At 31.6% G+C, this 144179-nt stretch overlaps 1 protein-coding gene across 2 annotated transcripts; it reads right to left on the bottom strand.

The window, feature by feature from the left end:
* Positions 1-33369: 33369 nt before the first annotated feature.
* Positions 33370-132413, bottom strand: LOC113186243 (cadherin-9). Of its 2 annotated transcripts, XM_026393638.2 has the most exons (11): positions 132186-132413; positions 66909-67203; positions 58785-58904; positions 58373-58540; positions 56758-56945; positions 55517-55770; positions 43100-43236; positions 42533-42654; positions 38256-38373; positions 37916-38167; positions 33370-33857 (listed from the first exon to the last, which is right to left on the bottom strand). In XM_026393638.2, the coding sequence occupies exons 1-11, from the start codon at positions 132411-132413 to the stop codon at positions 33370-33372; spliced, it is 2370 nt and encodes a 789-aa protein (XP_026249423.1). The 2 variants fall into 2 exon arrangements, with proteins under 2 accessions (XP_026249423.1, XP_026249424.1); XM_026393639.1 differs by lacking the exon at positions 58785-58904 and having other exon boundaries at positions 132186-132263.
* Positions 132414-144179: the final 11766 nt, after the last annotated feature.

The raw sequence follows: 144179 nt of genomic DNA, 5'->3' as shown, positions 1-144179 counted from the left end.
TGGACTGTAAAGACTTATACACTAGCACAGTTTAACTACGAGCTTAAAGTCAAATCCATAAGACAATCCTTGCTCCCTTTAAATTGCCTGCTTCAGAAAACTCAAGGCTGCCAAAACAATTTAGAGTGCCTTTCTGCAAAGACTGGTGAAGGCAGGGCCCCTATCTCTAAAGATCTGCCAGAGGATAAAATTCTAAATTTGATAATTGCCAGTTATCAGAGACAGCCAACCCAATCACATTTGCACTGATGAATGCTTTGTAATGTTTCACTTCTCTTACTTCACTGAGACCCTTCTTTGTACTACCTTAATATGTCTTAAAATTAAAAAATAAAAATCAAGCTCAGTACAAGTTTAAGTTGAAATCAATTCACTCTGAACACTTGCCTATTGCCATGGTTATTACTAATTGAAATCTGTCCTTTCCACTTAGTGGTTTATTTTTAATGTTTATCTTTGTCTCTTCACATTGTTTTTTTTCCCTCTATGTGTGTTTCAGTGCCCCCTTTTCATAAGGACACCAGTCGTATTGGATCAGCACCTGCCTAACCTCATTGCCTCATATTAACCTCAATGCCTCTATAAAAACCTTGTCTTCAAATCCTGAAAGTTAAGATAACAGTGTATAGTTTTATTCTTTCTTTTGGAAGGGGTGGCGGAATTCAGCTCATATCAAATTTGACACTACCATTATCAGGGTTAAGAAACTGAGGATATTATCATTATCTAATAAAGAGAAGACACTACGTGCTTGCACAGAAGTCGAAGTCCCAACCAAGGAGAAAACAGCTGCACTTAGAGAGGTGATTTAGCCACAGGAAGTGCTGGAGGAGACACCCAGTGAGGCCTGTGGACTCACACTGTGATGTGCAGAGGACTTAGTGCTTTCCACTCTTTTGATGCTGAAAGGAGGAAAGCAAAGGGGAAGTTCTTCAACCATTAATTCATGGTCATTTTATCAACCATGAAAAAATGACTCAATTACAAATAAAAGTTTACATTTTCCACCTAAAGGCTGCAAAGATTTACAGTTCCTTCAGGGGATTGCCTTAATATGGCAGGTAAACACTTAAATGTTAAAATATAAATTAAGAGTCTGAAAGCAATTCCCTCATTCCAGGGGCCTATGAAAGAGACTATGCTCCATCAAGTAACCAAGGGTTAGGGACCCATGTACTTGAAACCCCATAAAAAATAATAATGATGATGATTTTTATTCATTATGGGAATATATATCTCATCCTTGTGTGATAAAGTAGTAAAAGAAAATTCATTTACTCTTTATCAACCATGTACGAAGAGTCCAGCATATTGAAAAAGCCTGCAGCTGTATTTGTACAAAAACTTTAAGAAATTTGTTGTCCTATCCCAGTTTTTGGTGGTAATAGGATACCAGAATGAAACATTCTAAATCCCTAGAAGTACAATTCTTTCAACTGATATTTGAGCCAAATCATCATTCAAAGAACTTTTGAATGTGTGTGTGTGTGTGTGTGTGTGTGTGTGTGTGTGTGTGTGTTTTAACTAAATACATGAGAATGAGAGATCGGAAGACAGTCAAGACTTTTTTTTTTTTTTTTTTTTTTTTTTTTTTTGCAGTCAACTGAGTGATTCTATCAAGAAAAACCATTTACTTGATGCAAATTGCCACATTGATTCCCTTCTTGTGAAAGCTGGGGTTTTGATTAGCCAGTGTCTTTATGTTAGGCCAGAATCATAAGTAGGGCTATTCCCATCCAAGACCATGGGGAAATGTCAAAATCAGAGTTCAACTAAGGCTATAAAGGTTGGGAAGTCAAAGTACACAAGCCACAGCAAGCAGAAAAAAATGATGAGTTAGGGCCGAGATGTAGCTCAGTGACAGTACTCATCCAGTGTGTGGGAGGGCCTGGGTTTGATCTCTAAAACCACAAACAATAATATATGAAATATTTAAGTCACTAGGAGAAACAAAAGGATATTTAAGTACTAAATGCAAGTCCTGAAATATGAAAATTAAATAAATAAGAGGAGAATCTAATAGATAAATAGCAGTACAGGGGGAAAAAAGAAAAGAAGGAAGGAAAAAAAACATCAGCAACAACAAAAAAAATATGCAAAATAATACCTGGAGGAAGCTGCTTTAATCAATTCTCAATTGGAAGAAAATTATATAGGCAAATACTATTTATGTTTTTATTTCTTTAAAAAATAAAAGATAATATTTTCCAGCTATTATGTTGTGCATGGTGAATTATTAAATTTAAGAAATATTGAAATAAAATATCCTATTCTATTTAGATAAGACTAAATACATTAAAATTATACACTAACATTATCATTAAAAATACTTTTTGGCTGGTGATGCAGTTCAGTGATCCAGAGCTTGCCTAGCATCCATGAGATCCTGGTTTTGATATTTGATATCCAGCATCACAACAATAAATAATAACAATGATTTTGAATTAATTAACGAGGCAGTCTCACGTAATTAACACAAAAATAGTGTTCACAATATTAACTCACTGCAATATACAGTTTGAATGATATTGTATCAAAGGTGAACATATATTAAAGGAAAGTAATTATTATATTCCTTTAATATAAAGTAATAATAAGATTGTTTTCTATTACCTACCAAAGGTATAAAACAGCACCATATTGTGAAAAACACAAATTTAGAAAAGAAAAATTAATTAACAATAGATGACAAAGTTCACTACTTTGGTTATTATATCAAAATTGACCAAAGGAACTCAAATATCTGCCTACATGGAACTTAAAAATTGTGTTTAATGTAATTCTACCTAATTCCTATCTTTCAGGAATATGATCTAGAAATGAAGAAAACACCAAAGAATTTATATAAAGAATCACTGCCTATTCAAAAGAGTAAGTTAGATCTTCATTAATATACCTAAATAAGTATCTATGATTCTTTACTAACTGGAAAATATTTTTTTGACATATGCTTAAATCATGTAACTTGTAAACATGCAATTATATATCTTCATGCATGTAAATGTATACATACATACATGCATCTATACATAGAAATATACTGTAATATGTCTGATTTACAATAGAGAAGATAATTTCTAAATTGATCATATATATATAAAGCTAAAACACAGTCTGATTTCAGATAGAAAGGTTTTGATTTTTTTGGCCTTCACTTTTCCTGCAGAGAAAGTTTTAAATGGTCTCTAAGGAAAGATAATGATGCAGTATCCCTGAGTGACTATCACATATTGAGTGAACACAAGATTATAGTTTTTAAATGATAATGAGTTAGAACTACATTTTGTCACAGTAATGAGTTTACACTGTTTCAGGCTTTGTCCTTGCTTCAATCTTTGTTTTGAAAAAGAATTGTAAGACAGTTAACAACTGATATTGTCAGAGCAAATAAAAGTAATATAGACATCTTTTCTAGTGATTATGACAGAATATGTACCATGGAAACAATCTCTCAGCAACAAAATCATCCAAATTGGGAAATAATCCCCAGGTCTACTTATCCTTTTTACTTACAGTTTTGTGATTTTCTTTAAGCTATTTTAATTTACCCATTATGAAAACTTCAAGGATAAAAATATAGACTCCATAAATACTGTATTCTATATGAATACGAAAATCAGACCACAAAATCATGGCTTTGAATGTTCCCTTAGAAATAATAAAGGGTAGCACATTCATTCTGGTAAAAGGAAAGCAAGATCCAGGAAGCCTCTCTACACTGCCCAGGGCCATGTAGCTGGTGATTGGCAGAGCCTCTGGGGAAATACAATTCTCCCTACTCCATATCATGGCTAGCTTACTTAAGCTGTAACAAATATGGAATATAAATTGAAGGAATTATTCACATTATTAACAATGAGTATATTCTTGCACAAATTTCATTTATTTCTAAAACTTTATTCTGGAAAATTCTTCCCTTATGAAGTCTCTCTCCCAAAGTAATGTCTTTAATTCATATTGATTAGAGGCAAACATAATTTAAAATTCTAATATGCGTTAAATGTGGTTTAACAATATACATTATTTTCTTTATAAAATAAAACATAATTGCATATAAGAAATTTCTCATCTTGTCAATGATGAAAAGTTTTAGCTTCAAATTATATCATAATTTTAAATAAGAATTTATGAATAATCATTAGACAGAAAATATTTCCTCTGGAATTTCAGATATATTTTATTTGATATAAACTCATTTTAGCTTTTTTAAATTGCATGCATTTTTTTATTTAGCAGCTACCATCTGTTCAAAGAAAAATAATTCTGGAATGCTCCTTTAGCTTGTGCAATTCTGAAAAATTGGTCCCAGAATTGCTTCTGGTACCATGTGTCTAAAAATTAAATAAATAAAAGAAAAATAAATAATTAAATTAAAACAATTATTCTGTTAGTTCAAGCTGGCTCTATGTGAAATTATAGTACGTTTTCTATATATTTCTGGCCAGTTATTACTTCAATCAATATTTGACATAGATATTCTGTGTGCCATGTTCTGAAGAAGAATATGATATTTTTGTAATCAGAAGCTTCACACAAGGTTCTTAACTGAACCACCTGGAGTTTCATCTAATTAGGTATGCAGTGATCAAATAATCATAAAAACATACTAATATATGTAAAATATCATAGTTGTGGTAAATCCTTTCATGTTGTCACTCTGAAAATAAGCAAGAGAATGAGTTAGCCATTTGAGATCTATCAAAGAAATAATCTTTCTATCCATTCATCGATTGAAGGGCATTTAGGTTGGTTCCACAGTTAGCTATTGTGAATTGTGCTGCTATAAACATTAATGTGGCTGTGTCCCTGTAGTACGCTGTTTTTAAGTCCTTTGGGTATAGACTCAGGAGAGGGATAGCTGGGTCAAATGGTGGTTCCATTACCGATTTTTCAAGAAATCTCCATACTGCTTTTCAATAGATAAATGGATGAAAAAATGTGGCATATATACACAATGGAATATTATCTAGCAGTAAAAGAGAATGAAGTCATGGCATTTGCAGGTAAATGGATGGAGTTAGAGAAGATAATGCTAAGTGAAGTTAGCCAGTCCCCCAAAACAAATGCCAAATGTTTTTTTTTTCTGATATAAGGAGGCTGATTCATAGTGGGATAGGGAGAGAGAGCATGGGAGGAATAGATGAACTATAGATAGGGCAGAGGGGTTAGAGGAGAAGGGAGGGGGGGATGGGGTCATAAATGACAGTGGAATGTGATGATCATTATTATCCAAATAACATGTATGAAGACACAAATTGGTGTGAATATACTTTGTATACAACCAGAGATATAAAAAAAACTGTGTTCGATATGTGTAATACAAATTGTAATGCATTCTGCAGTCATATATAAATAATACAAATACTAAGAAAAGAAAGAATTTTTCATTAAAATGTGACTTTTAAGTTAAAATTGGAAGAAACAGTAAATCCAATAAAATGAAAGCCTACAAGGAGGCAGAGTGAACACTTTTGAAGAGAAACATTTCACATTTTCAGACAAAGAACAGAATGGCTGGTAGACAGAACAGACACGAAGAATGAGAAGTGTATTGTGAGGCAAAGCCAAAAAGGCCTATGAAAGCCAGATTTATGATTTGCTAAGGTGTTTAAGGACAACAAAGATGCATCAATTTATTCTTTTAATTTTTAAGTATATGCAGTTACATGAATAAGAATTGAATTTTGTAAAAGTATTTATGAATGCATCATAAATATAATGGTTTAAAGAAGCCAAAGGATCTGCAGGCTAATTAAAGTGCTATGGCTGCACTACAGGAGTCCTGTGACTGCGTCTTGTAGGAAAGAAGATAGGCTTTTGTTGTTGTTGTTGTTGTTGTTGTTTTATTTATTTTTTTTTTGGGGGGGAACAGGGGTTAGAACTGAGGCTTTGTGCATGAGAGACAGAAGGTATTTTTCATGTGGAAAAAGTAGATGGAATATCAATAGTATTTAGGAGCAAAATAATTATTTAACATGAAGTGATGATGGATTTGAGAATGAAGACTACAAGAATTGTAATGATATGATTCTGACTTTTGTAACTGAGTAGAATTAGTTGTCACTTTACTAAGACAGGAAATTCCATAAAAGTACTGCTTTTGAAGATGGAAGGAGTATGACTTTAGTTTAATCTTATGGAGTCTAATTTTCCATTGATCTATCAAGTGAATGATTCAAGTGGTCTTGTGAGTTATCAGTTTACATCTTGGAGTAGTTTATGGTAGTTGCATATGTGGCTAGAAGACATTAAAAAAATAAGTAATTTTGGTTGACAACATAGAACTGTTACTAAAATTGTGTTTACAAGCCAATGTAAGGCAATCATATATTAAAATCTAAAATGATTTTCTTGCAAATTAGTAAAGGCTTTACTTTGAAATTATTACTGATTTTTGATTTATAATTTAGAGGCATATTGAAATTTGTTGTAATAATTAAATTAAAATTGAGAAAAAACAAATAGTGGTATCTGAATGGAATATTTCTATACACGTACAGATTCAAATATATGTCAAAAATAGCCTACCACACAAGAAAAGAACATTTTACTCATTTTCATGACAATTGAAGATTCAGATTTTGGAAGCATCAAAATGAATTTTAATTGTTGAAGATACCATTGCTTATATAGTAGATTTTTAGATTGTGTAAAGAATACAGTTTGGGGTATTTATTATTATTCTGTAGGAACTAGCTTCTATATGAAGCAGATGATGAGTTTCAAATGGTATCTCTGAAATAAGACTTCATCATTGTATAAAGTGTTAATTGTAACTTTGAGGAAACATACAATAGAATAATCTTATAAAAGAAGCATCAGGCATACCGCAACCTTTAAGATGGAAGTCCTTAACTTTGAAGCACTTATGATCCATTAGAGTGAGATGTTATATATTTAAAGTGCCACAGAGTGTTATGGGAAGAGCACAGCATTCAGGGTCAAGTAGAATCCCATAGGAAAGTATGGTCCATTCTACTTGGAAGTGAAGGTTAGAGTTTTAAAAGGGTGGAAAACAAAGTGTTCTTTCTTCAGATATAATTAAGTACAGCTGATTGATGACATGCAATCTCTTAAAGACCTGTGTCATATCTTTGCTTTTCCCTGAAGCCATTTAAAACTTCTTTTACTGAATTGTTCCAAGATAACTTTAGATCTTCTTCTTCACTAAAAATATGCTATCAAGGAGAAGAACATTTCATAGGCATTCACCACCAAATCTACAACGTTAACCTGACTCTACATTGCTGTCACAACCAGTACACTGGTTTCCTTTCTAAGAGGACGATAACTACCTACGCTTTTTAACTATTTACTTCTTGACCATAACTTCACAAACAGTCCCTTCTTTGTACTTTACCTACAATAAATTCCTTTCTATTATATTATTTTCATCAACAGATACCTTTGCTTTTATATCTTACTACTTCAAAAAATCTTAAATTCTGAATCCTTTCCAATTAATATAAACTTCATTGATTTCTCATGGAGATGGAATTTTTTGAATTAATATTATGAAATAATTGAGTTTTTTTCTCCCTCTCTCCTTTGAGCTCATTAAGTAATAATTCAGTTCCCATGACTCTTTTGAGATATGTTCTCCTCAGGATAGCTAATAGAGCCTGGAAAATAATCTCTGTGAGCAGACTGAAGTTCTAATTTTCCTCAAAAAATCAGCAGCACTCGACACAATTGACCATTATCTTGTGCATTTGATTCAGACTCTTGACTTAAAACAACAACAACAACAACAACAACAACAACTATATATTGATGAGCTGAAAAGTGGTATTTCCAGGCCAAATATTATTCCTTAACTCCTGAGAAGTACCTTCTCAGTTACTTTCACTTGAATGTGGAAGAGACTACTTCAAATGTTATGTATATGAAGTGAAACTCTTTCTAATTTTCCTATTGAAAACTCTTACTTTTGTGGTACTCAATCCTGATATTAAATCTGTGGAATCATCCTTGAATCTTCTTCACCATATCTGCTATTCTATTTGTCAACAATAGTATTGTTTGTCCTACTGAAATTTATCTTTTTTCTGACCACTTCTCACAAACTCCACTGTAGTCATCTATGTCTATTTCTCTGAACTGATTTATTGGAAATATATCAAATTATATTGCCCAAGTGTGTTTAAAATTGCAAATATCGAACTATGGCTTCATAATACAGTTAGAATTTATTCAGGTCTTGACCTGTTCAGACTGTTATAGCAAAATACAATAGATGGATTATTTAAAAAAAATTATTTACCATAGCACTGGAGGTTGGGAAGTACAAAATCAAGATTGAAAACCTTCTTCTGTACTTGCAGATGGCCATATGGTTGCTGTGCCTAGGAAGACAGAGAGAATAAAAGAGAGAATGAAAAAGAAAATTCTCTCTTGTCTTACAAGGACACTTACCCTGTGATTAGGAATCCACCTTTAAGGCCTAGTTACCTCTCGAAGGTCCTACCTGAAAATACTACATTAGGCTTCAACATATGAATTTTGGGAGGAAACAAGCATTCAGCTTATAACACTTTGTATAGGGAAAAATAATGACATGGATAAGTACTGCTTATTTCCAGATAAACAAGTATTATCTCTTCATATTCTTTTATAAAATCTTGGAATTTATTTTCATCCAATGGTAATTCTGTGTATCTACAATGTGCTCAGCAACACATTCAGTAATTGTTATGCAAAATGAATGAAGAAGACAAGTTATCATTGACCAAGTAGAACAGCTATCATGAAATTGCTAGTGAGAAAATGAATGCTATAATTGGAGAATATACTTTTAAATATATTTAGCAGACAGACTTGCACTCTGCATGCTCTTTACTCTAGACTTTACAGATACAATTATTAGATAAATACTTGCTTAATGCACTGGTAAAGCAAGGGCATCAGATAAAAAGCATCAATTTGTTAAATAATTTGGTTCCTAAAAAAGCCTCCAAAAACTTTTAAATGTGACTCTGTTGTCTTGCTTCTTCAAGTGGTAGGGTACAAATCTCAAGAGTTTAGGGTATTATTCATAGCTTCATAGGATTGGAATTCCATTGCCTCAATACAGGCAGTGGTAGAGGCTTTTATTTAATGCTATGGCAACATTCACCTAAAATCTGAGAAAAGCACTATTGAATGCTTATGGGTAAGGCCATCTGTCCATGCAGGTCTAAGTTTATTTTGTTACATTTACATCTATACATGGTGGGCAATGAAAAATTAAAAGCAAAATTAATCTTTTACCAATTCCTACCTACCTCTTCTCTATTGACTCCTTTGATCCTGCCCAGTAGCTATGATTGAGACTATAGTGAGATAACCAGGAGTTCCATAGCCAGGGGAGTAATTTTGTTTCCTTTGTGTTGGTATTTTGTCAAATACTATTTCTGATAATTTGATTATTTATTCCTGGGAAAATTATATAATGTTCCTACTGTGCCAAAAAAGGAATAAATAATATGACCCCAAAAGTTGACACAATGAGTGTCTTTTTTGCATTAATATTAGCTTTACAAGAAGTAAGAGAGGCATAAGTGTCAGAAATAGAATCCTCAAAGAGGAAACTGATAAAGGGCAGAGATGGGGTGGGGGAGAGCAAAAGATACAGAGAGCTTACAAAGTTTCTGAGTACAGCAAATGTTTAACAGAATTATTCATTTTTGTACATTGGATCTTTCAGAGACCAGCACTGCAGATGGAGCTATTTTGAAGCACACAGAAAGTGGCAGAAATCAATAAAGGAAGGGAAGAATACTTTGAATGAAGATGGAACAGAAAGAAGAAAGAGATTTCTAAAAAGCCAACTCTAAATATACAGTGTTATAAGCTCCCCAATGAATATCTTGACACAAAATAATGCTCACTTCTAGTATTTTACTGTGAGTGGCTGTTTACATGTATATGTATATATGAATTAGTAGTTACAGATATTAATTTAACCACACTAATTCTTTGCAACTACATCCTCTGTTGGGGAAATCACTACTGTTTTGATTGCCTTAAACTGGAGACACCTCAGTATAATTGAGGTAAACAGAGGAAATTATCTTCTTTGCTATCATTGTCCATTCATCCATAGTTGTCATGAAATAAACACTTTCTGATAAATATCAAGTTAGTGCTGAATTTAGACCTTTTATTTTTGCCCTGGGATTGTTTATTAGATAGATGAAGATATTTCCTTTTCTGTTTGTTTTGTAAAACCAAATTATTATTTGTAAGTAGTTATTTATATGCATTTATTATGCTGTCAAAATTTATTGTAAACTTTTTCCAAATGTTTGGAACTCAATAAGTTTTACATTGTTAGTTTGTATATCACACAGTTCTAAGAACTCAAAAGAAGAAAAATAAGAAATTCAAATGATATAATCATGAAAAATATTAGACATTCAGACAATCACCTTTTTTTGAGTTAATTTCCTTAGATATTATTGGGTAAAATAACTGCCAGGTTTATGGAAAATGCTTAGATTTGTTAGAAATTGGGAAGAGCAAGTAAAATGGCCTATACAGAGCTTCTGCATGCTTTAGGGGGAAATTGTTCTTTCAGTTGGACTTGATGAAATCCTTTGTTTTCTTAGAAGAGTATTAGGAATCTCTACTTCAATAAATAGGCATAAAATTTTGTGAACTTCAAGGGCTTCTAACTTCTGTACCCACTGTCTTCAACTCTGTATGTAATGGGCCAGTCATTTTACCATGGATTATGACAAACACACAACATGAGAAAAGGGTGAATTTATTCCAATCAGATCAAGGCAAAATATGACTATGGCTTTTGGTGATCAGAGTGAGAATATTTATCTCCTAGCTAGTGGAAAATAAGCTTGCCCTTGCCATAACCTCCATTTTCCTTCCTCCCAATATGGTCTCACAGAAGAACTAAAAATGAGTTAGTTTTCAATCATCCACATAAACATTCAGCTTGATGGTTTTAAAACTTGAGATAATTGCAATTGATGTTTATATGAGTAGAGAGAAAACAATCTGGATGGACATGATCAATCTTTTTATTTTGAAAGTGTCAGAATAATGCTAGCACTTGAGAAATGTATTATAAATATTAGCCTCTGCTATGAGGCTTATATATAATGTTAAATTCAATGTTTTTTTTAAGTTGATATAATCGTAAAAAGGTATAGTGTTAAATGTTTTAATGAATTACTGGATTAAACAAGGGACAGGTCAGTTCATAGCACCAAAATCCAGAATTTATAATACGCTTACATAGTGTGAGAATGTTTATTGAATATGCAGGCAATGCTTTTTAAATTTGACCACTAAATCTTTTATTCATAGCACATCGTGCAAGATGGATATTCCATGAAATGTACTTTGGGAAATTCCAGTCAGCTATTTTGAGGCTGCATTTTCTCAATCTTTCTTGTTTCTAACACTCCTCAGTTAATAGTAGATAACACAAGTCATTAAACATAAACTTACTCAAGTTTCCATCCAAAATTCAGTGAAATTACCTGAATTTGTATTAATTTCTTTTATTCTGTCTTACCTAAAAACAATAAAGCACTCCAAATTATGATGAATTGCAAAGATTCTTATTTCCTCATGATTCTCTTTCGTCTCAGTTATTTCATATCTTTAATGTCTTGAATCTTGATAATTTTTCCTCATTGTCATTTAAATACACACTTTCTTTATAAAATGTTAAAGTTGAAGTTCTTCCAGAAGATACTCTAACAAGATTCCTGCTTGTCCTCAAATATCAGGTTAGTCCCATATACAAATAGTCAAAATGATTGCCAAGAACCTCTGCCATGTGTCTAGGATCTCTGTAGGAGACTCTTGAATAAAATCAAATAAATAACAAGATCCAAAAAGTGATTTTATAGCATGGATTTTTTTATGTATCTTTTCCAGAAATATTTGGAGTGCTAAATGCTCCCATTGAAAATACCCTTTAAAAAATGAAAGGGGTAGAAGATTCTCTGTAGAGAGAAGGACTTCAATGGGACTGTGGAAGAGTCTGAGAGGTATCACAAATCTCTGAAACAAGTAGTCAGAGATTTGTGAGAGACTTGTTATTATTCTGGCTTCTAGTTTGCCTAAATATTTTCTCTGTTCCTGTAACCTCTACCTAGTAGTTTCTGATTCCCCTGACTTGTAGCCACAGACTTGCATTTAAGCTATTGTAGTGTGGCAGGTAGTTAAGTACAATATTTTCAAGCCTGATCAAACATCCCCACACAATTCTCTCTTTTTCTTTTTACCTCTTTATTTCCTCTCTCTAAGCCAGATTCAGCGAGTGATGTAACTGTGAAATTAAAGAGCTCATTTGTGTAATTCAATCGCTATGTGGAATATGACCTTCAGGATAACTACTTTGAAACCTTGAATGAGCACAAAATAATAGATTTCACTTATGCTGAATCACACCTTTGAAAACTTAAGGTTGTTTCTTCTTTATGTATTAATGAGGGGTAATTTTTGCCTATCATATTTGGAGAGCATTAGAATTATAGGGATGAGATTCCTTGGAAGGTCTGTGGTAATGGAAGGTCCTGCTATATCCTGGAAATAAATCCTTAGTCAAGAAATTTTCAGTTATATGGACGCATTTGTTTACATGAATCAGATGTGAACCATAGAAAAGAAAGAGCTGAGCTTTTTTATATTTTCATTTTAATGGTAACTGTCTATTTTATTCTCTTCACTTTCATCTTTTTTTTTTCTTTTAACCTGGAAGGGTTTGGAATATTATTATCTATCAAGTATGGAAAGGAATAACTAAGAGTTTGATGGACTAAACTCCATAGCAAAGTAATAAGCCACAGGAGAATTTAGCTTGGATTGTAGGGCTAGAAATATTTAAAATGAGTTCAGAGCTTTAATAATTACAAAGAAATGAACATTCCAAAACCTGTATGTGAAGAGAGGTCACGTTTTTGATATTTGTTAACTTTAGGCAATTTCTTTAACTGTGTACCTACCTTTGTGTGTCAGAGAAGCTCATCTCTTTTCATATAAAAGACTGAGGGAGGTGGTGTGTGGGCTCTGTAATATTTCTTGACCCATCTACTCTAGAAATTTAATATATTATGTATGTTTTCTCCATTCCTGAACTAGAAGCAATGGATGGGGTAACCTCATTTCAGAGGCTGAACTCATGAAACTCATCCTAGCAATGGTTAAAATCAAGCATATAGTCAAACCAACTGCTAGGGGACTGAGAAATAATTTTTATCATGTATAGCCTTTTGCTAAGCTAAGACTGCCTATTGTTTTTGATCCTACATATATTGCTAACCTCAACCTTTTGGAGGAAAGGCAAGCCAACAACAGTAATGCTAGACTTTCAAGGCCTAGAATCTCATTTCACATAACGATGAAAATTTATATAAATAGTTCACAAAATAATTATGATTAAAAATAACTCTGTTATTATAAAAATGTGCAACCAAGAACTAACCATAGAAGCAGTAACCATAACTAAGGTCAGCCCTTTAGCTGACCTGGAAAATTTGCTAAATGATTTTAATCTGGATCAAAATTAGAATTTAATAAATATCATGTCATTTTCATGACTGCATTATATATTATAAGAGAAAAAGGTTCTAAGAAAAATTCACTAGAGAAATTGGCACATGATGATATTTAACTAAACAATGTAGGCTGGGAAATAATAGAATTACTAGGATACTAGAATGTGACCAAACTGAAAATTGTTTCTATTCTATATTTGGAGGATGGTCTAATAAGGTAATCTAGATTAAGATTTTTCCTCCATATACATTATTTATTTGGTATTGATAATTACATGTTTTCTAATTAAATACTTTTCTGAATTTTTGATAATCAGTTGAGGGGGTCATAATAAAGCTAGATGCAACAGAAAGATTCGACAATAATTTTGTACCTCAAAAAGATAGAAAAATATTTCTCTTTCGTGTTCTTGTCCAAGGTCATTTATACAATTGGCTAAAAGCTCTTCTCCATAGAAAGATAACTCTGTTCTGCATGTCCTCCATCTTCCAATGCTGGTTAATATTTGAGGCCAGTTTATTTTCCAATCATAATCTAGTATATTTAATTTATTCAGTAACTATTTTTATCTTTAGATTCCATAATTTAATACATTTTTAATAAATGGATTTTGGAGTTAAAACAGGGAGTTTTAACAACAACAAAAGGAAACAAGCAGTTTAGAAGCTAAAATAGCCTTCTGACAAAACACAATTGGTATACAATATAGTGGGTACATATGCAAATATAGAGACAGTGTGCCTGGTGGAAATATCCAGCTTTGTTATTTAATTTCTGGGAAAATTGAAGCAAGTTATTTAATCTGCTTGTGCTTATTCATTCATCTCAAAAATGGAAGTACAAAATAAATATTTTAAAAAATAGAAGTACAATCATACCAACGTCCTTAGTAAGATGGACTTAAGGAGCATAGAATAGCAGTAAAGCCACAGGCTTCAACAAGTAGTATTGAATATCACTATATTTTATGAGCACCTTGGGAGGAGTTAAGGAATGGGCTAAGGTACATTATCACTTTTTCTTTTTTTGTCACCATTGTTTCATTTCTACACAAAGTACCTGCATTTATCAGGTGGTGAAGGGTTTGTTGAATTAATAAACCTTAGAGAATTCTATCAAGTTGTTTTTATTGTTTACTTACTTGTTAATGCAAACAGTCTAATAGTAGACTATGGTTTGATGTAATTAATACAGTAAAATTTTTGTTACTTAACATACCAGGATGGATCTGACTGAATTTGAATGCTGGATCTGTCACACCCTAAGGTTTATTTTACTTCTCTGAGATTCATGTAACTGATCAATATGATTAATGATACCTTACAAATTTTTTTGTCAGATCAAGTAAGATGATACACACTTGAAGTGCTTAATAGAATGATGATAAATTGGGTTTGGGGTATTATTATAACTGCCCTTATTATTATTTACCATTTGGAGAATGATTAAAAATTTAGGGATATTCTATTCTGCAATTAAATTAACATTAGGTAGGCCTACACGATTCCCTTGTTGACTTGTCTTTCATTAACTTTTCAAATGCTTGTTTCCTCAGTAGATATGTTTCATAGGATTTTATATTCCATCTGTTCTCACTAGTATATGCCTGCAATGAATACCGGCTGGTGATTCATCCTAGTGATTTAGACAGTGTTCTTTGGATGTAAAATGTAGTAAAATACTTTCTCTGTGATCATTTCTCGTGTCGTCCTTCCTTGTAGCATATATCATTTAACAGGGATGCTATTCAGTAACTTCTCAGAGGCATGGTCTCCATCACATATTCTTCATTTTAATGAGTTATGTTTTTGTCATTGTATCTTATAATAGAATAGTTCTTTTTTTTTAGAGAGAGAGAAAGAGAATTAAATATATATATATATATATATATATATATATCAAATATATATATAGTTTTTATATATAAATATATATAAATTAAATATATATATATATATATATATATATATATATATATATATATAGTTTTTCAGTGGACACAACATCTTTATTTTATTTTTATGTGGTGCTGAGGATCGAACCCAGCGCCCCGCACATGCCAGGTGAGCATGCTACTGCTTGAGCCATATCCCCAGCCCCTAGAATATTCCTTGCAGGCATTTGTTCATTGATTCTATACTCATGGTTGCTAACAAAGGTCTTCACAAATTCTTTATGTGTATTGTCCTTTTGTTAATTCTCTCACTAACAAAGGACAAGCAAGTAAACTTTGGTTCTATTGTCATTATTGAATACATTTTTCTCATGGACACAATTTGTTTGGAGAGATAGCTGTCTGTTATTGAATGGTCTTTCTTCAGCCTCATTTTGAACACCCTCTAGCTTTTATAAGGTCAGGTATATCTTAGTCTCCTATACTCTTTTAAAACATGGAATGATCATTCCAAGTGTCTATCACTCACATAACCAACCAATACTGATTAACCAATTCAAGGATATTGACATGTGCTATGAGCTCAAAATGATTGAAAAAGTAGGCTTTGGTTTCTATTCTCCTGGAGTTAACACACTAGTTGTAGAGATGACTGAATCTGAATAAAATGATTATATGTGGCTGAAGCATTTAGAATATATATTAGAATTCTCTTAAGTATTAAATTTTGGAAAAGGGGAAGGCAGAGGTGTACATTTCATCCAGAATATTCATTGAATTGACTTTTGAAGTTTGCAAATGTCCATTACTTCATTGTCAGTCACTGAATTTAAGAAGACAGTTCATAACCAAGAAATAGAAATTATTTATGTTAAAGATATAGGCTCACTTTTTCTCATAGTTTCTACTGAAATAATGCCCAAATATAAAAAGTAAAATACCCCACTAAATCATGAGAAGCTCACATTTCATGAGGATTTATTAACTTTTAGATTTTAGGAATGCAAAAATCTTTACATTTCTCTAGTTTATTAACATTTAGAAGTTATTGCCACATATGCTCAGGCCTAATACTCCCAAAATGATATTTTCCTTCAAAGTAGTATTTATTTTTGGTCTGAAGAATAATTTTAAAAACACTGTTTAACATTCAGAATGTTTTATACATGCTGATTATTTTCTTACATATGCTTCCTTACTCAGAATGTCATTACAATTAACAGAGAAATTTGAAATTCCATCTCCAAAATGTAGAATTAGGAGCAAATTTTTAAAAATCTTATAAAAATTTAAATCACAAGAATTTATATAAATTGTTTATTTTGGTAATATTGTAATTCAAAAAAATTTGGAATCATTTCTCTTAAGATTATGGTTTGCTTTATAACCCATGACATTTTTGAAACTTTATGGAGCAAATCATAGTCCTGTAACATCATACACAGTCTGTTTTCCTATCTACCTTAAGTTATTAGGATGCTTACTAGGTTGAGTTTTTTTGGAAATAGTTGACACATACAGTTATTTACTTTGTTTAGATCCCCCTCAGGAGAGAGAACCAACATCTTTAGGTCAAGTGAGTAATTGGCTGGCTGAACAGCTTCTGGGCATGTATTAAACAAGTTTTAGTATAAAGCATTACTTTGGTGTTAGCTTCCAGGTTTTAGGGGAGATCCTTATGGACTATCCAGTGTGTAGGATGAACATGAACATCTCCTCTCTTCTGAATGAACATATGTCTAAAGATTGCTCCTGGCTGAGTCTGCTCAATACTTGTGAGATATTATAGGTAGATAACTCATCTATTTTTTTTTCAGTTCCTTTTGAAAAACTGCTTTAATTTGTGCCAATGAATTTCAGTGGTATTGGGTTTTTCAGATCTTTCAAGTTTATTTCAGTTGTAATCATTTTAAAGAATATTTTTTAAAAATAATACAGTGAAATGATCAAGGCACATATTACACAGCTAACATATCATTTCTTTGAATCCTCAATGTTTCTATGAGCTGTGTGCTCAGATAATCTCTGTGTTGCTCTTTCTTCAACTGTGGAATATAGATAATAAGAATATGAATCACAGACTAATAAAGAAAAGTTAATGAATACATGAATGTTTTAGTCAGCTATTTTTTTCTTCTGTGACCAAAAGACCTGACAAGAACAATTAGAGGAGAAAAAGTGTATTTGGGGGCTCACTGTTTCAGAGATCTCAGTTATAGAGATCCAGCTCCATTACTTGGAGTTTGAGGTGAGGCAGCGCATCATGGCAGAAAAATGTGGCCCAGATATGCAGGTCAAAACTTGACCACCAAGAAGCTCTGTTTAACAAGGACAAAGTATAAACCCCAAAGACACTCCCCAAAGACCTCCTCCAGTCACACGCACCTGTGTACAGTTACTATCCAATTAATCTCTACAGGGCATTAAGGCATTGATTAACTTAAAACATTCATAACCCAATCATTTCACCACTAAATCCCTTTGCATTGACTCACACATGAACTTTTGGAGGACACCTCACATTTGAACCATAATAGAAGACAAAAATTATTTAGTGCAATGCCTGATACATAAGATCAGTCAGCAATCAATAAGTTTATTGAGCTGACACTCTGGCTTCATGATAGACAATTCTTCTGGCTCTTTTGACTTTGGTGTTCCCTATCAATGTCCATGTTTCTCTGATCTGCTTCACATTCATCACCATCATGTTGTAGGATGCTAAAAACTGTAGACTGCACCCCAGACTTCCTTGTATTTTAGTTTCCCATGGTGTTTAACCAATAGAAAATAACATATGTAGCTAAGAAGGCAAAAGGAAGGAAAGGTCAAGTACTCTTTCTCTTCTTGGCATGGGTGTAGAGTTAGACAAATCTCCCATACTGGGAAACTAATTCCACCTGTGTTCCTGGCACACTGCTTCTCTCATTCTTTCCGTATTATGAAAGGAAAGTCTCGCTCTCATTGGCTATTGGGTGTTTCACTCTCCCTTGTTGATTCCCTTAACTTTGTCCATTTGTATACATAATCAATTTCAGTTAAACACATTCAACATACTGAGCATTCCATCTTTCTTTATAATGAGTTAAATATAACAAAATATGTCATTAAACACTCACTTGAGTGTGACCACTAAATAACCACTGAAAAATTTCAACTCTGCTTCATGAAGCACCTACCTTTCATTTATTTGTATGTCCTAAGATTGTTGAGAAATAGAGGGATAGTCATGAAATGCCAGAAATAAGTATCTCCTTATTCATGAATGATGGATGATTTGACTCCCTTCCTCAATATGCAGTGGAGGAAATGGGTCTTCCACAACCTGTTTCTATATAACAACCCACTTCAATGCTTAGTGGAATAAAACAAAATTATTTCACTGGGCTCACCATTTCATTTCTTAGCACTGGTGAGTAACTGTTAATGTTTACATGTGTTGTCCTCTAAAAGCTCATGTGTGAGATAATCCAAGAAGTTTTAATCCAACTTACCCCAATCAATGATTTAATCTCCTGGTAGGGATTAACTGAGTGATAACTGAAGTGGTAGGGTGTGCCTGGAGGAGGTGGGATTTGGGGGCATGGCTTTGGGTTGTGTATTTGTATCTGGCAAGTGGACACCTGTCTCTCTCTGCTTCCTGATCATCATGTGAGCTGTTTCCCTCTGACACATTCTTCTGCCATTATTTCCTATCTCACCTTGAGCCTTGAGGAATGGAGGCAGCTTTCTATGGACTAAGACCTCTGAAATCCTTTATCACAGCAGCAAAAATACTGACTAAAACAGTGACTCTTTTCATATTGACCTAACTAATCTGATCACAGTTCTTGAGTTTTAGGTTGAATAACTCAAAGTTCTATTCACAGTAATATGATTTATTATGCTGCAGGATGCTTATCAGACCTGTTCATGTGGTAGAGGACTAATTCTTAAGGCAATAGAAAAAACTGCAAGTCCTTTTGAGCTATGGGGTCAGAATTTGTGCAAATCATTTCTTCCATAATCAGCTAAATTAAAGACAGCCAGCCTAGATTCAAGGTATGGATGGGAGGAGTTACAGAGAAAATTCCATAAATTCACTGTATCCATATAAAAGGCTATATAGTTCAGTAGCAACCAGATTTTATTTGAAAGGTCATAACAGCTTTTTAAAACTTTTTATTAGTTATTATTTTAACTATACATATTTATGGGGTACAGAGTCAAAATTTATAACAAGTATAGAGTATGTAATGATCAAGCAAATAGAAGTTAACAATTCTATCTCCTTAAACTTTTTATAAAATTTTGTAACTATTAATTGTACATATGAAGTGCAGTATTATATTGCAATACATGTATATAGTATGCAATTATCAAGTTACTATATCCATTTCCTCATTATTGTTTTGTGTTTGAGCTTCTGAGCACCTCTCTTCTAACTCTTTATAAAACATGTGATAATGGAATGTGAACTATAGTCATTTCATTGTGCAGAAAATCAATATAATTTACTCCTTCTAATTTTGATTTGGTACTAGTTAACAAAACTCCTTCTCTCTCTTTCTCCTCCACCTTCCATAATTCTTTATAATCACTCTTCTTCACTCAAATTTACATTTTTTAACATTCAGATATGAGAGGAAACATGTGGCATTTATCTTTCTGGGTCTGCCCATTCATTTAATACAATGTCCTTTAGTTCTACCCATTTTGCTGCCAATGATAGGATTTTATTCTTTCTTTGGGTCTGAATAATATTTCATTGTACATATAAGAACACAATTTATTTATCCATTCATCCATTGAGGGACATTCAGGTTGATTCCATTCCTTAGATATTGTGAATAGTACGTGAATAATAAAATATAATCCAATGAAAAGCAGGGAAAATATTTGCAAAGACACTTCTCAAAAGAAATTCAAAAGTCTACATCGTTAGCAATCAGGTAAAATGTAAATCAATACCACAATGAAATATCATCTCAGCTCAGGAAGAAGGGTTGCTTTCAAAAACCACAAATAATAACAATAATCATAAATGCTGGTTAGAATGTGAAAAAAGTTGAATCGTTGTACGCTTTTTGAGAATATAAATTAGTGAACATATTGTGAAGAAACATATACTACCTCCAAAACTAAGGGAAAAAAATGATCTACTATGTGATCCAGGTTTCTACTCCAAGGTACATAGCAAAAGGACATAGCAGCATATACAGGAGAAACCTGAACACCTACGCTTCACAATAATCTTTGTCAGTTTTATTCTTTAATGTTTTCCTGGCTACTTATGCTTTCTTCTATCACAATGTATTGCTAAGCCTTGTATTTATAAGCATATTTGTCCTGGAAGATGATCAGTGCCATCAGAGCACATAAGAGCTTTCATATAAACATACTATTTCTTAAATCATTGTCATCTTGATTCTCCATGTATTATAACTTAACTCATTTCTATGATTTATTTTCCTCTACTTGGGATTTAATTTTAAATTACATTTTAATGCAGTAGTCTACTTTTCTTCCTAAATTGAAGTGGTATAAGGATAATCTTTTTTTCATTTTTTTCCTCAAAGAAGACTTCTCCTTGAAAATACAACTTCCCTATGAGATTTGTAACATGTTTTTTTGCTTGGGGGTTTCTTTTTTGATCATTTATTTTTACTGCTTTTACTGCTTTTCACTTCATAGAAATTAGTAAAAAGAGCTTTTCTATTAAAAATGAGCAGAAATTTGATTTAATCTTAAATTCATATCCATATCCCAATTCACAAATGTGTTTTCTTGCTGCATATGCAGAAATTTATCAAACATAGTTGCCTAAAATAAAGTACATATTTGTTTTTCTTCTGATATATTATTTTATTTGTAGGTTTCTGTTGCCTGGTGGCATGCATAGTTATTCTTAAATGGAAGATTAATATAGGGTTTTAGAAAATAAATGGAACATGCTTTAATCTGCTGAAAATAAAAACAAATCATACTAATTAATTAATTTGTCATGTATGTACCAAGAGCAAGCAGTTTAGACCTATTGGTTCCAACTGAATTAAAGCAGATTTTTAAATAAAAACTTTTAGAAATTCAGATCACTTGTCCACTTAACATATATTTGCATTTAAATATCTTTTAACATTGTTTCTAAATTATTTGTTATTCAGTGAACAAAACTAATAGTTATTGCATTGAAGTTTTAATGAACAAAGGTTGGGAATATTTAATATAATTTCATGATAATAAGTATGAGAGTAGATTAATAATGAAAAATGCAAAATGCAATCTTTCATTATAGCTGGAAGGTTAAGGAATTAATTTTACAGACCATGAAATGGAAATAACTTCCCAACTATTTTATTAACCAGTACTTAGATCGGTAAAACCAACTCTTTTATTCAGAGCATGTCTATTCTTTTATTTCATGGCACTAGATCAGCACTTTCATCAGTTTATTAAGTTAATATAATTTAATAAATAACATCCAAGTGAGACCGAGATCATATTACATCATTATTTCTTGATAAGATTGTGTATTTCATTAAGCAAATATAGCAACAGTTCTGAAAGTAAAACAGAGTGAATCTGCTATCTACATTTTTAACAAGTTGGGCAGTGTACTAGCCATATTGCCATAAATACAGGAAATGACATTGCCATGAAAATTGAATACTGAGACTGCTCAAAGCTTTCTAAATAGACCATTCACATTGAATGGTGACTTATAATTCAAAATTTTTTTGTATGAAAATTAAAATATGAATATACAAACATACACAAGTAATATGTTTGAATAACTCAAGCCGTATTCAAAATATATGGTTGCATACATACTGTTTTAGTCAGCAAAGACCTGAGAAGAACAATTTGAGAAGAGGGAAACATTTTGGGGGGGCTCACAGTTTTAGAGGTCTCAGTCCATAGATAGCCGACTCCGTTCAGCCAGAGGTGAGTTAGAACATCATGGCAGAAGAGTGGCTCAGAACATGGCCACCAGGAAGCAAAGAGAAAAACTTCTTCTCTCACCAAGAACAACTATGTACCTCAAAGGCATGTCTCCAGTGATCCACCTCCTTCAACCATACCCTTCCTGCCTATGGTTGTCATCCAGTTAATTCCTATCAGGGATTAACACACTGAATAGGTTAAGACTTTTATAATCTAATCACTTCACCTCTGAACTTTCTTACATTGTGTCACACATGAGCTTTTGTGGGAAATCTCATATCTAAATCATAACAGATATTCACATTTTAATTTTCATAGGAAAAAAATCCATTTTAAATTATAAGTCACCATTCAATGTGAATGGTCTATTTGGAAGCTTACAGTGGTCTAAGTATTCAATTTTCATGGCAAATATATTTATGGCAATATGCTAGTACACTGCCCAAACAATGACCTGGAATTAATAAATGAACCACTGTTTAGCATATTATCATTATAGTTTACATTTGTCAATGCACAGAACTCTGAATTATTCCAAGCTAGAAAGTCTAGATTAGAAATCTAGAAAATAGCTGCACTTTGGTACATTTAAATATATGCTGGGGAAATAGGTGGCCATATGTGTGGAGATAATCATTAGAGCCACTAAATGTTGTTGGTGGATCACACTTATCTTGATTTAATTGAATATAATTTCAAGAAAAAAGCAAAAACAAAACAAAACAAAGACACAACATTGTGTTCATTGGGAAAAGGAAAAGGTGGCAATGCTCATTCCTCCATTCTTTCATCTGCATTCAAATATAATATCCTCTGCTGTTTCACTGTCTTCTGTAATGAGTGTAACTCAACACAGGTGTGATGTTCAATGTCCTGGCTTGGAATTAGCCTTAATTGATGCTAAGCTCCACCTTCATTTCGTTGGCCCACAGAAAAATTCCAAAGTGGTCTTTCAAAACTGCAAGGCATCACATCGAAATTCAAGATCTACATTCTTACTTCTGAATTGAGAATTTTGCATTTTAAAGTGCGTTCTCTTCTCCATCCTATGAAAGAATTCAAACCAAACTTCCCAATGTTACCTATCTTCAAGGTGTTAATACGAAATTAGCTAATTAATTTTACTTACATAATACTAAATTTAAATATGTCTTAGCTTTAAAAAATGTAGACTTATATCTAGGATGAACAACTAACTCCATGTGACTTATTTTCCAAGGCAAAATAATTATATACAAATTCTATGGGAATTTCTCCAATTATGAGTAAATTTTTCCATCTAAGGGTCATACTTGACAGAAATCCTCTATCATACAGCATTGTAGTTTTTACACTTAAGTTATTTTAGGGACTTATTGACTAACATTTTGCCATGTTTGTTAAAATTATTAAAAGTAAATTGTTAAAGCACCATATTCTTTCTACATAGTATAAATGGTTTAAGTTCATTTTTTTGTTATAATAATATACCTCACTAGATAATATAAAAAAAGATTTATTAGGGTCACAGTTGTGGAGTCTGAAATTTGGATATTGGTTAGCATCATAGATTCAGCATCTGGTAAAGTCCTATTGATGGAATCACAGTGACAGAAACTCCTGTGAAAGAGAGGGATGAAATGGCATGACAGGAAACCAGAGAGAGGAGAGTGGCCATTCTTGTTATTTAAAATCAGTGCTCTCTTGAGAACTAACTAGGATTCTATGAGAAACCAATGGTTCTATGAAAACCTAATGGTCTTCTTACAGGTTCCAACACATCTTAACATTGCACCTTTGGGACCAAACCAACCCCAACACATGAACTCCTGTGAGGCAAACAACATCCAAACCATAGCAAGAGATTAAATATGTTGTTCTTTAGTATGCACTTTGACAAATGTTACCATTGTTCTACTCAGTGTATTTTTCACCTTCAAGCTATTCAAGGATGGTAATGAAATATTCATTCAGTTCTTTGTTCAATGTAAGTTCATGACTGGTTTTTGTTTTTATGTAGTATATTAAGCTGATAGCTTTATAATACTGCAGAGACATATTCTGCAGTTTTAAGTTATCTTTGGCTATTTATTATTAGGTACTAAATAACTGTAGATTCATGATTTATCCTTATCTAGAAGTGATTATCGTTCTTTGAATATCAAACTTGTTTGTGTTTCATAAACAAAAGGAATAACCTATAATAGATTTCATTTCACTCCAGTAAGAATGGCAAATATTATGAAGACAACAATAAATGTTGGTGAGGATATGGGGAAAAAGATACACTCATACACTGCTGGTGGGACTGCAAATTGGTACAGACAATAAGGAAAGCAGTACGGAGATTTCTTGAAAACTTGAAAATGGAACCACAATTTGACCCAGCTATCCTACTCTTCGGTCTATCCTCAAAGGACTTAAAAACAGAATACTACAGGGACACAGCCACATCAACGTTTATAGCAGCACAATTCACAATAGCTAAATTATGGAATGAACTAGATGCCATTCAATAGATGAATGAATAAAAAAAATGTGTCATATATACACAATGGAATATCACTCAGAAATAAAAGAGAATACAATCATGGCATTTGCAGGTAAATGGATGAAGTTAGAGAAGATAATGCTAACTGAGGTTAGGCAATTCCCAAAACCAAATGCCAAATGTTTTCTTTGATATAAGGAGGCTGATTCATAATGGGATCTGAATAAGGGGCATGGGAAGAATAGACGAACTCTAGATAGGGCAGAGAGGTTGGAAGAGAAGGAAGGGGGCATGGGGTAATTAATGATGGTGGAATTATTATCCAAAGCATATGTCTGAAGATACAAATTGGTGTGAATATACTATATAAACAACCAAAGATATGAAAAATTGTGCTTTATATATGTAATAAAAATGGTAATGCATACTGCTGTTATATATAAATAAAAAAAGAAAATATGAAAGTACTAGAGGTTATTTATTTTCACCAATCAAGGAATTAAATCCTTGAGATATGTAATAAATCCATGGAAGGTCAAACTAATGAAATGATTGAATCAGGTATTTTTTCCTCTTAATATAGTGTTTATTATGATCAAGAAGGCTTTTTCTGTAATAACAATTATACCTACATTTTCTGCTCAACAATGATTTGTGCATTGTTCTCAGCACAATGGATATTCAAAAAATGTTGACTAGATGATTCAGTGAGCTTAGAATTAAATAAAAACTAACTCAGGCAAAATTCATATAAAATTAACATAAAATTTACATAAAGTTAATAAATTGAGTTAGTAGGATAGCATTCTCTAAACAAATTTAAGCTATTTTATCAAAAGATGAAAACCAAATTTTAATTAAAACATATTAAATGTTCTGTTATTTCTTTCAATTAAGGTCCAATAAAATAAATATCTTATTTATGGATATTAAAAGTCAATAAAATATATATTTTTTTACTTTGGAAAAAAAGTAACTGGGGATGTGTCCTGGTGGAAGAGTACTTGCCTAACATTTATAAGGGGTCCAATTCCCATTCCCTCAATGAACAAATAAGCAACTCAAAGGTCCAATGTTTTCCCTCATATGCAGAAGCTAGAGTAAAATTAAGGATAGAGGAAGGGAAGGATAGAATAACATAAAGAATCCATCAAATATAAATAAATGGACAGGTGAAAAGAAGTCAAATAGAGTAGAGGAAGGAGAAGGGGGGAGAAGGAGACAAAAAAGGGGAGGGAAAATTAAGTTGAACTGAAATTGATTTCCACTTTTGTATGAGTTTTTCAAAAGGAACTCAACTACTATGTATAAGTGTAAAGCTCTAATCAAATTAGAAAAAGAAAGTAAAACATGAATCACATTTTCTTTGCTAATGTATTTAGTAATTTATACATTATGAAATTAGATTTTGATCAATTTTATCATTAATAAAATCATTAAGAGACATTAACTCTTAAGTATTATGAAGATAGGGGTAAAAAACAATGAAGAATATATATTTTATGTGTTTATAAGAGTTACAGAAATATTAAAATTGCTTTTAGCCTTATCAAATTATCATTTTGAGAAATAAAAATTTGATTGTTATCTAATTGTTATGATCTTCTGCTGGGTCAGTTGGTCCCTTACCCAAAGTGTGACTTGGATATGTAGACTAAGGACACTACATTCATACCCAAAGAGCATGAACAGGTTTTAAGATCTCAGGGAGAACCCAGGAGTCTTCCCAAGCTGGTCCCAGCTGGGCAGAGAGAGCAAGGCAAAGGGAAGGACCTGGGCTTTTATCCTGGCTAAAGCAGGTCTGGAGAGATATTGTTCCTCTGGTAGGACTTGTGTGGTTTGAATTTCCTGCTTGCCCATGATGAAAGAAATTCCAGGCTTTCTTACCACCTTGCTCAGAAATAGCTTCAAAGTCTAGAGTGACAGTGTCACTTAAAGACTATCAGCAATTGAATGTCAAAAAATGGAGTCAGATCCTTCAATACATTGTGACATTGTTATAGTATTAAAATTAACAAAGAATTCAACTCAAAAAGTTTAACCAGTTTAATTTTTTTTAAAGAGAGAGAGAGAGGAGAGAGAGAGAGAGAATTTTAATATTTTTTTTTTTTTTAGTTTTCGGCGGACACAACATCTTTGTTTGTATGTGGTGCTGAGCATGGAACCCTGGCCTCACCCATGTCAGGCGAGAGCGCTACCGCTTGAGCCACATACCCAGCCCTTAAATTTTCTTACCATATTTTTTTTTTATTCAAAGATGACTCAGATTTTTACCAAATATGGTAACCCACAACCAATTGTATTTTAAAGATATAACATAATGGTGAAAAATATGTGAAGCAAAAAAATAATACTTTTTGTTGGTTAATCTTCATATCTTTTCTAAGCCCTAATTATTATACACACACATGTATATGTGTGTGTGTATATACACATAAAATACAACTTTAATTTTAGCTAATTGTGTTTGTTTTGCTGAATTTAACTCTAATTCTCACATTATTTTGTATAATACAGGCATTTAATAAAGATTTATAAAATTATTGAATATTGGTCTGGAGATGTTGCTCAGTGGTAGAGTGCTTGCCTAGCATGTGTGATGCACTGGGTTTGATTCTCAGCACAATCTACCAATAAATAAATAAAATTTAAAAATTCATCAACAATGAATAAAAATATGTTTTTTTAAAATTATTGAATAAATTACTCATTCACTTGTTAAGACTCTATTAATGAAATTTCATGTTTGGGACAAAGGATCTTGAAATGTTGAGTACTGGAAAGTAGTATTATATTAATATGATAAAAATAAATAGGAGAAAAACAAATCTGAATATTTACATTTCTCTCCCAAGTATATTTACTTGAAAATATATTTCCTTATAATTTCTACATATGAGGGGTTTTTTTTGAATAGCATAAATAAGAATAATGTATGGAATTGAAAATAATTAAAATATTGAGATTTTTATTGGTAATAGCATTCATTACATTTTTAAAAATTCTTGTTAATTTTATGAAATAGAAGTTACAAAGTTAAATGCCTAATACTTACCAAGAGCTATCGAATAACATAAATTATGAAATAGTGCATGTAAATAATTACAAAGAAATTTCTAGTCATCAAAGAATTAAAATATATTCTTTACAATTGAAACAATATAGTCAGAGCAAAAAGAACCAATAATTGTCAAGGAATTATTCAGTTAAAATGTGATGGAATTTCTACAGAAAAATAAGCAATAACATCATCTTAAATATGTGAAGTGTGAATTATATTACTCAGGTTGAAAATCTGAAATCTCCAACGTTTTTGAGTGTTGAAAATTTCATATTTATAGCATTTTGGATTTAAAATTTTTGGATTAGGGACACTTAAACAGCAAAATTTATGTAGATATTGCAAAATTGGAAAAACTTCAAAATCTTAAAAACTTTTTGCTTCAACTATTTTCAACTATTCTAAGGAATACCCCACCTATATTAAGTCAAGAGGAGAAACAAGGAAAGAAAACAGGAACTGCTGGTATGGGAGTTGGGGCTCAGGATTCCAGCCCTGAAGAAGATATAGATCATGGGGGTCCCCAAGCTGATGGTGGGAATTGACAGCAGGATGAAAACTCAGCACCAGCATGAAAGACCACTGTCCTGCTCAGATTGGAGTAGGTAGGTCAACTAAGGATAGATACTTCAAGAATGTGTATACTTCTTTGTGCCTGAAATGCTAGAGAGGAGGTAAAATAAATGACATAGGATTTGGTATGGAATTAGTACTAAGAACACACAGAAAAACAAAACAAACTACAACAGAGAAACCATAAATTTTAGCATAGATAATTATAGTTCACTGAAATTTATTATCGTGAAAAAACAAGTTTCTTATTTATGAAAAATAATTTGTTAGAAATAATGAGAAAATAACATATCTAAAGAAAAGTGTCAGAGAAATTAACTAGAAATTTATAGTTCCTTGTGTGGGACATGCATAGAGAAAAAAAAAAAAAAGCTTAACCTTATTAGTAGATTCTTCAAGAAAATATAAATGATTTATAGATAAAGTGTCCTAAATTTTAGTGCTAGAAACCATATGGTAACTTATACTTTTTAACATGTTTACATTAACAAAATTCTATTAAAAAAAAGACTGTAAATGAGATGAGGCCTAGTATTTCCAAGGTGCTATTTTGTCCACATAGATTTTAAATTTCAACAGCTAATGTTTCTACTTCATATAAGTGATTGCCCCCAAATGTTTTTTTAAAAAATAAAATATGTATTCTCCTTTGGACTTGTTCATTTTCCAGAACCCATATTCTCTTACCCATGTACAAGACAATAGCCAGGACAGTCCAATGACAAGCCCATTGTAACAGTAATTACATTTGCTGAAAAGAAGAAAAGAAGACTATTTCATCCTTTCTTTGCATTGGCTGGTGTTTGGATTCAGCAACTGGGATAAATTGTCTGAAACCCTGTAAAATTCCATTACTATATTATTTTAGAAGGTAAAACTATTGAAGGAAATATTAAATGAGTGAAGCTGTTTTTGAAAAAATATACATTTCTGATTTAACAATTTAGGTTATTGTGAACATTGTGTTGTCTTGTTCAGTTGTTTTATTTTATGTCTCCTATTTGCAGTATCTTATCCAATAAAAAATTTGAGTTTTGTATTAAACATTTTACAAATATTTGCTGCATTTCAATAAGATAGGAGACACTAATTTAGACATTTTTGAGGTTTTTAATGTATAATTTTTATGAAATTGTTGCCCCAGAGGACTAAGTTTTCTGATAGACATAGACAAACCAAAAATTTAAATGAAAAACATATGTTATGTCAAATCATGATATGTACTTTGCATAATATTTACTTTTAAAAATGAGAAAGGGGAAATGGGGTATGAGTTTGCAATTTTAAATAGACTGTCTCACATAGTCCTCGTTATAAACCTGTAATTTGAAAATGAATTTAAAATAACTAGAAAGTTAATTTCAGAGATAGCTTCAGAAAGATTGTTCCAAGGAGAATGATCAAACTGTGCAATAGCATTTGTCCTTTGGCATTCTTGAGGAGCTCAGAATATCTGAGATGAAATGAGTTAATGAAATAGAAGTAAGATCAGAGAGGTAATGCAAACCTAATCTGATAGGTCCTTAGAGACTATTGTGAAGACTTACACTGCAAATGAACAACTTACACGTTTTTATAGAGAAATGAGATGCTCGGACTTTCCTAATTAAATAAAAAGAAAAATAAATAAATATATGTATGTGTACATATGTGTAAAGTAAAATAGATGGTAGGGGCACAGCTGGTAAGAATGAGTTCTTAATATTGCAATAAGCTAGATAATAATATTAGCTTTCTGGTAGCAGATGTGATCAAAAGTCACTGTGGGTGAGAACAGAATGCAAGAAAAAGATAACCCAATTCCTTTGCTCTGGGTAATTATAGAATTCTCATCAGGTGAGCTGCCATCGACTAGACATGTATAATTGTTGTGGGTCAGGGTGATGGTACAGAAAATATAGATGTGATGATTAGAAGCTAAAATCTGGACACATTAATTTTGAAATGTTTATTTGAAATGTGGAATAGCTCTTTGGATATATGCTTTACTAGAAGGAGGTGAAGAAGGAAAGTGTAAATTTGAGAGCTCCAACCTGAATGATGTATATCTCAGTTGAACTATAGATGTAAATCATATAGATGTAAATGATAACTGGGAGACTGCATCTGATGACTAAGGGCCAGAATTGAAACACCAAAGAAAAAGACCAGGGTCAGAAACACTTCAAGATACTGAAAAAAAGAGAAGGAACCAGCTAAGAAGACCAAGTAAAATAAAAGAATCATCAAAATAATAAAGGATCCTGAAAGTCAGTTTGACTTAAAGCAAGGGAGGAGTGGTTAACGTCCACCTTAGTGCTTAGGAGTCACTGTCACTCTTTATTTTCTTATTTGTTTGCTTTTTAATTGTTATGCCATTTTATTTACTTATATAAAGGTGATGTCTAAGTTATTGGGATCTAGTCTATATGTCTGAGAGCAACAATGAACGAATAATGTTTGCTCTGAATATAAAAGTTCAAATAATGTAGATAATTTAGTCACACTGAAGCATACCCAGATATAATACATTTTTTTTTCTGAAAATTATTGAACATTCTAAATAAAATAGTGAAATAATGTTTTAATTATATCTGGTATTCAAATGATTTTAAATTTATCTTACATTTACATATTCAAAGCTAATTAATTGTTTTATTTAACAAGTAAGTAAAGATAAGGAATAAATATGTTTCAATTTAACAAATACACACTCCATGGAAATCCAGTGATAAAAAACTCATATTACTGGATATATTGCGTGCATTTAGTGACATAAAATTATTTATACCAAGCATAGTGAAATTTATTATGTGTATTTTCTGGAGAAATTTAATAATTTCTCTTTAGTTTATCAGCATGAAAATACTAAAACCTTGTCCTTCTGGCTCTTAAATTCATCTTTCTTGCTAAAGAAATTTTGAACATCTTTGAAAAATTCTAGGAAATGCTAGAGTTAGATCTGGTAATTTATTTAATTAAATCAGATTCTCATTAGAGCATCTACTAAGTATATTAAATATAAAATCTGTTAAGTACTTTCTTTTTATGAATGGTATATTGGTAATTTCATAATCAACAAAAGAGAAAACTCTGATACTAACTCATAAGTTAATTAACACAAAAAATGGTAGTTGAATTAACATTGCTAAATTATCAAGTTTAAAATTTGCTCTGTCTTATTCTATCTGGTATCAGTGTGACTATTTTCATAGCAATTTAAGTCTACAACTTGAAGGTACCCTGGTTTATTGTGTTGCTCATAATAATTTAAACATTAAGTTGACTGTTTAGTGTGTAGTAGCTGTTGCTAATGAAGTTATTGAGTTAGTCTTCAGAAATTTTCCAAAAGAGTAACATAATAATACATACCTATCTGCTTGCAATTTGTGAAATATTTACTATTTTCAGTCTTGACAACAGAAGAGTCAATTGTCAATTTCTCCCTTAGTAATTCTACCTGTGAATTACCATTGTCGGGCATGTGCTCCTTAAAAGATGAATAATTAAAGAAAACAAATAATATTTGCCAGAGAAAATAGATAGCATGTAGTCTCCCTGTGACTATTTTGATTTAGGTTTTACATGCTGGTGAAGTCAGTACATTGATAAAAAGCAGATAATACAAGGTCAAGTTTTCTGCATGGCAGTCTTTCAAAGATTTGCAAATGATTTTCATACAGGAACCTTTTCCTTCTTCCTGCCTATGTCTTAGTGTGCCTATATTTGGTTCTTTAGACAATCTTAACTTTTATTAAGCACCATAAGATCCTTTTAGATTTTTTTTCTACAAGTCCTTAGCTCTTTCAATATTCCTTCAAATACATAACTCTTAGCCACAGTAAAATAATTAATTTTTAAACACCCTATAGTTTGCCAATATTCATTTTAAATTATTACCCCAGACTCACCAAGTATTTCATGAATTATTCAATCAGAGCCCCCCCACACCCAAAACAACAAAAACAAAGAAGAGAGATTAAGGTTTTTCTCTTCTACATAAGATCACTGACATTTCATTTACTATAAATACAATCCAATAGTTGATAAAGACTTGAAAAAAACAAATTTATTATCCACAACTATATATTTTTTTGTGTATATATATATATATATATATATATATATATGTGTGTGTGTGTGTGTGTATATATAATACTTTATATTTCCAAAGTATCTCATATTCTTCCATGCATAGACTTCAGTGGTTCAATAAACATTTGTCAATATTTAAGTAATTGAAACAACAAATAACAATTCGTACCAAAGATCATTTATAATTTCACCTCACTTTAGTACCAAATTCCAAGCAGTAACTTCTTAACTGCTTTTTCCCTGAGTAAATCATACTTTACACTTAAAGATGTAAAGCATTCATGTCTTAAGTGAGATCAGAACTACCTCTATGGATTAAATAAAATGAAATTTATTTTTTATAAATACTAGTTTATTTCAAAAATACAAAAATATAAATATACATTTATAAAAATATGAATGAATTAACACAAAGACATTCTTCAACTAAATAAATATGGCAGTAGTAGTCATTCCTATTTCATCAGCGATATATATATTTTCTATATTATTTTACAAAGCAGTTGCACAATGTTTAATTTAATAGTAAAGGTGACTGAAAGTCAGTTAAGAAAGCATTTATAAAGTTTTTATACCTAAGAAAAGGCACAAAAAGCCTTTTAAATATTTTTATTGATTATTAATGTGATATAATTTCCTTCCAAGGTTATTAGGCAAAGAGGGTGAACTGGTTATTATTACTGTTTTAAAATCTATATCATTCGTATTCATTCACGGAAACTTACTGGTTAAGCAAACCCTTACTAAGACAACACCTACGTATTGTTTGTTATTTCAATTTTTTGAAAAAATTCCTCCAAGGAGGAGAATGCAGGCCACTCATTCTAGTAACGAAGACAGTTCCACTAATATTAAGTAATATGCTTAGTCTCGGTCACTTTCATCACCCCCATACATATCAGCCAGTTTTTTAAAACGAGGACCCCAGTCGCTGAGGTAATCATAATCCTGGTTACAGTCAGCTGTGAGGGATTCTAAGGAGCTGAGGGAATCCGCTATGGAATCATTCCCTTCATAGGCATACGTGGCCAGTGAATCATAAGGAGGTGCACTTGGGTCTGAGTCGTTTTCTTTTAATCTTCGATGGATAAAATCTTGTACATCAATATTTTCCCACAGGGGTACAGTCCTCCTTATCTGAAAAATAGTTTCAGGCATTACATCTCTTCTAAGTTTACTGTCTTCTCTTGCTTCTGGATTCCTTAACGTGCCAATGTCAAAAGCCTGTGTATCTTCTTCCCCACCGCCTTCGTCATTGTACGTCACAATGTTGTCGCGGACATCATCCTTTGAAATTATGAGAGGTTCCTTTTTTCTTTGTCTCTTCAATGCAGCAAACAGCACGACTAAAACTATTTAAAAAACATGAGAAAATAGTGAGGTTTCATGATGTGAGGTAAAGCAGCATGTATACTTCAGTGTGTGGAAGTTTGTGAGACTGATTGGCAGGAGGAGTATCCTGTACAAGCACAGAGTGCCTTGGGCCAATGAATGGATGCAGTACATTGATAAAAAGCAGATAATACAAGGTCAATTCATTTTTAAGGTCTTTGGGCCTCTGATATTGAAAAATATTGTTTAATCTGACACATCACTCGTTGAGAATGCACATATGATTCCAAATACAGACATGTTGAAGCACCAGTTGTTTTTATCTCAAGAGAATTTTTGCAGCTATTGAATATTTTCTTAATGACCCAAGGCAATATATACAAATCATTTACTCATCTATAGATGAATATATGCTCATATTTGCATTATAGTCTTATATTATGTGTGTGTGTTTATAAACACACATAAGAACATTAGTATGTATGAACTACTGATTTAATCCTATTCCAAATTGGGCCATTTTACTAAATCTTTAATTGGTCTGGTTTTGAATGTCTGCTCAAAATTTGAAATAAATTCCAACTGTTACATTACAATAGTTAAGCTCAAGCATATCTTTAACTTGTACCTATCTTAAATATTATCATGACAGCTTAAATATTATCTTGAGCAAGGACTTCCATGATTTAAAGAGTTGCATTCAAACTTTGAGACTAAATTGTTAATGGTATTCTCTCTACTTGTATGTTGTTATTATTTACATACTTTTGTTTTAAAGTTAACTGTGGACTTCCTCATATAGTATACTGTATTATTTCTAGTAAGAGAACTTGTACTTAAATTGTTATCTATTTGTTTGACAATGACTCTTTCTCAACAAATATATGCTGTAGTCAATAAAATTCATTTTAAGAAAACAAAAAACTCCTTGTGATATCCAAAATATATATCTTCTATTGTAAAGAGACCAATTTTGTAATTTTACATATAAGATACACAATAACTAATGAAAGAAAACTTCTCCAAAACATTTAAATTACTTCAGAGAAATAATAGCTACACTTACTTTAGTTGAGAGCAGTTAAATATATTGAAAAAATTATTTGTTTCATTGTATAAGAAAAAATTTTCTTAAAAATTACCATTCTTTGTTAATATAAAGGCCTGTCCAGTGTCATTTTTATTTTGTCCAGCATGCTTTCCTTTGCTCTTCCTAATTAATAGAAAGACTTTTATAAAAATAATTAGAAGCATCTTAAGTTAACCTCATCAGAGAGATCTTCAGGTGATGAGTTTAGGATCATCTGGGAGACATTTTTTAAAAATAATTATTTTGTAAAAATGAGATATATCTGTATTTGCTCCTATTAAAGGATAACATAAGATTAATTGAGTCCCACATAGATCTAACATCCATCAAATTGAGCCATAACTAGGAAAAAAAACCAGTTCTTTCTAATTTTAATATTTAAGGATAATTTTAAATATCTTTAATTTTGGTAAATAGCATAATAAGCATATAGTAAATTTATCTTAAATTTTACCTATAAATGTTTACTAAAACTTGTAAGTAGATGGAAGAGACATTTTACAGTTTACTTTTTCTCCTTTAGCAGGAAAAAAATTATTTTCTTCATTTCCTATATTAAAGTTAATAATTAAGGATATGGAATTGGAATTCAGAGAAGCTAGGATAAAGAATGGTGAAAATGTTTTAACACTTTTAGTAAGCTGAAACTGGAATTTAGCATTTTTTCCCTTTCTTACCATAGTAAATAATATTCATAATTATAGTAGCAGCGTTTGTGACTATTAAACCAATAGAAATCACAGATACTTTATATTGCATTTCAAGTATGACAGCTATCCTCAAACTATATTTAAACTTTCTCTACAAAGGTCTCATTCAATAAGCAAACAAATTCTGATTTTTGCTTTTTTCTTGAATTTAGTTAGATATCTTATTTTCTTCTGATTCATTCTTATAAAGTTATATATTTATAGATTCACTTATTTGCAGTACTATGAATTAAACCCAGGGCCTCAAGCATGCCAGGCAAGCACTCTACTACTGAGCTACATCCCAGAGGTCTCAACTATTTAAATTGTTCTGAATAAATTAAAAAGATTCATCAGACTGCCAAAGTGGTACTGGGAATGAAAACTTTTTATAAAGCTCTGCCCTAAAGTTTTAATCATGCCCCCACCAGCATAGAGAGAATCTAAGGTCTGCATTTCTTCAAAATTATCAGCACAGATGTGAAATATTTCCCATTCTGTCTTACAAAGTGCTAACTTATAACTATAGAAATGCAGTAACTATGTCTGGCCATTATTATAAAGACTTGAAATAACAGTAAGAATGTTTTAGTAATTTTGATAATGAAACCTGCATTACAAGCAATTTTAACTAAATGATACAAAATCATTCCATATTTAAGTAATATATTGGGAAGGTGAAAAATAAATATGTGTCTTCTATATTGCTCCAGGAAGAATGGTGACAGATTCTTTTTTTTTTTTTTCAGAATAATAATAAAAACTTTCTAGGATTTCTGCATAGCAAATTTTTTTTAAATGTTTTAAATGATTGTATTTGAATATCAGAATATTTGGTGGATGTTTTGTTCTATCATATGTGCATAAATATCTTTGTGTACTACATTAATATAGAAATTTTATAAATTGCAATATACATACATTTACCTTATTTTAAATTAGGAAAGTAGAACTGTCTAAGCTATAAAATCAGTAAGAGCTAAAAGGGTAAACCAAATTTAAATCTCCACAGGGCTTCAAAAATATTTTATAGAGGACCTGAACTTTCTAGCAGCAGGTGAGGATGGGAACTGCTCATGGTTATGGTGGTAGTGCCTGTGTTCTCATCTCGGAGAATTTTTTTTTTTTCTAGATAGTTGGATCACCTTAACTGAGACAAATGTTTTCTCCTCACTTTCATCAATCCCCCAGTGAAGTCCTGCAAGGATATCTGGCCAAAGGGATTTCATCCAGATAGCTTGAAAGGATTTGCAATGAAAAGAAGCCAGCATATATGAGCATTAGAATATAAATTTGGCTTACTCTCTTGCCCTACGCATAAAAATTTTGGATGAATATTTGATGGACATAATTTTTTGGAGTGTTTTGCAGTGAAACAACTGTTTAATTGAATTAAATTGTTGTACTGTTAGTGTATGCTCAAATAAAACATTTGCTACTGGAGGCACAAATTTATTTAGAAAATATTACAGTGTAAGTATACCACAGGGTCACAGTGATATTTAAAAACTGAGATTTAAATTTTTAATTTGGTGCATTGCATCTAAATATAAATGTCCTATTTTGACAACTTTTATAAATTTGCCAATTGTGTGGGTATGTATGTATATGTATATCTATATCTATATAGATAATATGTATGTATTTGTTGGCATATATAAATATAAGTATAAATATTTGTTAGTAATATTATTTGTAAAGATAAAACAATCTTCAGTTTTGAAAATAATAGAAAAGAGTATTCTAAAATAGACTCAACTATTTTAATGCCAGTATAAAAACACTCTGAAGAGTGATTTTGGCATGTTACATAACCATTCGGTAGAAGTATAAACGTTTTACCTGATGAAGTTGATACAACGATTAGATCAGCTTATTAAATCAAATGCCCTTTGCAAAGTAACCATAATCAGAGAAATAACAGTTAATGCCATAAAATGTTGTAAAAATATGTATGTAGCATTTGTTTTATATTTGTGTTTTTTACTGTTTTTTTTATGAGTACATTGTAACTATACATAATAGTGGGGTACATTGTAACATACATACCTGCAAATAACATAATTTATCCCATTTCCCTCCCAAGCACTTTCTCTGTTATTGACCTCTAGAAAACTTAAACTAACCACACAGATAAAAGCTAGAATTACTTTTTTTTTTCTCATGGGAAAGCTAATTTTGATAAATGTTAAGATGCTTCACCATTAGCTCTGGAGGAGAGTGTTACTTTGTGCACAATTCCTGGACAATGAAGGAGAGAATTATGGGTTCACTGAGCATTGAGAGGGGCATAGCTTACTGAGAAGTATGAGGACACACAGCAGGATGGCGATAAGAGCTCCTGTGCTCAGGCCCGCTGAAAGGACCAAGGCCTCTGCGTTGCAGGATTGCATGTTCCCTTGATTGTCACAGGCACATACCCGGATAGTGAGTGTGCCAGTGCTGCTTTGAATGGGATAATCATTGTCAAAAATTAAAATTGGCAGGAGGTAGGTGCTCATTTTGTTGCGGCTGTACCCATCTTTGCGAGTCATAATTCCTGCTGTATTATCTGGGGGAGAAATTGAAAATATTTCACACTTTTGTAGTTTTCCATCTTAAGGTTTCAAAATTTTTGTTTTTAAAATTTTTTCTATTACCTTTATTGTCTACAATGGTGAAGTTTGGATTGAGAGGAAATTCTGGTACTGGCTCAAAGAAGAATTTGTGGCCTCGAGGAGGGTCATCTTTGTCCATAACACTGACAGTCTGAATCAGCTGAAAGGAAAACAAATGCATATATTTAACAAAACAAAACTAAAAGTAGCCATCTTTTTTAATTAAAGGAATATTTTAAATCCATGCGTTCATGCTTTGATTTTTTAGTTTGTCACTAAACTTAAGAAACAAAAAAAGTCCTTTTTAGTAAACAGTGCCGAGGTGTTTTGTAAAGGTTTTGTCCAAGATAATATTTAATTAATAAATAAAAATGTCTATCGTTATTACTTGTCAGTGCTTCTCAATGCTTCATCATCTGTTTCCTTGCCACTGAAACAATGAACTTAAAAAAAATCAAACAAACAAACATGTGATCAGTTCAATAAGTATCCTCTTTTGTCCTCTTGTAAAGCACCAGCCTATTTTATTAGTATTTGGTTCCTAACCCCTTTCGTCTACTAGAAAATGTTTTCTCAAAGGAAGAAATCATACAAGATTCCTTTTAAAAATATAAATTTTTACCACAATTTCAAATCAAGATTACTATTAATATGTTTCCAGACAAGTGAACTCTTCATTGCATACTATCATAAAGAAAAAGATTTTACAGCTATGTGCATTATTGCAACATATTGCATATTTAATTCAGATTGCTTGCCTTTCTTTTAATGTTGTTTGCAAATATAAATACATAAAAAGAAATGCTTCTCAAGTATTGTGAAATCATTGTGGAAGTTGCAAAATTAGGACCCTCTTTGCTGAGCACATAATAATTCTGAAGTGTGCCATAAAGGAAAATGGAGCAGCAAGCACTAGTTTGGGAGGAAAAATTCAATTGAGAACTTCATAACACAAAAGGCACCAAGCTACATATCAATGTTCTGTTTTCCTTGTTCTGGTTCTGCCATCTGTGTGATATGAAATTAAAGTCATGTAATTATGTTTACTTTCAGTTTTCTCTTCTAGAAAAATAAACAGTTGTGCCATTTCCAGGTGTACTAGTCCAATATTCTGTGGCGAACAATTATTGAATTTCACAATAATTTTAAACATTTTTGGTTTTTGTGTACCTATTATAGCCATACCATCTACAACTCCTAGCCAATACTCTTCTACTTTAACTTCATATTACATATGAGTTCATTCATTTTATTGATAGATTAACATGTGACCTTGTGTCTCTTTGTATGAGGCTTCTGAAAATGCACAATTGTTAATACAAAATTAATAATCTTTTTCCCTTAGAAAATTGAAGCACAATATTTTAAAAAATCACAAAACATTTAGTATTATTGCTCAACCTCCTGATCCTGAATAATAATAATAAATCTTATCTGTAGAACTATTCTTAATCATTAAAAAATCTTGGTCCTTTAATTGCATGACTTATGTTCTTCAAATGATTTGATGGGCTTTATGTTTTAGGAACTATGTTTTATTTTTATCTTTGTTGATTTAATAAAACAGTAAAAATATATATTAAATTATTATAATTATTATCAATCATACTTTGTATCTAATTTTAGTATGCATTGTATCAGTAACTCATATGCATCAATAAAAGATAGCACACTAATACATAAATGAGTAAAGAACACCTACTGATTCAGGTAGGTTCATTTGTGGCCCCCGAAAGATAAATTCCAGTCCTAAATCATATTACCTATAAATATGAACACAATTGGAACAAACTTTTTTGCAGATATTATCAAGTAAAAATTAAATCTTACTGGATGAGTGAGAGCTCTAATTTAATGACAGGAGTCCTCATAAAAACAGACAATTTTGAATGCAGAAGGATTTACATCAATAATGCAATGTAGGGCTGGGGCTGTAGCTCATTGGTAGAGAGCTCACCGTGCCCCTGTGAGGCATTGGGTTCAATCCTCAGCACCGCATAAAAATAAATAAAGATATTGTGTCGAACTACAATTAAAAATTTTTTTAAAGAATGCAATGTAATGATAGAGGTTGAGATTGGAAGTCCACACTCCAAGGAATGTCACAACAACATGGCAACCACAAGAAGCTTGGAAGTTAAGGAAGGATCCTACCTAAAACCTTCAGAGAGAGCATAGCCTGGTGACAGATCAATATTAGACATTTAATCTCTAGAATTATGAGAAAAATTATTCTGTGGTTTCTAATCATCTAGTATGTGGTATTTTTTCATGGCAACTCCAGGAACCTGATACAAGTGTGAAGATTTTAAAAAAGCATACATTTATGAAAACATTCAGCTTAAATGAGTTTGAAGAAATTTATACTAAACTCTCATGAGATATTTAGAAGTTCACAGACATTTAAAATCTAGAGTAATCCAAGTAAATAGGCAATCATAACTGTCAGAAGAATCCCTTAAATAATATTTGAAAATATTTGGCAGCATCTATTAATATTTATAGATTAATCATTCATACTTCAAAGCTTATAACAAAGGAAAATTATACCAGTAAGTAAAAATACATAATGTACTCTAGTACTCATTATGATGCTCTCTGAAAGAATAAGATCTTATTGATTAAGTAAATGTCCATTTGTAGAAAAGTAGTTTAGTAAGTTTATTAATGTGTGGCCATGGTATAAAAAAATAAACACCAAATAACAGTAATTATTACTGAACTGAGAACGTGGCCATTATCATGTACCAAAGTGGAAAAAGAAAAATGTTTTTGAACTGAAATAAGCATGTAATAAATCTATGTGAATCAAAAAAGAAAAAAATAACCACTTCACCTTATTTATTTATTTTTGAGACATCTTATTATGCTACCAAGACTAGCCTCAAATTCAGAATCCTAGGATTAGCTAGGATAATAGCTATGATTAGCTATGATTATAGGAGAGGCTACCATGCCTGGCTTCCATTGTAATTTTTGAGTGTATGTGGAAGGTGAAAAGTACTTTCATCCTAGCCAGGATGCTGTAACAAAATGCTAAAGACTGTGGTTTATACAAAAGAAATGTGTTTTCTCACAGTTCTTAAAGCTGGAAGTTGGAGATCAGCTTGCCAACATGGTTGGCTTCTTGTGAGAATTGTCCTCCTGCCTTATGTTTTGCTGTCTTTTCTCTGAGTATTCACATGGCATTTCCTGGGTTCGTGAGCTCAGAGAGAAAGAGAAAACATGAGATCCCTGGTATGGCTCCTCATAAGAGCACTTGTTATATCAGATCAACATTTCTCATGACCCCAATTAACCTTAATTATTACCTTGGAGACCCTCTCTCCAAATTCACAACCTCAACGTGTGAATGAATGGGGGGGGGCATAAACATTTAAAAATCTCAATTGAAATAAAAGAATGAGTGTTTTCCATTTTATTTTCTTAAATGGACATGGTGAAATTGTCGATGATTCTTAGCATCTACCTATTTTTGCCTTAAAGAAGTAATTGAATAACTCTTTAAATATACATGTAGATAGATAGGTAGATATAGAGTTGGTGTTGTTAAAAAATTCTATTTGAATAAAATTGGGCATATTGTGCATTTCTTTAAATTACTTTAGATATATTTGAAACATTACTTTGTAATTGGAATTTACAAGTCATTAACAATTTTTTATTTCAAAAATATGAAAATTATAAATCATAAATATCATTTAGATCAAAACAAAAACTCCTGATTGAGCTACTTAAATTAGAAAAAAAAATGGGGTTGGGAATGTGGCTCAAGTGGTAGCGCGCTCGCCTGGCATGCGTGCGGCCCGGGTTCGAACCTCAGCACCATATACAAACAAAGATGTTGTGTCCGCCAAAAACTGAAAAATAAATATTAAAAAAATTCTGTCTCTCTTACCTCTCTCTTTAAAAAAAATAATAAATTAGAAAAATGTAATAAAAATAAATATCATTATTCTAGTTAAGAGAAAATTTTTATTTTTATACTTCACATTTATCTAATAATGTACCTCCATACTTTGATGTATATAACTCAGCCTAATTATGAATCCAAATATGAACTTTGTGTATATATATATGTATATATATATATATATATATATATGATATTTATTATATGCCTGGTGTATAAATTTTCACTATTATATTCTATTAGATTGACAATAAAAATGAGTTTAAAAATAATTTTGGTTAGATCAAACAGAAGTAAATAAGGAACTAGGAATAGAGTGGCATGAAAAAAATCTTACAAATAAATTAGTGTCATCTGCCTTCATAAAGAAAAAAAAAATTTTTAAATTTGTAATAATTTCATTTACCTGCCCAGGTTTTGCATTTTCACAAACAAATGTTTCATAATACATGGCAAATTCCGGAGCATGATCATTAATATCCAGAATTCTGATGAAGACTGGAATATGGCTACTTTGTTTTGGATTATCTGCAACAAGAACATGTGTAAGATTTCAGGCTCATTTACAGAGAAGAACTAAAACCACTTGTCCATTTGTAGCTTAGCAACAGATCAGTTCTGGGGTATTCACTTTCTTAGCTGATGCTGATGAATACATCAACATGGTCCACAGGGAAAGCACAATAATAAGATGAAAATATCATTAAGAATGTAGTACTCTATTTTTATAGATTGGTTAATAATTTTTATGAGATTAGATTATGTTTCTATCCTACTCTAAATTATAAAAAGCAAAATTTTAAATAAATGAGTGATTCAATAATCCTTAAACCCCAAACTTTTGAAATAATTTCTCTAAACTATTTCTCACAATGTAGCCATTCTACAGGAGAGAAAGAGTCAACTTAAGCCATTACCTGATCACTTTGGTAAAAGATAATGCATTCAGATAGATGTGTTGATGACAACTTACTTATTTCTGTGGCTGTAATAGTGATGTTGTGCCAAGGGGATGATTCCCGGTCAAGAGGCTTCAGAGTGAAAATAGAGCCATTTTCTGAGTGGATACTAAAAATTCGGTCCATATCAGTATTCCGATCAACAGAGTATCTGGCAGAAAGGAGACTCATAAATTCTGGTGTTATTTTAAGATTATTAGTTCTTCAAATATTTCTTAAAGTAATAGGGACTTTCCTCAATGATCTGACAAAGGCATGAAATATAAAGTGCTGATAACATTCTGGAATCTTTTTATTCTAATTTGTTATATATGACAGCAGAATGCACTGCAATTCAAATTACACATTTAGAGCATAATTTTTCATATCTCCGGTTGTATACAAAGTAGTCACACCATTCGTGTCTTGTGTCTTCATATATGTACCTAGGGTAATGATCTCCATCTTGTTCCACCGTCTTTCCTGTCCCCATGCCTCCTCCCTTCCCCTTTCTCCTCTTTATTCTTGAGTTCATCTAATACTCCCATGCCCCACCAACCTCACTATGAATCAACATCCTTATATCAGAGAAAACATTTGGCATTTGGATTTTTGAGATTGGCTAACTTCACTTAGCATTATATTCTCCAACTCCATTTACCTGCAAATGTCATGATTTTATTCTCTTTTAATGCTGAATAGTATTCCACTATGTATATATACTACATTTTCTTTATCATTCATCAACTGATGGGCACCTAGTTTAGCCATTGTGACTTGTGCTAGTATAAACATTGATGTGGCTTGGAATCTTTATCTCATAAACAATTTTATATAATTTTTTCCAATATTACTACTGTATTAGTATGCACACTAAAGGCATTATTTATGGTTATGAATTTTTGTGCAGCTGTTAAGTGAGTTATTGTCATTTGAATCATTTATTTTATCTTAGTATTTAATATAAACATAATAGTCATGTTGAATCAGATAGAGTCGATATCATTGAGTAAATGAAATATACTCTAAAATTTTAAAAATATGAAGATGTATTCAAAGACTATGTATTAACATAGAGAAGGCTATCATAAATGCATTGTTCTTGAATGGTTTTCTATTCAAGTGACATCTCAGCTGAATAAAAGGTCTTCCTCTAATCTATACCTCAACTTATTACACATAAAAATCTAATCTCAAATACCACAGAGTTCTGTGATTTTCCCATTAAGGATAGATATGGCACATGTTATCCCAAGCTTTATTTTATGGTTGCCAAAATAATGTCTCCTTTCTCAAAGAGTTTCATACCCTAATCCCCATGAATATGTTACTTTACATGCCAAAAATAACTTTGAAAGTGTGAAAAGGCTGAAAACATTGATACAGAAGATTTTTCTCATGTTTGCTGATGAGTAAAAACTAATCGTAAGAGTTATTAAAAGTGAAACGGGAGGGAATATAAAAAAGTGGTCTAGGAAAAGGAGACAAGCAAAGAGGAGAGATTTAAGGGGTGATAAGGAAAGATTTATTGTGGATGGCTTCAAAGATGGAGGAACAAGGAATGGAATGAAGGCAACCTGTAGAATCTGGGAACAGTCTTTAAACTGATGGTGAATGATGAAACAGCAAACTTGCTCCACAACTGCAAGGATTTGAAGTCTGCTAGCCACCAGAATGGGCAAGAAAACAATTTTCTCCTAGAGTCTGTGGAAAGAAACATGGTCCTGTCTACAATTACACCTTTACTCATGGTCTGGTGAGGTGCACACCATAATTTTGACCCACAGAACTACAAGAAAACAAACTTGTGTTTGTTTATTTAAGTTGTTAGCGTTGTGATATGTTCTTATTGCAGCAACAGAAAACTAATACACTCTCTAAAGATTTTTTTTTAAAGAGCTGTCTTAAATTCAAGATGGTAGATAGATCCAATCTTGCTATGCATGACTAGCTAAAATTTGAGATTTCTGTTTTTGAGTTTTTCAGGAGCCATATAGAAAAGGGAATGTTTCTCAAACACTATCATTCACATGAATCATGGGTAGTTCTTAATAAAACAGGATTTGATGAGTTGGTGGTATAGCTCATTGGTAAAGTAATTTCTTAGTATGCATGAGGCCCTGGGTTTGATCTGCAGATTGCAACAAAAGTAAACCCTAGAATTTGCAATAGTAGGTCTATTATGGGAGCTGGGATTCTGCATTTTTGACAAACTGAGGTGAATCCTATCTTGGGCAAAGCCTACATTCAAATACAGCCTATTGGATAAAGTTCTCAGAATGAATACAGAAGAACAACCATGAAAGACAGAAAACATAAAAATCAGCATCTGGTTCAATTCTCATTTTTATATGTGTCTCATTAAAGATATTTAACAAAGGAATTCCCTTTGATTATAATATATTAGAAAACTTAACTACCCAATTATAATTCTGTATGAGTCATTCTGGTACTAACTTTGAAAAACATTATGCAGGCATGGTGGTGCATGCCTATAATTCCAGTACTCAGGAGGATGAGGCAGGAACATCACAAGTTCAAAGCCAGCCTCAGCAAAAATGAGGCACTAAACAACTCAGTGATATCCTGTCTCTAAATAAAATATAATATAGGGCTGGGGATGTGGCTCAGTGGTTGAGTGCCCCTGAGTAAAGTGCTTGGTACCCCTTTCCCACAAAAACCAAAAAAATATTAATAATACATTTTTTAAGATTCTAAACATCATGAAAAGTTGGCAATTTCAATATTGTTGGACAAAAACATGTTTATTTAAATTCTACTTTTTTTTGGGGGGGGGTGTTGTTTTAGAGGCTACACGAGTTGATCTATTGTTATAGAAGTTCTGCTGAACTTAAGAAATCCAAAAAGAAAATCTAGATCTTGAAAATAATTTCAACAATTTAATGTAGTTCATAAAGTTTCTTTCTTTCCTATTTTATTTTAAACTATGTTAAATGAATGTTTTAAAGTCAGAAATACTGTTTCAAAGACAGTATTTGGGTCACTGAAAAAAATACATTGTGTTTTATCTAAAAGGTAGAATTTTGGAAAAGTTTATGGTCTCAGATTTCTTTGTGCACCTCACTCCTAACTCATGGAACAGTTTAGTCACTTCTTTGTCCTTTGGAAGGACTGTGCAATGGGGAAACTGAGGTGAATCCTATCTTGGACAGAAATGGAAAAACCTCCTCATTTTTTCAATAATCACTGAAATTTTCCTACATAAGAATTTGGGAGATTAAAACAAAACTGATTTAATTCATGATCATTTACCAGGAGTAGTTTAATTCTAGAGTGGGAAACACTAAGGAGACATAGGACAATTAGAAATCTATATATAGCAATGAACATATAAAAGAAAATAAAGGAAACAAAACTACAGCAGATTTCTAAAAATAGTTCTCTGTTACATACTTATCTGCAGTAGATCTGATTTTTAAAATAATTACCAATACACCTAAGTTGAATATGGCATGTATTTCGAATTGTGTCTTTTTAAACTTCATTGATTAATTGTGCTAACAAAATTTTGGGTTTTTTTTAAATCCATAGCTTTCAGCATTTCTAAAATTTAGTTCCCAATGTGGGCTGTCTTTACCTTTGGGATCACATCTCTATTATAAGGTATTTAGGAGAAATACAAAGAGAGTTACTGCAATATTAAAAAAATGCTTTATTTTCCTTATATACACCAAATTCTATTTATGAGTAAAAGCAAACATGAAATGCACACAAGGAAAGCAAAAAACATGACCACATCTTGTGTGGAATGAAGCAGTTACAGTATCCTCTGTAGGTGTGTTTCTTCATTGTTGGAAAGGTCAACAGTCAGCTATTATCTATTTCTGTCTGAATAGATCTTGAATTTTTTTCTACTGTTTCCATTAAGATCAAAAAGGAAAATAAAATTTTCTTTTGTCCCCATGGTTACTTTCCCTAGAGATTATCATGTGCAGTCTGTGAGGAAGGAATAAACAACAATTCTAACAGTATGAAAGTCAAGGTTTGACCCTCTTGTAGCTTAGTAGGATCAAAATGGATGTGTTTCTGTCTGCCCTTACTCCAAGGTTAAACCTTGAAAGACATTGCTTTTTAAGTTAAGAATTCATAAAGGAAAATCACTTTAACAATTTAGAAATAGCTTACTTTGTTAATGATACAGGTCTATATTTAGCAAATTTCGTCAGTGCAAATGATGCCTCACTATTTGTCAAAAGCCCAAAGTAATTTTCTTTTATTTAACAGCCAAGTTCTATTTTCAACACAGAATAGGAACATTCTGGTTTACCTATTAATAATAAATACATTGGATTACAACAGACTAGCAGAAAGGGCTTGATAAACACTTAACACAGAAGAAAACCTCTCTCTCTGTCCCAGCAGATGGCCTATAATAGCAGTAATACATTATTGATTTCCCTACACTGAATGTTGAACGGTAAGTTACAAAAGAACACCAGCATAATTTTTTTTGGTGTATGAATGCCTGTTCTAGAAAGATGATCCAACCATTGGGTGTCAAATAACAAGTGAAATAAAGCAAAGAGAACGGAACCTGTAACCAATCTCTATATTCCATTTTTTGTTTGCTTTCCATTTTCATATTCTAACATTAAAAATAAAACCCATATCATATACCTGAAATTTTTTACTAAAAAAATTACAAGTAAAAAAGAAACTGTGTTAAGACAAGAGGCCAAATCAGTAATATGCTATAATAGCTTATCATTACATTATTTTTCCTTTATTGGATTCAAGTTACTTCTTTCAATAAGTCAGTAGAGTCCTGATATGGATCTGCTCTTTCCATTCTAGCTTCTACTTATGAATTTTCCATAGCTGAGAACCATAAAATGATTAAAAACACAAATGTTTGTTATATGATGAAATTACTTATAATTTATTTTTCTCTATTTTTATGTGTTCTTTTTAGTTATAGAGTCTATTTTGATTTATTTATATAAAAACATGGAATATATCTTATTCTAATTAAGATCCCAGTCTTATGGATGTACATAATGTTGAGATTCACTGTTGTGTATTCATAGACGTAAGTAGGAAAGTTATGTTAGATTCACTCCACTGTATTTCTTATTCCTATCACCACCTCTATTCCCTTCATTTCCCTTGGATTAGTATTTATGTATCAGAGACCACACTCAACTCTTAGTTTTTGGGAATTGGCTTATTTAACTTAGTATGATAGTCACCACATCCATCTATTTATCGGCAAATATCATAAAGTCATTCTTCTTTATGGCTGAGTAATAGTCTATTGGGTATAGAAACCACATTTTATTTATCCATTAATCTGTTCATGGACAACAAGTTTGGTTCCATAGCATAGCTTTTGTGAACTGAGCTGCTATAAACATTAATGTGACTATATCACTGTAGTATGCTGATTTTATGTCCTTTAGATGTACACCAAGGAGTGTGATAACTAACTCAAATGGTTGTTCATTCCTAGTTCCATTCCAATACTGCTTTCCAGAGTGGTTGCACCAATTTGCAATTCAACCAGCAATGTATGAGTTTACCCTTTTCCCCACATCCTCACCAATATTTATTGTTGTTTGTCAGAATTTCCATTCTGACTCAAGTGTGATGAAATCTGAGTGTAGCTTTAATTTGTATTTCTGTAATTGCTAGAGATGCTTAAAATTTTTTTCATGTTTGTTAATTATATTAATTCAGAATATTCTTTTCTAGGTTTAGTATTGTTGTTACACCATTACTATGTTACCATCTGAAATAAAAGCACTCGAAAAGCACCACTATATATGAATGCATTTATGCACATAATTTTGTTTATGTTGGAATCATATATATTTTGTTGAACCATAACTAAATTTTTGCCATAAGTACCTTATTTTAGTTTTAACAGCAGTATAAAGGATTTCTTCCAAAAAATCATTGAATTTTAAATACACTAAGCATCAAATAGATGTGAAGTGAAGCTTGATGTTCTTTCAGACCTTGTCAAGCTATAATCGACTCTACAACTCCATGATAACTAATGCAGTGAAGCAGAGGTGACAACAGCTGCTAACTGTTAACAAAAATTTCATGTTGCAAGTAGCAAATGTATTTCAGAAAATATGTTTGATGACAGATTTACTGGGAGTGGGTGTAGGAAGAAGTAGTTCCCAATATTTTCTGGAAAACTTTGAATCTCCATGATGCTAAATGTAGCCTGTTTTTGCATTTAGGACCAGTCAGTCATCTTTCTAAATTGCATTAGACAAAGCAAAGACTTCTACATGGGCTTTTGATGTAACACTTGTCTAGCTCATGGTGGGCCCTGTATTCAATCCCCAGCCCCCTGCCCCAAATTACATTATTGACTCACTGTTGAATTATTACCGATTTTTCTTCATACTATATTTGGAGTTCTAAAGTATTTTTCCCCATACATTTACATGTTAATAGTATTCAGTCTATAATGTTTTTGGGGGGGCAGAATTGGCAATATAATTTAAGAAATATAATTTGAGATTGATTTGTTCTTTTAATATTTTTCTTTGAAAGACACTTTTTTAGATTTACTGGTAAAATTATTTCTCATTGTTTTTTCTCCAGGATGTGAGTTCTCTATCCAAGGCCAATATTTCTGGGAGGAGTATAAACTTAAAAATGTAAAAGCCAATTTTTAACACTGTGAAACAAGAATACAAATTTGACTATAGATCTCTTTGACACAGAACTTTATTTTTGAAATTGTACCTTCAGTAAATTATCATATTTAGGTGAAGATTGTACATATTTATTATTTATATATATGCCTAAAATATATACAAAATATATGTAACCTCTATATGTAATCTATATGTGTAATCATATATTGATACAGAACATGTATATGTAATCTCTATATATTATATATGTGTGATCTCATATATGTATTATATGTAATCTATAATATATATATATATATATATATATATATATAAGCTCCAAACAATCTAAATTTTTATCAATGATGTATTATTGACATAATAGTGCATTATTCATAAAAAATTACTGAGTTTGGAACATAAGTGAACACACAGAATTTAAAACATACAAAGACTAATGTACTCAATGATATAAAAATGAGATAGATTGACAAATTGTTTGAATGATGGAATATCTAATAGAAGGGCAATGAAGTAACCCAGGAGTAACAGAGAATTTCATATGTTTTATTTGCTACAAAATTTCTTGTTTTTTAAAAATGAATTGCTACAATTAAACAATTCGGGGACAATTTTTAAAGTAATTTTACATTTTTTTTTTGACAAAAATAGAATAGTAGGGGATGGATTTCCCATACACACGAAACACCAAAAAAAAAAAAAAAAGGCAAAATGCATGCGAACAATGATGTTTAAAAAACTGGATATTTAGAGGCTGGGCGTTGTGGCTCAGTGGTACAGTGCTTGCCTAGCATGCATGAGGCACTGGGTTCAATCCCTAACACCAAATAAAAATAAAAACAAGTAAAATAAAGGCATTGTGTCCATGTACAACAACAACAACAAAAAGCAATCCACTCCATTGTATTATAAAAGAAGGAGGAGGAGGAAGAGGAGGAGGATGAAGAGGAGGAGAAAGAGGAGGAGGAGAAAGAGGAGGAGGAGAAAGAGGAGGAGGGGAAGGAGAAGGGGGAGAGGGAGGAGGAGGAGGAAGAGGAGGAGGAGAAAGAGAAGGAGAAGAAAGAGGAGGAGGGGAAGGAGAAGGGGGAGGGGGAGGAGGAGGAGGAAGAGGAGGAGGAGGAAGAGGAGGAGGAGAAAGAGGAGGAGGGGAAGGAGAAGGAGAAGAAAGAGGAGGAGGGGAAGGAGAAGGAGAAGGAGAAGGAGAAGGAGAAGAAGAAGAAGAAGAAGAAGAAGAAGAAGAAGAAGAAGAAGAAGAAGAAGAAGAAGAAGAAGAAGAAGAAGAACAACAACAACAACAACAACAACAACAACAACAGAAATCAGCAATTCTTAGAGAAGGGAAGAAAAGGAGGTGAGCTCCTGAACTTTAACGAGTGTCCTCTAGGTTCCTATAGTTTTGTGAGTAGAAACCCAGAGAGGTAGAGGTAGACAACAGTGGCTAAATTTGGCAGGGAGCACTGGAGAGAAGGTGAAGCCTGAAATCTGAAGAGGATCCAACTTGGCTACAACACTATGAAGGTAAATTATCTTATGAATTAAAGGGTACACAATATCAACTAGGAATATTAGTGGAATATTATGAACCTTGAGAAAGTTTTGCTGGTTATCATACAGGATGGAAAACTATATAATTTCAAACAGATATTGGTGAACAATGGAGCAAAACTAGGCTTACACTAAGGGCTGCTGAGAAAGCACAAAAAACAAGGTCCAAAAGGACAGAGCTCTTTCAACCAACTTAACTATATCAGATAAAGCTCAGGAATTTTCATAAAAATGCAAACTTAGACAACAGTAACCACGGTAAAAGTCACAATGTTTATAATCCAATAAAATTACATGCATGCAAAAGACAGGAATGTATGAGTGAAAAGAAAAATCTATTAATTCAAACCAACACAGAGATGACACAGTCGACAGAATTAGCTCAAAATGACATTCAAAAGATGTTTAACTGTGTTCCATATACATATGTTCATATATGTGTATAGTATACATATATATGTGATCTTAATAGAATATCTACAGAATAAATGACAATGTATGTACCTTAAAAAAATATTCTGGGAGCTGTGGTTGTGACTCAGCAGTAGAGTGCTCACCTAGCACATGCAAGGCTCTGGGTTCAATCCTCAGCACCACATAAAAATAAATAAAATAAAGGTATTGTTTCCAACTACAACTAAAGATAAATATTAAAAAAGATAAATATTCTGCATGGATTTAAAATTGATTAAACATTACAGAAATAATTAATGAATTTGAAGATGTTGTGGAATGTGGTACATACTAAATGACAGACACATTCATGAGACCTAATAACATTTATATTCCCTGAAGGAGAAGAAGATGGGGGAAGAAATTGAAGATTCAATGCCTAAAAATTTTCCCAGCTTCACAAAAGATATAAATTCACAGATCCAAGAAATTCAATAAAGTTTAAGCAAAAAAGAAATGAAGTCCATTATTGTAAGTCATATTCCAATCAATTGAATTAAAATTACTGAAAAATTAAAAGCAGCATGAGGAACAAAAGATTCCATACAGGAAGAAACATTATTACAGAGCAAAATATTTACCATACTGTTAGAAAACCAGCAATCTGTAGTATTGTACTAATCCAAAATGGCACAAAATAAGAGGAAACAAGGAAAAAATGAAACAATCAGAAAAAAAAAATGGCAAGATGACAAACTTAACAGTATGAAAAATCACAGTATAAACATTTCATTTAAAAGAAATAATATTAAACTGGGTTATAAAGCAAGACCATATACCTACAATGCAAGTCATGTTTTAATTAAAAACAATAATTAAAAAAGAGGAAGGCCACATATTAATAGCAGACTGTTGTATAACACACCTAAAGCTATGCTAACAGAGAAAGTTATATCACTATGATGTATATTTAAGAAAAATGTAAAATTAATATCTCAAATAAATAACTTCATATTGTAAGTCAAAGAAACAGGGAGGGGGAAAAAAGCAAAATATCCACAATATAAACAGAAAAAAGAATGTAATATCAAAACAAATGCATTGAAATAGAAATAACTGAATGGAGAAAATAGACAAAGTGAGGTAGTTAACTGTTATAAATTTTATAATATGATTTGACTAATAAAACATACATATTGTTGCCTGGTGCAGAATTTATTGATGAGATGAAAATATTTCTGGAGAAAGGAGTGTTAAGAATTGATAAAGGTTGATGAGACACCTCACCTGAGTAAATGAACAAGTAACCTTGGTGTCATGGAATAATTAACATGCCTCTTGCAACATTTATTGACTTCTTAATATGCAAATATAGGATACAAATTAGGAAAGACCACAGACTACCGTTAAGATGTGGTCTTCTTATGATTCAGAAATTCTTAATGATCAAACAATAAGATAGTTCATTATCGAAATATGTTGAGACTCTGCATTGACAACAACTTTTTAACAGTGGATTACTTTCATTTTAAAAAGGTACAATTAATCATTTTTAAAATGAACATGTAGGATTTCTATCAAAAACATTTATTCATATCAAATGCTAAGGAGAAATGAAGGTATGACCAACCTAGATGACATATTTAGAAACTGGCCCAAACCATTAAAGGCAGAAACTCATTAAGCATTTGTAGTTACTAATGTGGCAAATTTCTTATTTTCTTTAAAAAATAGGAAGGTGTTATCAAGTTGAGATATTAGAGGGAAAAAATGTTAACACCAATCACTGAAAAGCCAATCCATCATTATAGTGGAACAGCCAAACTATCTCTATTTTCACTATAAGAACATTTTATTACAATGTGTTATTAGTACTATCATATAGATTTGTAAATTTTTGGATAATTGCCAAATTTGTGAAGCCCCCTATGAAGTTACAAATATATGTGATTTAAAAGCAAAAAATAAATAAGAATTTGTTTCTCTTTGAGCATTGCAAAGAAGCTGCATGTATTTTAAACACAGAGTTTTAACATATTCACATATGGGGACAAAAAGGCAATAAACATGTACCATTTCAATAACATAAAAATTCACATTGTATTAGAAATGAACATTCTAGTACAGATAAATTAATCATAGAAAAACTGTTAATTTTTCATTTTATTTAAAGACTTTTTAAAAATAATATGGGAATTTATTTTTTTAATATTTATTTTTAGTTGTAGTTGGACACAATACCTTTGTTCATTTATTTTTATATGGTGCTGTGGATCAAACCCAGAGCCTCACACTTGCTGAGCCACAACCCCAGTCCCTAATATGGGCATTTATAATGATAAAAATATATGTATATTGATAATAATATGAGTATACTGTTATGAATATTTTTATGTATAATGATAATAATATTTTTCAGAGTAAATATTTTCTTGTATAAAATTATAATTTTATAAAAATATTTTATTATATTTATTTATATTATTTTTGTATATGGACTCAAAACTTTGTTTTTATGTGGTGCTAGCATTGAACTCAGTGCCTTGTGAGGCAAGTGCTCTACCACTGAGCTACAACACCAGCTCCTATAAAAATATTTTAAGAGTAAAATATTTTCTTGTATAAACTAGAATGAATCTCATAAAAATAATGTTTAATAATATACAAAATATAAAATTTGAAAACAATCATTTACTTTTTAAACAGGGAGATTCAGTAAATGATTTTCTACTCAACCTAAAATTACCAAATTTTAAGCTCTAGTTATGATCCATAGAATAAAATATTCTAGAACATTTCTTGGTTACAAAGTTTAACATGTTCAATTGTATATTAGTGCCATTAACTAATAGAATTTTTAGCAGAATTTATTTTGTGCAGAAACATTACTTTGCAAATTGACACTTTGGAAAGTCCTAAAATAAAAACTAGGTAATATGTATATTCATTAATATTCTATGTCTTAAGGATGGCATGAAAAAAGTCTACCAATTATTTTTCTTAAGAGTAAAATTTAAAGAAAAGTGGAATTATAGGTATTTTACTAGCCACATATTTAAACGGAAAAGGTATTATTTATCTACCTCTTCTGTCCATTCTAACTTCCTCTACATATCTACACATCAGCACCCATCTGTCCTATTCATAGTTATTTAGGTATCAATTACATTCCCATTCTCCTTAAGAAAATTTTTCTAAGAATCATTGAGATTTTTCACTTATTTAAAGCTTTGAAACAATAAATATAATATTGAAATATTGGAAAAGTATTATAGTCTACTAGTTGTTAGTACTTTAACCTTTCCATTGACTTATATATCATTATTTCTTTAGTAATGATGTAGTATATGAACATATAAGTGTTCATATTTGAATTACGATGAACTAGTGCAATGTTTCACCAAAATTTTAATTTAAGGTAGGTTTAGTGGCTCTTTTTGAAAGTACATAGCTTTATATTTTTAGGAGAGAAATATATATTTCCAATTTCTTTCTTAAATCATTTTTACGTGCATTTTGATTTAACAAAGAAGAACAATGGGGAAGAATCACATCAAAAGTGAGATTCAATTCCCTGACTAACCCTGAAGCTAGACAGACTGCCTGATTTTTTTAAGAACCAAAGTGTCACTATTGGGCTATTTATATACTTAGTGTCTTGATCTTATCATCCTCAGAAAAAATATCATAGTAATATCTAGAATTGTAAGACTCTAATTAAATAATATATCTAAATGGCTTTAAAAACATCTCAACTAAGAGTTTTTAATCTGTGTTTATTTCTGTGGTTGACTGACATTGCGCAACACATTTGTCTCCAGATGGCTTGAAAATAGATTATATATCTGCAAACATAACTTTTCTGAAAGTACTTACTTAATTAAATTGTTCATGGCATCTGGGTCATATGCTGTGACTTGTCCAATGATGCTACCCTCCTTTACATCCTCATCGACTTCTATCAAGTAGGAGTGTCTACTGAACACAGGAGGCTCATCTGTGTCTTCCACAGATATTTTGATTACAGCTGTGTCTTTGAAAGGTCCCAGGTGTAAGAATCGGGGATCAGGATGAGTGTTACTTGCATCCACTCTTAAAGTGTACAGCATTTTTTTTTCAAAGTCTAAATTCTGATATTAGATAAAACAAGAAAATATTAGCACAATTTACAAGCCATAACCATAGGTGAAAATTTCTAGATATAAAGTCCTGATTTTTAATGATACAGGCAATTAAGACTAAGTAACTTACACACACACACACATCTATATATGTGTATATATATATATAATATAATATATATTATATACCTGTGTATATATATATAATATATATTATATAATATATATTATATAATATATGAAATAAATATGTAGATTTTTTTCTTTTGCCTCATACTTACTTATACAGGTTTAATTAAATATAATGGAATATGCAAGTAAGATTGATTCACATTCAGTATTGTACTTCAGTATTTTTAGGCACAGATAAATGAGGTATTCTTTAATGAATATAATGATTATATATTATTGGCATTAAAGTTATACATAATTAAAACCAGAAGAAAAGTTGACTGATGTAAAATCTCAGAGAAAAATTGTTTATATTTCATTTATTTGACTGTAACATATGAGTAAATTGTAAAATAATATTGACCTACATTATTCCATGTAAAGTTTCGAAATATTCCCCTAAAATGCATTAAAAATTAGTATAATCAACATAAAACACATGCCATTTTTATCTTTTATTTATTTATATAAACCATTACACCTAAAATTAGAACATTTTAAAAACTGTGTGAAATAACAGTGATAGCTACATGCTTATTTTTTCTCCCATAAAGAGAGATTAAACAGGTTACTTTTAGTATTATCTTAGTTTGATGGCTGTCTACTACAAATGCAAGCAATTGAGCTTTCAAACCACTGTATAAGTGTGAATGATACAGACGCTTTACTTATTTGAAGTGAAATCACAGCTATTCCCACTTACGTGAAAGGTAGACAGCATATAAAAGAAACAGAAAAATAAATCCAAGACTTTTCTTCCTTTACTGAGAAGCAAGAATAAACTAAAGAGCACTCAAGGGAAAAATGAAGACAGCAAAAAGAAACCTGTTTGACAGTTATAATCCCTTCCTGTGTATCCTTGTCAGTGATGACATCGAACATGTCCGCTCCCTCTCCTTCGGCAATGCTGTACTCCACCTCAGCGTTTTCCCCCAAGTCGGGGTCATTGGCTTTTATCCTTCCAAGATGGGTTCCCAGAGGTGCAGACTCAGGAGAACTAAACTGGTACGTACCTGTAAATTAAATCAGTACTGCTTTGGCATTTCCTTTTTAGATGATGAAATTGTGTCATTTCTTCTCTTTTTTACTTAAATAAATTAATTCTAAATTGGAAGAGATTTCCATATTATTGAATTTTAAGGTGTCAAAATTTATAGATTTATTAAGTTAGAAGAAGAATATATAAAGGCAAAAAATTCATAAGTGAGAAATATAAGTTTTGGGAAGCTATTTACAGATGGGAAATGTGATATCAGAATCTAAAGTTATTTATTTAAAAGAACATAAAAACCAACTATTTATTGCTTATATGGAGATTCAAAATTGTTATCACATATTTTTACATCAGTACAATTGTTTTAAAAATACGTGTTTATTCTTTTATTTTTTTAAATCAGGGATAGAAAAACAACTCTGCAGAGATCAATGTCAATGCTCCCCTCACTTTTATTTTGTGTTTATTTGTTTCAAATTTAATGTATTTTTAGTAGATTTTATTTTGTTTGTTTATGTTTTCTGTAGACCCACCCATTCAATACCTCACATTCTGTTATTCCTGAAAGTATTTTAATTTGTAAGTATTCAAGAATCAATAGGAAAAATGTCCAAGAAAAATTAATTAAAGTAAAAAAATACTTTTAAAAATATTTTTATGTGTTGGACAGTATAGTCAAATGTTCTCTACAGTAGTTTATTTTTCCTCTAAATAACAATGTAGGTATTATCTTCAGGATCAGGTTGAAGAAAATCATCCTCCAAATTTAGGTAAAGGAAAATGCCAGTTGTCTCTGACTTCATAGTCTATTCTTTTTCCAGTGTTTGATAGTTAAAAATATAAGCTTATAAGTCCACTGTATGAGTTTAAGTTGTCTTCCTGTGCAAGGTAATTAAATTTTCTAAACTTTGAAAACCATGTTTTCATCTATAAAATGAAAAAGAAAATGCTAGCATTTGAATTATAAGGTTGTTGTATTATATAAAATCATGTCTGTAATTCCTTCAGCTCAAGATCTAGTCCTCAGCATTTTATTAGTACTATCATACTTTCAAATATTTGTTAAGATTAATTAATTAATTAATTAATTAAAATAGATAATTTGGATCCAATCAGACCAACTGCAGAGACCACATTCCAACCAGGAAGATCATTCAGAATTTAGCCTGGGAAGTTTTCAACACTCCAAAAAGTAGAAAAGGATAGTAAAAAGCCGAAACTGCAAAAGAACCTTATGTCCTTGTTTTGTCCCTTTGCCTACCCAATGAAGGAAATGATACCCATCACTTGAAAGAAATTGTGCTTCTGTGTGTGTGCGAATAGAGGGATGGGTTTTGGATTTGATAGTTTGCATAAATTACTAGTGAACTGATAGTGCAAACATTAGATTTAAATAATTGTATGTTTGACAAGTTTTTCAACAAGAGATCACTAAACCTTCCTTACTCTGTGGAAATCGAGGAGGATTGTTGTTTACATCTGTCAGAGTGATGTTCACTGTTGTGGTTCCAGAAAGGCCTCCCATCTGGCCACCCATATCTTTGGCCTGTATAACCACCTGGTACTGCTCTCGATTTTCTCGGCTCATGTCTGGTAATGCAGTTTTTATTATGCCTTTTGAAAAAAAAAAAGACAATTAAACCACTGGTTTTTAAAATTAAGTTATTTAAGATTCACTTTATATAAGTTAATCATAGCAAATAGATAAAACACCAGTGTGATTAAGCATATCCTTCAATGCACAATTAATTCAACATAATTCATAAAACCGAAAGATTTTTCCCATGGGTTATTCTCCAGGAAATCAGTACATCCAGATGTATATAATGAGAAATATACCATGTCATAAGTGTTTTACCTGACTCTGGGTCCACTGAAAAATATGGCTGTCCTTGCAATATACTGTAGACCACTTTGGCACTATTTCCATAGTTGGCATCGTCTGCATCTGTTGCAGTCACTTGTACAACAGATGTACCTACAAAAAGCCCCCAAATATAAACACGTAAATACTTCCAAATTGGAAAAATGAACTTGTGTACTTGTACTATGTAATAATTTTTAATAATGCAGTTAGTAGTATTTACTAATAAAGACTAAAATAAAAATTTTAGTAAAATTCACTAAAAAATGTATACTGATATCTATTTAATTTTATATTACAAACATTTCTTTATTTTTGGTTAGTAAGAAGTCCCAATCTTTTAAAAACTAGAAGTGCTTTAAAAATTAGTTTTAGGAGATAAACAAAGGGAATATATTAGTTGTTTCACCTACACACATGTATGTATATATATGTATGTATACTTTATGTACATATACATAAAAATATGTACATATTTTTTAACTCAATTGCTATAAAGACTAAAGAATGATTTTAAAATCTTAACTGAAACCTACTATGGATTCCCCTGAGCAAAATGATTTTGTAGAACATTTTAAGTACATTATACACAACTTTTCAAGTTTAATTATATCACTCCGATATTAATGTGTTTGAGGACTGAGTGAATTCCTCATTGGTTCTGTCATCTATCCTGATACCCCATATATACTATTCACTCATAAACTTCTCTAAGTGAATTGCAGTGAATATCTCTCAATTTTGAATGCATATACTAATGCAAATTTCATTAAATAAATATGATGTCCATTGAGATTAACACTAACAACTCATTTCCCATCAAATCATTTCAATAGTACCCCATTAATTCAGCGACAGTTGTTTATGTTTTCTTAAATTAATTCACATACAATGGTAACTTGAGTTCACCCACTAAAAACATCTCCTCATCTGTAATGGAATTGATATATCCTGTGACAGGAAACACTACATACTCACTAGATCCATGTCAATTATAAGATTTATCATTGAAAAGTTATCCAACCTCACCCCAAATTTTAAACTAGTTTTCTCCTTAATAATTTTTGAAAGTTCATCTAAGTTGTTTTCTAATTTATATTTAAATTTTTGTTTAATCATATGTGAGTACAAGTGAGTTAAAATAAGAATTGTTTTCACATTTGGATATCATTGAAATATAAATTACTAATATTTGCTTATAGGTTGAAAATTTCATTAGTTACTTCATCAAGTTTTGGACATTTCCTATGTTACTTGTCCCTTTTGTTTTTTCTAAGTAAACATTTTCATGTTTCACTATGGGTACAGGTAAAAACAATCTTCTGTACTGTACATTTCCACTATTATATATATATATGTGTGTGTGTGTGTGTGTGTGTGTGTGTGTGTGTGAGAGAGAGATAATTGGAGACAATAACTTAATTTTATTTATTTAGTTTTTTAATGTGGTTGTGAGGATCAATCCCAGTGCCTCACACATACTAGGCAAGCACTCTACAACTGAGTCACAACCCCAGCCCCACATTTTCACACTTTTTAAATAATATTTTCATGGTGAAAAAGTTTTGCTTGTTCTATTTATGGGTGTGTGATCTTTAAACTTGTGAAAGAAATGCTTGGCCTTAAGTAAAAAGAAAGTTTAGAGAATACAAATCACCCCCATGATGTGACTGAAAAACTAGAACACCATATAATAATACTCACATTCCATCCCTCAGATTCTTGGTAATACTTAAGTATGCTTTTGAAACTGGTAAATGCTAACGACATGCCTCTAATGTTTTATTTATACCAACAAGTTAAGAAAAAAGAAAACACCAATTGTTTTGGTGTACAAGGGATGGATAGGTTTTTATTTTTCCACAAAAATGTAATGATTCATTAACAGTGATAAAGTAAAATGATGCATAGTTAAACTAATAAAGTAATAAAATAAAATGATGCATAGTTAAACTAATTTTGCATGGATTTATGTAGACAGGTTAATGTAAAATACACTTTGGCTATTATACCTCTCCCTTTTTCAAAATTTTATTTTTAAAAATTTTCTTCATTTTTTTGCATTAAGAATATAAAACATGGGAAAATATAACAAGGACTAGGTGACAATTAAATATCACATTTCTTATTTCAAAAAATTGAGCATGATTTTGATGTTGCTATTTTTGGAAAACTCTTAGAAGAATTTTGTATACAATATCTTTCTTTAAACAGAAAATATGTTATGGAATCAAAAATGTTTATTGCATCCCTTAGCTAATTCCTGTCTTTAATATAAAGCTAATGTTTAATATTTAAGAAAATTCAAGACACAAAAGCTAAACTCATAATAGAAAATCACGTAAAAGTATTTAAAAATAATCAAATAATTTTTTTTATGTTAAGTGGTGTTTGGAAAAGCAAAATCATTTATTTGGCGGTGAAAGAAATATTCATAAGCATTACCTTTATGGATGAAATATAAAAGTAAAAAGGTTTATATCACACAATGTAACCCAATAATACCAGTTGTTCTCCTCTATGCTTATAAACTAAATCAGGGGAAGTTAAACAAATTCAGGCTATCTCACTTTATAGAATACATTCTGTCCATAAAACAAAAGGGAACTTTCTGTTTCTATGCCTTATAGGCAGAAATAAAATTATATTTGCAATATACGGTTTTGAACATGATTCGAATTTCAAAATACAATTTCAACCAACTCAGCTAGTTCACTCAATAGAATATGAAACTCTTAACTTTTCAAATGTAAATGAACCAAAGAGTATAGATTTCATATCTAAATATCTATCAATGTATTATGCAGTATGTATGTACCTATCTATGTATCTAGCCAGCTACCTACCAATCCAAGTACAGCTATGAATAAACTAAAATATAGTAAAATAGTTGTGCACAAGCTTACTTAGCTATTATTAAAATTACTAGTTTAAAATAATTTTCAACTGCTAAACACAAACAGTATTGGGAAAGGAATATACTGCCCTACTGCTTTTAGTCTTCTTTAATAAACACGGTAATATTGAAAAAAATATATATGGCCTATTATATTGTATAAAACTTTTAAGAAATTATTTTTCCCTTTATGTATATTGTACTTATATAGTACATAATGCATATTATATATATATTTTTATATACAAGTTTGTATGTATGTGTGTATATATATGAGAGATGTTAAGAAATTTGTGAGATCAAATAAAGGGAAAACGAACAGAACTGATCCATGAACTGGAGGAACCAAAGGAAAATAAGACAGGTAGCATGGTTTTTATCCTATTCTGTCCCAAGGCATTCCTTTTAACTCCTGTATAAAACATATTGAATTTAACTCAGCCCTATGAGACAATAAGGTGATGAAGATTAGACAAAAAAAGAAAGAAACAACTATTCACTCTTCCATGGATGTTCTTAGAGTACTGACCAAGTTAACTCTCTGCCTATGCCTTCAGCTAAGACAGTCATTGACTTGGGGACCTATGGGGAGAGCCCCTTGCATAAATATTTATGGCATGGGGGCACCAGCAAAAATAGGGATGATATTTCTAGACAGTACAATGGAACCTGTTTAAAACAACCCATGAATTCAATACATAAACATTAAAACTGTCTTTTGTTCGATATAAATTTCTTTTCATGTGAAATATAAACTCTGAATTTCTGAGTTCGTCTCTGGTTCTATTCAACAGTTTGTCCCTACTACTTACCAGTGTATTTCACTTGAAGTCATGAGAACTAGCATGTATAGAATACTAATGTAAGCTAGGTGGGATTGTCAGTACTTCATTTGTATTATTACTTTATCTTCTAAGTTATAGGCCTTGGGGCATGCAGAAGTTACTCTTGATTATAAACCTGGGAATTGCAAGACTGGAATTAACTAGTCTATTCTAAATATTTCTAAATATTTTATCAAATGTTCTGTGTAGTGTTATGGATATTATTGGATACGTTATTGAATACAGAGCAAGTAAACCTCAAAAAAAAGGACTGAAATAGGACCTGAAGAAGTTGTTGATTGTGTTATTTCTATCAAAAACTACAGAGGAATTACTGGTTGGAAAATTGCCCAGTGTGAGGAGGACTGGCTAAATCTCTTGGAGTACATTTAGGGAAATATCCAGGCTTTGAGAAAATATGCATGCCAAACTACCAAATTTATACAAGAGCAACCTGACCAAATAAATGGAAAAAGGAAAATGTAGGGACTTACACTAACATTTTAATAGAAGTACATCCCATTTTCTGTAATTGCATGTATTTGTGTATTATCAAGTTTAAAGGCTTAATCAGAAGATGATAATGCAGAGGCTGGGGTGGTGGCGCAGTGGTAGAGCGCTCACCTCGCACATATGCATCCCTGGGTTAGATCATCAGCACCACATAAAAAAATAAATAAATAAAATGAAGGTATTGTGCCCAACTACAACTAAATTTTTTTTTTTAAAAAAGAAGATGTTAATGCATTTCAAATTTTATGAACTGATTAGAATCATTCACATTTAAGTAAAAATGGGGTATGTTAATTATAGAGCTAAAATGGAATATGATATATGGTTTTGAAAGAAAGACAGGGCAAATTCAAGGACAATGATTGGCGAGGGAGAAAGGAAGTGACAAATATTTTCAGAAGAAAAGCAAATGTAAAGGAGATGCAGACTGAAGGAAATTCTTGGAGGGTGAGAAATTTTATTTCTTTCTATTAAACTTCATTTCCTCCTCAGCTATTTGTAGTTTGTCAACCCACTGATTAAATAAAAATCACTAATATAATGAAAATAAAATTGGAAGTCAGTTTTTGTGCATTATTTCATATATATATATATATATATATATTATGTATATTTTAATTTAATTACACATGTGCTTAAACTCTTAATATGGGTAATACATAGTCTGAGAAACTCCTAGATATCATCACTTAATTTTCCTTCATAAAATTATTTACTTGTACAAATAAAAACAAAAAAAATATGTTCACTTGCAATAATTATAATGAGTTCATCTTTTATTTTATTTTCATAAAAAATGTATGTGGAACACAATGGAATATTACTCAGGCATAAAGAAGAAAGAAATTTGGCAAATGTTGGTAAATGGATGGAACAGGAGAATATCATGCTAAGCAAAATTAGTCAGTCCCCCCAAAAAGGCCTAATATTCTCTCTGATAGGCAGATGCTAACTCACAAGAGGGAGGATGGAGGGAGGAGTGGAGCTTCACTGAACTGCACAAGGAGGAATGGATAAAGGGAGGGGAATGGGAATGGGAAAGACAGTATAATGAATCAGACATAATTTTCCAATGTTCATATACATATGCATGACCAGTGTAACTCCACATTATGAACATCCACAAGAATGGGAAGTTATACTCCATGTAGGTATGAGATGTCAAAATACATTTTACTGAGATGTATAAATAAAAAGATCAAATAAAAAAGGTATGAGAGTTGCTACAAAGAACAACACAAATTCAGGTCATAAATACATCTACATTTTACTTAGACATTATGTGTATGAGTGTGTATAATAGTATCTAAAATTATATTGAAAAACACAGTGTTTTCCCCCCTTTACTCTTATTTGGATTTAATTTGAGAGGGGCATTTAATTTAATATAGTATATATAAAAAATGCTATTTAGGGGGGCTTACTCAGGTTCTAATAAAATAGAAGATTTTCAAATTACATTTTAGACAAGTATAACTAACAGTGCAAGAAAATAGTGAGATTGTTCAGCTACTTCTGAATTTATTAAACTATGTTTTCATTATCAGTCTAGGCTAGCAATGAGCTGACTCTGTGTACTTTGAGCAAGGCATGTTAATTCTTTTGGACTCATGTGTAAATATTTATTAAAGAAAGTATGCAAACCAAAATTATAGTGCCTTTGACATACTATATTTTATATAATAAGATAATTAAAAATAGAAACACAAAGTCAATTAGTGGACCATAGAAGCAATACATTCACCAATGTCAGTAATAAAGAATAATAACTATCCCCTACAAAAAGAATCTGGATTTATCTGTGTAATTTTTTTCATGTACATTTTTAAATTTTTATTAATTAGCTTCAATTAGAGTCATATAACTTCTTGTTGTGTAACTTTTTTTGTGGATTCCTATCATGGAGTGCAATTGGCAATGGTAAAAAAAAATTCTCATTTTTAAAGCCTGATCAGAGGTTGCCCTGCTTACAACTTAATCTTCTGTAAATGAAATACAGGAATTATTTTAGAATGAGACAATCTACAAGCCTCCATTCACACATAAAGTTTATATTTTGTATTCTGAAGAACTGAATCATTGAAGACTTAATATATATATATATATATATATATATATATATATATATATATACACACAAAATGCTTAGTTCAGTCTTGATGCCTTTATGTACTTAGTAATATTAATATAATCTAAATTAGAATACTAGTATAAGGAAGAATCTGATTAGGCAGACAGACGGTAGGAATGTATAGAGTGAGAGATAATAGTTCATTCAATATCACTATAAAATTCAGGAGAAAATACAGGCTTTTTAAAATTTAAATATCAATAGTCTCTTATGATATTCTGTTTTAAAATGTGAAGTAATGCTTTGGAAATTTTTAAAGTATATTTATATTTTAATCAACTACAGTCAAATTTTCTCATATTACAATATTTATGTTATCTTTTGTGTGCTATTGAATTTCCTATACATGTCAAATCTTTCTGAAGAAAGAAAAGTATAAGTTTTGGTATTGTAAAAGGTAAAAATATCTGTTAAAATATGACACATATAAAATGTTTTACAAATTTTAAGGAGTATTATCAAAAACCACATCACTTGAAAACAATTCAATAGTAAATTGAATACTAAAGAGGAATATAATTTAAAATGTACTCTCATATGAAATATAAAAAGACCATGATATGTACCTAAATTACCCTTGTGATGGAACACTATAGACCAATCCAAGGAACTGTACCAGGCTAACAGATATAAGAATAATATTAAAGAAAATATATCCACTCATGTTTTATTCCAGGCTTTATGATTTCACAGGACTCCTTTTTATCCCCCAAAACAATAGAACAGCACTTTTTTCAAACAAATGAGATTTTATTTGCCTTTAAAAGAAATTACTTCTTTATAAACTCTTGGTTCTTCTTGCCAGATACTCATATTTAACAAGTATTTTACATAAAATCCTCAGTAAAAATGTGTACAAGTATTTTTTCTACCTACATAGAAGTTATTTTAGATTGAAAGTTATGTTAGTTAAAATAACATCAAATATATACTTAAGACTATTAACCCTCATATGCAGCTTGCATATTTTGTATACCATAAGTTTTATCATTTTTAAGAAATATTTTATACTTAAGCATCTACTCTTATTAACAAATATAAACCGCCTACATGAATAGTGATAAATGTAGTCACTCAGATATTAATATTAATATTTGGATATTAATGAGTTAAATTTAAAATCTTAGGTAGATGTAATATGAGAAACAGTTATTTTCATTTTCCTTTATAAACCTTTGTTCAGTTGTGGAACATGAACAAAAATAAACTGAAAAACAAGAAAAAAAGCCTGGAATCTTGCCATGAAGCTACCAGGTTATTTGATACTAATCCAGTTGCTAAATCTTTGTGAATTCTGAATTGCTAATTAACAGAATGGGGATATAAACTTTTATTTCCCATGCTTCTTAAAAAAAAGTTTTTTGAAAGATCAAATGAGATAATGCTTCAGAATAAATTTGTCAAATGAAAGCTTTAGGTTTTGTAATTCAAAATAACGCAAGCAAAGTTGTCCAATATTGCCTGCACTATTATTCCTTTCCCTTCTCATAGAAATGTCTTCTACTTGCTCTCATTTGAGTGACAATTGAGTAGAGCTGAAGGTATCCATGACAATGCAATGAAATAATTGTTCTCAGTAACTTGTTATGTAATAAGAGACTCTAAGTACATGTAATTGAAACTAAATAGGAAGTTTACACTAAATAGCAGTTTTATGTTACAGCTCTTATCATGAAAGAGGTCACATATCATAACCACATCCTCATATAATTTAGCAAACAAATATAGTGATTAGTTGACTAGGAAATACCTACCCACTCCAGACATTTCAGGAACACTGGCAGTATATAAGTCTTTTGTAAATTTTGGCTCATTGTCATTGATATCATGAATTTTAATGATAAATTCTGATTCTGGTTCCACCTGTCGACCAGTCTTTCTGTCTATAGCCTTGGCTCGAAGAATGTAGAGGGATTTTTCTTCTCTGTCTAATTTCTTTGCAGCATGAATGTCTCCTGTATTTTCGTCTATGACGAACAGACTGCCAGCCCCATCTCCTGTTAAAATGTATTTTAAATTTCCATCTCCTTTATCTTGGTCAGTATGAAGCTTCAAAGAGGTAAAAAAGAAGAGTTCTGTGAACACATGCATTATTACAGTAAAAATAATTTTGGCACATATCAACTAGACAATATCACTACAAATATGCTATCTTATTTTCATTGAGCAGAAACTAAACATTTCAGGTTTTGTTTTGCTAAATATTTTCAACAATTTCATTTATACATCACACGAAGCTAGACTGAAATAAAAAGGAAAATAAATGTATCTCTTTCAATGCATAGTATTTGAAAGATATTTTTAAGTAGAACACTACAAAGAAATCTTTGTTACCTCTAGAGATAAAAAAAAAATACGTTAACTCAGATCTTGAGTTTTAAATACCAAGTAATCATTGTAATATTTAAAATAATGAAACTCAAAGTTATGGTATAAGGAATTTCTGAACTTGATATAATGCTAAGTTTAAGATGAATAACTTAATTTTAAATTGATTTTATCACCATCCAATATAACATTGTCAAACTGCAGACTCTGTATTCAGGGAGGCTAGTCAGAGAGAATTTCAAACTCATATTTTCTGTATCACTTTTGAAGAGTACCTTTTCAACCACAATATTCTCACTTGGAGGAAATTATTTTGTAGACATTTTAAATTTAAAGTGAAACAAAACATGACTTTCCTCTTTGTCCATATATATTAGGTCTTAATAGAAATAAGTATTTATTCACAAATTATTTTCTTTCAAAAACTACCCTTAAATAACTTCTTAATGTAGAAAGCTCACCAATGAAAATTTAAAACAGTTTTATAATCAAAGAAACTTTGATTTGTAAAAGTTTTAAAAGTTTTGGTAATTCTTTAAAAATCAGATTGAGAAATAATAATTGTGTATGTTAAAAAATTGTGGATTATGATATGATGTTTTGATGTATGTGTATATTGAAGAATGAGTAAATAATTACAGATTAATTAAATCAGGCTAATTAACCAATCCATCATCTCAGTCTTATCATTTTTTCTTCTGAGGTAAAGTCATTTACAAAAAAATGTATGGAGAAAGTGTGGTGTTATTTAAATGGTACAACACTTCACCTATACAGGAAGAATAACCTTCAGTGATTTATTGTACAAAATATTAACTATTATAACTAATAATGCTCTTAATTTCAAAATTGCTAAAACTGTAGATTTTAATAAGACTGGAATCCTAACTAGTCTCCCCTTCTGGTATAGTCTTATACCACATTCATCACAATTCTTATTGTTCTGAACTTACATATTTATCATGTCCAAATCCATCTTTGAATTGATTGTTTATATAAATGCTGCTTTTTATGTTAGCCAAAGTTTGAAACTTGTTTCCTTTTTTATCCTTCTTTGTTTTAAATCTATTAAAATAATCATCATATGTAATCTGTCATTCTTTGAAATAATTTCTTCATTTGTCTTCCCTCCTTGGCTAATACTCTGGCTTTTCCTCCAACATACTTCCCCAGATCACTGCAGTAGTCTCCTGATCATGCTACCTCTATTCTTGCTCTATTTCAAACATTTTTTCACTTTTCTACATCACAAATATAAACATTTTACTAGAAATTAAAAATCTTCAACAAGGCATAGTGTTTATGACCATGAATTTTAAACTAGGATTAGTTTCATGCAAATTTAAGTATTATATTGGGAACATCCTTTTGCTTTTTTTGTTTATTTTATAATTTAAGTCTCTTCCATTGAAAAGGGATAATGTCAATATTTAAAAATAGCCTTTACATTATTATCATTATAATTTCCTAATGTCTGTTACCTCATTCACACATCCATAATGTGGCCCTTCATCCTGGAGGCTCTGCTACTTTGCCCCTTCTTTATGCCTCCCATACCTACCAATTGTTTTGTTTTCCATTGTTTTTTTAATTTCATTTCTCAGGAAGCCTTTACCTGTTTTCACAGCTGGTGTTTCCATATGTATCTTTTCACCTTTAAACACCTTCCACTCTTTTTTTGTTTTCTCCTAAATAAATAATTGGCATATCTCATTTTGACATTTTCTTTTCAGGGCAACTTCTAAGGTAACACTTCACTCCCCACCCTGACATTCATCAAGTTAAGTATAGTTTTGAACCATGCTACTAAAAGGTAAAATAACTTAGGAAAACATAGATGTCCATTTTAAATAACTCAATATATATTTCTTCTCTCACACACACACAAACACACACACATATATTTATACATGTATATTCATAAGAAAACCAAATGATTATTCTCTTTCTAAATAGCATCTTCTCAAATAAATAAAAGGATTTGTCTATCATTGATTAATAGAAAAAATCAGAATAGAAATAAATTAAATTACATATTAGAAATCTCTAAAGTCCATAATACTTTATTGATCAGTGATTATTTTTCCTCAAAACATTTATAAAAGTATTTTGTATATTTATCTCTGTATCACCTGTTCTTTTACTTTAAGAGGAGAAACAAAATAATGAAGAAAATTATTGGAAAAAGATGATGGAGATGGATGGGTAAATAGAGAATAATGTAGTTATGAAAGTCTGTCAATTTGGCAAAAATTGTAGAATTAACTGAAAAGTTTACTTTATTGAGTTGGCTAGGCTAATTAATGTACTAGAGAATCACCTGGAGCCATCAAAATTATGGTCTACATAAACGTTGAATGTAAATCTTTGATTAAGCAACATACTTTTAAGTAGGATACTAATGGTGCAATGCAGTTTATCTTTTCATGGTTTTATGTCATTATTTTTCATAAAAGTAAACAACTACACATAATAATTATTAAAATTTTAATTCATCTTTAAATATCTTTAATTTTTAAGCTATACATATTTTATGCATCTTAGGAATAAATTTGTATTGATTTCTTGAAACAGGAAAACAAAAATAATCAGAAACCACATATAAATGAATTATAAAGTACCTCTTCACAGTTATATTCTAAGATTCTCTGATTCATGCTTATTATACCTACAGGAAAAGAAATGTAAGAGATTTGTGAATTATCTCTATTGTCCTGTATAATTTTAGAGTGTAAACATGGAAGTGTCACTTTGATGCTGCAATTTGCTTAAAGTCATGGAATACTAAGTACTGTGGACAAAGAATAGATAAATTTTTCAGTGACATCTATTTAATTCTTATAGTAATTATTGATAACCAACTTAGGTACATAGCAGAAAGTCTAAATGGTTGTAATAAACTCTATAGAAATTTTGAATACATATGAATATATAATAAAAAATAATTGTACTTTTTTTCTATGTCTTTTCCTGTTATTTTCCAATGTGTTTAACATAATGGTATTATTTTAAGGAAGTATTTTCTTGCCTTTTATGATTTAAGTAATGTTCAATACTTTATTGTGTTGCATTGATCTCTTCATGAAACTGAACTTGTAATTCTCAAAATTAAATATGATTCTACATCCTGTTTAGATTAATGTTTAAATACTCATGGAAATACTTTCACTTTCAGTTATTTTATCCTCATTCAAAATACATAACAGTCTGGAAAATGTTTACATAAACACAATAGCTTTCATAATCACTCCTCTTCTATTTGAATGGTTTTATAATCAGTGTTACAATGTCAAAGAAATGGAGCATTACACATATTCTTCACACAGAGGATGTTGACTAAGACAAATTGAAACATTCATGAAATTATAGGATATTATAAAGAAGTATACTGTCTGAATGTAATTTAATTTATAAATAAAAGATTTGCAAAAAATGGTAAAATCATTTTACCATTTTACTATTGAGATTGTAATAATGGTGATTTTATTTTTTATATCCACCTGATCTAATTTCTTCCAAAATATTTTATACATAGCTTTTTATTAAAATATTATTTTCAGGAATTTTTATATAATACCATACATACATATTAAAAGGTCATTTTTGCAATTATTTTTAGTATATTTTTAACTGATACATAAAAATCATACATATAAACACAATATTAGTTAATAGTTAATACACATCTACATTGTTTTTGTTTAAATCAGTTTAAACATATTTATATCCTTGATTATTTATTATTTCTTTATGGTGAATACTTTAAAATTCATTTTATAGCTATTTGTAAACTTACTTTATTTTATTTATAATCAATCCAGAGTGCAATACCATACCAGAGCTTTTTTAATGTTTTACTGTAACTTAGTACCTATTGATCAATCTTTCTCCATTGTTCCCACATGCCTACTCTAAAAGGTTGAGGTATTTTGTAAATGGAAAGAAAATACTGAACAGTAGTGAAAAATGGTTGTAAAGGTCAGGTATGACCATGCGACCACTTGCAGAAACAAGGACATACTTTTTGTGACTCTTTTTCTTTATTTTGTTGAATGTATTTGTGAGTATGTGTGCAAATATTTCAAATAAACTTATTTTATTCACTCCATTATCATGTAATATTAAAGATGGTGACCTGAAATCTTACAATTTAATTATTGCTAATTATATATCATGGCATTTATGTTATAGCATATTATTGAGAAAATAAACAGAACTCAAGGGTGAAGGTAAACTCTGGGGAAGGAGTTAGTATTTTATTGTAAGCAGGGTTGCTGTGTCATGTTAGGTGGGATTATGACCTTGTTTCTGTTTTATTTGGAGACAATGTGTTGTGTAAAGAGATGTCACCTGTGAAAGTCAATTTGGCAAGGATGGGAATTTTGATGATAATTTTATGTGTCAACTTCACTAGCTTGTCCAGATATCTGGTAACATATTATTTTGGATGTCTGGGTGAGGGTGTTTTGGGATGAGATTAACCTTTAAATCCATAGACTAAGCAAAGGGTATTGCCCACCACCACCACATGGGATGGTCTTCCTTCAACGCCTTGAAGTCTTGTGTACTAAGAAAAATCTTGAGAAAGGAAGAATTTACCCTGACTATGAGTTGACACAGCAGGCTGGTCATGCTTTGGACTCAGATCCAGGGTAGGACTTATTCCATTCATTGAGTTCTTTTAGACTCAGATGAAAATGATATCATGGATTCTCACCAGTTCCAGCTTCCCATATCTATGCTTCTCAAACTCTACAATAATGTAAGTTAATTTCTTGCAATAAATTGACATATACTTGCTGTTTCTCTGGAAATTTCATATAATCTAAATTCAATTTTTTAAAAAATATAAATAGTGAAATCAAAACAAATTCAATAATAAATCATTTTCAAAATAAGGAGTGAGGATTTTTTGTTGTTTGTTTAAACTTTTAAAAATGACCTTAAGACATAAATTATATTCAATAAAAAGTGTACATTTAATTTATAAAATATTATAATTTTGACACATATGTATCTGTCATTGATATTTTTTTAATTTGATTAGGGCAATAGCATCATAATCGCTTTATACTTTGCTTAAAATGCTGGAAGTCCAAAATATAACAAACTCCATATATAATATGAATAGTCCTTGTATGTTCTTAAATATATCTTCTTATTTTATATCATCTTATTTGGTTTGTAATGAGAAAAGTCATAGATAATACCTAAAATAACTAGTACAGTACAGTATTTTTGATGATTTCATGTCCAAATACATTTCCAAAACATTGTAAAAAATGATATGTTTTACATTTTTTCTAGCTCCCACTTGTAATCTCAGGGTTTTGAGAGATCAAGGCAATAGGATCACAACTTCAAAGCCAGCCTCAGCTGGGGATGTGGTTCAGTGGCTGAGTCTCAGCTCCTGAGTTCAATCCCCAGTACCCTAAATAAATAAATAAATAAGCAAACAAACAAATTAATTAATTAATTAATTTTTTTCATTTATTTCAGGTAAGTCAATTTATATATTTAAATCAACTCATATTAAATATTGCTTCATGACTACTATATTAGAGTTTGAATGTGTAGTAAATGCAAAGTCAATATAATATTGTTACTATGTGATATCTTTACACCATAAGGATTTTGTGCTTGTGACTGGGCATGGTGGTACACACCTGTATAATCATAAAGAGGCAGGAGGCTGAAGCAAGAGGATAGCAAATTTGAGGCTAGCCTCAGCAATTTAACAAAACACTGTCTCAAAATTAAAAGTAAATAAAATAAAGGGTGAGGGATGTAGCTTGTGGTAGAGAACCCATCGATTTAATTTCTAGTACCTGGAGGGCAGCAGGGGGTATTCCTGCTTGGTTTAAGATACAATTGACTGAACTTGAGTTCTTTGGGAAGAATTTTATGGCACAGAAGTGGCACATGCACAGAATTGCAATCCTGCCAGATACAGAATTCAGGGATGTCATTGTGACATCAATATCCTAGACAGTATACAAAGGTAAAAATGTCACAGGGAAGAGACCAACTGTTGGGAGCCCTGTGTTAACTGGGCAATGTTTGAGCCATTACGGCAAGGAAGCCCTGCTCTGCAGCTCTGGGAACTTCTGGGAGAAATTCCCTGGTAACAAAAAGTACAGATAATGCTGGATCCCTGACCTAGTGCACAACTCCAAGTTCAAACATAGCCTCTGGACATGGGCATAACCTAACAAGCCAAAAACACTTGTTTATTTCCCCTCTCATCCTATCCACCATAAAGGAGATCAGTCAGTACAGATATATATATATATATATATATATATATATATATATATATATATATATATATAAAACGCAGGATTTTTCTTTATTTGAAGTCAGACCCAAGTTGTCTGCTCAGTCCACCATTTACTATATATATATATATATATTTTAATAAATAGAGTAAAAATAAAATAAACATATTCAAACTCAGCTTAAAATCAAGGCTTGACAGCACATTGTATTACCTACAATGTCCAGAATATGATAATATGAAAAAGCTACAAAAATATGAGATACTATTATACTATTATATTATCTACATATAATTCACATATTTTGGAATAGGTATTCACAGTGAATTATTATCATATCCACATATAATTAAGACAGGTAATTGCAATAAGTATACTTTAACAGATGTGTTCATATATTACTGTACACATATAATATCATTGTGTTTTATACTTTTGATTTATGGAGAAATTTCTAAGACAGTAGATTAGTTCTAGTATATCTCATATCTAGTTTCTCCTTTATTAACATATTACATTAATATAGTATGTTTTTTATAATTAATGAGCCAATACAGACTCATTATTGTTAACCAAAGTATATATTGCATTCACACTCCCTTAGTTTCTTCTTAATGTCTTTTAAATGACACTTATTCCATTCACTATTCTTGTCTCTTTAGTATTTTGTGTACAGTGAAAATTACTCATTTTTTTCGTCTTTAATCACCTTGACAATTTCAACTATATGTCATGCATTTCATAGAATGTCCTTCTCTCAGAGTTTATCTGTGTTTGTCTCTCATAATTAGTTTCAGATTATGTGTTCTGAGGAGATACATCAAAGTAGTAAATGTTCATTTCCACCTCATCCTATCAAGGGTACTATAAATATGTCATGTAATTATTTATATTAATCTTGATTTATCACCTAGTTCAGACTAGGTTTTAGTTAGTATTTCCTAGATGAAATTACTCTATTTATCCTCTTTTTTCTTATCATATTCTTTGGTAAAAGAAAACTCATTATTTGTTGCCAACACATAGATTACAGATTTGTATTACACCTGTTTATTTGGGTTAAGCATTAAATATGGGGGAATTGCTCAGCATGGAAGATTTGTTTTTTCTCCCAATTTGTTTAGTTAGTCAATCTTTTATTTATATTACTTTGGATTCATGGATTCATATTTCATGTTTTGAGTTACAGTCCTAAATTATATCTTTTTTGTTGTTGTTGTTCTGCAGTTTCTCCATCTTAGTTCACTGAGAGCTCTTTCAATGGGTTCTATTTTCCCTTTGACATACACCATTATCATGGTTTCTTTTTCTGTGTATGTTCACATCATACTTTATGGCACTACAAGATGCTTCCTGGTCATCTTGTATATTTCTTGCCCTAATCAGAAAATCAGTCATTTCTTTGATAAGCCCGGTTCCTGAGAAAATGGCAGTAGAAAAAAATATATAATTGCTAGGTGTGTTGTTGCTGCTGGGGTGTTATTATGTAGCTTCATAGCTTCCCAGCAAAATCATACACACACACACACACACACACACACACACAGACACACACACACACTGTATGAGACTAGCTCTAATAATATTAGTTTACACATGAGTTCATTATGATATTTACAGTTCTATGTTTTAACATATTAGTTTTAGTAATTGATAGAACAAAAAGGCAAATATCAGACTCTAGAAAATGGCATTAACCTAATCAACATCAATGACAGTATTTATAAAGCAAATCAACCACATTCTCACAATGCACATTCTTTTCAAGTACACATGGAACATTCACCAGATTATACTACATTGAGCTGGGATTGACAACAATCTTAGCCATGATCTGTTTATATATAATCTTTATTATGTCTGTACTTCAAAGCTTAATATATGGAATCATTCTATTCCCATCAAAACTTCTTCAATTTAACATTTTCATAACAAATTGACAATATAGAATTAAAATCAATATGAGCCTACCTTTGACCTAGAATGGTAAGGACAATTTTGAAGATAAACACAGGAAAATCTACATTATTATATTTCAAAATTTTTGAAATTATAATAAAGAACACAATGAGACGTTGGTTATAGTACAGATAAAAAAAGTGAACTATAAAATTCAGAAATAAACCCACAGGCACACTATGACTTACATTTAGAAAAAAATGCACCAATACAATATCATTGCAGAAGAAATCATAGTAATTCTACCTTAGCAACAGTATATCAGTAACTTTAAAAATGAAGACACTTCACCCATAACTCACATTGTTTACAAATATAAATTATATATGTATCATAAATCTAAACAATAAATTTCCAATGAAAATATTTATAAAACAGGAACATGAACTCATGACATAAAGGTGGGCAAACGTTTCATGTAACACCCATAGTCACTTTTATTTTCATGATGTTACCCCAGGCACAAACACACATCCCCCTCCCCCTTATTTTTGTCTATCTTCTGATTCTTGACTTTATGAGTCTGGCTTATTTCATTTACCATGATGTTCTCTAGTTCCATCCATTTTCTAGCAAAGGTCAATATTTCATTCTTCTTTATGGTTAAATAGAATTTCATTGTGTATGTATACCACATTTTCTTTACAATCAGTCTATTAATAAACCCCTGGCTGGTTCTAATACTTGATCATTTTGAATTACCCTGCTATAAACAATGATGTGCCTTTACCAATATAAAATAACAATTTTGGTTCTTTTGGATAAATATCAAAGAATGAGATAGATGCATAGCATATTGGTTCCATTGTTAGTTTTTTGGGGAAATCTTCACGATGCTTTCCAGAGTGGTTGTACTAATTCGCAGTTCCATCAATAATGTATGAGGGTACATCCCCCCTCCCCATTTTCACCATTATATTATTATTTGAATTCTTTTTTAAAACATATTTTTAGTTGTCAAAGGACCTTTATTTTATTTACTTATATGAGGTATTGAAAATCGGACCCAGTGCCTTACTCATTCTATCACTGAGTTACGACTCCAGCCCTTGATTTGAATTCTCAGTAATTCAAATTTTAACTGGAGTGAGATAAGATCTCAGAGTAATTTTGATTTGTATTTCCTTGATTACTAAAGATGTTGAACTTTTTTAATATTTGTGATTTCTATTTCTTCTTTTGAGAAGTGTCTGTTCAGTTCTTTTGCTCATTTTTTAATTGAGTTCTTTGTAGGTTGTTGGTATTTTTTAGTTCTTTAGATATTCTTATTAATCCCCTGTCTGAGGAACAATGCCAAAGACCTTCTCCCATTCTGTAACCTCTATCTTCATGCTCTTAGATTTTTTTTTTCCTTTGCAGAGAGGGAAATTTTTAATTTAATGACATCCCACCTATTGATTATTGGTTGTAATTCTTGTTAAAGAAGTTGGTGCTTGTGTCAATATTTTGGATTTCTAAACCCACATTTTCTTTTAGCCATTAAAAAGTTTCTGATCTAATTCCAATGTTTTTGATTCACTTTAAGGTGACTCTTTATTCAGCATAAAGATAGGAATCTAAAACATGTAGAGAAAACATAGAGTAGACTAATTTCAAACAATGAAACTGAAGGAGCAATTAAAAATGCTCCAACTAAGAAAAGCCAAAGATTAGGTGTATTATTATCCTAGTTATACAACACCTTTAAAGAAGAACTAGAGGCAATCCTCCTCAAATTATTCCATGAAATAGAAAAAGAGGGAAGAGAGCCAAATTCATTCTATGAAACCACAATCACCCTGATACCAAAACTAGTCAAAGACTCGTCAAATAAGAAAAATACTTCAGGCCTATATCCTTCATGAACAAAGATGAGAAAATCCTTAAAAAATATTGGCAAACCACATTCAAAAGCACATTAAGAAAAGAGTATATCATGATCAAGTGGGATTCATCCCAGGTATGCAAGGACAGTTCATCATATGCAAATCAATAAATGCAACTCACCACATAAATAGAGTTGAAGGACAAGAATCACATAATTATCTTAATAGATGAAGAGAAAGCATCTGACAAACTTAAGAATACTTTTTATATCTTTTGTTAATCTTCATTTTAAAGTGAATTTACTGTACACAACATATACTTGCTCTGTATTTTTTATCCACTCTCTCTCATTAGCGTGTTTGGAAATTCAGTTTTTAAAATATAATTTATAAAATTGCATTAATAATTATTATATTTGTAACATTGCTTGTCCATTGCCAAGCCTTCTCCCCCCTCTCTCCATATGTCTAAATAAATGCAGAGAGAGTGAGAGAAAGCTGCATGTATATAATAGAAAGGAATAAAGTTCTAAAATAAATCATACGTTCTCCCTTAGAAAAAAGAAAACTAAATTTCACAATCTGCAATAAATTCCTTAAAAGTCACTATCTACCAAAAATATAAATAAATTAAGATTTTAAGACAAAACAACAACAACAATAGCACAAGAAGAAATACTTTAAACAGGACTCTTAACAATTAGGAAAACAAATCAATAAGTAATACCATTACAAAACAGAAAGAACTGGGCTAAACTGGTATCACTGGTGAATTCTATCAAGCATTTAAGAAAAATTTGTTACAAAATTTTAAAAATTTGTTCCTGAAAATAAAAGTAAAATTATAAATACTAACTCATTCTGTCAGGCCAAAATTACCCTTAAACCAATTGCAATAAGCAATTGAAACTTGCAGTTAACAACATAACACTTTTTATTTAGATTAATACAAATATTTACATATATTTAATAAATATGTGTAAGATGTACACAGTTCTCATAAAAGAAAAAAAAATAATAAATGAGGAGGTATTACATTGTCATTATTAGAAAGATTGGACATTCTACAGATGTCAGTTCTTCCCCACTTGATCTAATCATTACCAAATTTAAAGCAAGTTATATGTGGATATAGACATACTAACTGTAAAGTTTATGTGGGGAGGCCAAAGACTCAGAATAATCATCAAAACATTGGGAAAAAAAAGCTGAAAAACTGACAATAACCAATTTGAAATTTTTCTACAAAATATAATAATCAGGACAATGTGATATTGATGAAACAACGAACAGATTAATAGAAGAAAATCAAAAATCCCAGAAATGGATCCAAGTAAATATATTCAATTGTTCTTCTGTAAAAAGAGAAAGAATTGCTTTTTTAGTCAGTCATGCTGCAAACATGAATATCATCATTGAAAAATGAATCTAGATACAGTTTACACATTTCACACACAAACACACCTCAAAATAGTCATACCCTTGTTTTCCTCAGTTTGTTCATTTCTATGACCCAATGACCTCGTGAGAACAACAAAAAGGAGAAAAAATATATTTGGGGCTCACAGTTTTGTAGGTCTCAGTCCACTGATGACAGACTCCATTGCTCTGAGTCCAAAGTGAGGCAGAACATCACAATGGAAAGTCTTGGTGGAAGAAAGCAGCTCATGTCACAGAAACAGGAACCAGAGAGAATTCTGCTCATCAAGGACAAAATATAAACCCAAAAGCCATATCCCCAGTGACACAAGTCCTCCAGGAGTTCCCTACCAGCCTATAGTTACCCAGTTAATCCATATCAGTGGATTAATGCAGTGGATTAGATTAAGGCTCTTATGACTCCCTCATTTCACCCTTAAACTTTCTTGCATTGTCTTACATATGAATTTTTTGGGGAAACACCTCGTATCTAAACCATAACAGCCTTAAATGTTAAAAACAAACCTATAGATGTATGGAAGATAATGAAAAAATCTAAATCGTCTTATGATTGGCAATCTACATTAGGTACAAATGTATGATCCATAAAAAAATCACAAACTGAATTTCATGAAAATTACAAATATGTTCTCTGTGAAAATTATTATTAATAGAATGAAAAAGGCACAGTCCAGGGAAAATGGTAGCAAACTACTTATCTGGAAGAAATCTCAAAAAAAAAAAAAATATATATATATATATATATACACAAATTATCAGAGAACAAACAACCCAACTAAAGAAAAGAAAAAACTTAAGATCTGAGGAGTCACCTTACCAAATAAGACAGAAACAAATAAAACGAGCATATGAAAATGCACAACATTGGATTTCCTTAGGTAACTGAAAACTAAATGGGATACCACTTCATTCATATTAGAATGACTAAATTTGAAAGTCCTGGGAGCACTGAATATTGATGAGGATGTAGACCATAGGAATTCTTGTTCATTGCTGGTATGAATACAAAATATTGAAGCCACTTTGTAATGCAGTCAGGAAATATCTCACAAAGCTCAATAGTCTTACCGTATTACCTAACCAGGTAGTTACCTGAATATGTCGAAATACCCCTACACAAATGTTTTTACAACTTTAGACATAATTCCCAATTACTGGAAGCAGCCAAGATGTCCCTTGGTAGCTGAATTGATAACTGATTATACATCCCTAAAAAAATATTATTCAGTAGTAAAAAGAAATTAGCTACCAACCTAAATAATACACAAAGGAACATTAAATTCAGATTTCTAAATGATAGGAACTAGTCTGCAAAATACTATCAACTATATGATTCTAATTTCATTACATTCTCAGGAAGGCAAAAGTATAGAGAATAGAAAGATAGCCATCCTAAGACTAAATGGATGTTAGGAATGAATAGATCTAGCAAAGGGAATCTTTATGCATTGAGACTACTCTATAAGATGCTGTAATGGGGAATACAAGGAACATGCATTTGTTGATCTGTACAGAACAGAAACTGAATTCTATTGTGAACTATATGGACCATAGTAATAGTAATGTAACAATAATGATTCCAAACTAACACAAGATGCTTATAAGAGAGACAACTATGTGTGTGTGTGTGTGTATGTAGGCATATGAAAACTCATTACTTCATGCTATCTTCTGTAAAACTAAAATTGCTCTAAGAAATAAAGTTTATTAATAACTGAAGTCAAAAGTTAAATTGAAAAGAAAGATAAGTGTGTGAAATACTGAAAAACTTCTGTTCAGACTTTAAAATGGAGCAGAGCCATTGTCTACATGGATTTTAACTCATGAGTGATCTGAAATAAGGCAAATTACATGGTACAGTGGAGTTAATTTTGAAATTCAAGTACAAGTAAACTGGTGAGAATAATTAATCAAGAAATATTATTAGAGAAATGAATTTGTATTAATATACTGGGACACCTCACTTGATTTGTAAAGTTAATTCAGGAATTAGAAAGAAAAGTCCTGTTTTCTATCTTCCATAGTATACTTTTGAAAATAAGCTTGAGTTTATCCAAGTTGAGCCTGGTGTAATAAACATTGTTTCAGAAAACTGAAATTGTGCTTAGAATATTCCATTAGCAAATAATCACTGAATTAAAAAAAAATGAATGAACATCTCCTATTCAACCAATATACATAAATAAAGCTTCTTATACTCCTCACTTCCTCATGTTAAACAGCTCAAGATAATGCAGTTTTAAACAAGGATCAATGTCATATTAATGCATTTCAAGAAGCACTCCTACTGGATACAAACAATGATGAAAGGATCAGCCCACTTGGTTCTGAGAAAACTTTTCTGTTTCCATAAGGTATACACAAATTGACTTTGACATTTTTCATTTTGTTAAACTTTGTTACATTATAAAGAGTCCTTGCTCAGCTGTAGGTAACTTTCCATAGAGCAAATGTTCATACTCATTCAATCCACACGGAGACTTCTTCTATTTTTTCTAGGCATCTTCAGAATGGCAATATCTTGGTGTCCACAGCTCAGGAACTCTCTATCCTTAGAATGCCATGTAGACTTCTCCACTTAACTGCTCCCTGTCATTGTGGCATAGAAAATAAGAACCAACCCACTGCCTATCAGAGTTAAGGGTGGAATCTAGGAGGGTACCCTTCCCTCTCCAAACACAATGTTTTCTAGTGGTTTAGTATACACAATCAAAGTTGACTGAAGAACCCTACAACATGAACTGTCACTTGTCCTCACATCTTTCACAGAGCAACTAATCTTATGTATTTGTGTAATAGCCCATGGATATGGGAAAAGAAAACTAGTTTTAAATGATTACATGTTAGTCTGTAAACAAGTCAGGATGGCGCCTGGCATTTTGCCAGAGAAATGTTAGGGTCTGTAAACAAGTCAGGATGGAGACTGGCAAAATGCCAGAGGGAGTGATTTGTGAAGTAATGCCAGCGAGCCATTAAGTGTGGAGATTCCTTATTGGTTGACTGCTGTATCTAGTTTATGTTAATTAGATAAGCTGTGTGGAGTGTATAAATACCGCTCCTGTCCTACAATAAATGGCTCCCACTCCTGCTGTATCAATCTACGCAAGTTCCTCGTCACCCCCTCCCCCTGGTTATTTTGCTGCAGCTGGACTGCGGCAATTACACACTCTAGGAATAATTTCACTGCTATACACTGTGTATGGGAGTTATTTTAGACCTGCACTGTGACAATTCTATTGTTTTTTCAGGATGCATCAAAGTCTGATATTTACTTTTCATTGGGACAGAATATGCTGGGTAAACTGGTAGTTTAAAAACCTGTTTACAGTTCCAAACTACATCTGGGTATGATGAGGCAATCCTGTAATCCCAGCCACATGGGAGACTGAGTCAGGAGGATCACAAGATTGGTGCCAGTCTCAACAAATTAAGGAAACACTCAGCAGCTTAGTGAGACACTGTCTTGAATTATAAATAAATAAATAAATAAATAAATAAATAAATAAATAAATAAATAAATCTGGGGATGTAGTTCATTGGTAAAGTTCCTCTGTTTTCAATCCCCTGTACCAAAACAACCCCAAAACAAATGAACAACAACAAAAAAAATCTATGGTAATGTCCTGGATCAATGTGTTTATATTTAGGATCCTATAGATTGACAGCTTGGTTTAATCAGTTGCATGTCTAAATTGCGCACAAACCCTGAGGGGATATAAATATTCTTTCTGATATCTTCTGCCAAAGCTACTCTGATACCAAAAATTTTTATTCTCACTTGGTGTTTCACAACTTGACCAAGATTTTAACTTGCTTTTCCCCCCTATTTTGATTTCAGCGATCTTAAAGCAAAGGACAATTTCCTCATATCGAATATGGATTGTGATGAAAAAAAATACAAATTTGGAGTCCAAATTAATTAGTCATTCTATTATTAAAGATCAAACAAGTGGATGAATTTAACTTTCTGCCAATAGTAGCACCATATTTTTTTGAGAGACTCTTTTATTACAAATAGGCAAAAACAAAACTTCAAACAAACAAACATACAAAAAACCTTAATCCTTCAACTCTCCTTAAATACACTGCTGAGTAATTTCTTCTTAATTATCTAGCCATACACACCAAGCAACTGTCACTAGGGGATACAGCTGACTAGTAGGCATTTTATAAGGATAAAGAGGGCAAAATGACCTACTGTAGATAGACTCAGTTTTAGAAGTGAATTATACTGCACAAAAGTTCCAAGGGGCTGAGACAGTTTCATGATGAAGACTACAATGGAGTTTGTGAGCTTAGTGGATGTGGAAGCAACTGCTATTAAAGCTGGGTGAACTATGAGTGTCTGCAGAACAATGAGTCAGAAGATGACAGATTGCTGCATGGCACACAAATTGAGCTCTCAAAATATTTGCTCCCAAGGGAGGATTAAGTCCTGTTCAAGTGACAATTATGTTATATTCATTAATTTGCTCTGCTATTTAAGGTTTATTGAGATAATGTTGGTAAAGACTTATCTTAGTTCCTAACATATAACATGCCCTCAATAAATTAGAATTTGATTAAGACTGTTCTTTTGTTACTATTGTTCTGTAGTTTAGTTTAAGGTCTGGTTATTGATGCCAGCTGCTTCACTCTAACTGCTAAGGATTGCTTTAGCTATTCTGGGTCTCTTATTTTCTAGATGAATTTCATGATTGCTTTTCCTATTTCTATGAGGAATGCCATTGGGATTTTGATCTGAACTGCATTAAATCTGTAGAGTGCTTTTGGAAGTATGGTCATTTTGATAATATTAATTCTGCCTATCTAAGAGCAAGGTAGATATTTCCATATTTGAAGGTCTTCTTTGATTTCTTTCTTTAGGGTTCTGTAGTTTTCATTGTATAGATAATTCATCTCTTTTGTTGATTCCCAAGTATTTTATTATTTTTTTGAGGTTATTATAAATTGGGTAGTTTTCCTCATTTCCATCTCAGAGGATTTGTCCCTGATATACAGAAATGCCTTTGATTTATGGGTATTGATTTTATAACCTGCTACTTTGCCTAATTCCTTTACTAGTTCTAGAAGTTTTCTGGTGGAGCTTTTTGGGTCTTCTAGGTATAGAATCATATTGTCAGCAAATACTTAGCAAATAGTGCTAATTTAAGTTCTTCTTTTCCTATACATATCCCTTTAATTCCTTTCATCTGTCTAATTGCTCTGACCAGTGTTTCAAGGACTGTGTTAAATGGAAGTGGTGAAAGAGGGCATCCCTGTCTTGTTCCAGTTTTTAGAGGGAATGCCTTCAATTTATCTTCATTTAGAATGATGTTGGCCTGGGGCTTAGCCTTTATGATGTTGAGATATGTTCCTGTTATCCATAGTTTTCCTAGAGTTTCAAACATGAAGGGGTGCTGTATTTTGTCAAATGCTTTTTCTGCATCTATTGAGATGATAATATGATTCTTATCTTTGAGTCTATGGATGTGATGAATTACATTTATTGATTTCCTTATGTTGAACCAACCTTGTATACCTGAGATGAATCCCACTTGATCATGGTGCACAGTCTTTTAGATATGTTTTTGTATTCAATTTGCCAGAATTATATAGAGAATTTTTGCATCTATGTTCATTAGATATATTGGTCTAAAGTTTTCTTTCTTTGATGTGTCTTTGCCTGGTTTTGGAATCAGGGTGATATTGGCCTCATAGAATTAGTTTGGAAGTGCTGCCTCTTTTTCTATTTCCTGAAATAAATTAAAGACTATTGGTACTAGTTCTTCTTTAAAGGTCTTGTAGAACTTGGCTCTATAACTGTCCATTCCTGGGCTTTTCTTGGTTGGTAGGCTTCTGATGGCATCTTCTATTTCATCACTTGATATTGGTCTGTTTCAATTGTGTATATCTTCTTGATTCAGTCTTGGCAAGTCATATGACTTAACAGACTGGTTGACCAATGGTACAGAATAAAGGACACAGAGACTAACCCACAAAATTACAATTATCATATACTAGACAAAGGTGCCTAAAACATGCATTAGAGAAAACCTATCCTCTTCAACAAATGGTGCTGGGAAAACTGAAAATCCATATGCAACAAAATGAAATTAAACCCCTATCTCTCATCATGCTCATAACTCAACACAAAATGGATCAAGGACTTAGGAATACAACCAGAGACCGTGTGTCTAATAGAAGAAAAAGTAGGCCCAAATCTCCATCAGGTGGGATTAGGCCTCAACTTCCTTAATAAGACTCCTATAGCACAAGAATTAAAACCAAGAAACAATAAATGGGATGGACTCAAACTAAAAAGTTTCTTCTCAGCAAAAGAAACAATCAATGACTTGAATAGAGAGCCTATATCTTGGGAGCAAATTTTTCTCTCTCACACATCAGGTAGAGCACTAATCTCTACAGTATATAAAGAACTCAAAAAGCTAAACACCAAAAAAAAAAAAAAATAACCCAATCAATAAATGGGCCAAGGATCTGAACAGACACTTCTCAGAAGACAATATTCAATCAATCAACAAATATATGAAAAAATGTTCATCATCTCTAGCAATTAGAGAAATGCAAACCCAAACTACTCTAAGATACTATCTTACTCCAGTCAAAATGGCAGCTATTATGAAGATAAACAACAATAATTGTTGGCGAGAATATGGGGGGAAAGGCACACTCATACATTGCTGGTGGGACTGCAAATTGGTGCAGCCAATATGGAAAGCAGTATGGAGATTCCTTAGAAATCTGGGAATGGAACCAATATTTAACCCACCTATCCCTGTCCTCGGACTATATCCAAAGGACTTAAAAACAGCATACTACAGGGACACAGCAACATCAATGTTTATAGCAGCACAATTCACAATAGGTAAACTGTGGAGCCAACCTAGCTGCCCTTCAGTGGATGAATGGATTAAAAATGTGGCATATATACACAGTGGAATTTTACTCAGCAATAAAAGAGAATAAAATCATGGCATTTGCATGTAAATGGATGGTGCTGGAGAATATAATGCTAAGGGAAGTTAGCTGATCCCCAGAAAACAAATGCTGAATGTTTTCTCTGCTACAAGGAGGCTGACTCACAGTGGGGTAGTGAGGGGGAGCATGGGAGGAATAGATGAACTCTAAATAGGGCAGAGGGGTGAGAGAGAAAGGGAGGGGGCAGGGGATTAGTAAGGATGGTGGAATGTGATAGACATCATTATCCAAAGTACATGTACGAAGACATGAGTTGGTATTAACATACTTTATATACAAACAGAAATACGAAAAATTGTTTTAAATGTGTAATAAGAATTGTGATGCATTCATTCCACTCTAGTGTATTTAAAAAATAAAACCAAAAAAGACTGCTCTTTTGTTATTTTTGAATTAAATCTACCAAATATGATTATTATTTTACTTCTAATTGTTCTAAGTCATAAAAATACAATTCTCATTAAATCATACCTACCAGCATTCCTGTTATTTTTACTTTGTTTATTATTATTTTTATTCCATATTAGGATGTATTTTGCTCCTCACTAATTAATTTTTTATATTCATTTTTTATTTGTAGTTGGACACAATACCTTTATTTTATTCATTTATTTTTATGTAGTTCAGAGGATTAACCCCAGTGCTTCGTGCGTGCTGCATGAGCACTCTATTGCTGAGCCACAACCCCAGCCCCCTAATCAATGTTTTGTTTCTGTTTTTTTTTTTTCCATCTGTGAATGCTAATCTTCACTTCCTTCAATGTAAATTTCCTAGGGTTTCTGCTTTCACTCATTGATATTTCCATTTTCTGTCTTTTTTTCTTATTTCTATATTTTTGTATCATAGATGCTAATTTCTATAAAATTTTTCTCCTGAACAAATATTAAATGGCTTTCCAAACTTTCTTTTCTCTGTGAAATGTAACTTGTTATTTTCTTTCTTTAAAATCATTTTATGCTTGCATATTTATGTTTTAATATTTTGAATCCAAATTTTTCCTTTTTTTAGTTTTCTTTGCTTACATTGCACAGAATATGCATTTCAGAATATGCTCCATTTCCAATACTGACCAGGAGCTTATACAATTCTACTCTACTTTCTGAAACACACAACTCAAATTAAAACAAAATGATAATACAAAATAACTTATATCAAATCTACAAACTTTGGGAAAAACTCTCAGTGTGACTCTGAGTTAGACTCTACTCTCCATGAGGATCGGATACACTGTCCCTATTTATATTCCTTGGGTATTGAGTTTGCACCTCACATTTTATACAGAAACATAATAGATAAAACTTTTATTTCTTTTAAATATTTCTTTTAAATAAAGAACTGTCTTTGTCATCAAATACAATTTCTATTCATAGAACAAAATTTCAAAATTGTATTTTATCTAATAAAGTGCAAAATTGTGTAATTGTTATCTAATTCCCCTCTTAAACTAAAATAATCATTCTGTTACTTGCGTGTATGTGTATGTGTGTGCGTTTTCTTCCTAGATTTTTTTCTGTCTCATCTGAAGCAATTACAAGGCTAATATAAAATGGCTACTGATGGATAGAAAGCCAAATGTGTTTTTAAATCAACTCTTTCAAGTTTTAACACAATAATCATCTTAATTTTTTCAAAAATGAATAATGTACTAACCCTTTTGGGAAAAAACATTTTTTTTTCCTTGCCATATATTTATTTTTTATTTTAAAAACTTTCCTGTGACTAGCTCATCTTATTTCTTCATATACATTGTGGTTCATTTAGATATCTAGTTGTAGCTTTTTATTCTTAGGAATGCAAGAATGTAGGTGACTCCTTGTAAATTGATTATTTGACAAATGAATTAAGGGCAAATTAAGGAGAAAATCTTGACTCAAGGATAGCTTTAACAATAAATCTGTAGCTTGGGATTGCTGGGCTTTATTTTCTAGTTGTGATGACTAATGCAACCTAATTTGCTGTATATTGTCATTTAAACTATGTAACAATCTGAGTTCATAAACTCAACATACCTGCTCTTGTAATCCAGACACCCAACATCTCCATGACCTTCCTTGGAGTGAATCATCAGAGTTTAAAAGAAGATTTTAGTAACCTACACTGAATATCCCAGACTCCTCCCTGATTTATCTGTGCTTCTTGAATTTTTGCATACTTGAAATTGATCATAAAGATTTTACTCAGTAAAATCTGGTTAGTTTAAGTCTGATTTGTAATGCTTTCTATTAGCTCAGATTGGTGATAATGGGCAAGATTGCATTGAAACCACAGGCTCTCTCAGGTCTCTTTTGGAAGGTAGATAAGAGAAGACAAGTAGAATGAAGATTTGATAGCAGGAACTCAGGACACTTATATTTATTATTATTAAGATGCAAAGGTTTTCAAGCAGATGATGATCTAAGTCTCACCAATTAAATTTAAGGGCAGAAGACTTGAAAGCCAGATGCATAGGCTAAGTGAATTAAAAGAAGAAAGTCAAAAAGAATGTAACAAAAAACTTTTATTTTCTAGCAATTTTTAGCACCCCTATTACAAGTCTGATTACTCAGAGAAAGAATTGGTAACAGGCCTCCTCAGAATTCTGTAGCTACATGAAAAATTATCCTATTTACTCGTGAGGTAACAAAAAATTGCTGACTACCTGAAAAAGTCTATAGGCAACTATGGGTCAAGAACACATGACTACTGAATCCTGAGGTATTTTTTAATAAGTTAAAATATTCAGAAAAATATCAGGAGAGATAAATTCTTAAATTTAATGAAATTGGTGAAATGTTGGAGTGCATTCTAAAATTGCAAAGTGTGATTAATGAGATTTTTCAGCAGCTCTGTGACTTTTATCTGATGCATATTTTTGATGAATATCATTATGTATAAAGGGGCATGTTGTCTACTCTTTTCCTAGGGTCATTTCACTATATTTTCCATTCAATCACATTTAAAGGGAAACTTTGAATTGCCTTAGTACTCATTGATAGAAAATACTAACCAATATACAATTCTGGGACTTAATCAATGTATGTATCATTTCTAAGCTTCAAGAAATGGTTGCCATGACAAATTTCTTTTCACTGTCTCCTTTGGAATCTGTCTTTCTTTGTCAGCAAACACAATTTCTATTCATAGAACAAAATATGAATTTGAGTGAATGCCTGAGCAAGAATAACCATTACAATACTTACAAAACATGGTGACACAAACAATTCCAGAAAGCTCTTATAAGCCACTGTTCAATGATGTTAGACATAGCTGTGACCAAAGCATACACAGACCAAAGATCTAACAGAAACCAGTCATGGATCCTTAGCAGAGATCTCAAATTTTCCACCCCAGAAATTGCCTAAAGATACACACACACACACACACACACACACACATACACACACACAGAGAGAGAGAGAGAGAGAGAGACACACACATTGAAAGGCAATTGCTAACTAATGTAAAAAGTTCCTTCACCAAGGAAAGGTGTCATAAAAGACTGAAGGCAGAAAATACATCCTGTCCTGGTTAATAACAGAGAGATATAAGGATAAGGAAAAAGCCACACAATGATGTATTGTTAAGAAGTATATCATGAGATGGCTTTTCCATCTTTTTGCTGAGTAAGAAAGAGCAAGGGAAGAAGTACTTCATGAGGATGCATTTCAGGAGGAGTCTACCACATAAGCACATTTACTTTTTTAAAATTTATTTTTATGTGGTGCTAAGGATTGAGCCCAGGGCCTTGCACGTGCTAGGCGAGAACTCTACCACTGATCCACAATCTCAGCCCCATAAGCACACTTACTAGTATGTTTTTTTCATTGAACAAAGTCTGGAAATAGAGATCCCAATTAACACCCTATTGCATCATTCTTCTTCAACAATATTTTAGTCAGGTTTTTCTTTTTTGCTTCCTGCAATCAAAAGACCTGACAAGAAGTATTTTAGAGGAGAAAAACTTTACCTGGGAGCTCACAAATTTCAGAGGTCTCAGTACCTAGACTCCACTGTTCACAGATTGATGTGAGGCTGAATATCATAAGGAAGTGTGTGGTGGAGGCAGAGAGTCAGGACATCACACTGGGAAGTAGAGAAAAAGACAGCTCCCCTAACCAAGACAAAATATAAACCCCAAAGCATTCTCCCAGTGATCTACCTACTTCAGCCACACCCTACCTACCTACAGTCATCACCCAGTTAATCCCTATCATGGGATTAATACAGCAATAGGTTGAGGCTCTTAGAACCTAATCATTTCACCTCTAAAATTTCTTGCATCGTCTCAAACATGAGATTTTGGGGACAAATAATCTAAACTAATAACAAACAGGCACTTTAATTTTCTCATGGCCAACACACTCAAGGGAGTGTTCACTCACTTGGTAAACAGCAGACATACTTGCAGATTATAAAACTGATTGAAAAAGACAAGTAAATTTTGAACATTATTATTGATTAAAACTCATTCAGCATTGAAGAAAAATTACGCCCTCACTATCAGAATATTTTTATGATATTCATAGAATCTTATGCTATAGCCTTTTTCTGTGGTCAGGCAAGTTAATGCAGATTTATCATATTCTGTGGAGTTGCCAAGCAAACAAACAAGCCAGCAGCAATATGACAGTTCATAAAGGAAACAATGCAAAGGCAGTGCCTCAGATGAGAGAGCTATTTTGGCTTCTGAAATGAAAAGCTATGTTGGAACTCAAGTAATCACTGATGGAGAGATGGCAACATTCTTTGTAGCCATCAAATGATCTAATGTGTCCAGAGTCTCACCTAATAGCAACAAGAATGAAATTGCTTGAAAATATCTGTGGTTTCAAGTCTGTAAGGACCATAACAGCATAGAGCACACAGGACATGACATCTGCTGCGTACCTGAGGGCTTATGAATATACTTCATTTGGTGCTCTAATTTTAATGTCAGTTTCATTAATCATGTAACACACATAACAACAGAAAAAAAGCATGAAAAATTTTGGGATAGCAAATTTCCTTCTTACAATATCCATGAGTATATCTCTGCCACTCAAGCATTTTTCTTTTGGTGTTATGTTTGTTATCAATGTACAGAAAGAGTCAATAAATCATATATGCTATGAACGAACATGTTACACTCAGAACAGTGCTCTTTTCAAACTTTTACTATTGAAAATGGGTAACTGAAGATGCTTTATGGTGGCTTAATATTTAAATGAACACATCCTAAGTTTGAGTATGAGAGGACATAAAAAGAGGTTATATTTCAGAGCATTAGAGTTATACATAGTAGCCGGGTTTATCCTGACAAAATCATACATGTATGGAATCTGACCCACTCTATTTCAGTCCCTGGTCCTCACCCCACCCTTCCATTAAACCTCCCTTCCTTCCCCAACTACCACCTGTCTCCACCAGTTCTTCCCCTGCTCATCAATTCGCCCACATTTGACTGGTGCTTTACATACACATACATCAAGTTAAAATCCACTATGATATATTTATAAATATATGCAATATATGTACACAGCATGGTTTTGTTAAATTCATTCTGCATTTCTTCCCCATTCCCATCCTTCCTCACTCACTCTTGATCTCTTTCTTCTACTCCACTGATCTTCTTTATGTCTTTATGATACCCAATCTCCTGCTTCTTTTCCCTTATTTTGCTCTAGCTTCCATAACAAGACCCCTAAAGCTCAATAAATAAAACTAAGGATCAATAAGTGGGATGTTATCAATTTAATAAACTTCTGCACAGCAAAGAAAACAATTAAGAGCCGGAAGAGAGAGCCTATGGAATGGGAGAAAAATCTTTTCCACCTGCTCCTCTGACAGGGGATCAATATCCAGAATATATAAAGAAGTCAAAAAACTTAACACCAAAAAAAAAAAAAACTCAAATAACTCACCCAAAAAAATGGACAAAAGAACTAAACAGATATTTCTCAAAATAAAAAAAAAACACAAATGGTCAATGAATATGTGAAAAAATGATCAATATCCCTAGAAATCAAGGAAATGCAAATCCAAACTAAATGGAGATTTAATCCCACTCCAGTAACAATGGTAATTATTGAGAGTACACAAATAATAATAGATACTGACAAGAATGTGAAGGAAAGTTTACACTCATACATCTTTGGTGGGACTATGCATTAGTATAACCGCTCTGAAAAGCGGTATGGGAATTCTTAAAAAAAAAAAAAACTAGAAATAGAACCTCCACATGATCTAGATATTGCAGACCCTGTTATTTTTCTAAAATAGTGAAATTCAGTGCAATATAGGTGAGATGTACTTACATTAATGTTTATAGCTGAGCAACTCACAATAGCCAGGCAATGGAACCAGCCCATATGCCTGTCAACAGATGAGTAGATAAAGAAAATGTGGTATATGCACAGTGAAGTATATTTCAGCTACAAAGAAAAATAAAATTATGTCATTTCCTGTTACTAGTAGAACTGGAGAATATCATGCTAAGTTAATAAGCCAGACTCAACATCAAGAGTTGGATATTTTTCTCTCATATGTCTTAAGCACAACATAGAATCTTTAATGAAATGTCACCTTACAATCCAAAATTAGGAATGAGAGAGCAGAGCAATTACAATTAAACATTTCTCCATTTTTCACCTACTGTTTTCATCTATTCTTTCTTATTCAGGATTGCTAGCTATATTTTAACATTTTCTAGACCCAAGGAATGCCTACCACCTAATCTTGGTGATATTGAATTGAGCAGTGCAAATTTCTAAAAATATTTTGGAAAGAATCAGGACTATAACATTTGTGATTAAATTAGGATGAGCAGTAAATGCAGCTCCATTACCAAGAAACAGGACCTGTCCTACATTCTTGAACTATTAAATCTTTCATTGGTCTGAAAAAAAGGGGAAAGGTGAAAAATATTAGAAAAGCTGCTTTTATTGTCAAGTGTCTGGGTAAATAAAATAGATGCTGACCTTAAAAGAAAGTCAATATCATTTTTTATTAGTTCATTTTAGTTCTACATAATATTGGGTCTCATTTTGACATGATCATACAGGCATGGAAAAAAAAAATGTGTTCCAATTCAGTCCCCTGTACTTCCTCCTTTCCTCCCTTCCCCTGTTCCCTTTACTCTATTCAACAGATCTTTTTTCTATTTATTTATTTTTTTAAATTAGTGCATTATAAATATATATATATGTATATACATATATACATATACATATATATGCATATAAAAATTTCAATGTGGCATATTCACATATGTACATAGGAAAGTTTGTTCAAATTCATCCCACTGCCTTTCCCTTTTCCTGAGTCTCCTCTCTCCTCCTCAATTTTCTCCTCCTCCTTTTCTCCGCTGGTCTCACTTCGGTTTTCATAGGATTTCCCCCATCATTTCCTCCCCCCCTCCTTTTTCCTTATTTTGGTTTAACTTCCACATATGACAAAAACATTTGACCTTGTCTTTTAAACTGTTGTGAAAAGAAAGTAATAGGTAAAAGTAAGTAATGAATAAAAAGGCACTGATAAAAGGACTAAATTCCCAGGGAAGGCTGCAACTATGTGATTTCCAAGTGAACATGTCAGAACAAGAGAGTAATACTCCTAGTCTTTCTTGTCATCTCATAACATCCACTGGTGGGTGGTGGGAGAAACCTCAGGACTTTGTATTATCACAGAACAATACTAAACTCTCTCACTCTTCACAGCATAACATATGTAGTGACTTGATTAGGACTGACCCCACTGTTTCAAATGTTCCATAATTATGTAGGAACTTGTGTTAGTCTGTTTTGTGAATAAAATACCTGACAAGAACAAATTATTTGAAGAGTATGGTTTCAGTCCATGGTAGGCTGACTCCACTGTTCTGATTCCCAGCTGATACAGAACATAATGGTTAAAGGGTGAGGTGGAGAAAAGTTACTCAACTCATGGGGCCAGGAAACAGAGAGATAGAGGCAGGATCCAGGGAAATAGGATATAATTCCCAAAGGCACACCCCCCCCCAGTGACCAACTTCTCCAGCCATGCCCCCTTCTACAATCACCACTCTGTAGAGTAGCTCTGGCAATCTGAGAAGGGTGTGTATGCCTGTAATCCTAGCAGCTCGGGAGACTGAGACAGGAGAATCACAAGTCTAAGACCAGCCTCAACAACTTAGTGAGACCCTACACAACTTAGATCCTTCTTAAAACAAATAAGAATGGTTAATGATATAGCTCAGTGATAAAGTGCCCCTGAATTCAGTCCTCAGTAACCCCTGCCCCCAAAAAGAGTGCTTCTTCAAATTTTTAATAAATCTAATGAATTAATGCTTGGATTAAGTTGTCATTCTCATAATTTAATCATTTCACCTCCTGCATTAACACATGACCCCTTTTGGAGGGACACTTCATATGATCCTCACATTCTGAGTGGGATAGGAATAACATTCTTAGGAGGTTGCCACCATGTTGACAAAGTCTTGCTAATTAAAATATGAACACAAGGAAGTGTCTCTTTTATAGTCAGTGTCCATAGCTGGAAATTTGTCTTGAAGAAAAAAAAATGAGCTCTAAATATACAAATGAACTCAGTAATTACCTTGGCAGAGCTATTAACAATGGCAGACAAGCCTTATCTATTACAAAGTAAAAGCATCATTTACCATTGCACTGCTGTTTTTAAAGGTTGAGGAATATGTGGCTTAGACAACAGATGTTTAATAGTTAGAATTGTTATATTAAACTTAAATTATAGTGGGTTTGGTCATTGTTTTCTAGTGTCCTGGATATCATAGAGAAAAAAAATTATTCTGGGTTTAAAGAGATAGATGGAAAAACTGAATTACACCTACTGAGTATGGATGGACTAACTAATATGCTAACTCTAAAAGCCAGTGTTGTGAAGCTGTTGCTGTGATGCCTGGGATATTATGTTGTCTACACACAAAATGCATTTTAGAAATGGCAAGATGATGTCCTTTGGTTACCACCCCAGTCAGTGGGAACATATGAGCATGGGAAAAATATTCTCTGACAAAGTCACATGATGAGCAAAGCCTTTGAAAATTCATTTACAGAATTAAATTCAGACTTATAAAAATAATAGTTTTCAAAAAAATGAAGAAATATATTAAAATATAAACTGAAGTCATTACTTGATTTAAAAAAATGCCTGTGTAAATATCTAAAAAGAAAGCAAAGTTGGCCTTATGAAACTTACACGTCGAATAAATGCGTACATCAACATACATAGAAAAGTTCAGATGAGTATAATTGACTGAGAAATAAGAGAATATAAAAGAAAAGTTTTTATTGCTTCTTAATCAAATATCATCACAGTACCACTTTCAACTGTATCTCTTTCCTTGATTAAAATGTGCCCAATAAACTTGTATTTTCAAAGGGGTAGACCCAATTTAAGAGACAAGGGGAAATTTGCAAATTCTTGGAAATTTTGCAATTCTTCAATAATTCTTGCTGCATTGAACCAAATGTGTCATTACTTAAAGAATACATGATTTTAATAGAAAACAAAGGTGTAAATTGGATGGTAAGACAATTCATAAAACTAAAAGAAATTGGACAAATATGTAATTAGGAGACATATTACATAATTGATAGTCTATGCTGTATCAGCATTAAACATGCTGCCTTCTCTAAATGCTTCACTTTAACTTCAGAAAATCCTAGGATTTATAGAAGCCTTCATTTTTCTGCAATGTTTTTCCTTCATTTTTATTGTAAAACATTAAAGTTCATTGTCTGTTGTATATCAACCACTCTTCTTCAGAAAGCATAACGAGGCAATAATTTGGTTTTTACAGAGACACTATATAATTTTGATTCTATTATTGCTCAGTGAATTTGAAAATGTGACTGTTATTCTATTAAATATTTCCTGTTGTGCTTCAAAATAATTTTTTTAAATGTAAAACTTATGCATGTGAACTCTACAATTATATTCACAATGCATTTTCTCCTGTATATTGCCATGGATATTGCCTTAATGAATTTGTTATTACACAAACATAAGGGTCCTTATCTTTGTCTGCTATTTATAGTTTATCCATAAAGAGCTTACCAAATAGATTTAAGTATCAATTATATCAAATGAGTCTCACAATCACATCCACATCCTAAACTTTTCAGTCTTTTTGAATCTGAAATTTTATCTTTGCCTGTTATATCCACAATGTGTCAAATAAATAATTTAAAATTATATGTGGCTGTATTAGTCCACTTTCCATTTTCATAGAAAGTATCTGGGGTTGAGTTGTATATAATGAGAAGAGATTTATCTGCCTCACAGCGCTGATCGATAAAGGTCCAAGCCGCATGGTGATGGCTTGTCCAAGAGTACCCCTGACAGGATGGCATCATGTTGTTTGACATCCTGGTGGAAAAACAGGCCAAAACAAGAAATTATGTGGTAAGAAAGGAATTCTTAGAGCAGGCAGAGATGAGCATTGCTCTTTTACAGTAACCTTCTTTCACAGAAAATAACGAGTCACAGGAATGTTGTCAATACCTTCTGAGTGCAGCAACCCCAATAACCTAATTCCATTGCACTAAGCATTACCTCTTAAAAGTTCAACGTTATTTTAACACTGCCATAAGCAGCACCATGCTTCCAATATATGAACTTTGTTGGACATAATCAAAGAATATACAAAGCATAGCAACGGCCAAATTAGAATCTTCTGTTTTCTCTGGGCCACCCAGTCTTTGAACCTGCATATTTCCTTTTCCAACACATCCCATGTTTACAAGTTGCACTTCACTTTCAAGACTGATCATGTTAAAATTGTTTGTTCTCTTCCTTTCCCATCCTTCATAGGATCAACAAATCCTATGACTTCATCTCTTCTGCAAACAATTTAGTGCAAACCACTTATGACCATTTTGATTATTTATGACCTCTTGAATTACTTCAAGGGTCTCTTAACTGCTCTTCCTTTCTTTTCTTCTTTAGAATCCACGTCGTTCATAACAACCAAAGGTGTTTTTTCTCAAAATATGAGCAAGTTCTTAGACTCCCTTGCTTAAAATACACCAATGACTTTTAACTACCAGTAGTATGCATGCACACGCGCACACACACACACACAGACACAAATACATACACACACATTAGCAAAATTTTACCATGGCCTCCGTGAACTCATGTTAGTTTGCTTCTCCTTACCTCAAAAATTTATCTAGTCATAATTTTCCTCCTCATTTATTAAATAAACCATATAATGACTTTCTTTATGTTGAATAGTGGATCTCAACATAATTTGGCAATAACATTTAAGTTAGAGTGACACATTTATTACTTTGTTCATGATTGTGTGAAAATTTTTTGTAGAAAGGTATTTTCTGCAAGATTTTCTACTATCCACAATTTTTCTTCATTCCTGTCCATAGATATGCAAGTTCCAATTAATAGTAATACTTTCTATGGCCTCCTTATCTTGTGATTATTTATCAGTTTTTAAGACTAATTATCTCCAACTGGAATTCTAGAAACTTAAAGCTTTGTGTTTTGGCAACTGCCCAATTTTTTCTTTTCTTAAAAATTTATGTTACCACTCTTTGGATTTTAAGAAGTCCCCTAACACAGTGAAAATAATGGTTAAGATTACAGTACCAAAAAAAAAAAAAAAAACTTTTACAATTACAGTAATTATTATACAGTTTCATACAATAAATACTGTGTCATGTGTATCTTCATAAAATTCAATTTAAATAGCTTATAGTGCACTATTGTCATAATGAGCTAGTCCTCAATGTAAGTTAAAACCAAACTCACTGTTCTTTATTATTGAATTATGTTAATTCCATTTTTAACTCTTGCCTCAAATTTCTTCTTAGACATTACTTCACTATCAGAAATGTCTTCTTTTTACTTCTTTGAAGTATTGTTCTCGGGTATTTCTTTAAAACTCAAGTGAAATATTATAATTGTGAAAATACTTTATTTATGCCTGTATTAATTTTATTAGTTTCTCATTGTTGTTGTAACAAATGATAATGTTAGTGTCCTAAAGCAACATAAATATAGCATAGTACCAACAGATCCTTAGGTTTGTCAATTCTACTTAAGCTAAAATCAAAGTGTTATCAGGGCTGCCTTCCTTTCTGGAGTTTGTAGGAATAATAAAACTTTTTGGTTTTTTTTTAATTTATTTTTTAAAAGCTAACTGGACTCCTTGTTTCGTAGTTCCCTTCTCCTCTCTTCAAAACTAGCAAACAGTAGTTTCTGTAATCTTCACATATCTCTCCGAATCTTCTTAGTGATTGTCTGTCTGTCTGACTGTCTGTCTGTCTGTTTCTGTCTCTCTCTGTCTCTGTCTCTCTCTCTCTCTCTCTGTCTCTCTCTCTCTCTCTTTCCTTTTTTCTCTATGGCTTTTGAATCACAAGGTCACTTGCTTAGCAAAGTCAATTTTCTTTCACCATAAAATGTACCAGAAATAGATATTTGAGATTTTGGATACAGGAATGTTTAGGGACCATCATTTTTTTAATTTTTTTTAGTTGGACACAATATCTTTATTTATTTACTTTTATGTGGTGCTCAGGATTGAACCCAGGGCCTCAAATGTGCTAGACAAGCACTCTACCGCTGAGCCACAACCTCAGTCCTAGGGACCATCATTTTGCCTATCACGCATCTTCACATGAGTTTCTTATACTAGTCTTTCTACAATTAGCAGATATAGTGCTGATATACTATACACTGAGCTATCTGGATTTCAATATAGTGTAGTTGATAAATGAATGTGTTTTAGAGACAGACACACTAGATTCTAATCCAAGATCTTAGATTTAACGATCATTATTTGAGTCAATCATATAATATTTTAATATCTCTATTTCTTCAATGAAGATAAAATAATAATATCAAACACTCTTAACATTAGCAATGAACTTTGTTAAATATACAAAATGTTTGAAATATTGCTTAGGCTACGGTTAGCACTCAGTGAGTATTAGCTACAACCATGGGTGTACTGCAATGCAATTACCTTTCAACATGTTTATTTGCTTTAATTTTTCAATTTCACTATGTGGTCATTCAACTACCTTCCCATCTTTCTACATAGTTTTAGTTTTTTTTCTTTAAAATACTGTGTCAGAATTCATGGGATTAAATCTGTACCTCTAATTTCTTACTGAACTTAAGGGTCATCAAAAATGACCCTTTATTTAGTTGATTTTAATATTATACACTTGATTTTCATTTAAAACACCAAGGAAATAAAATCCTCTGTAAAACATTTAATTATGTTTGATAATTGTTTTAAGAGCACAGTGGAGGCATTATATATTATTAATAAGAGGTATTTACTATAATTCTCGTAAGAAATGTTTTTGGAAATTTTATACAGAAAACAACCATATGATCAAACAAATCCATTCCTAGGTATATATACAACGGAAATGTAATCAGTGTGTTGAAGAGACATTTATACTCCTATGCTCATTGAAGCACTATTCACAATAGTCAAGGAATGCAAAAAAACTAAGTGTCCATGACATGATAAAAGGATAAATAAAATGTGTGTACATTCACATAATGAAGTATTATTCAGTCAAAAGAAAACAATGAAATCCTGCCATTTGTAATTAAACAGCTATGAATGGAATCAATTATGTTAAGAGAATAAACCAGTCACAGAAAGACAACTACTATGTGATCTTACTCATAGAAAGAATCTAAAAAATCTATCTTATGAAAATTGAGAGTAGAATGGGTATTATTAGAAGCTGGAAAAAATAGGAAAGGGAAACATTTGCTACGTGAATATTAAATACTAGATGGAAGTGAGGGTCCTTGTGTGCTATTGTATGCTAGAGTGACAATGGATAATAATAGCATACTGCATATTTTAGAATTCTATAAGAAAAGATTTTTAAATGTTTTCAGCATAAGGAAATTGTAAATATTTAGGATAAATATATATACCTCAATATAAATATGCAGTGCATACACACTGCAACATTATATAGTATTCCACATATATGTGCAGTTTTTATGTTTTATGTCTGTGTTAAAACATAAAAATAAAATGAGCTGTACTTAAATAAAAATTGAATAAATAAAATATAAATTAGAAATAATAAAACCTCTTCTTAAAGATTTTCTTTACCTGGTTGAATTGATATTCAAATGAATTTTTGGAATTACATAAAAGTTTTCTTTTTCCTTCAGTGACAAGTTTGATGGACAGCTATAGGCATTATGCAGACTGCATTTTAAATATATCTGTACCTCCAAAAGGGAATATTTTCTGGCATTTCTTATACCTTAAAGAAATTCTCATTATTTTATATATGGATTTTACTTAAAGGTTACTTTAATTGATAATAGATATGACGACAAATTTTAGCCATGTTCTGGATCAGAGCAAATGGTGGGATGGATCTTTTCATTAAGACAAAAAAGCCACAAAGTTCAGAGAACAAGAGCAACAAAGAATACTTTGGGGAGGGATGAAACATACTTAAAAGTATATTTGAACCTGTAAAAATAACAGAAAAGGGAAAAGATGAGAAGAATGATGAACAATGATAGAGTTAATCTAAGAACAGTTTACGAAGCAGCATCTTTGGTTGGTTAGCTTTTATGCCTCTTCCAATGTAATCATTATGGGGAAAAAAAGATTTTTTACATCCAGATTAAAAGAAGAGATGCACTTGCTATGAAACTCATGTTTCCTTTGTTTGTTTAACTAAAGCCTGTGCTCCAGATGTACCTTCTGATCCCCTGCGATAAAGTATGCCATTCTGTGGGCATCCTGAAGATGCAGAAAGCTGAAGTTCACCTATAAATGAGGGATAGTGATAGTAACAGCAGTTAGAAATATAAGCAAATAAAAATTATCATAATATATTTGAAGTCACCAGTGATTTTAATATAACTAAGTTAATGTCAGCACAGTGAACCCTGAAAAGACTGCATCAATACAAGGAAAGTTAAATGGTTTTTAAACAAATTGTAAATTATTTAGTCTATTGTGTATACTTTCAATTTACTATTATAAAATAATGATTATAAAAAAAGAGGACAAATAGAACCACAGAAATAGTCTAAGCACTAATGAAACAAACCGTAATATTGTTAAGAAAATCTGGAGAAAAGTAAAGATGAAAATGGAATGGTACCAAGAATTAACCTCAAATAAAACAATGATCTGTATTTTAATATCAAAATTTCAAAAAAAATCTAAGAAGCAAACAAAGATAAACCTTTAAGTCTTTGACTTGGTCAACAGAATCTTAGATATGGCATCAAAATCAGAAATAAAATAAACCCTATATAAATTTAACTACATTTAAAGTAATGCACAAACTTTAGTTCATCAAAATAGTTTACCTAGAAGATAAGGTGTAATCTACATAACGAAGGGAAATATTTGAAAATATATATTGGAAACATGCCTAATATCCATTATATAAAGAACTTTTATAACTCCACAATATAAAGATTACAATACAATTAAGAAAAATAATTAAAAATTGAATAGACATTCGCCAAAAGAAGACAGATAAGTGATGACCAAATACATAAAAATTTTTAACATTCTCACTCATTTAAAATATGTTCATTAAAACCTCAGTGAGATACCACTTCATGCAGAATAACATAAAAAACAAATAACAAGTCCTCGAAAAATTGTGAGGAAATTGAAATACCTCTACACCGATGGTATGAATGTAAGCCATGTGAAAAACAGGTTGATACTACCCCAAAATATTAAACAGAGTTAAAATTTGATGTGGTAAAACTATACTTTCTAATATACCCTCAAAAATTTGAAAGCATGAATGTTCATCAGCATTATTCACCAAAAAAGAGGAACCAAAGACCCATCAATGGATGAAGGGCTTCACAAAATGATATATATTCATACAACAGAGCACTATACAATCATAAAAACAAATGAAATACTATTATGTATTTCAGTGTGAATGAACCTCAAAAGAATGTTGCTAAATCAATGAAGCCAGAAGCAAAAGGTCTTGTAATTTATCATTCAATTGAAATGAACTGCCCAGAACAAGTAAGTATATGTTGACAGAGAACAATTTAATGATTGTTAGTGGCTGAAGAAGGGGTAACTAAGGCTGGAAGATTTTTTGGCGGGGGATGAAAATGTCTTAAATTACAGGTGATAACTACAAAGCACTAAAAATGTGCTAAATTCCACAGAATTGTGCACTTGAAAATGGTTGATATTCTGTTAGTAATATTTCAAAAGACAAAGTGTTCAACCATGACACTTTGATCCTTTCTCATTTGAATCTCTTTCACTTTTACAATCATGAAATTTCATGATACTGCATAAAAAGAAGACATCAAACATATTTATATGAAGGGTAAATAAAAATCACCTGCTCAGGAATTTACATTATCTAAATCATAGACTTCTTGTCAGTGGCACAGGACATTAAAGATAAAGAAGTGAGGGCTGGGGATGTGGCTCAGGAGGTAGCGCGCTCGCCTGGCATGCGTGCGGCCCGGGTTCGATCCTCAGCACCACATACCAACAAAGATGTTGTGTCCGCCGAGAACTAAAAAATAAATATTAAAAAAAAAATTAAAAAAAAAAAAAAAGAAGTGATCAATGCTGTGTTTTATGGATGAATTATATTGAAATTGTATTCTGTATACTGCAAGTTATGAATTCAATTTGAGAATAAGATGAAGACAATTTGCATATATACATAAAGAGTTTATCCCTCATGTCATTTCTAAATCCACACCTGAAAGGTGTAAAAACATATTAGAATTTTGAATTATTATTATACTTATGATATTGAGACTTTCTGTGGAGTCTGTCATTGGTCATTTTTATTGATAGAAGGACAACTCACTTTTTAAAATGTGGACAGTATTAATAGTTCAATTAGGAAGTAAAATGAGAGTACCATTCTTTTAACAACTGGTAGATACTTACAAAACACAACTTATTTAGGATCTTGCAGCTTTGTATATTTTCACTTGTCATTTAAGAAATCATTTTATTGAAAATGCTTGCTAATAAATGTAATATATTTCATGAATCTGTACTACTATATTCCAAATAAGTTTTAAATAATCATAATCAAAATATCATTTAATGTATGTTTTCAATATCTCCACAGACATGAAAAATTAGTTCTAAAAAAATCTGAAAACATAATGCTCTGCAAATTTGAAAATCTGGGCATTCATGATTTTTTACCTCCATGTGGTGTTTCTTTACTGCTATTGATAGTAATATAAAATACATAAATCAAATCATGAAGCTACTTAACTTTATGTAAAAGAAAAATTCAAAAATACCCAATCAAAAGTGCACAAAATTGACTGATGATTTATGCTCTAATATCTTGATTTTGTTTTTTTACTCAGTCAATTGCTTCTCTTACTCTTCTCTTCCTCCTCCATTTCTAAAGTTGATTACCAACTCCTCTGGCCAATAATGATTAATGACTGATATTCATTAATTTTATCAACTTATGTATTTTTTAAATTAGCAAGCATAATTGTATATATTTGCAGTTTACAATGTACTGTTTTGGTAAATGCACAGGTTGTGGAATAACTAAATCAAACTGGTTAATATATCTCTTCTCACATATTCTATTTTGGGAATGAGGACATTTCACATCAAATCTCTTAGCAAATTTCAAATGCAGAACATTGTTATTAACTATAGTCACCATATTGTACAACAGATCTTTTGACCTTAGTCCTTCTGTTTAATAAAAATAAATGTCTTTGACCATCAAATTTCAATGGTTAATATATTTTAAAATATATAGCATCATTCTGGTTGTAAACTGAGTAATATTTGGCATCTTCTATCCACTTACAATTCTACATGAAACTGTATAGATCTTTTCTTTATCTCTCATTGAATTACAAGCCCTTCTATATTCTCTGAATAATTAGTAAATCTTTGACCTGTTTGCATTTACTCCTCTTTTCTTGCCTGTTTTCCAGGGCATTCCAGGCAATATCATATTGGTGCAAACAATATGGAAAGCAGTATGGAGATTCTTTGGAAAACTTGGAATGGAACCACCATTTGACCCAGCTATCCCACTTCTGGGTTTATACCCAAAGGACTTAAAAACAGCATACTAAAGGGACCCAGCCATGTCAATGTTTATAGCAGTACAATTCACAAAAGCTAAATTGTGGAACCAACTTACATGTCCTCCAAAGGAAGAATGGATAAAGAAAATGTGATATGTAAACACAATGGAATATTACTCAGCATTAAAAGAGAATACAATCATGGCATTTGCAGGTATATGAATGGAGTAGGAGAATATTATGCTAAATGAAGTTAACCAGTCCCCCCAAAACAAATGATGAATGTTTTCTGTGATATGTGCATGCTGATTCATAATAGGGATGGGGGGGGGACATGGGAATAATACAGGAACTTTAGATAGGGAAAAGGGAAGGGATGGGAGGAAAGAGGGTATGGGGACAGGAAACATGGTGAAATGAGATGAACATAATTACCCTAGGTACTTATATAAAGACATGAATGGTGGGCTGGGGATGTGGCTCAAGCGGTAGCGCGCTCGCCTGGCATGCATGTGGCCCAGATTCGATCCTCAGCACCACATACAAACAAAGATGCTGTGTCCGCCAAAAACTAAAAAATAAATATTAAAAAAATTCTCTCTCTCTCTCTCTACTCTCTCACTCTCTCTTTAAAAAAAAAAAGACATGAATGGTGTGAGTATGTACAACCAGAGACATGAAAAATTATTCTGTATATATGTACTATGAATTTAAATGCATTAAATAAATAAATTTTCTATAAAGTAAAATTTTAAAAAGATATCAATCTACTAAAACGTCTACTCAAAACAATCAACATACCCATTAAAAAATTCTCATACAACTTCTAGTGTTGTAGAACACTTTCCCTATTATTTGGAAACACTAGCCTGGAGTCACTTTGACCACTCCTCAGATATAGCACTGTTTGTTTATTATGTGAAGTCCATTTCACAACCAAATGTCAGAGTTTTCTTGCTGACTCACACTGACCCTCCCTCACATAAGGCATGGTCTTCTGTCACTGGGGGCCTCCTCAACCTCTGTATTCTGTTCTGCTTCTCTCCAATAAAATGAAAATGACCTTTCTTTTCTTGACTATCTTTTGTTAGTTTTAATCCTGCTCATCTCAAAGTTTATCAAACTTCTTTTCTAAGCACATTATACTTTTGTTTTTCAAGTTTTTTTTAGTTGTAGATGGACACATAACTTTATCTTCTTTATTTTTATGTGGTACTGAGGATTGAACCCAGAACCTCACATGTGCTAGGCAAGTTCTCTAATACTGAGCCATACTTGGTAAATATTGAGCTATACTTGGTAATTACATATTAAATCACATTAGAATTGATCATTTAGTACTGGTGATAAAGCATTTTTTATCTTATATTCTTTGTCTTTTTAGAGAAATAATGTTTGTTTAGCCCAGAGGAAAATGTAAAAGAACTAGAGAAGGACACTATAATAAAATAATTTACATTTTTCTGAGTTATTAGGGAATCAAGCTTCTAGCCCAAGTTCCATTTGACTCTACTGTGCTGGAGTAATTTTAGGTTGATTTTGGATAAAATAATTATGTTTTAGGATCTCTCAAATATGCCACATGAAGATATCAAATACAAATTTTATCTTTCCTGGTTTATTATTATGGTAACTATCCATTGCTGATATTTTTGCACAACCAGAACATAAATTTAGAGATTGCTAAAACATTGTAACATAAACACCAAATAAAAAAAATAAATGAAGAGCTAACATTGGCCATATTCCAAAAGATTCTGAAATAGAGAAATTGGAGAGCTGTTCTTTCATTATTTTGCTAGATTAATGGGTACAAATTTAAACAGGTCTTTATCATGAATTCCAAGAACATTAGTGCAAAGAGTAAATTATGGCTTTGATATTTTTTTTAAAAAATGATGAATCATTTCAATATAGACAGTGTGATTTGATCCCCAGAGATTAGGTAACTCAATGAACATTAATTGAATCACAAAATAAGGAGGTGAAAAATTGATCTTATGAGAACTTAAAGATTAATAAAAAGAAATAACACAGATTCACATTTTGAAAACATTTAAGAATAATCCTAAAATAATTTTAGAAAAGACAATAACTTATCTCACTATCATGAACAGCTTTTACCAATTACATGCAAGCTCCATGCAGATAGACACTATAATCTTCCATAAAATAAAAAGAAATTATGAGTGTTCATGTGAAATATAATCTAGTATATTTGTGACTAGTATTTTCACAGGCTTTGTAATAGAATTGTCATGTTACTTTATGGTTTAGTTTTTGTTCAGGAAAGAGCTCTCTTATCTTTATAAAACTTATGTTCAATTTAAAGCAAGCTTGTGTGATGACTAATATGTGCCCCCCCACCCCCCGTACAACACACAAACACATGTTAGGAAACAGGAAATATTCTTCAATTCTGTATTTGAAACCAGATTTCTGAGAGCACCCTAAGAAAACAGTTTTCCTATTCTTTAGGAATTTGGTACACTGAATCGTTGTATCTTCTTCAATAAATTTATAGGTATGAACATCAAAAAAATATGTAAGGCTACAAAGTATGTGTTATTTTCTCTGGGTTCCTCTCTCTCTATTCTCATAAAAATAAGCAGTATGTTGATTGATTAATGGAAGTATTTTACTTTCATGAATCAGTTTTTCTACAGTGGTTAAATTTAAGAAACTGTATTTTTTAAATTGTTTTAGGATTTGTGGTTTTTGTTTTGTTTTGTTTTGTACTTTAGTAAAAGATAAGGAGCTTCTGATTCAGCAAAATTCCAAACTCTTTCTATTTTGCTAAAACCTTCAGTTACGAAATTTTATTCTCACTAGTTTATTGATTTTACAGTGACAGGCAATGAGGAGATTCATTAGTGAGAATGATGAATTCCAGCATTTTTACCTGTGATATTTCCTTTAACTTATTAAGTCTCAGCATCCCAAATGTTGGACACATATAAAAACTTAAATCCAGCAACAATACCACTTATGATAATTTTTGTAGGAAATATCATGATTTTAGAATTTATTCTTTTGAGAAAAGTAATAGGTAAATGAGTTTTTAGGATAATATATGCCCATATGTATGCAAATATGTAAAGAACACATAAGCTCTATATTATGATTTTAATGCACCCATGTCAATTTCATTAAAATGTTCACAAAATTCAAAACTTGGAACTTAATGGGTTAAATGAAACACCTTTAAATTTCTCTATCACAGAGCTCTGTAAAAAGGAAATGATAATTGGGCAACTCAAAACTACATGAATCACATTAGCCTAATTATTTGAACACTTCTGGAATTGTTTCAGACAATGAAGAATAGTCAGACAAACAGCTCCAGCACAAAATTAACTTTGTTTATCTTTTTCCAAGTTCTTCATAAGACTGATACATAAGCAATGAAACCCCAGCAACAACAAAAAAATCAAGACTTGAGATCGATTCTGTTTACAATATAGAAAATAAGCAAAATACTTCATATTTCTATTAGCTTTGAACATGTTAAATAACTGTATAAATATTTTTGGCATTCTTAAATCCATATCATATGAAATAATACTACTTTCTCAAATTAAATTTGGTTCTATAAACCTGCACATTTTAGTCAATCTGAGCACCTATTCATATCAAGCCACTCTTTTTCCCTGCTCACTGATGAGGTTTGGCTCTCTTCCATCTTTACTGCCAGTTTACCTAGGTTTACAACCTTAATTCTGGGAGTTCCAACATGCAGTAAAGCTATCTGCTTGCCTCGCTTGAAGAATAATTCCACCTCAAAGTTCACCAGTGGATTGACTTCTGTTATCATATAGCAGTTCAAATGTTCCTTCTGTCCAACTTGAATAAGTCCTTCATTGCCTAGATGGTCTTGCTCAAGGACCAACAGATAAGCTTTCCCCTCGGAAAGTCTGTCTCAAGATTCCTTTCCTCAAATTGCTCCTCTAAACACATATCCCACGATTTCCTCTAATTACCTATTCAAAAAATACACTTTCATTTCTGCATGTTTTATCTATAACTGTTACATCTTTGTACTTTTTTCCCCCTAGTTTTCTTCAGTTTTTCTCTTGATGCTCTTGAGAGATTTCCTCACATTTTGGCTGCATAATTGCTCACTGTAAATGGTCTTTGCTTAACTTTTGTGATGTTGCATTTTTTGGTTCTCCCATTAGCCTCTGCTTATTCATACATTCAGGACTCTCCCAGGAATTATTAGGCCATATTTTACTTCTCGAACATGTGCCTTTCTCAGGTATTAGTCCTTTCATTTTATTTCATTGTCTTTGTTTTTCTTCTCTTGTGTTCTCTCTTCTTTTTCTACATTTGGTTATCTTGCCACTTAGTTCCTCCCTCTGTTATCACCTCCACATTTATCTGAGTAGGTCCCTCTTAAGCAGAAGCCTTGCTCATGAGTATAAAGACCAGGTATCTGGTGACTTCTGCTTACACTCCTCCACTATAATTTAAAATTATATCATTTTAACGTAATTTTTAAGTTCATGTCATGAGAAAAGTTATTCAATTGCTTGAATTGTCTGCTTCCTTAGAAAGAACACTTATGAATGCATTCATTTATCAGATATTAAAATGTATTATAGGAACTTTGTTAGGAAATAAAAATATAGCAATAACCACACAAATTATAATGCTTTCCTAAAGGGGTACATGGCTGGTGGTGAGAAGCAAAGGTTCTCATACTATCTTATTTTAAATTACACTAATTTCTTTAAAACTTTGCTTTTGTTTTTGTTTGTCTTTGGTTCTTATAACCTTGTTATGGTTTGGACATGAGGTGTCCCCCCAAAGCTCATGTGTGAGACAATGCATGAAGGCTCAGAGAAGAAATGACTGGATTGTAAGAGTCTTAACCCAATCAGTGAAATAATCCCCAATGGAATTAACTGAGTGGTAACTGGAAGCAAGTGGGTTGTGGCTAGATGAAGTGGTTAATTGGGGGCATGGCTATGGGGTATATATTTGTATCTGGAGAGTGGAGTCTCAATCTCTGCTTCTTGATCACCATGATGTGAGCTGCTTCCCTCTGCCACACACTCCTCCATTATCTTCAGCCTCATCTCAAGCCCTGAGAAATGGAGCCAGTGTTCTATGGACTAAGATCTCTGAAACCCTGAATCCTCAAATGAACCTTTCCTCCTGTATAGTTGTTCTGGTCAGATCCTTTAGTCACAGCAGCAAAAATGCTTACTAAAACAAACCTTTTGTATATACATTTCACAAAAATTATAGACCCTTGCACATGCCACGGAGCATACAATATATTTTCTGAGATATAAAATTAATAAAATTCACAATGTCATGGGACGATAAACATCTAAAACAAGAAAAACACAAGATTAGGAGATGATATATTCTTACATATTTTTTATATCTTTTACCATAATAAACCCAGGAAAAACTTCCTGAAATTGATTATATATGAGGTAAACTTTGAAAAATGACATTATGGTTTATATATTTAATATCCCCCCAGAAAGCTCATGGGTTAAAGCACCAAGGTTCAGAGGTGGAGTTTTAGGCATTTTTTCATTTCATCAATGAATTATTCCATTCAATGAATTAGTAATTGGAACGGATTATTGGATGGTAGCTGTGGGTAGGTAGGGAATACCTGGGGGAAGTAGGTCCCTGTGGTCATACTCATGGATACTGTATCATATCCTTTTCCCATAACTTTCTGTAATTCTCTGTTTCCAAGTTGCCATGAGCAACCCCTTTTTGCCAAGATGCTCTTCCTCAAACTGGATGCAGAGGAATGAAGCTGGCCAACTATGTACTGAGATCACTGAAAGGGTGAGCCTTCTAAGGTGTTCTTGTCAGATAGTTTGGTTACTGTGATGAAAAGCTAACTAATGAAAAATGAATAGGAATTATTTTAAGTAGATGGAAAACTAATACATGGAAAAAGGCTCAAGACACTTAACATAGAACACATCACTTATAACATACCTGGTGGTATAAGAAGCATGATATGAAATTAATAAGCATATCAGTAAAGTTGGGGAACTCATCTTTGGCAGGAAAAGTGTCTTGAATTTAATGAGGGAAATGGGGCCATGTCTGAAGAGTTTTTTTTTTTTTAATACGTTTTAGTTTTAGATGGGCATGATACCTTTATTTCATTTATTTAATTTTATGTGGTACCGAGGATTGAACCCAGTGCCTCACATATGCTAAGTGAGCACTGTACCACTGAGCCACAACACCAGCCCCTAAATAGGTTTTTCATCATACAAAATAGGATAGAAATATTAATTTTTCCTTAGCATAAAGGCTCTTTGTAAACATATTAAGAAAATAACTTTTTTATACTATATAATGTAAATATGTATTGAGACATCACATGGTACCCAAAAAATGTATATACATTTATGCATCAGTAAAAATAAAAATACAAATGAAAAAATAATATCTATCTAAGAAAACTATGAAGCTACCATACAACTTATTTTCTTTCTTTTTAAATTTTTTTTATTATTGATTGTTCAAAACATTACAAAGCTCTTGACATATCATATTTCATACATTTGATTCAAGTGGGTTATGAACTCCCATTTTTACCCCGTATACAGATTGCAGATTCACATCGGTTACACATCCATGTTTTTCCATATTGCCATACTAGTGACTGTTGTATTCTGCTACCTTTCCTATCCTCTACTATTCCCCCTCCACACCCCTCCCCTCCCATCTTCTCTCTCTACCCCATCTACTGTAATTCATTTCTCTCCCTTGTTTTGTTTTTTTTTTCCTTTCCCCTCACATCCTCTTATATGTAATATTGTAACATGCAACTTATTTTCACTGAATTGAAATACACAGTATTATATATCTTAGGTTAAAAGTATGCAACTGTTAATTGCTGTTATTTTCTATCCTAAATTTTTTAAAAAGTGTTCTGAACTTTTCTCTTAAAAACAAAGTCTCATTGTTTATCATATCATTTGAAAAATTCCATATATTCATGCTTTACAGTGAAGGAATTATTCATTTTCCTGTTTAGTAATCTTTCATAATTGGAAATTTAGTTCCTTCCTATGCTGTTCTCATTAGTTACTGTTTTGAATACTATCATGAACATTTTTTGCACATGTATCCGCAGGTATTCTTAAGAATATATTTTGTGGATAAATTTCTGTTGTTTCAGTCCTTGGATACTCATAGTTAAAATGCACCAAAATTCACTAAGTATCAAACTTGTTCATTTGATGAGTTGAAGAAGAGGTAAATTTTATTATTGATGATGATGATCATCATCATCATCATCATCATGGTGATGATTAGTGAAGACAAAAATCTGGTCCATGTTAATTGGCCAGAACTTGGTGGTGATTATTTCAAATATTTAAAAACTAAGTTAGATAAATTAAATCCAGCAAGAAAAGATGTTGGTGCTCACTTAAATGTTTTCAAAATTAGTTTTTGCCTGTCTAAATATATTTTTGTTATTCATGATTGGGCACATCTTATAAACATTCAGTATAAATCTAGAATTTCCTAATATAGGGCTTGGGACTAACAGACACTCAACTTATAGTTTCAGAGTTTAATTGGATTGGAATAGAAATTTCAAAAATTCACATTCCCTGATATGTATATTCATTATTTTATTTAATATATTACTAAATAAAATATTTATTTATTGCTGTTGAAATCAAGAATTTTAGAATTATTTTTTTCTGTTTTCTGCTGATTTCTTTGTTGGTTAAATACTGAAATTGTGTTGGCTAGAATATAAAATTTTTAATGTAAGTCATACTATTTTCAAAAGTTCTTCAAAACAAAACTAATTTTAAGGACTTATAAATTTCAAATGACATTTTTCTAATGCTTTAATTGCAATAAATTAAAAATATCCTAATAAATCCTGAATTCTAATAATGTGTGATGTGTGAAATTTCTTTTAATTTTATAAAAATGTCAAGACTGTACTAAACATTATTCTTTCTTTCTTTCTCTCTCTCTCTCTCTCTCTCTCTCTCTCTCTCTATATATATATATATATATATATATATATATAGTTTAAATTATAGTAATTGGCCTTACAGTACTTTCTGATCAATTAATTTTTTTATTGACTATATAAAGAAATGATAGAATGTATATTGTTTCAAGGCAACCAATAATCCTAATAGGTTTATTTACAATTTTTCTAATAACTTACCTGATCTGAAATTTAAGTAAAAACAGTCTCATTGTGTCTAAATATATCCACACACATGATACATCTTATTCAATGTACTGTATAATTTTTTTTTCAAGAATAGTTTTGCTTGGATATTCATGATTAAGCTGCTTTGTTCCAGTCATATTATGCTTGTCAGGCTTATTAGACTAAAGCTAGCATAGAAAATAATCATTGGAATATTTTCCAAAGAAACAGAGCAGAATAATTCAGTACCTTCTGAAATTTATGCATTAATAATCAGAACCTTCAGATAAACTGCCTTCACTCAATTTTCTTTACATATATTTACAAAAACTAGGCCTTATTTATTAAAAAATAAGAACTCATTTGCAACTTTGATCTTGCCCTGAACACCTGTACAAATATAAATAAGACGATTTTTTCCCTTGAGCCTTGCAAGTCCTAAAGTGATTCAAGTGCCCAGTGTAAATACAATAAGGTTGGACCTGGGATGCTCACATACAATTCAAATTGAATACCAACATGAAATTTCATTTCCTCTAAATTTTCTGATCCACAGAAGGGGAAAGAATGTTAGCAGTAAAGCAGCTAGGAATGTTCCTGCCACAGAAGAGGCCATTCTTATCACAATTCACACATTTCAGCTACCTTTTATCCTATAAAGTTCCTTTTGACATAAATGCAAACTCTGCTTCTTTTCAGCTTTATGGGAAGCTAAAATGAGAGCCTGTATTTCTAGCCTTGACCAGAAAGTCGAAAGAGAATGCGTACTCTATTATTCCAGCATTATTCACCATGAAAACAGTCAAGATGAAGCACACATTAGCAGGAGTGAAATGACATGAGAGAAAATTAGGATTCACTCATTGGTCATATTATATCTCCTAGAATACAAACGAAGGTTATAGCCTTGAACACATCATTTTCAAGAAGCAATTTTTACACTCTGGAGAGTGCTAACTCTAGTGATCTATTTTCATTCTATTTCATTCCAACTTTAGAGAAATGCATGTTCAGTAGGACCAACGTTAAATAATAATATCTATTTTGCTCTCAATGTATATTCATTAAATATAAAACCTAGAGAAAAAAAGAAGAGAATCTAGTGTCAATCATTATCTTGTAACACATTATTTGTATATGTTGCTAAAATCAACTACATGGATAGCAAGTACTTTGGCAATAGGATTTACTTTAGAATATTTTCTTGTGAAGTTTAATCTCCTTACAATAAATCTGTACTTATTGCTCTAACAAATGTGTGTGTGTGTGTGTGTGTGTGTGTGTGTAAAATTCCTGCACTTTGCTAAGGCTTTGGAAATATAAAGGGACTAAATTTTTATTTTGACAGCCTGTACACAAGTGCATACATGCTCAAACACATTCAAAAGAGAACTGAGATAAAAAAATGTTAAAAACAATTTAAATATAGCTCTGTGGTAGAGCATTTGCCTGGCATGTGTGGGGCACAGGGTTCGATTCTCAGCGCTGCATATAATAAATAAAGATCCATTTACAACTAAAAAAAATTTAAAAAAAATCAATATAAATATATAGTAACAGAACACAGAGGAAGCGGCAACTACAGACTTACAGGTGAAAAATTTCTCATGAAAAGTGACATCATATATAGATCTCATAAATAAGAATATATTTCATAATCATAAAATGAAATAAATTTTATGAACAAACTGGAGGTGTGGAAATTAATGAGGATGCTATGAATTGTGAATTGCTTATTATTAATAGTATTTAAAGAATGGTGACATCAACATAATTGGGCATTTTCCCATTAAGTGTTTAAGGAGGATAACATTGTTACAGAAGAAAGTAGTCTGGAAAGAGTACAGAAAACTAATTTCAAAGGGGGAGTGGCAAACTAGGAATATTAGGTCAAGTTGGGGTTTTGAGACAAGACTTGAAAAACATTGAGAGACTGATTGCTTGGGACAAGAACCAGATCAATCAATAAAAAGGAATAAAAAGAAGAAACATCACTAAGCTAAAGGGAATTTTCTTTCTGTATACTTTTCTCTACTGGATGTTTTTCAGTGTCTGTTTGAGAAAAAAAAATTGAAAGAAGACTCAAAATATAAGTGCAATCATTGCAAAAAGTCTGCAGGTCCTGCACTTTAGATGCAGGTTGAAGGTAAATGGAAGAAACTAAGGATTAAAACGTTGAGTCTCAAATTAGGATTGCTAAATAGAGCCAGGTACTTGTAAACTCAGATTTTTTATCCAAATTGGAAGAAATACCTGATCACTGGGTCTTTAAAATTGATTATTTCATGTGCTGTATATACAAGATCTATTCTATGATTTCAGATAACGGCTTAAAAAAATTACAAAACCTAACCTAAGCTACAATGGTCTATTTAGCCTTCAAAAGTTTCTGCTCAGTATCTGATTGCATAATTATAATATTTTATTTTGCACCTGATCTTGCAATAACATTTTTATGTGTTTTATTTTGCAATTATTTATGAAAAATATTCCTTGAAGATTAGCAGTAAAGCTGTATAAACTATGGATATACAATTGAGAAGACTGAAATTCATCACAAGCATATAATTATAGAATATTGTCCATGTATTTCAATCTCTTCCATAACTGATGTTTTTTGAAGTGATTCTAATGAGAACAAATTTCACTGATTTGAATTTGTCTCTCTTCCCTAATAAGTTTTAAGGAGTATGTGTTAATAAACATTTCTTTGAATGAATTTTCTTTCTTTTTTTATGTTGTTATTCCATGCTGTATTTTTTATATGAAGAAATTTAAAGGTTCAAATAGTAAAGCATTTTTACATTTTAAAATGCATTAAAGCTTCAACAAAAGAACATGTAATCTTTATATTGTTTGATATTGCTCAGTTTTAATTAAATATCTTGTATTCACACTAGGAAGACTACACCTCGTAAGTAAAATAATGGTTTTCTAGTTATTAACATAAATAAATAAATGCATATGACATGTGTCCCAGTTCACATTTGCAAAGCTCCAGCAAAATAGTTCAATCAGTTTGGAAGATTTTTTACCTGTTTATTTTTAGCTGTGATATCTCTGTTTAATCAGTGCAGTGATTAAAATAGGAATAAACAACATTGAAGTCTTGCTTTTAAAAGTCAGGATTAAAAATCAACATTGAATTAAGTGCTAAGTTAAAGGCTCTGAGCTGGGTGTGTGGAGTGTCTGCATTTCAGGAATCAACCAGTCTGAATAGATATGATAGGAGCATTTGAAGAGGACTAAATGGGAGGGGAAAATGGTGATATGTTATTTTATTTTTTCCAACTTTATTCAGCTATAAATAATAATTAAAAATTGCATGTATTAATGTACACAACATGATGTTTGGATGCATGTGTATTATAAAATTATTGTATATTTTTTCACATATTTACAATGTGCATGTATGTTTGCTGAGAATGCTTAAGATCTACCTTCAAAGCAATTTTCAAGTACAAAATATATCATTATTAACTATACTTATCTTTCTGGGCATTTGATCTCTTAAACTGAAAGTTTGTGTCCTTTGGACAACATGTCTTCATTTCTTTTATCCACCTGGGCCCATGTATGTTATATGAAGAAGAGTGGAAGAGTAGAAAGTTCAAGAGAAAAAAGGCTGATGAGTAGCACTTGATGAGTGCTTTCACTTTTCAAAGACTCCTGGGTGGAATGAGTAGCCTTGGAAGGAAGAGAAGCCCATCACTGATGTCACAAGCACCTGAGATGTTAACAGGAAGAGCAATGTTCAGACTCCAAAATAGACTTTCCAGGTACATACAAAAGGGACAAAGAAAATGTTTTGTAAGGGTTTTCATATTTCTTAACATAATAGAATGTCTCAAAATATCAAAGCTCATAGTCTGATTTAAGAGGGACAAGTATGGATTAATTCCATAATATATGATAGAAAAAAATCTGAAATTTTTTCCTAATATAATAGATCATAAATCAGAACTAAATAAAGAAAGATATGGGTGGGGAAGAGGTTATTTGGGCTGAGTATATATGAGATAATTTTATGTATTACAATATCAGAAGCCTTAGTGTAGGATAAATCCTGCTTATTCACTTTGGACAGTGTTTATTAAAAGGAATCTAGGTGCACAATCCTTTGTCTTCACAAAGTAGTTTTATTGGACAAAAGATATTTATAAAAGTGCAAGCAAGCAAATATACAGATATAAAAACTTGACTATATTGAGCATTAGCAAGAGGAGAAAAACTGCAAAAGCTATGACCTTGAATTAAGCTTCTTATGGTTTACTGAAATTCCAAGTTTTGACTCTGAGCATCTTAGGGCAGGATTAAGAGATATTCAGGTCCCTCCATTCTCTGTTAACATCCTCCAGTATTTAGACAATGTGTGTATTTCACATGTACAAAACACAGCTCCAAGTAAGTTAGTAAAAATGGCATCAAGAAGGTTAAGAGAATACACAGAGATTGTATGAGAAGGAAGAAGAAATTGATTCAATCCTTGTCAAATTACTGTGCATTTTCTAGTAGAAGAAAGGAGGTGATAAGTTCTGTAGAACTTAGGAGGTGATTAGTCCTAGAAGTAATGAACTACTTGAAAAATGGCTACCATTAGATATAATCTACTTGGAGAGAGTGATAAAACATCATATAAAATATTGATAACTGGTGAATCTAGCTGAAGGATGAATAGAAGTTCTTTGCATAATCTGAATGACACTGCAGCTGAAAGTTTGTAATTATTTCAAAATACATTTCCCCAAAATATTCAGGGATATCAATTGAGTTGACATTTAATGGTTAGGTAATATTTTAGTCTTCTAATTTCTAGACATATCTCATTTCTCCTTTTATGATTCTCCTTTAATGTTTGCAGTATGTGCTGTTCAGCCTGAATCTATGAGAATTTGAACTTGTTCATATCATCACCTCCCCTGGGGATTTTCTTTCTTCTTTTTCTAAGTCATTCTAGTGTTTGCTCATTTTATTGTTACCTCTTCACCTTTTTTTTTAAGAGAAAGAGAGAGAGAGAGAGAGAATTTTAATATTTATTTATTTTTATTTTCATTTTAGGCAAACACAACATCTTTATTTGTATGTGGTGCTGAGGATGGAACCCAGGCTGCATGCATGCCAGGGGAGAGTACTACTGCTTGAGCCACATCCCCAGCCCTCCTCTTCATCTTTTAAAATTGATTTACGAACTTCTAGATGCATGTTTTGTCATATTTATTATTACATATGTGAATTAGAATTCTTTTCTTCTTAAAGACCTAGTCATGTTGATACCCGTAAAATGAATATTTCAGAATCTGTTCTCTAAGAAAATCGTCTAATATAATAATAGTGCTATTAACTTAGATTAAACTTAGATATTTAATAACATTATTATTTTTAACATTCAATTAAATAGTCTAAAATATGCCAAGTGTTCCTATAATGTCATATAGTATTTCCCCATGCATATCCAGAATTGCATTTTCTGAAATAGGTAGGCCATTTTACTTTCTTTAGTGTTAAACAGTTTCTAAAAATAGTAGAAATTGACAAGTTAATTCTAAAAGTTTTATGAAAGTATAAAGAATCTTGAAAACCAGTTATTTTGAAAAAGAGTACCCTGGTTGGGGGTTGGAGGTGGAGTTTATATGATCAGATTGTGAAGGAAAAAAACATAATATTTCAATAAATAAAGTAGATTAGAATCGTCTTTTCCCCCCTCCTTTGTTTTTCACCAAATGAAGAAAAAAAAAATAAATTCTAAAATTCAATGAACAAAAGACCCACAAAAGCCAAAGCCATCCTGAGCAGAAGCAGCAAAGCTTAGGCATCACAAAACCTAATTTTAAATTATATCATAGAGCCATAATAAATAAAGTAGCATGGAGCTGGCATAAACAAAATATCTAGATGAACCATACATCATAGAAGCTACAGAGACAAATCCATACATCTACAGTCATATGATTCTTGACAAAGTTACCAAAAGCATAAATTGGAGAAAAGACAGCCTTTTTAACAAGCAGTGCTGAGAAGACTGGATAAACATATGTTGAAAAAAAAACGAAACTAGATCCTTATCTCTCCCTTTGAAAGTAAAATCAAAAGGGACCAAAGACCTAACACTAAATCCTGAGACTTATCAACTGTTAAAAGAAAAATAGGACAATTGCTTCAACATACAGGCACAGGCAAAGGCTTCCTGAATAAGACACATATGTCTCAGGAAATAAGGGAATCAATAAATGGGATGTTATCAAATTGAAAAGCTTCTGCACAGCAAATGAAACAACAGAGTTAAGAGACAACTGATGCATTGGGAGAAAAGATTTGCTAGCTACTACTTCAAAAGAAGGCTGATCTAATAACAAGTTCAACATAAAACTAAATCTTCAATCAGAAAATTAACCGAATGCACACTTTTGAAAAGAAGAAGTATAAATGATAGACAATTATATGAAATAAAGTTCAATAATTTTAACCATCAGGAAAATGGAAATTAAAACTACACTGAGGTTCCATCTCAGCCCAATTAGAATGGGTGACATCAAGAAAAAATTAATAAATGCTGGTGAGAATGTGGGGAAAAATAAATCCTTAACCACCTTTGGTGGGAATGTAAATTGGTATAGCCACCATGGAAATCAGTATGAAGATTCCTCAGAAGCCTAAAAATAGAACTACCATATGCTCCACTATTCCACTCATAGTATTTCTCCAAAAGATTTAAATTTAGCTTATTTTAGATATACTATCCTACCCATGTTTATAACAGCACAGATTCTAAGAACCAAATTATGAAATTAGCCTGTTTGTTCATAAAGAGATGACTGGAAGAAGAAATGTGGAATATATGTACAATGAAGTTTTATTCAGTCATAAAGAAGAACCAAATTATGTTATTTTCAGGAACATGGATGAAACCAGAAATCATAGTATCAAGCAAAATGAGACAGACTCAAAGAGAAAATTATGGTACATTTTCTCCCCTATGTAGAAGATAGAAGGAAAAATAAATAACAACAAAAAAGGTGAACTCTATGAAATTAGAAGACAGACTAGTATGATAGGTGAAGGGAAAGGTGGGGTAGAGATTGGAGAGTGAAATTGATCCAGTTATATTTTATGCATAAAAAATAGTACATAGGGATAAAAATATAAATTGTAGTTGATCTATATAATTAACTTTTTATATGTCAGTTTATACATGTTTACCATTAAAGAGTCAAAACTGACAACTCACCCAAACACACATGTTTATTAAAACTGATAACCATTGATCCAGATTTATTTATATTCACAGTGATTGTTCATTTTTTAATAAAATTATTCATGATTGTATTTTCTATTTGATGTAATATTGCATAATAATTAAAAACTATTTTCTAGAAAATCACCTTGAAAATTACCACAGTCTTAGGTACAAAAGGCAGTATACAGTTTGTATCTGCCTTATGATTAATTGATTCAAATTTTATGGCAACAAAAAAGAGCAGAATCAATTTATCACCTCATACTCATAGTTATCAATGAGTTGTCAGTGTATGTATTTCATGCTTTTTTAAATATTATTTTTCACTTCCCTAACTCTCCACTACTCAAATACATTTAACATCTCCTTGGATGCCAGAAGAGAAAGTATTTTTTGATCTTTACAAAGGACATTATTTTATCATAGTCAATCTATGGTTTAAAACTACTCAAAATCTTCTAGTTGTCTTTTTATTCTCTAATCACAAGTCTTCACATTTTCTATCACTGCATTTGACTTAAACTTCAAGAAAACAGCAGAGGATGTAGTGAGAATGGCTGACCAATCAATCAGGACATAGAAATAAATCTAGTGAGAAAAAAAAATTACAGGGAATATGTGACACCATTTTCCTGTCCTTTCTAAAAGTTCTATTAGAATTAATTGAGTGTGTGCCTTGTCTGGATTTCTTTCAATCTCCCTAAACCTCCTAATGAATTGTCAGTGAATAACCTCTATAAAGCTAATTCTAAAAGGTTGTACACCTTCATAATCTGTTGTCTTTAATTTAAGGCACTCTTAACACAGTGTCTTTAGATTGATAATAGACCTTGCTATGTGATTTTTGCCTATGGTGCATAATCAGACAATTATTTATTATTTAATAAAAGTATTTGTGATATAGTGTATTTATGAGAAATATTAAAAAATGCTTTTTATTTTAGTGGCCTTTCATTTTATTGTTTTTAAGTGTTTCCCTGACTATAGTGTAAAAAAAAAACTTCAATATTATTTTGCTTAAATTAATTTTGAGGTATAATGGGTTTATTCAGTTATGAGAAAAAGAGTTTTTGTTAATTTTGAATCATTTTTTAAATTTATTTTTTAAGATTAAAATATTTTATGACAAACCTTAGACTAAATGAAATATGGTTTAAATTACATTTGTCATACATGACAAAAAATAATTCATAATATATATACAATCAATTTTAAAGTTCTATCATTAGATTAAGCCATCTTTGATTATTTTCTTATGTACACAAAAACCCCTTCACATTCTTAGGAATCCAACTTTTCATGATTATTTGTTATGTTTACTGGGTTGAGCATAAAAATGGAAGTGGAGTTTCTTTCAGAAATTTGTAAATTAAAATCATTTTCAGTAAGTAATATTTCACCACTTTAAAGGTGTCTAATTTTGCATTTCTTATTAATAGATATGAAAAATATAAAGAAAAAAAGTGGAGTTAATTTAGTAAGTAGGAACATTTAAAATTTGTATTTCCACAAAAGATATCCACATAATTACTTTTGAATATTGGTCATTACTCAAATACCAAAGAGATATACTGTGAGACAAATATATATATATTCCCCTCCAAATAGGCCTTTTACTCACTAAAACTAGTGACTGTGGCATGTAGATACACTTCAATGTTTGAACTGCCAAAAGGTAAAGATTAATAAGGAAAAACTGCATATTTGTTTTGATTCCAGCCATGTAGCATGGGTTTGGTAACACTAACTCTTGATATTGGTAATAACAATTCTTCACAGACCTCTCTCTCTCTCTCTCTCTCTCTCTCTCTCTCTCTCACACACACACACACACACACACACACACACACACACACACGATTTATCAGGAGGAATGGTGTAGAAACCAAGAAAGTGAGAAAGGGGGACTTTACTAGGATTTAATTCTGGACATTTAAAGAAGATCAGGGACTCAGGAGGCTGGATATAGCAAAATAAAGAAGAAAACCCCGGGGCCGTTGCTGGTCTGACTGTGTGATCCACACCTGACTCCCTCTTACCTCCGCTCCAAGTAAAAATATTGGGAGGATAAGTCAATTAAAGAAAGTTGCATTTAAAGGAGGCTTGAGGCGAGTCTGCATACAGTGAGAAAGGAGATCAAAGACACTTCCTGACTAACCTCAAATGCGTGCTTCAAATTACCAGGAGGAAAACAACAACAGACAAACAAAACAGGGAAGAATATAAGCAAATAAGGGAAAGAAGTAAGTTCTACATTAACACTATTTCTTGTGTTATGCAGAAGACATATGTCTTAAGGTGCGGAATCACAGTCAGGATTCAGGACCCTCATAGAGGCAAAAATTGAAAAGAGAAAATCCAGGAATGGAAGAAGTCAAGGAAGAGGTGGTACTTACACGTACAGTGTAACATGCAGCTAATGCCTAAACTAAACATGCAGAGAACAGGGAATGTTGTGGGGTAAGAAAAAAGAATCAGAGATATGGAATAGACTGAAGACTGATACCTGAGCAGAGATTTTAGCCACTCCAGGTCCTAGAAGAGAAGACTAAAGTTCTACTTAGATGAGGATGGTAAACATTTTGGAATTTGCAGTGAAACACTCGGAGTGTGATAATTTGTGAGTAAGAATGATAAACTTTGCATAAAGGTTATATATATCATAAGACTAAACACATAAACAGAATAATAATCTGCCTGTAAATCTTTAATACAAAACTTACACAACATCAAAGAAGCCTACAGTAATTATACAGCCTACTGAACCAAAACTCTACATTCTTCATAGGAAGATAATAGAATCTAGAATCCCCACAATATATAATTTATAAAGGTCAGTATGTAAAGAAATAATATTCAACATAAATAGAAACAAAGAGGGCCCTGATGCTGGATTTAAAGAGAAAAAATTTTTTATAATAACTCACATAAATATATAAAAAATATAATAAGGCATAATAAAAGAAACAGTAAATATATGAGGAGTGTCATAAAATATGTGAAAAGCCAAAGAGATGAAATACTAAAACTAGAAGCAAAAAATAAAATATCTGAAATAAAAATATGAAACAGTAGATTGGATATAAAACATATAAAAACATAAATCTGAAGACAATGTAATTAAATTATCCCAATTTGAGCCCAGAGACAAACTGATATTTTGATAAATCTACCCAATCTTGAACTGTGGAATAATATCTCTTGTCTTAAATCACTTGTATTTGAAATTTCCAAAATGAAGAACAGTCGCAAAAATAATAATTTTTAAATGTTTATGTAATTTTAAAATTTGATGAAAAACAATTCACAGAACTAAGAAGGCCAACAAATTCCTAGAAGAATAAACAAGCACTGTATCTGGGTATTAGAGAAAAACAACTGAAAACCACAATTATGAGCAGAAACTTAAAAGCACCTAGAGAAGCATGTACATTATATATAGGGCAACAAATACAAGAATAGTGACTGAGTCTTAAGACACAGTGGCACAACTGTGGAGGCTAAGGCAGGATGCAGAGTTCAAAGCCAGCTTCAGCTACTAAGTGAGTCCCTAACAAACTCAGTGAAACCCTGTCTCTAAATAAAATATAAAAATGGGCTGTGGTTGTAGCTCAGTGGGTAAGCACCAGTGGGTTTAATTCCTGGTACCATCCCCTCACCCCAAGAAAAATATAATGATGGACTTATTATTTAAAAATAATAGAATCCACAGCACAAGGCAGCAACAATATAATATGCTATAAGGAAAATAAAATGGTCAGGTTAACATGTTTCTATAGTCATTAAAATATCTTTCAAAAAATGAAAGTTAAATAGAATATTTTCAGATACACAAAAGCTAAGAAAATTTGTGCATATATGAATAAACTGCCAGTTATATATCAAAGATTGCCAAACTTCACAAAAATGTATAAACCAACCATGAACTATTTGCATTTCAATAAATCATGGCAGCTGCTTTTCAAAGACAATTATACAGAAAAATGCTGAGAGCTAAAGGATGACAAAAGATAAAGGATACAAACACATGCCTCAGGTGAAATGAAATCAATTTAGTAGTGTTATTACAGATAAAGGGCAGAATTTCATAATGATGAAAGACCACTTAATCACAAACGCAAGAAAAATAATTGGATATACACCTAATAGCTGCATAAAAATAATTTTAAAAATAGACAAAAGTAGAAAGAAATTTAACAATGTAGGTTTTAAATTTCTACTCCCAGTAAGAATTGAACAGGGAGATAAAAAATTACAAGGATAGATAATTGAATATTAGCATCATATTTTCCTAAGACTATAGAATATTAATTATAAACTATGACCAATAGAATAAACCCTGTAAGATGATTATAATTTTTCATTATAAAACATTTGTTTTTAGAAAAATTAAGAGCATCAATTTTTCAAAAATTGCTTAAGTACAAATAATGTATATCTTTTTTGGGTGGCGGTACCAGGGACTGAATTCAGTGGCACTCAATCACTGAGCCACATTCCCAGCTCTATTTCTTATTTTATTTAGAGACAAAATTTCACTGAGTTGCTTAGCTCCTCACCTTTACTGAGGCTGGCATTGAACATGAGATCTTCCTGCCTTAGCCTCCTGAGCCTCAAACCTGTGATCACAGGTGTGTACCACCACACCCGGCTGCAATGTATATCTTTTTATCTTAGATTTGCAGAGTCACTATTTGCCTACTAATCTTAAACTCATCTTTGTCCCTTTGTTTTTAATGTTTATTTCTGAATATGATAATTTATTATAATCACATTCCTAGGAAACTCTGACTTTGAAATAAGAGTATTTACTGTATAAATTAAGCTATGTATATATTCAATTGCATATTTTTAAAATATTTAATTTTTAGTTTTTTTAGGTGGAGACAATATCTTTATTTTATTTTATATGGTGCTGAGGATCGAACCCAGTGCCTCACGCATGCCAGGTGAGTGTACTACCACTTCAGCCAAATTCCCAACCTTCAATTGCATATTGAGAGTGACTTCAAATACCTCATATACTTAGTGTAAAACTTTGATAGTTTTAGTGTACCTTCTTTACACCATTTCCATAAATACCAACAGTTCAGTTCTGTGGTCCTTAATTGTTTAAGATTTGCTCAGGACAAACTTCAAAAAGTTTGTATGAGTACAGTTGAAACATTTTTATCTGGAACAAAAGTCTTTGTTCTTTGGAAACAGGAAGCATAATAATTCCTAAACAAAAGGAGCAAGTTTGCATACATTATTAATTGAGAATAATTCTAGTGTCAAATTAGGCACCATAGAATTTATTAGTGATTTAATCTTAGCCAGGAGCAGTGGTGTACACCTGTAATCCCCTCTACTTGGAAGGCTGAGGCAGTAGGATTACAAGATTATGGACAGCCTTGGCAACTTATCAGACCCTTATAAAAATGATGATTGTTTAAAAACAGGAACTGGGGATCTTGCTCATAGGCAGAATCTCCTGGTTGGAATTTAAAGTAATTAACACACACACACACACACACACACACACGCACTCACACACACTCTAAAACAAAACAAAACAAAGAATTCAGTGAATTAGGTAATAAATTAAAATATGTCTATTTTACTCTGAACACAAGTTTCATGTTTGGTAGGCCTTTCCCATATTAGGCCAGAATAATAGTATTTTGTTTATTTTATACAGGAAAAAATTGTTTAAGAAGAGGTGAAGTCTTCTTACTCCTCCTTCTAGGGTTTCACATTTCAGGTTTTCCATTTCACACTCATTAATAATACTACACAGGAATACAATGAACATTAAAATGCAGTTGGAAGCTTATAATTAATATGCAAAACATTAATGTGCTATGTTAGTGCATTGATTAAATGCTAGTGGTATAGAAGAGTTATAAATTTTCTGAGGTACAATTAGTTAATATATTCAAAGTCTTAAAATTCTTATTTTAACTTTTAAGAATTTCCACTTCATTAATTTAAATTTAAATACAGTAATTTATAATATACAAAGATTTTTTTAGTACAAAACCTTCACAAAGATGTTTGTGTGCACAGGTATGTGTATGTGTATATAAAATTAGAAACAAAACAAAAATTTTAACATATATCATAGCTTATTTCAACATTTTAACAATATGCAAAAATGTAGCATTATCTGAGAAAGGCAGGAAAAAAGTATAAGAAACAGAAAACTCACAATATTAAAGAATATATTCAGTAAATAGAATTAATATTTAAATATTTTAATCTTTTGTGGTATGATTGTAGTTATCTTAGTATTTTCATCCTTTTTTAAAAATTCACTGCACATGGTTTTTTATAGGTAACATATATTGTTTTATAGTGATATTTTATAGTTATAAAATAATAATGACAATAATAATATCTGATGTTCTTGTGTGTAAATATTTTCCCCATTTTTCCCTCTAAACACTTCTAGAGGAAGTACTACTTCTGCTATTTCAATTCCCTTTTCCTCCTTTCTTCCCTCCTTCCTTCCTTGTTCCTTCCTAATGAGTAATAGTGGATCTGACCCTCTCAAATTTGAAGGAGGAGAGAATATTGTAATATTAGAAAGAGTTCAATAGTACTGAAACCAGTGACGCTGTGATGAAAATTTACACATATAATTTAATAGTCATACTAATAATATTCTGCCACTTCATATTTTTAAAATAGTTTCACAGTTACTTATATTCTAACAATAAATAAAACAAAAAAAAAAGTTCACTTAATTTTTAGAATCAGGTGTATGTCGGAGTACTGCAAATCCTAATTCAGACCAAATTGGCTTTGTCTTCTTAAATTCTACATACTACTTTAAAATAATGTCTATTAGGAATAGTGATTATTATTAGTTGAAATCATTTTAAAGTATGTGGTATTTGAGACAATATGGGAAAATGACAGGGGTGTGAATGCATTTAGGGACCTTGAAAGTAAGGGGAATAAGGAGGGAAAATTACAAGAACAGCAAAAACTAACATCATTTGCTGAGAATGTCTGAATTTGCTGTTTCATATAAAGGGGAAAGTGAATGTATTTCTGGTTAATGTTATCTAATTTTTTGTTTTGTTTTACATAGTATAATCTCTCAGGATACTGACTAATAAATACCCACCACCTCAAAAAAGTTTTGAAATACCAACTAAATATTATTTTTGAGAAAACAAATGATGTTAAACATTTGAGGAAAGGAAAAAAAAAACCATTTGGGTCTAAAGCAGATTCAAGTACACAAATTCTAGAAGAAAATAATGAAAGATAGAAGACAGTAATGGAAATATTCCATGACTATGATTTTTATAAACTTACCATTCTTTGAGAAAATACTAGCTAGGAAGAATGAAGATGGGTTTTCTTTAGTGATACCCCAAGGAAGGAGATTCTGGAAAAGGGATCAGTTATTCAAGATTTGGTGCTGTATCAGTTATGTCTGGAAAGCTAGCATCTTTTCATACAATAAATGTGATCTGTGGACATGATGAAGAAATAGATAGGTGCATAGAAGAAGAAATATTTCATGCTAAATAGAACCAAGGATTAGGGGTGCATAGAACATACGTGGGAACATGTGAGACCATTGAACACTTAATTCTATTTAAGTAAATTTAGATTGATTTTCTATAAAATTACAAGAGATAGGTATTATTCAAAAAACTGTTTTAGAATAATAAACTGTGTATTTAAAGTAGTTAGACAAGAGGTGTTTTAGTGCTTCACTGTGAAGAAATAATATCTGAGAGGAAAATATGCAAATCACAATGATTTTGACCCATAATACAATATAAATATATGGCAAAACACTATATTATACACCATAAATTAGGACACTTATTATGTCATTTTTTAAAAAAAAAGAAAGAAAAAGTGGGTAATATGTTTTTGAGAATTTAAAATTAAAATATTAGTTTAGTGTGATGAAATGCAGTGGTTGGTCTGGTAAAATGGTAATGCAGTACTGGCAATAAGACTATTGGTAGTAAATATTAGAAGACTGGTTCAACTTTAATTGCGGATTTTTTTTAAATGAATGCATATTATTTATTCAATTAATATGCCAGAAGTAATGGTAAATTCTTTACTTATGCTGGTCTTTTTTATTTTTGCATTACAATTCCTACACCATTGTACCATAATTTATTCTATCTCTGAATATGGTTTCTCTTCAGATCATATAAGTCTTTTGCCTTTTACACGCAGATTTTTTTTTAATAGAACTCAGTGTGAAACAAATCTTTGTAGACTATCTTTTTTTTTTTTTTTTTGGTTCTGAGGAATTGGGAATTGAACTCAGGGGCACATGACCACTGAGCCACATCCCCAGGCCTATTTTGTATTTATTTACGAAGAAGGTCTCACTGAGTTGTTTAGCATCTTGCTTTTGCTGAGGCTGACATTGAACTCATAATCCTCCTGCCTCAACCTCTGGAGCTGCTAGTATTACAGGCTGCACCACCAGACCCAGCTTTTATAGACTATCTTGGGAGTCTGGTTATAAAGGGCTATAATGTTTGGTATTTTTGTCATGTGTTTTGAGTTTTAAGCAATCAACATATAAAGAGAATTTTGAAATATGACACATTCACAAATAAAAAGTTGCTGCTACATGTCCTGCACCATAAATAATGACATTCTAAAACCTTCATAAAAATATTTTATTTAGATTCTAAAAAGTACTATAATATACCATCAAAATCATCTGATTTCCCTTAGTAAATTTGAGACTTTATTTCAGTCTTTGATTTCTCCTCTGGCTGATACTTATACACATCAAAGTGCCGTATCTTAAAAGCCTAAGAAAAAATTCCCATTCATTCCAATATATTATATATGCTTTAGGGATATATTAGTATTTAGTGCATGTATCCTCATGAGAGAGCATGAAAGAATCATGTGAATTTTGATACCCAATCAAATACAAACAAGACTGACTGTATCCTTTCTCCCATTTCATATTTGTTACCTGTGTTTCACATTGTTTTCAATGACAACAAAATCTATTATAACCAAATATACAGCACTTGATCAATGATAAACACCCCTTTTATATTTTCTGATTATAGTCATGATTATTTCAGTTATGGAATAGTGGAAGTTTCTGAAGTAAATCTATGAGGACTTCAGAACTCACTCTGTAACACAGATCCTATTATATTCTTATGCTGGCTACTGTAGGCAGGCCATTGACCACCACACTCCCTGTCCTGAACAAAACTAGTTCTAAATACAGATGTTCAAATTAAAATATAATAGTCAATTAAATTAATATTCATAAAAATTTAAAGAATATTAACATTTTCCTTCAAGATTTAGTGCTATATCAGTTATGTCTGGAAAGCTAGCATCTCTTCATACAATAAATGTGATTTAGCAAGCCTATATTTAAATCAGAGTGAAATTCTGTCCAATTCTTAATACTGGACATATAACTTGATTGTTGATCCATAATAAGCAAAAGTTCTTTAGGATCTTGTTCAAATGTAACAAATAATCTCATGTGGACTGGGCATGAAGTTCAGATGTAGAGCACTTACTTAGCTTATGCTAGGCCCTGGATTTTAACCCAAGCACACATGCACACTTGCATGCGTGTGCACACACACATACACACCAAAAGTACATGTAAAGATTCTTCAACAAAAGAGTAAAAGCCCTTGCCATACTTCTTGCTAAATTTTATTCATTTCTCTCTTGTTCAATATTATTATTCTGCATAAAAATTTCAATGAAATGTCTCTGTTCAGATAGAAGAGGAACTAGATGGCAATTGTGACTTTGAAATTATTTTGAGTAAGAAATAAAGGATTATCTTGTTACATAAAAGAGTATTAGTAAATCTCTGACACATTAGATTAGGCATTTTTCCTCTGCTTTCAATCCTACCTTCTTAAATTTGTTTACATGAACATTTTTACTGAATCCTCCTGCCCACATCAGCAGATTCTTACAAAAGCCTAGAAAATAGCAGAATCTTAGAATAAAAGAAATTTTAATGGCAATTGATTTAATATAACAAAAATCTGAGGGTTAGAAAACTAAATGACATAAATTCTATACCGTTTCAAATGCCACAATCAGGATCAAATCTTGTAAGTTGCATATTTGTGGGTGTTCATATATGTAAAGATTAAATTTGCTGCTGTTATTTTGTTCATTCTTTAATTGCTTCTTTTATATTTATGATGAAACCTTAGTTTCTATTCAGATTATTTGTTATTCCAACTTTACTTAATTTTATATCACCTGTAAATAAATGTTTTGTTTTTAATTTTCTGTGTTACGTAGTATGTACAAAAACTGAAACCAAACTATAAAATTATAAGAAATACAATATAAGAAATATAATTTTTTTCATTAGAAACTTCCTGTCTCTTTCCAGTCCTGGTGCGTGGTGAATTTGGCAGGTGTAACTTCACAAGGCGTAATGCCTCCAGTGCAGTAGATTCTGAAGGATAAAAGTTTAGTTTACCAGGACAACCAGCAGCAATATGGTCACAGACACTGTCTTTGTGGTGTTCGAGAGGTTCAGTCTTTACTAGAATTCTTGTGTTTCTCTATGTTCTGGGTCAAGGGCTCTGTTAGCTTCTGTATAGGCATGTAACTAATGAAGTTAAAAGTAATGAGAACAGGGTAGGCTAGCGTGAATAAGCTCCTAATAACAAAGGCTCCAAAGTGGTTAGTATCCCACTTCTACAGTGAACTACATATGTAGTAAGGGCAGATGTAAAATCTGGTTCTACACCAAAACTGAGAAAGAATTGGGTGTCTTATTTTGTTGAAGACTTTTTCCATATATGTAGATTTTACATGGAAAAAATTAAAAAGTGAACATATATGTTTGGCTTAATTATTCTCATTAAATGAAAATTCTCATAATCATAATGAGTTTTCTATTTTTGACTTATTATCTGTTTGTTGAGGTTAAAAAGACAAACAAATTAAACATCTTAAATTTGTTCATGGGTTTAAAAAATGTCACTTGGCTAAAACAAATGATAAAACATTTTATGAAAAGTAACAAAACAGATTGGTCACCTACTTTTAGTAATCATTTGTAAGAGATTATATAATTTATTAAAAATAAGGAAAGTAGTACCTAAAGATTTAAAACATATTGTGTATTTTAAGTTGTTCATGTAGCAATGCAGTCAACATACAAATTAATCAACTCATTGTTCCGAAGGAAGCATTTTTGTTTTCAACTAAAATCAAATGCTTGTAGTAGTGCCTTAACAGTCTTGAGATTATGAGTATTTCTTTTTATCAGTGGCTATTTTTCTGTATCTGTGAGTCTCCAAGGATGAAACTATTTCTGTAGTAAGGTCCTGTGATCTGAATGTGTCCTTTATACCCTGCCTTAGAAAAGGAATCATGAGGCAATTTCAAGTCCTTAGACACAAATGTCTGCTTGTTGAACTGGAAACGTCTTCACGTTAGTTAATAACTATGGTGTGAAGAGTGATGTTAAATGAGGGATGCTGGAGGATGCCATATGACTAACCCGAGGAGAAATAACAGAGAAAAGAGCAGCCAGTGAACTGAAGGGTCAAGTGAGATGACCTATGGAACCAGAGGAGATATATCAAAAGAAGTGGAAAAATGGGCTTCTGGAAAGGGAGGCTGCATTTGAAAAGCATATTGTCCACACACAAATAAAGAAGTAGACCAATATTTAAGCAATTTCACAGAATAAATGCACTTCTGGGTTGATATAGAAAGCTATAACTTTGTGCTATCAGGTACTCTTTTATTTTATTTTTTTTTATTTTGGGATTATTCTAATGTATTCACCTGGTGTCAGTGAGTCGATAGTCCAATTATTAGAATTCCATCTAGGATTTTTGTTCAAGAATCAAGAAAAATAAATATATGGTCTGTGTATAATGTTAGTATTTATGTTTACTTACATGCTTATTCTCATAATTGGGTAACACCTCAGCACTGGGTATAAATCAAATATAATCAGGGTGAAAAAATGAATTGTCCTGAGTATAGAATAGAATTAATAAGATTGGTAAGAAATGACAGATAGGTTGTGCCACTAAAGAAAAAATAAATAAGAATGAATTGACAAAATAGGTAATGCATGAAATAAAGAGAAGGATCTTTTTAAACACAAAAGGAAGACATGAGGAAGTGAGTTATACATTTTCAATTACCATTTGTTATTGGTTGCTGATGAGAAACCATTCATGTTGCTGCTATTAACATAAAGGTATACTTCCCTAAAGATAGTGTCTTCTTTCGCCTTCTTTTGTCTTTTCTTCTTCCTTCTGCCTTTAAACTTTTAGTCTGGATTATAGTCAGGAAGTAGTTCAGTCTGATATTAAGATATGGAAGCATCTAGAAATAATTTACTTCTCACACAGAACATGCTATTCTTATGATGAACTAGTCATTTATAGATACCACTATATTTTAATAATGTTATGGTATACTAAAATTGTGATTTGTTTTTTTTCTTATATAGCAGACAGTTATCATAATTTCAAATAACATTTCAAGGAAAGTGTTCTTTAGAATGAATACATATAGAATCAATTCATATGTCATCATTAACACTGAACCAAGGCCACACATGAGCTATATTATTTTGATTCTTTTTTCAGATAGTGATATAAAATGGGCATGTGAATACATCACATTCCACATACTACCTTTCTGAAATAATCTGCAAGAGCATGCTTTTCAAACATCATATTTAAGCAATTTTTTTCTGAATAATTATTAGTTGTGGGGAAAATTGGTACAAATAATAAATAAACAGCTATCACTTTCAAGTTTTGGAATTCTCATATCAAAGTCCTTACCTTGCCTACATATTGTGTGTCTGTACCTGTGTACTCTTCCAACAAGAAGAATTGATTCCACATCCAGCCACGCTTGGTGCGACGAAGCATTTTACCATCATCTTTTGTCAAGCTCACTATCCTCTGGCTGGGTAAGTAACTGCTACCGTTTTCTTGTAATGGGATGGTGTCAACTGTGTGCAAGATGTAGGTCCAGATGAATAATGGTAGACAATGGTAAGTCCTCATTATCTGCTACTTCAGAAGGATGTCAAATTCAATGTATTGTCTGTATCTCCTGAAGAGGAGGAGAGAAAATGGTTTTACTAAGTTGTGTCACACTTTCACACAACCTGTAGACTAAAAATCTATTCTGACTGCTATTTAAGTTTATATATAATTTTTCTATTATAAAGCAGTGAACCACCATTAAAAATTCATATAACACATAGATAATTAGGGGGATATTGATATCTTCTAATATATACATAAGGATAGCTAAAGTAAACTAAATACAATCTAAATGAATTCAGAGATATGAGCCCAGTATAGCAGAAAAGAGAATGGAGACTAGCAAGTATTGTTATAGATGTTTGCTACAGTGCAAAACTATCAGCTCTGTCCATCATACCTATGTCACTTAATTCCCAAATCTATTACTTTTAAAAAAGGTATGATTTATAATAAAACATATACATGATTGCAAAAACACTCCCCAGTAAAAAAAATCCTAAACCTCATCATTTTCTGAATCTGAAATATCAGTTGATAATAACTGTCATTCATCAGGGCTGTTATAGCTAAACATAATCTTGAGAGCTATGGGGTAACTGGTAAATTTACCCACAATCAAGTTAAAATTCTTTAATAAATATCCAAATTAACAACTAGTACTTAGAAAATATCTTGTGGGAGGAAAAATAATATCTAATCACCACTACTGCAGAACCTACCCAGTAGTGGGTAGATTGGCCATGGTGAAATGAAAAATTAGCAGCAAGAGAATTTCAAGGAAGCTGATGCTTCACTTATATAAAACAACAAATTCCTTAGCTGATTACACTGGTTACCTTGATTTCTTCCCATGGGAAGAAATTATTTTTTCCATTGACCTTGATAACCACATTTGCAGGAGACATTGAATATCACTCTAAATGATCTGTGGCATATTTTAACTTAGATGCACCCTTCATGCAGACTGTAGGCCTTTGAACAAAATGTCTATCTGTATTAACTGGATCCAGAGATTCAGGCAGGGGTCAAGGTCCCATAGGCCTTGCAAAACTAGAGGAAGAAATTCACATTCATTTCCAGTGAAATGAAAGGCTGTTCAAAGATTTTTACATAATATATTTAGAAAAGATCAATCTGGCGTTTAAATAGAAAATAGCCTAAAAAGTAGGAAAGGGATTTGGTTAAGGGAGAGATCAATTGGAGTCTGTTGTTCTAGTTCAGAAAGGAATGAGCACAGCATACAAAGAAGTGTTTTGATGTGAAAGCAGAGTCTGTACTATAAATCCCTTTGATCCTTTAATATGGCCACACATATACTACAATTTTGGAATTCTTTAGTTTCTCATAGCCTTTACCTGCAACTGTCTTTGAACCATGTCCTCTGGTGACTGGAGCCACTTTACCCTTATGCAAAAGGAGACTGAAGTGCTACAACTTTGTAAGCATCTCCCATGGATTTCCTTAGCCTGTACTTATTAGATGCAAAAGTGGGAAAACCCACACATTATTTATTTGCAAGAATCCCCTGCAAAATCATGCTGAATCTGGAAATCTGACACCTGTCTTTGGCTTCTTTTTCTTGATTGTTCTGCTTTCTATCCATTCCTTCTTCCCTATTTCTTCCTTTTGCACTGAGATGGTCTGACTTGTGCTTTCTCCATCACTGTAGTGAGAAAGGACATAACTTGCTTGATTTTTCAGGTTCACAGTTAAAGAGAAATTTTACTTTTGAATATATCATTCTTTAATCTCACTCATATCTGATTTATATCATAATAGATGAGTTTTGTGACTTGACTACAGATTTACTAATGAAATGTCTTAAGATACTTGGGACTTTGGGGATAAAATGTACATACTATACATGTGGAAGTCATGGATTGGGGAGGGGCTGTAGTGGAAATATGGACTGAATGTTTGTATCACATTAAGGTCCATAAGTTGAGATCCTAACACCCGAGATAATATTATTAGAAGGTAGGAATTTCAGGAAGTGATTAGATTTATATCAGGCCTTAAAGATGCAACCCTCATAATGAGATTAGTGCCTCTACAAAGACATCAAGGAGACGGAATTCTTTTGTGACTGTCAGCTGGGTAAGGGCGCTATAAGAAAACTGCAAAATGCAAACCAAGAGAGTCCTCATCATGCCCCAGATCTGCGGACACCTTGACCTTGACTCCTCATTCTCTGGAGCTGTCACAAATAAATGTTTGCTATTTAAACTGTTCATTCTATGATAAGTTGTAATAGCAACCAGAATCAACTATGACACAGTGATATTACTCTATATGTATTAACCTGAAGCTTCCTTTATGTGTTTTAAAACTTGCCTTCATGCCAGGCATGGTGGCAAAAAAAAAAAAAAATGTAATTCCAGTGGTTCTGGAGGCTGAGCGAGAAGGATTGAAAGTTCAAAGCCAGCCTCAGTAAAAACAGCACTTGCCTTTAGACACTCTGACCTTGATCAGTTTACTTAGTTCATCAAAGGTATCCCCTTCTTGTTTCCCTGTTTCTTCATAATATTCTACTTTTTTGAAGTCTCTTAAAAAAATCTTTCAAAAGATAGTTTACCACATTATAGTTTCTTTTACTTTTCTTCTACTCTGTATATTCTTCACATTGTTTTTGACAACTTTTAATATAATTTTTATTTAGTGTATAATATGCTTGTTTCTCTTAGCTGCAATGTAACTTACATGATATGATATATTTTGTGTACATCTGTGTCTTGCACATAAAATAGTTGACAGATATGTATTAAACTAACTGGTTAATAGATTAATGCTAATATAGATACCCCCATTTTGAATCCAGTATTCCATTTGAGATTGACTTTCTATTCTGTTGCATAAACAAGGTAATAAATAAATGGAAAAATTTACCTAGGAGAAAATATCTTTTCTGAAAGAATGGGGCATGTTTTTGCTTCCTATAAAAATGAAAAAACCTTCAGTGATATGATTAATATTCACAAGCATTTGCATCAAATGTGATTAAGTATGAACTTCAGTAGTGATTGGTATAATTTATAGAGTGTTTATATGAACTTTACATCCCCTTCATTAAATACCTTTATTTTTCTCATAACTCTTCACATATTTGTTTCACATTTAGGGAACATTAGTACAGCTCTCTTGTGGCTAATTTAATACCTGTACATTCCTTGGCTCTGGATAAAAGTGCACATTTTAAAAGGTTTTCTGCTGCTTTTGATTTTAAAGTTAGCAAGCTCTTATCCCATGAGGTTTATTAAAAATTCCTCATAGTCTTTATTCACTCAATAGCAACAAGCTGACTACCAAAATTTCTATGCTTAATTATCTCTATCAGCCTTAAATACTTTGCATTTTAATCATGTTTCTGTTGATAAATAAATGCTATCAGATGTATGATGAAGTACAATATTTTAAATTTGGATTAACTTTGATTTTATAATCAGGGAATTCACTGCAATCTTGTTAACTTTAAAAACCGAAAATTGTTTTATTATTATTCCCTTGTACCCTTAATTATGTTCAATTGCATTTAAAAGAAATTTTTTGGTTATTTATGAATCAAGAAAAAATGTTCGTTTTTGTAATTAAGTAGATTGTTTAGCATATAAACTGCACATCTAAAATTAAATTGTATTCTTTCATATTCTTTTCCTTGTAAATGCACATTTGTATGTTTTTAATTCAGATAAGGTATTTCATTCCTATTTTTAGGCAAATTTTCTCAGATGAAAGGTACATATAAAGCAAGTGTGTGTGATTAATTTTGCTGTCTTATCATTTTGCTGTTTGTAATCAACAATGAATTTTCAAATATATTAAAGTAGTGATCTTCAAGAAAAGCTTTGATAAAGAATCATAAGACATTACATCCCTGAGTTTTTTTTTTAAATATTTTAATACGACATGTCTCAGTTTTGCAGAGTTGAAGCAAAACCATTTCTTTACCTGTAATTTTGTGTCTTGGAAAAGTTATGCATATATTTTCAGATTATTTGATTCCTGTAATCTTCCCAACTCTCTTTTCTTTATCTCTTCGATCATTTGTTAGAAAAAAGTCTCACAACTTAAATAAATGATAAATATATAAAGAACATATTCAGCCAATATGTGTGACACCAAAATTATGGATCTTTTAAAATCAATAATCTTTTTATAGCAAATATGTTTTTAGAAAAATCTTTTTTATGGTAATTGATAATTGAGACATTTATTGTGTAAAAATATGTTTGTGTGAATATATATACTTATATACATATTTCATTATTAGTTTATGTTTATTTAATATATACATATTTAAGTTTCCTACAATCAGTTATAGATTTTTTTCCTAGAATGTTATGCCTAACACTATTGTTCTATAATTCATTATCTCATTTTTATCTAAATAAAGAGCACAAAATTGGTTCAAGGAAAACAATATTATATTTCAGAAACATGAGCTTCCAGCATCATGTGAACAGTCTTTATTTGGTATCATCAGTGAACTTCTGGATTTAAAAATTTAGTTTTTAAACCTTCCCTAGAAAATTGACAGCATAAACTAGTATGATAAGAACAGTTGGGAAATAAGGTTTTAATAATAACTTATCAAAATAACAATAATGGCATATGTGTCATAGAATATAAAGAGATAAATGGAAGGATAGACTCTTAAAATGTACCAACAACCATTGCCAGATTCTGAGAAAAAAAAATCATTATCTATGATAATAGAACTAGATTAAACAAATTAATGATCTATGGCTTTCTATAGCACATGGAAACACACATCCAGTTTCAATTAAAAGGACATAGGCCAACAATTTTTCTCTAATACTAACCCCACTGCCTGAATAAGTATCAAGGAATCAAAATTTACCTTTGTTCCTACCACAAAAATGTGCTTTTTGAAGGTCACAAAGTTTCTATTACATCAGTTAAACTAATGCAACACAAGACTGTAACAACCCAGGTGAAAAAGAAGAAAGCTGAAAGGGATATTATATTGTATCCATTTTAATTTGGATATATACTTTCTGTATTAATGGTTTTAGCTAGTGTCAGAGATGGAAAGACAACTGATAGGAAAGCAAGTATAGGTTTATGGCCTGCTTAAGAAATTTGGATAACAAATCATAATTAGCTTGGGGGAAAGTAGAATTTGATATCATCTCCAGTAAATGGTGATATTTTTTGTTAATATGTTCTTAAACACTGGAAACTAGAAAAAAATTTCAATTTGGTGATTCCAAAAATATAACATGCATTATGGAATCAGGCTAAATAAAGCCAAGGGTAATCCACATCCAACTGGGCAAAGGCAATTCAATGAGGAAAGGATAGTCTTTTTAACAAAAGGTGTGAGAACAATCAGGCAACCATGAGCAAGAAATCGACAATTAAAAGCTTATCCAAAAAATTAAAAAAAAATTCTCTAAAAGTTAATCTACATAAAACCCATAAGCCTTTCATATCAGCTAAGTCAAAATGGATCCAAGATAACAAATTTAATATTATAAAGTATAAAATTTCTGAAATAAAATACAGGACAATCAATACCTCAGTGACCTTGTGTTTGGTAGAGTTTTAGATATAGCATCAATAGTATAATTTGGTGAACACTACAATTGATAAGATGGACTTCTTTAAATTAAAAACAAATCTTCTCTGTTAAGAGAATAAAATTATAGGCAAAGTTGTGAATAAAATATACACGATACAGGTCAATTATGTAAATATATAAAAAAATCCCTGAAATTCAACAGAAAGACCCAAAAGAATTAAAATGTGAACCAAAGGTCTGAAAATTATCTGAAAAGATACATCAGCAAAATGGAAATACAGATGAAAAATAAGCATGCAAATATTCTCAAAATCATTGGCAGTTAGATAATTGCATTTAAAATGCTATAATACACATATAAGAGTGTCTAAAATCCAAATGTCAAATGCTGGCAAGGATGTAGGAATTATCCTTTATTGCTGGAGAGAATGCAAAATGGACCAGGCAATTTGGAAAACTATTTGAAGCTCTTTTTGTTGTTGTTGTTATTATTGTTGTTGTTTTGTTTTGTTTTTACAAAAGGAAACTTTGTTTTAACATGTAACACAAAAGGCACAGTTCTAGGTATGTACACAATGATGGAAAAAGAATTCATACCCAGAAACCTGTATATTAATGTTTATCTAACCTTTACTTATAATCTCTCAAAACCAAAAAGAAAGAGGTGGCTAGGTGGCTTGCTAGGTGGCTTGCTAGGTGGCTTGCTAGGTGGCTTACTAGGTGAACAAGTATAAACATTGTGACATTTACTAAAATAGAATGTTATTTAGTGATAGAAATGAGCTTTTGAGTCACACACACACACAAAGTGAGAAAACTTAAATGCAAAATACTAAGTGATAGTCTCTAGTCTGACAATGCTACACACTTAATGATTCTAATTCTGTGCCTTTCTGAAAGAGTCCAAATTAGGAAACCCTAATATCACCACAGTTTCCAAAGGTTGTGGAGCAGGATAGGAGGGCTTAGTAGGTGAAATATAGGGAAAGTGTTGGGTGATGGAACTTTTCTGTATTGTGGTGAGTTCCAAATTGTGCATTTATCAAAACTCATAAAACTTTACATAAAAGTTTATGAAGAGAAAAAATAATGTAAACAATTTAAAAATTTTTTTAAAGAAAAGAAAAGAAAAAGGTGCTTTGGAGATGAAGACTTGAAGAACAGCCCTGGATAAAATGCAGATTGTGACATGAGCATTTAGTTTCATTACAAATGGGTGAAACAGACTCAGTGGAGGCAGTGAGAGGGCAAAATTCTCATGCCAGTATATTTGGAAATTGGGGGCATTTCAGAGTAGGTAGAAAATGAATCATACCTATACACTGCAGTGTAGTTAGTAGAGTTGTTTTCCACAGAATGTGGGCTGACAATTCTCTTGCTGGACCTGATCAATTAAGTAAATAGATCTTAGAGTCAGGCTTCTTAATCTTGTTTTAATCTTCTAGAAATTCACAGATAAGAGAAAGAAGACAGAATGATCTCTTTGTATAAAAGTTGGAGTTATCAATGTAAACTGATTACCTTAATATAGATGGCTACATAGTCTGATATTTAGAAATGAGTGTATATGTGTGAGGTTTATACAAAGGTGCATATTCTTTGCTCTGTCAGCTGTGATGGCCTAGAAAGAACCACACACAGTACCAATATATCACCTATAGCTCAGACCTTGATTTCTAAAATCATTTTCCAATAAAAGAAACTAGGAATCAAAGAGAAATGGCTGATTCTATTACTAGAGTAAGGAATATACCAGAAATTACACATTCTCTCTCCCTCCCTCTCACCCTCCCTTGCTCTTTCTTTCTTATACAAAATAAAAATATATATTAATGGGGGTATGTTAAAAGAAAATAATGAGTGAGTCCTTGTGGATGAAACTAAAACTATCTGAGTAATAGAATAAAAAAAAAGAAGTATCATAACCATTAGGTAAAATAAATATTCATAATTTATTGATAAATTAATTTTGATATAAATGAGTAATTAAGTCTTTAAGAAATAATTAAAGACTCAAAATAGGAGAAGAAGCTCTCTAAAGATGGATTCCAGTGATTGCTGTAGATGTTCTGCTTTCATGGAGGAAGAACATAAATGCCCACTTTCTAAGCATGGCATGCACTTAGTAGCTTCCTTACCAAAAGGACACAATGGAAATTGGAAGAAACAAGTACCCCTACTTTAGAGAAACTTGACAAACAGCAGGTCAACCAGATCATTAAGGCCAATATCAACAAAGCTAAATAAAGGGTACAAGGACCCTTGATATGAAGAGATGAAGAAGTCACTTGACCTATCTGAACATCCTCCACAAGCACTGATCCCAATCTAATTAGAGAATAATATCTGAAAAATGTAAATGGAGCAGTATCTTACACAGCATATGAACAGTACTCCTAAAAATGTCCAGGCTATCAAAAGCAGAAAAAAAAATAAATTATCTTGTCCCTGAGGAGTCTTAAGTGACATGACTCCTAAATTAAATGTACTATCCTAGATAGAATCCTGGATGCCACCTATGAACTAGGAAAATTTGAACAACCTGTGGACATTGATAATTAATATATCAACATTCTTTCATCAATTATAAAAGCATATCATATTAATGTGAAATTTAAAAATAGACACAAATGGATACAGGGTTTTGAAGTACAAAAAAATAAACTATCTTCTCAATTTTTTGATAAATCTAAAATTATGATAAAAATATAAGCCTACGCAAGAAAAACAAAGCAATTTGAATAGTGAGAAGTATGGGGGTAGATACTTGTTTTAGTCAGCTTTTCTTGCAGTCACAAAAAGACCTAACAAGAACAATTTTAGATGAGAAAAAGATTATTTGAGAACTCACAGTTCCAGAGGTCTCAGTCTATGAAAGGCCAGCTCCATTTCTTGGAGCTTGAGGTGATACAGAACATCATGGCGGAAGATTGCTTTTGAGGGAAGGGACTCAAAACATCACATCAGAAAGCAGAGAGAGACTAAGCTCAGCTCACCAAATATATACTCCAAAGACACACCCTCAATGACCCCTGTCTTCCAGGCCTACTCTATCAGCCTAAAGCTACCACCTCATTAATCCCTGTCAGGGGATTAATTCACTGTTTAGGGTAAGGCTTTCTCAGCCCAGTCTTTTCACCTGTAAACCTTCTAGAATAGTCTCACACATAAGCTTTTAGAGGACACCTCATATACAAACCATAACAGTCCTGTTATTTTCAGTAGTGTGGTCAAAGAAGGCCTGTTTAGTATGGTGACACTAAAGTAGAAAGCTCAAAGGAGATAGGGAACAAGCTGTTAGGATTTCAGTAGGAACAGCTCTGCAGAGCAAAGACCCAGTACAAGGCGCATGCTTGACTTTGAGGTGGGGTGAAATGATATTTATGGAAGAAGACCTCATTGAAAGGACAAAAGAACACCTATAGGCAAGTGAACAAGAGAAATATAACAATGAGGTCAAACTGGCAGTAGGCTTCAGAGTCCTTAAAATTCAACACTGTTTTCACCTTCAAGAGGGTTTGTGAAAGAGTAGGATCATGATGCAAGTGAAATGTTGAATTAGTAATTCTGGCTGCTATATGAAAATAAGACTTTACAGCATAAGGAAAAAGAAAGAAAAATGATAAAAATGGATTTAAAATAATCTGTTGAAAATAAATGATTAATTTAATTTAAAAAAACAGAAGTGGAGAAAATAGTGATATATTTATGACTGTCTTGAACAGCAAATGAAGTTGTCATTTACTAAGAAGAGCCACTAGACATATTAATATGGTTTTATGTGGGAGTGGAAAGTCAAGTTTTGTATTTATTTATGTATTCATTTTTAAATTTGGTATCAGTGTTTAATCACTGAGCTACATTCCCACACCCTTTTATGTTGTAATTGCAACAGGGTCTCACTAAGTCACTTAGGCCTCCCTAAATTACTAAGGCTGGCTCTCAATTCACTATCCGCCTGCCTCAGCCTCCAAAGTTGCTGCAATTTCAGGTCACTGTGCCTGGCCAAGATTTTGATTTTTAACAGTGAAGAGCCATTTGTTCCACTTAACAACTACATCAAGGTAATCAAGTATTTATTTGACATGCAAGTATATATCATCACTCAAATATGTTTTCCAAAAGTCAAGTTTGGAAATTATAGTTGTTGGGAGTAGAATAATAATAGTGTAGTCCATCAGTATATTCCATAGTTGTTGAAATTATCAAAATGGTTGGAAGTAAACAATAAAATTTTATTTGCAATGAAGTTGAGAAAATACACATGATAAAATGAAAGTTTGATTTTATGAGATTCAATATTAGCAAGATACTTCAGATAAAATATCCGGCAAAATATTTTATCTAAATGTCTCAACAAAAACCAAATAAGTATAGTATTCAAATATATAATACTAATAACTATATTAAATATAGTTATTAAAGATGAAATATGACAAGCATAGCTCTTGGTATAGAGAGGGAAACTAAAATAATTATTTGAATATTATAAGTGGAAAGGAAAAATAACGTGAGGGGTTTTTTTTTCAATGTAATTTAACAATATACACCAAAAAAAGATCTTTAAATTGTTTACAATGTTTGACCAAGTAACTTAAGTTTTAGAAAGTCTACTAAGAAATTAGTCATTTGAAAGATATATTTATGTAGAAGCCTGTTTATTATATCCCATTTTATTATTAGATTTGCTAGAAGTTTTTCCCCTTCAGATCAACTCCAAGCTCTTCTTTACTTTCCACAGTGTTACAGGAAATAAACCTCCAAGAATTGAATTTGTTGTCTCAGTACTACTAAGTTGGTTTTCCAGAGCAGGAAGTGCAGGCAGGATATCTAGGGAGATGATAGGGGGGTATCTTTTCCTCCATGTTGCATCTCTATGATTTGACTGCTTTTCTCTGATGTGAGCCACAGCTTTTTACAGATGACACTGTGCTAAAATAACGAGGTACCTTTTCTGGAATAATGTCAGCACTAATCCTGTGACTTTCATGCCCAAGATGGATAAGAAGGTTTTGCCATTAAGATTTTTTGTTGGCAAAAATTCCCTCTAGTATGCCTGCATATTCTACTAAACCCTTCCCCTGTATTTCATTTGAGTACATCATCAGTTTTCTTAAAGCACTCTATTGAAAATGTCAGAGGAAGGATAGAAATGAAGTAAATGTCTAGGAATAGAAAGGTAAACAAATTATGCCAATTCTATGAAATATATAAAATCATTAAGATATTTAAATAGCTATTCCTTCACCAAATATATATGAAATGCCTACTTGTTTTCTAGGCATTTTTCTAGGTGAACACAATGGCTAACTTCTAGAAGAGTTTATATTGTATGAAAATAATCCATATACATAACAAGGGAGAGTTTATGACATATCTCTGAATAAAGCAAGGCCAATAGAAGTCATTTACTGAATAATATTTAATCTCCTGAGAAAATGAAAGAAAACCTTGAATTTATATGCCAAACTTTTAATCAGTGGAGAAAGCTACAAATGAATTTTCAGCCTGTGGTTTCATGTCAACTTTTAGCTCAGAAATGAACATCAGAGGCTGGCAGATGCAAGTTAATGAGTATCTTATATGAGTCAGCCTACACTAAGTACTTCACACATAAGAAAAGAGTCAGTGTTAAAAAATTGTTCATATTTAAAACTGTATTGGATTTGACAGGGCTTCTTTTATCAGTCATTTTGGAAAACCATAGTTTAGGGCAGGGAAAATTGGAATGGGGAGGTAGGTGGCCAAGGTTTGTGGCAATATTAAGTAGAGCAAGGGGAACTGAATAACTATAGAAAGATACATTGTAAAATAAACATGCAATAACATGATAATTTTCTCAATAGACATGTAAATTATAAGCAATATATTAATTCAATATTCAAGATAGATTTTTCTGTTTTTTTTAATGGTGCTTTGTCAGTCTGACAGAGTAATGTATTCAAAGCACAAAATAAGAAATAAGTCTTATGCTATTATATATAAAAAATTTTAACATAGAACTACAAAAGTATTTTTAGAAAACAGTTGTGGTGAAACAATATATATGCTTCCTAATTAATGTAGTAAATAATAAACTCCAGTAGAAGAACTAATCATTGCCATCATTTCAGAGAAGGACTGTATACACAAGGCACTTAGCAGGATATGTAAATTCTACTGATGTGAAAGTCTTATTAGACACTTCTAATACAGATATGGATACTCATAATTATAACTGAGGTATACACTAAATGTCA

Source organism: Urocitellus parryii, chromosome 1 (genome assembly GCF_045843805.1).
Source record: "Urocitellus parryii isolate mUroPar1 chromosome 1, mUroPar1.hap1, whole genome shotgun sequence".
NCBI classification, from domain to species: Eukaryota; Metazoa; Chordata; class Mammalia; order Rodentia; family Sciuridae; genus Urocitellus; species Urocitellus parryii.
The sequence above is the reverse complement of the archived record's forward strand: the minus strand, read 5'-3'. Positions and strand labels throughout refer to the sequence as shown.

Excerpts from the sequence above, each read along its gene's own strand:
- LOC113186243 (XM_026393638.2), bottom strand. The coding sequence starts at position 132,413 with ATGAGGACTTACCATTGTCTACCATTATTCATCTGGACCTACATCTTG. Across the intron at positions 67,204-132,185 it reads ACACACAATATGTAGGCAAG|CTTCATACTGACCAAGATAA; the intron begins GTAAGGACTTTG and ends ACCTCTTTGAAG. Across the intron at positions 33,858-37,915 it reads GTGTGTCCTCATACTTCTCA|TTTTAGTCGTGCTGTTTGCT; the intron begins GTAAGCTATGCC and ends TTTTTTAAATAG.